Genomic DNA, 144,179 nt, shown 5'->3' on the forward strand with positions numbered 1-144,179 from the left:
GCTTTAACAGCCAGGCCTAGGTTTTGTAGTTAGTGGGAGGGCCGTGTAATGCTTGGAGTAAAGCTTGATACCGGCTCTGAAAGCTTTTTACGATGACATGGAAAGTAGATTCTGTCTTATGAGTGTGTTCTAATAGGACCCATATTACTGCCATGGCAACAGAGACACCAAATATAAAGTCACAAAACAATACGAGGGGAATATAATTGAGATCAGGAGAAAGGAAAAAAAAAAGTTCCCTGGATGAAGTGTATCATCTGAAGTAAAAGACTAGTTTGTGGTCTACAGTGGGAGAGAGTTCTCCCCCAAAGGAGCTTATTATCCACATATAGACACATCACTTTCCTTCTGAATGACATAGAAGATTGGGTAACGCTACAGTAGATCTCCGTCACACACATACACGCACATGAGGACTGGTTTTAAAGCAGACGTACTACATAGAGAGTTTCCGCCGTGTTTGAGCACCCTGCTAATCTAAGATGATAAAGTGTCAGTGGCACATCCCTGGTGTGGGAAACGCGTGCACACAAGTATATGTGTATATTACTGGGTGTGTTTCTACAGCTACATATGCGTGTGTGAGTTTCTTAATCTATTTGAATCTTGCTCTTTTTCCTCACTGTAAATAATTGCTTGCCAGAAGAGGTTGGTTTTGGGGTGTTTTCCTTCTTTCTTTTATGTAGATTTAGTGACAGGGTTTAAACGGACCTCAAACTGCTTCCGTTGGAATGTTGGATTCAGAGTTTTATTGCATCTACGGGAATGGTTTGTTTGGATGAATGACCTTAAATGCAACCTCTGGTGCTAGGGATCAACAGATGCTTTCCCACTGTACCACTGGCCACAGTAGAAAGATATGTTCTTGACCTAGCTATTCAAGTAGGGTGGTTTTAAGTTGATGCAGTTCATTACAGCTCAGGTCAGCGTAACCTCACGACAGAGAAATTCAAGATGCCGAGGCTTTGTTTAAGACTGACTGGGTTACTGTTGCCTGAAAAAAATTCAGTAATTTCAATTTTGTTTTTTTGGTACAAACTCAGACTCACACAGGGTTATGGGAAAGTTTAGATTGCATTTCTTAATCAGAATCACTTTTATTGGCCAGGTATGTGGACACATACAAGGAATATAACCCTGGTTTTTATGTTTCTCTCAATGTACAAACACAGACAAAGCATAAATAAACAGGACATATTCAACAAAATAGACATAAACTACTATGTACAGTTATACAAATATAAAAAAACAAAAAACAAATATGTATAGACAGTAGACAGTAGACAATAGTGCAAAGGATGCTGAAATCAATATTTATGTGCAGGGTTGATATGATAGTACATACAGTGTATACAGTATATATGTATGGAAACAGTCTTCTGTTGATCAGTGGAGGTTAGAGTCATATATTCTTTGTAGCTGGTGGATCATTCAGTCTATGGACAGGGATATTCAACTGATTTACTCATGGCAACATTAGAGATTTGCAGTTTATTAAAAATATGACAACACCTCACCCAGACAATGAGAAATGTCTGAATTTCTCTGTGCATGTAAACAGTCACAGGCTCCTGAACCGAAGTATTTCTGCAGTGGAGCAATCATGCTTCTTGGTATATTAAATCCAAAGGGAGGAATATGATTATTTTTCATTAAATCAAAAGGCTTATCAAAGCAACATGCTATAAACATAGCTTTCACATGTAATCATCTAAAGTGACTGAAATCTGATTTGTGTTTCAAATCTGATATTTCAAGCTGTTATATACAAGATGTTCCACACTGTTATATACAAGTGAGCAGAATTAGTGTGGTGTAGTGGTGCGGTGCTTTTCCTGCCACATCTACATTGGTTATTATAGGAACTATACAGTCAAGTCACAGTTTATGATCAAGCATATCAACCAAGCCTTGCAAAGATATTCCTTCAAATATAACTTGTATTGCATCTGCAACCACATACAAAGGAGGCTCATGTATGGTTTAAAATCACTGGATTTGATATGACTGTTTTCTGTGATAACATGAGGAAACAGTAGAATTGCCTCTGATTATCATGTTACTTTTTGGGCAGCAATGTGGCTAAATGGTCAGCACTGTTGCCTCACAGCAAGAACGTCCTGTGTCCAAACCTCATTGTGCAGTTTGCATGTGTTCTCCAACTTCACATGGATTTCTTCCAGGTGCTGGACCGACAATCTGTTCACGATATTTCCCAGCCTTTAGCCCAGTGCTGGATCCGCTCCATGCCACCTGTGAACCTCAATAGGCGGGTGTAGAAAATGGATGAATAGACAGTTAATTTCACTGCACACCCCTTATGAACAAGCCCCCTTTAGAGAATACAGTTGCATTGAAAATGCATTATTTGCTTTTTTTCTATTCTGAAAACTGCATCCCTTATTGTCTTTGGATGTTTGTGGTCTGTTCAGTTTAGTTGGGCCATCAATCCCCATCAGGAGACTCTCTCCACTTGTTTCATTGGAAATGCTGCATATGTAATGGCCATTATTTGAAGATTAAAGGTTTACATTGGTCTAAGTGGCCAAGATAGAAATAAATGAACTGAAAACACCATTATCTGGAGGAAGAGATTAAAATGCTTATAGCCTGTTAGGCCCAAATAAAGCAGGCAAAAAAGACTTTATGTGACTTTATGTCTTTCTGTATATGCATTTAGTAATGGTGCACATAAACTGATTATTTCTCTGTAATCCCTTCAGGATTATGGTTCTTTTAAGACTTGACTGTTTGTGATTATACCCCACGCAGTCAGCTCTGCCTGGCTCAGCCAAGAACATGTGTTTAAACACTTCATTGAGAGTTTCCATGGTCGCTCTGGCTTCCAAGATGAACTGCGATTCTGGCTTTTTTAATGTCCCCCAATAAAAATTCACAGTAGTCCATTTATCTCAAATGCTGGTGTGTATGTGATCTGTGCGACAGTGCTGTGGTGAAAATATTTTTTTTTCTTCGTCAGACTTTGACACAATACTTTCAGTCCTTCCCAGGTGACCTAGAACTTAGTCAGACTTTTTACTCATGCACCACTAAAGGAAAGACACTGTTTTGTAATGGACACACACACACACACACACACACACACACACACACACACACACACACACACACACACACACACACACACACACACATACACACACCATTCTCTCTCTCTCCATTTTATTTTTTTTCTGTCTTCTTGTGCCCACGTTCCCTGCATCACCATATTCATGTTCATTGATTTGGCAATATTAACAAGACGTCTGTAATAGAAAAATATCAAAGACATCTAATAAAACCAGTCCAGTGATGTAAGTCTGATCAATACTGTCCAGACAGTGGGATCACAGACAACCCTAAAACTAAACAGCCTTAATGGTGTTTTGGGAAAAATAACATCTAAGGGCACTTTGCCTTTGACATATGGGTATTATTCATGGTTATTACACTGTGTCATCAAATCATTTTTTATCTACTGAATAAACTTTTAGACACACAACACACTAGAAAAGAGAGTATGTAGCCTTTTTCTGTTGTGCATCAGTAGATCACAAATGTTTATATGTGCCATATGGATTCTCACTCTTGCAGTTAAAGGTAACAAGAAGTTAGCACTTTGTTATGCAATTAAAGTGACACCAAATATATATTCTTTCTTTTGTCACATCGAGATAAATAATAGGATAAATGAGTATGGCTGTGTAGGGGGGTGAAATAAGGAAAAATCAATAAGACTATTATAATTCAGGGAATGAGTATTATTTAGAGGAAGAAATAAATATAAGTCATCTACCCTCAGGGACCAAAGCCAGATGATATCATTGAGAGCCTGTTGACGTCAAGCATCAGCCTCAGCCATATAAAAGCAGCATAAGTAGCATGAACTGCCAGAGTTCATTTGTATAGTGTATTTCTGTTTACATTATGCAGATAAGGGAGTGAACTTGATGGCATGCAGTTTAGTATTCCTCTTTCCTATAAATCATTACTTTGTTATGCATTTTGCCAGATTATTATTGTTATCATGACACCTGCTGTAGCAAAACCACTCACTGCTGAATACATTTCATCACTGAAATGTAGCCTGTTGGAGCACCGAGATAACCTCGGAATGGAGCCTGGTCAAGCTGACCAAAGCCAAGCTTGTGATGTTTAGTCTCTCAAATAATCCACATTACACAGCCTGCAGCAGAACACACAGCTCATACAATGACAATATGCTTGTTCAATTTCACCGAACATGGAGGGTCATACTGACTCAATTTAACTACAGTGCTACGCTGTGGCCATCTGAGGGGGCAGAAACACAGCAGAGTGGTTATTGGATTGTTTGGTATCGGGTTTCAGAGCGAGATGTGAGTTATAAATTACTGTGTGAAACAGGCCTTGACATTGGTGCCATGATTTTGATTAATACTCTTTTCATATATTACCACTATGTGATTCAACGAAGGCAAGAAAGTGATGTAAAGAAATAGCTTCTGATTTAGAAAAAATTATACAAGGTAGCTGTGCACAGCTGTTGTCCAATCATATGATTTCTATGATGAATGCCATAGGGCAGATGGGACAGAGAGGAAAAATGTGGCTCTATTTCTACTAGGTCATTCAGTCTTCTGTCCTTTCATTCATACACAGTACTATAGAAACCACTGCCTGAATTTACCTCATCTCAATGCTTTGTAGCACTTTATTTTACAGGTCTGTAATTTCCTAGAAAGCATTATGTAATTTGGTACTAATTATGTGTAAAAATGGAGACGGCGTTTAATTGGTACACTTCCAAATAATTCATTCCGGTTAATAGCTAGTGTAGCCTAGAGAGTCTCTTAGTCAGTGCTCAGCAGGTCAGTTGAAGAATAAAGTCCCTGCTAATAAATCAATAATGAATAGGCTTAAATCAAGCAGTTATTCTTCTGGAAATTAACATGTATTCATAACCTCAACACAACTCAACTCTCACTGTATCATAAGTGTCTCTGTTCCCCCTACAATTAGTATCAACTTACATTGTTCTTTTCAGAAAACACATTTAGAAATATAATAATAATCAGAAGATTGGGGCCTGTAAAATAAAGTGTTGCCCACTGCTTTATTAACATGTTTTACACTGATTGGTCCAATGACGGTGCTATAATTATTAGGTAAATACAGTTGTACTTACTGGTGTTGCTACCCACTGTCCCACTAGTTTCATTTTCATAATATCCTTGTTATGTTGTCCATTTTTTCTCTGTAAATCTGTGATACATGACATGTATTAAAAAAAACAATTTGTGTGTTTACTGCCTGTAGTTTAGCAACAAAATGTCAGTTCTCTCCGTAGAAATACACCATACGAATAAGGAGGATCAAAATGTTTTTGTCTGTCAAGCTGCAAGTTTCTGGGCAGAGTATTTGGGGATTTATCTTTGAAATATCATGTCTCTGATCTCTGCATAGTATACTACACCCTCAGATCTTGGCATGGGTTTGTGGTTTTAGCCTCACATTACCACAGTTCACTGTGCTTTTATCTGGAATTAGTAGCTAAGCCTACCTAAGAGGTGCCCACCCGCCTGCTTAAAGCATATCACACTGTACACCTTTGCTCTGTCATCATCCACCTACCCACCAAACCCACAACCATCTCAACACATTCTCAACCACTCACTCAAAAGCTTAAACACACACATGCTCTAAGTGCACAAAATCTGATACACACACACACACTTCACTTGCACACTCACTTCACTCAACAGCTACATTCCAGGTGGGTTACCTAATTTAATTTTCTGCATCTAGTGGTGTGGGTCTCCTTTGTCCTTGACCCTGTTGCTGCTGGTCACCACCCCACTGCCAGGGGGCCCGCCGGCCTGCCTGGCATATTTATAACTGGGCTGGAGAGAGACAACAACACTCAAACCAAGTGTTAAAAAAACACAGACCCCAAATCTGGGCATCCGTCAGTCATCGTTCCATTTTCAATTATTACACTAAATCAACACACACAGGCAAAGATAGCCACTCTATTGACAGGCTAATGGAGGAGGAGTGCTGCAGGTTAAACAATATAAAATGTGGCTCCAACTGAAAAAATGAGTTTTGTGATGTTGTTAGCACATCCAAACACATCAACTCTTTGTGATTTTAGTCACATGAGTCATGTCCTTTCAAGTGTCATTGCATAGAGCCCCCTCATAAACACCAAATGCATTTCTAAAGGTACGATATGTAAAACACAACACACCCAGTGAGTTTTTATTGTTTTTGCACTGCAAACCAGGTCAGTCAAAGTTGTACAGGCGGTTTAGGCGCTCTTGTTGATGTGATCACATTACATCAACACTGTGAAACACCGACATGACTAATCCTCCTACACCCCATCCCAAACTTTTGTATCTGACCATAAGGTTATAGTCATGACAGGTACTGAAGTGCACAGCATTAGCTCACACAGTGTATGCAAAATCCCTGTCATATCTGCTGCCCACACACCAAGCTGGGCCTACTGCACCTGTCAGATAACATCTGTTCATCTGTCCTCTGTCTTTCTGAGCTCTCTCTCTCTCTCTCTCTCTCTCTCTCTCTCTCTCTCTCCCTCTCTTGCTCTCTCTCAGTTTCACTCTTATAAGTATGTCTGGATTTAATTTTCATCTCTAGAACGAAAAAAAAGTCTATAACTTTATCACTGTTTTTTATAGCATCCATACAAAATGCGAACCAGGCTATTAAAATATTTGAGATACACACCCCGTTTGTTTTTCCCTGTACACACACTACTCTACATGAGTAGGGCTTTCAGTAAACTAAATAATGCAGTGTGATGTGATATGATAATTGCTCTGTTTCAACAACCTGCGTGGAGGCTTGCAAGAGCGTCCAGACGTAAAATGCTGATAATTAAATCCCCACAACAGCAGGACAGGACCCAATGAAAACAACAGTTGCTTTACAAGAGTTTTAGCTGAAATTGCTCCCTTAGTCATTTCATGCAGTGTACAGAGCTACATAATTTTTGCTCTAAAAGGCATTTTAGAAATACTTAAAGACTTTTAAGTTTGTAAAGTCCCTGTGGTACCAGAAGGATGTTAAAGCCTTGCCCTTGCCTTTGGTTTCATCAGCCTTACCTTTACCAGTGAAGAAAGAGACTTTCAACACTTCATGAGAAAGGGGCTGCGATACATTTAAATGCCTTAAAATATTAAACTGCTCCATGTGTGCCTGATCTATCTTGCACAAATTCAAATAGGGGCCAGATCAAACACACCCAGCAATTCAGTAATAAACATTGCGTTACATTAGACGCACACACACACACACACACACACACACACACACACACACACACACACAAAGAGATATATATGTGTATATATACACACACCGATCAGCCATAACATTATGACCACTTGGCCACCCTGACTGTTCTGCGGTAGACACAGCCCCATACGCAACACACTGTGACGCACTGTGTGTTCTGAAACTTTTCTATTAGAACCAGAATTAACTTTGACAGCAGTTTAGTTAGTCTGTCAGCTAGTCAGCTAGCCTGTTGGATTGGACCACATGGGCCAGCCTTCATTCCCCATCAGTGAGCCTTGGCTGCCCATGACCCTGTCTCCAGTTCACCGCTTTCTCTTCCTTGGACCACTTTTAATAGGTACTGACCACTGCAGACCAGGAACATCACAGAAGAGCTGCAGTTTTGGTGATGCTCTGACCCAGTCGTCTAGCCATGACAATTTGGCCCTTGTCAAATTCGCTCAAATCCTTATGCTGCCCATTTTTCCAACAAAATGTTCACTTGCTGCCTAATATATCCCACCAACAAATGTGAAACAAGTAATTGATTGAAACAAAATATTTGGCATTTAGGGTTAGGCAAAATGTTAAAATTTCCCAACAAGCCATTGCAGCCCGAAAACTGCCGACTGCCAATGTATTCATGCATGTGTCTGTGCTGCGCCCCAGTAGTTTCAGTTAATTTTCTTTCATTCCACAAATCAATTAATTGACTAATAATTGCAGCTGTAATTTCTGTTTATACTGTATGCCTATGGCTAAAAGCATGGTGACATAGTGAGTGTGACAGCACATCATATTTGAGTGTTGACCTTGTGACCCCTGACATTTAGGATTCACCCTTAGGGGTAATGCAGGAGCTGTTAGCAACCAGATTAAAAAGTCAGGGGTCAACAGAGACTGCAGTCATGTAAGGACCTGACCTCAATGAAGACATTCAGCTGTGAGTGCTTAAAACCTTTAGTAAGGCAGTTTAATATATTTGTCTTTATTATGACTCCAAATATCCAACTGATGTGGTGGCACACCGAGTAATAACAAACTACATGTTTAATATATTCCATGTGAACTAGACTAAGTACCACAGCCTTTCTGATAAAATATCATTAAATAAAAACGAGAGGATAATATTAGAGAATGTACCACCAGAAATCCAAAGTGTGTGTGTGTGTGTGTGTGTGTGTGTGTGTGTGTGTGTGTGTGTGCAAAGGAGAATATGGACATGCTTGTGTGTAGGTGAAAAAGCAGGCGAGAGGACAGCAGGGAGGAATAGAGAGAGGCGGAAGTTAGAGGGGTCATTTGCATGATCTCTGGAAATATTGTCATAGCCTCAGGCTTTTACTAAGAATAGTGAGCTTAGAGAAAACTGAGTTATTTCCCATATTGTGTTCACTCTGCCGGTTCAAGATAAATAATGCACTTCCATGGCGCATTAAAACAATCATAAGGTAGCACTCTCGCAATTAGCTTTGCCTTTTTCCATAATTAATGTTATTCAGTAACACTTCAGAATAATGACATTTAATAAGATCCAGGAAGAACATGATTCCCAATGCATAATTTGGACAGTATTAGCATAGCAGATTCATTTAAAGTTTTATTATAGACCTACATTTAATTCTTTGGGGACTAAATAAAAATCTACTTGTCAGTTTTACAAATGGTGTATGAGATGATTATATAAAAAGTAAAATTTGAATATGAAATATGTACATTGCTGCATTGCAGTTTATCATAAATTATTTGTTGTTCATATGTTAAATATACAGTATGTAGAACAGTTTAACAGGTCTTACCAGTTGCCCATAAATTATTCTGTTTGTAAAGTTCATCCATTCCTTAATTTTAATTACTAATCTTCTCACCTACTACTTATTTAGAGGCACCTTATGTAAGATTTTCACCAGACAACAACCCTGTCCTCAGGTTAGCACATATGGGGAGGGCTATCATGTTAATTCTCTGTAAAAGGAGACTTTTCATCTTATGGTTGCCAGGTCTGAAAAATGTAATTTGTACTAGTTGGGTTGGTTGGATGAATGTGCTGTTTCACACGAATACTACTACATGGCCCTTTTAACCTAATGTCCATATCCATAAATTGCACTCAACACATTAAAAAGTTTGCTACCTTCAGTCTAAAGGTGAAACTAATAAAACATATAATAAATACAATATTAATTAAAGCCAGCAATTAATATATAACCTTCAGGATAAAGAATGGGATGGTGATACAGTGACAGAGTTTGAATTAAATAAATGTTAGAAACCTTGTGCAGTTCAGGATTCATCTATAAAATATTGTAAGGTTTGTGAATGTTTGTGAAGCTGCAGACCAAAAAAACAAAACAAAAAAACTGTCAATTTTTTTGTCTCAATGTCTTGTTACAGACTAAACCATAAAATTTCCTACCTGGTTTAATGAAAAGCTGGAACACTAAATCGAGCTGCCTGCTAATCTAATCTCAGACATGCATTCTCATTTGAAATACAATATGATGCTATCAAGAGCAGGAGTGATAATCCACCTGAAAGACTCATTTACAGAGATGACGGCATCAAAGAAATCGTGAAACGGTGATGTGAAATATTGTCCGAGAAGGAAAGTCTTGAATTTGGAATCAGATTAAAGTTATGGCAAGCCTCATGAATAATGCAGCCAACATTTATTTCCCAGGAAGTCAACTGTAAAACATCGTCTTCTAGCCAAGTCTCTCTGCTCTCAGTGCTCTCTAAATTTCATCCACAACAGTAATGATGGATGGCATTTTAAAGTAAACTAATTAAACCAAAAAAGAAAATGAATTGTGACGATATTTCATCCCATCCACACCATAATGGTGCAAGTGTCAGACTATTTCTTGCCATCAAAAAATTAAAAACATAAATCAAAGGTTATGGAGGCAAAAAAAAAGGTGAAAGTTATTCTTTTAACAAAATGACAAAATCATTAGAATCTAATTTATGACCCCCGGGGCAAAGACTTTTCTATGATCTAGTGTTGGCATGTCAGTGTAATATCCCTGTCATCGCGTTTGCCTCATTCATTCGATGGGCACTGGCAGGAAATACTCTCATTTCAATTGCACACTTACTCTGAGTGGAACGAGCTGCTCAGGAGATGACCAAGGCCCTTTCCCTTCTGGCAAAGCTGGTAAATTGGTGTGCTCAAATTCCACAGCAGTATCCCACAAATATAACTCATCCATTCTGTGAGGGAGGAAGCAGATAGACGTGCAGGATATAATTCTGGCTCCGATATCTGACTCCAGCGTAGCAAAATCGTCAGCAATAATTAAATTCTGCTACTGTAGGAATAAACAAAACTTGACTCAGTTGCAGTCCACACCCTTAAAGTTTATTTAACAGATCAGAGTTAAGTGGTATCAACTTCAGTGGAAAAACAACCCCCTGATCATTATTGAAATATGTGCCATGTGAATTTTATTGCAACCGTTTGACATAAACTGTTTTTTTCTATTTTAACTAGTTTTGTGTATTTGGTTTGTTTCAAAGCAAACAACCCCCTTTTCATGCCCAAGCCAGTGTTCTGTTGGTTTCACGGTGAAACTTTTGGGTTGCATTCATTTTGTCACATCTCCCTGTGAAATTAGCTGTCACTTCAGATGAGGAAATCTTCATTTCTGCATGTGTGAATACTTAATGTAACACATCAGACATGGTGTGAAACACTGTGTGAAAACCTGCTGTTTTCATAGCTCTTCATAGCATCCGACTGCCTACACACAACGCTGAAAACAATCCATCCCATTGTAGTTCACATTTCACAGGGAAATTTTTCCCTTTTGAGTGAAGATTTGGAAACGAGACTACAACATCAGACAAGCTTGACACATAAAATATGCAGACACACAAACGTCAGCCCACGGTGTTAGTCCTCACCTTCCACCACCACCTCTTTCAATCTCATGTCTCATTTCCCCTGAAGTTGATATTTTGTAGTGGCGTCACATCTTCCCATAATCCTCCTCTGGATTGGCTGCAGGCCCTCATCTCTCGGCCCTGAAGGTCAACGTGTGAGAGGCATCAGTAAAAGAAAATGACCCGCGTGAAACACATTGCAGTAACATCCAGCTAGGTTTGAATTTATAGAAGGACAGACGGAGAGAGGAACCTTGGTCGTCTGAGGCTGATAATTGATTAAAAAACTCTCATAGAAAAAAAAAACATTTGCAGAGCATCTCCCTTAAGATCTTTGCAACAAGGATGTTGCTTTCCGGTATTTAGAGCTCAGAGCTCAAGGGTTGAGGCAGTTTAGTGGAAACTACATTCTGCAACTCATTCCTTCATACTGCAACATCAAGATCTGATCTCTGAGTTTCTCTTCCCTCTGAGGTTCTGACTCTGCAAGTACAATGAAAGTAACTAAGACATTTTATTTTCATGGGTAACACAGCTGGGTGGAAAGATACACCGCACTTGCTTTGACAGAGACAAGGTGTCTCACATAAATATCTTTTGTGCTTTTCTGATAAACTGTAAAAGAAATGCGCTGATGGCTTTGTTCACAAATCTCTTTTTTTTCTCTACCCAACATATTCCATTTTATTCTCACTTCTCTCTGTAATTAGTTTTATTCTTCTTTCTGAACTTGTTCAGGAAACATGTCAAAGCTGTCATAAATCATAAATCCTGACCTTGAATTCAATTCCAACTTTCTAACCCATCAACACTGTGACATTCCACAGTGTGACTGAGACTCTAAAATATATTCAGCTTATCAGTTATTTCTGGCACAAGCAGCCACCCCCCAACTCCCTCTCAATAAATATGGGGTTGACTAAGTTGATATGCCTCGGAGGCGTTTTAAATATTCCCCCCAAAAAATATCTATTCATAAAGCGGGGCAACATAATTGGGTGATTTATGACCTTTTCAAACCACTGGAGCGATTAACTGAAGACATCATTCAGAGCTGTCAATCAAACTGATTGTTCACATGGAAACGGAACACCATGCAGCCAGTGAGGCAGCCGGCTCACTTGAGAATGATGCCTTCAAGAGCCTTTCACTAGTGGCCTCTTCAGTTGTTATTGTGTTAAGATAAAACTTTTTTATCAGAAAGCTACACTTGCAGAAAGAGGAATAGAATCAAATGCACAGGTCAATCTGTGCACATTCATGTTGCCACCTCAGAGGTGACATAGTTTCAATTGAACGCCATCGCATCCCAGTGCCCTCCTCTCACTCACTGCTGGTTACAGACATTGACTACGTTCGTAGCTTGATGGTACATCTGGGACACATCTTCACATAAAGCTATCATTACCTCAGATTTAATGATCAGGCCCTGCGAATTGTCTCTATTGGTCTTCATAGACACACACACACACCTGCATCTCTGGAGCCTGGTAATAACACCAGGAAGAACAACTTGACACTGATTTGCTCATCATGTCAAGTTGTGTTGTCATGCGTAAAACGTTCCTTTTTATGATGCTTAAAAAAGTACCAGCTTTGGACACGGATGAGGCTAGAGTCGTTTGCATCCTGGATGAGATTTCATGTCTTTGGCGTCAACACGGTTTATTGCAGCCTACAAAACCACCAAAGACATATGGGCAGAACAACTATCCTCCAAGAATCCAAGCTTTCCTTATTTTATTTATACTATTTATATGTACCTCCCATATAAATAGCAGTGTTACATTCTCTCAAGTCAAATTTGACTGATTTTCATAACATCACTCCAATTGGCTTATCAGGAGGCCTTTTTACCTCCTTTGGTCCTCAGGGCTTGCTTGGCTCTCAGTCTAATTACCAGAGATAATGGAGGGTGAAGCTAAATGGCGCTGATGGGGTCCAGCAGAAGGTTATTAGGTGTCCTCATTAGCGCCCGACTGAAGTGAAAGGAGGTTTAAGGTCTTATTTTGATCCTGATGGATGGTGCTCCTCCTCATCTGTCTTTAGAGGGTGTTGTTTCACAGCATAGACAACTAGGCAGAGGCACGGATAGGCAGATACATAAAGAGGAGAGAGATTGTGTGTGTGTGTGTGTGTGTGTGTGTGTGTGTGTGTGTGTGTGTGTGTGTGTGTGTGTGTGTGTGTGTGTGTGTATGGTGACAGCATCCAATTTGGCACATGATGACACATGATTTTACTTGAGTGAGAGGAGTATGTTCATTTGCTGTGTTAGTAGCAGTAGGAAGGTTGAATGCAGTAAATATTCCTAATGCAGTGACAGATTTGACAGTGTGGCGACAACATGGTCGCTGTACATCTCACTTATACTTCTACCCCTCTGTAACTGGGTCAAATAACAGAAAAAAAGTAGCACAATGATCAAAGCAATGTATTTCCATTTTATTGTATTACTCATAGTTGCTCAGACACGTGTATATACAAATACAGATACTTTTTTGTCCATTTTTTTGTTGTTGTTTATATACTGTAAAAGAGCAGGTTGGAAATATTCCCCACTGATGGCAAAGTGGGAGCGCGGGGTTCAAAGGTGAGGGAAGAAGGACAGCAGGTGGTGTGGTGGAGGTTATACAAGCACGAGAAGAATGGGACAGGACAGGTGCACAAAAATGAACAAGTGGCTCTTCAGCAAGAGCGGGAGCTGACGAAGAGGCTTTGGCCCCGTACGCACAGAACCTGGATTGATGATAGCCTCTACCCCGCTAACAATCCAGTTCAGGATTTGGTGGAGGGGGCGCACTAACCCTTGAACTGTGCCCAGGACCAACCTCTACCGTGGGGACAAGTGAGTCAGGGTTGTTAAAAAGGGAGAGAAAGTGAAGGGCCCCTGTTGTAGTCTCTTCGACGCCAGCAGCCGTTTCGTGTAAAAGCACAATGGCAGAAAGCGTCTTGTACACAGACGGGGCTGCCAGGGCAGAGGCTGAAGGGCTAAGGCATGGGAAACACTCTTCGTTGCCAAAGAGGGTTGCCGCTTCCCATTCACTGCGGCAACAGCAAATGAGACACGCACACACACAAACTCAAAGGTCTCACACATTTTTTCACACTGAAAAACGTCCACACACTGATGTATACACTCCCAAAAACCTCCTCTCGGGAGAGCAGAAAAAGGATGAATAGTCAGAAGAGACAGACTGCAACTACATGGGATGAATTCAGTAGATGGGTACAGAAAGAGTCATTCTTAGAGAAAAAAAAAGTTGCTTTTGAACTACAAAATGACTGGCCCCCCCACTGTAACTTCACAACAATGGTTTGTGTTATGTACATTTGTCATCTGTCACTACACAGCTTAATGACGTCACTCAAATGGGGATGCAAAAAACACACAACATGAAAGTGATCAGAAAAATCTAACACGTCTTAAAGAAAAAGAAAATAAGAGCAAAAGAAAAACTATCTTTTTAAAACTTTTTTTTGTTCTTTTTTTTTTTTTTTTTTTTTTTACATGTCATTAAGTTCATGCGCATGCCACATAATGAAACTGGCAAGATCCTTCCATTAAAAAGCAAACAGTCCACTTATGGCAGATCTTGGAGCTGACCAACATGCTTTCGAACACTGAAGGCAAAAAAGTACAAATAAGCCGTCCATTAAGACCCAAGTGTTTCTTTCCAAGGCAGGATCCTTATGTGAAGAGATGGTGAAGGTTGGTGACTGGTTTGAAACATGTAACAGGTGAGCCACTCATTTGGCTAATGTCCAGCCTTCTGTACACTGATGTACAGCTCCCACAGGTTTCCCCTTCATATTAGCTCAAAGTTTCATTAGGCATTGAGGATCAAAGCACACAATGCATTGTTTGAGGACAGTACACACTCCGCAAAACCCAGAGATAATACCGTATTCATTTTTTAGAAAAGACATAAGAACCAAATTAATACTTTAATATCAAACACTATTTACATCAAGAAGTTTTCCTAATAATAATAGTCATAATCATCATCATCATAACAATAATAATAATTATACAGTTTTAACAATGATGTATCTCATTTTTTTCTTTTGTCCTCCAGAAAGGTACAAAACAGATACTAACCTAACACTACATTGTTTTATGGTCGACTACCTCAGGATACACAGTATCCAGTTTATAAGTTGATCCTCATTTCCCAGGTTAATGTGTGTACAGAATAAACCATGGTAATAATAGCAATAATGACAAATAGTAGTATTGGTAACTATAAGAGAGTACAATTGAAGCTGGTTTCTGATAAAAGTCTAGTGTTAATCTGCTGACAAGCGTCCATTTTGAATCTTATGCGGTGCTCATTCCCTGTGGTGTTCTCCTGAAAATTAGTACCTCATTAAATGGCCTCGTCTCCTTTTACCCCCCATAGCTGAGCTGCTATTCCACTGTAATAGCATTGTTACCATAGAGCAAAAAAAACAAATGGCTAAAGGCAAAGGCAGTCTTTCCGGGGGTAAAAAAAGCAGAAAAAAAGGCAGCCATAAAAATGAAACGGTAATAACAAAATGACACTGAACAGTAAGTTTGTCATTGAATCAGGTAGGGTTTTTTTTCCAGTAGTGTTGTGTGGATTTTAAGGTTGTCTTGTTTTGTTTTGTTTTGTTTTGTTAGGCACTCTAGTCACACTACCTTCCGCTACCTCCCATGTCTTTTCTATCTCTTCGTATGTCTGTCTCTCTCTTTAATTCTCTCCTTCACTCACCAATTCTCTCAAACTGCAAGGTCATTGGTGCTTTAAAACCCCCCATGGTGGAAATCTACACCCCCCTCCCGAGACCCCCCAAGCCTTCCACCATCTATTTTTAATACCAGAAATAACTCCCCTTGCCACAACATGGGGTCCACATGCCTGTCATTTTGAACCTCATTAAAGAGTCACTTAAACCAGTAACACTAGGAGCTGAAGGTGGACATGCAATTGCTCCTGTGCTCTTCCTTTTTCCTGCTCTACTTCTCTCTTTCTATCTGTCTTTCCAAACCAATTGGTGCCCTATTTCTCATACAAAAACCTGACTCTGAAAGGAAGTTGGCTTCAGCAGAGTTAATTTCTCTGTCCATACTTCTTAGAAAGCAAAGAAACAAGTCCCTTCCGTTTGAAAAAAGAGATAATAGCTTTCATTATGCTAACTCGCCATGTGCATCTGTGGGAGCTGAAGGAAACGGAATATCATTATAACACAGTAAATTCATTTGAATGTAAGTGCTAACATAAACCTGGCTAGACTAAATAGAGCTGTGCATTGCCTTGAATTAAACTGATAGTTTCTCTGATCACACAATGTGTTTTCAACTAATTGGAGCTAGGCATCAGTCCTGTAAATGCTGCGCTAACTGCTTCAATAAAACTGAATGTGAAAACCGGCTAACTAATTTTTGATGAGCTGGTCAAAGCTGTGGTTATGTGAAGTGTCTTTTCAAACACTTTCCCATGACCTCTCTCATTTAAGTGGATTTCAGACAATACAAAAATACATAGTTTACAGTGTCTTCAATATTTGACACTAGTGGCAAAGTAAAATAACTTAATGGTTTAGAAAAAAAGTGTCCAATTTAGCTGTGAATCATTTTAAAACAATCAGAATCAGAGAAAAAAAAGCTGTGGATGCAAATGTTTATGGGCGTGTTAATATCGACTAATACTCAAATGGAAGAGAGAGAACAATTGCTGCCCAGCTCAGTAAACATTGCATAAAATAACTGTGACTCTTGCCGTGAAATTGTGTGATCAACTTTCAAAAGATATCGATCCTCGATCTTAATAGCAGTCCACAAAGTGTCTGGAGAGAAAGTTTCAATTTAGCTGTTTTGTGAGATGGAGTGAACCAAAAGCCAAATGGTGTTTTATTGAGCAGGTCGGCGTGCTTTACACAAAGGAGGACAAGAAAAAGTTGCCTCATGGTTCCATGGGTTTTACACCCACTCACTCAAGCTCTAAGTAGCTTATCCACCTAATGCACACACTCTGTATTCGAGAGAAGATTGGACACTATTTTTAAAACCAGGAAAGGCTGGCTAAGGTGCATGCTATGTATGTATTTCTCAGTGCTGTAGTTTCTAGTTTAACCTCTGCTTTAAACCGTCTTCTTTTCCTTCTTTCCATCTTTCAGATTTATACTGCACTTGGCAGTAAAATAGAGGCGCAACAACATGCTTTCCTGTGACCCAGCAGAACTAATCTAAATATTTTCTGAAAGGCTTCTTGAGAGGTCTCGGGACAACTGTTTACTTGTGTATACAGTCCTTTCTAAGTCCTAGAATCTTCACTTTCCTACTGTGTAATGCTGCTACTGTATACAACTAAAACCCTACTGCTATTGACTGTGTAGATTTTTGCGTTTGACTCTCTAAGCATGTGTATGTGCTGTATATGTCTATGTGTGTGTGGGTAAACATCTGTGCTGCAATGACATAAACATGATGTAAAGGGATGTCACAAAAAAGTCACGGGAAAATAAGAATCACTAAGTGTCAAAAAACGGGATTTGGCATCTGAGTTGAAGGTTGAAGAGGGGGAACTATCTCTCCCACTTCCAACATCAACTTTTTTTTACTCACAGACGGAGAAAGACCACTTAAATATATTTCTGAAAAAAATAGAGGGTTCCTGCTCTGATCCCCAATCAAGCAAACACGCTCCACCCAAATCCCGCCCCTTTCCCTGCAGCCTTGGGCAGATTCAGGCCACGCTAGGTGTTAATGCCCTCTGGGACAGAGGGAGGCGCTATAAAGTGAAGAGTGTTGGTAGGCAGACCAGCAACAAAGCCAGGAGTGGACATGTTTTCTGCAGGTGCGGCGCAGCGTTTGTTTCGTCACTTCGGGAAGGCTCAGCCGGTTCGTGGCTGGTATCGTCTGAAGGATGAGAAAAAAGAAACACTGTGAGTTGCTATTTCTGGTACAAACTGCTCTTTTGCAGCAGTGCATCACAGACAGAAGACGACATAGAATTATTGTATTCTATTGTGGTGTACAAATCCATAAGTTGACCCAATGTTGAAACGAATAACAGTCATTATTGGAGACTGAGATGTTTGGGCTCATGTTCATAACAGTGTAAAGTAATAGTGAAGTCTGAGTTGCCATATGAACTTAGGTTGCTATATCATGCTTCGAATGTCATCAGAAACATTTTTTAATTCATCTCCCAGGTGAGCTGCCTCTTGTGTCTGTCTGGCAGTAGCATCAATATCTGTGAGCAGCCATGTGCCCGTTGCACCATGGGAAAGTAGCTGAACCATGCAAAGGACAGATAGATAGAACAGAGGACAGGACAGTTACATAACTTTACACGTGTGTGTGTGTGTGTGTGTGTGTGTGTGTGTGTGTGTGTGTGTGTGTGTGTGTGTGTGTGTGTGGTAGGGGGTGGAGGGACGTGGCGACAATAGATGGCAAATTAATGTTTTAATTTCCCTCCTTTGGAGAGAGTAATAGGGGGATGAAATAAAAGAAGCATGCAAGGTGAGAGGCAGCCATCAAACAGGCAGGCAGGATAATAAGGCGAGCAAATGGGCTGATAGAAAATCCTGCAGGAGGAGAGGCAGGTGGGCATCACAAATGTCTGAGGATCTGGCCTTGTGTATGTTTGTGTGTACCATTGAGATGCCAGTTTATGACTTAGAAAAAACATTTTGGAATGCAATAGGTCTTATTTTCAAATTAATAATATCCATAAAAAATTTTTTTTTTTAATGACTAATGTCCTTTATTTGACAGTTTGTTATTCATTCCCAGTGGGGCGGTTTTTGTGTTGTTTCAGACCTTTGGGTGAGGGATGAGAAATCAGCATGTGGGTGATGTGGAGTGTTACAGTGACTGGGTTAGGCTCATGTATGATGCTGTGCTGCAGAGTGAAACAGCAGCTCAGTGAGGAGGGAAACAGAACATTAAAATGTTCCAAATCTATCTTTGATATGTAAATGTATGTGCATGTGCATACATAACATTCAATTGATTATATTTATTGATTCTGAGGTATTAGGGCAGAGTGATAGTAATTAAAAGTCTTGTAATACATCTAGAGTAATGATATGGAGAACGACATGCAGTGTGATGACGTGTGAATCTGTGAAAAGGTTTGAAAAGTGTAAAACATGCACATCTATGAGTCATCATATATAAACTATATATATATGTATATGTATTATTTTGTTTCATAATTTCAACATACAATATATATATATATATATAATATGCAAGCAACAGTAGCATGACACAACTTTGGTACTCTGGAGAAGAATCAGTGTAAGAGAAGCATCAGGCAAGGGTGTGGAAGGACAGATCAGCTTCCAGACAAACAGCATAAAAGGAAACAGGCACAGAACAAGAGACACATGTACAGATGTATGGAGGTCATACTGAAGACAATCAAAAAAGCAGGAAGCCATACTAACCTCGTGGTTCTAATGTATTGTCTACTTTGTCGTTTACATCAAAAACGCGGTCATGTACGCCTATAGTTTTCACACAGCTGTCTATAACAGAAAATAGGGAGAATGAGAGATCATTAGAGGTTTATGCCAAATAGGTTAGTGACATTTGAAGCCCCCCTCTCGGCCCTGAAATTAAACATCCCAAGCAACAAAGCTCATGGCAACATTCAGATGAGGTATGAAGGGACCTGGATTTCATTTGATGTGATCATCTATCATCCTTTTCATGTTTTTAAAAAAATAACATTTTCTTAGCAAGTAAAGCAGTTTTGTGATAAATGAAAGGGATATGTTGGACAGTGAGCAAAAGGTAATTGGGGGGGAAGTGAGGTAACCAGAGAGGTAGACATAAATTGTTTTGATTTTCAATCCAAAATGTGTACTTCAACAAGCTCTATTACAAAGCTTTGTGTTGCATGCAAACACTTACTTGATGGTCGGACGAAAACTTTGAGCTTCAGGCATGTTTTTCTCCCGTTCTCAGCAATGGTGGAGGCTGAAAACAATGCAGAAGACATGGGTAAGGAGGGTGTTAATGTAATACTACATGCAGAATCACATGTGAACTTATCAATGTTTTTCTTCATATACAGTTCTACATTAATTGATTTTTAATAGTGAATATGTGTTCTTCACCGTAGACACCAGTTAAAACTGAGGTAGTTCATTGAGAAGAAAATGAACTTTCAGATAGTTAATGTTGACTCTTAAGTGGATTTTGTAGGGTTAGTCATGGTTCTTGTGAAATTATAGCTAGAAAGTATTTGCAGATGTGGTAGGGAAATCTCTCTAGGGAAAGTGGAGTGCTTTGCTTACAGTTTAATTGTAGCATTTTAGATTCTACAACTGGCAGCAGCTTAGTGGGGGGATCAAGGAATTTGTGTCATTTTGGCTTTTTCCAAAACACTAAAAATGGAAGATATCATGTTGTGCTAATACTTTATGTGAATACATGTATGTGTTTAACTGTCTTAAAAACCTCAACACTCTCAACAAAGTTCACACACGGAGGATGTATGTGCTGCATGTGCGGATGGTTTGCGGTTGCTGTCAGGAAATGGATGCCTTCCTGTCAAGCCCATGGGGTGTGAATCTCCATGAGAGTTAGCTACCATAGTGGTTGTATCGCATGCCCTAAAAATATCTCATGTGGAGTGTGTGTGCGTGTGTGTGTCTCTGTGTGTCTGTGTGTGTGTGTGTGTGTGTGTGTGTGTGTGTGTGGTTGACCACTAATGGTGTTGTGGTGAGGCACCAGGTGCTGTCTCCTGGATAGGGGTCAAACACATGTCAGTTGGAGCATGGTGGGTGCATACTGCGTGCATCCATCATAGCAGGAAATTGTACAGTAGTTTAAAAATACATGCTGTTGTCTTGTGTCAGGACCCCATAGCAAACATTGCAGGCTTTTCCCACTATTGTGATATAATGCTATATTACTAAGAAGTGGTTTTCATTTATACTATCCCCTGTAGCTCCAGAGAGATATTGTCCACTGAGATGTCTTTCGGGCATCATTTTATGTCTTCTGTGGATCATTCCACAGCTGATGCAATGAAGCCAAGCATTTTCAAAGGCTACCATTTGGGATCTGTCAACTCCTCTCTAGTGAACCTTTACCTAACCCCTCCCTTCCCTTCCCTTCCCTTCCTCCCAGCTGTGTCACCCTCTCTCCTCGTCTGTCAGCGTGGCCATACCCATTCATCAAAGCTCAACTGATTTGCCTTTATAATATTTACTGTACGTATACCAATGAATGTGTGCACATATACACAAGATACAGATTTTCATGTCTGTCTGGAAGTGTTGCTGTATATTGTGTAAAATAACAATTCTCTCATTTCTGCAGAATGTTTTAGATACAAATTGTACACAGCATTGCAATCAACGTGCCAGGATCTATTTTATGTTGAGGCAGTGGAAAAAGCAGTGAGCTGTCTCTGTAGTGTGATATCTGATGTGTTCATTGCTAAAATTATTGACTAATAACTATGGAAGGGGTCAGAGATAGAAATCCATCTCATCCTGTCTTGCATTTCGCATGCACCTGTACTCCTGATTTACCCTGAGATCCAGATGCCAGTATTTTATCAAATGCATACCACACACTCTTTCAATCACTTTTATTTTGCAATGCCTTCTCTACAGCTCATCAAGCTCTCTCTCTCTATGCCTCTCACCTCCTGACCTTGCTGTTACCATTTTAATGTTGTCGCTTCATCAGCTGTTATCTGTTTCTTAGTCATGTGTCAGTGTGCCAGAGAGGTGGCATGAGATCAGATGCCCTTTTTCACAGCTCAGTTCATATTCAGCAGATGCAGAGGGGGAAGCAAGTGGAAGGAAGACAGAGAGAGAGAGAGCCTTATTATTTCAGTGTGGAGGCAGCCGATGACACCCTAATGAACCTTGACCACCGCCGCTCACCCACTCAGTCATATATACACACCAGTACCCACACAATTTATGTCACTCTTCTTATTGCTCCAGTTCTTTTTTCCACTACTTGGTGCTCCCAATTTCAATGTGTGCACATACACGGCCAAGTGTGCGCACACACCGTCTCCAGATGTCTTATCTTCATCATTGTTGTGGGCAGAGCTGAGTCACAGCCATCGACACCAGCCACTTAGCAAAGGCAGCTGATCATGAGAGAAGTATGGCCCTGATGAAAATGGCAAAAGGCATGTGGGAGTCTCTGTCATGATGACAGTTTGTGAAGCTGTTGCGATGTTTATAGATTTGGCCGTAACACGTTATCCACCTCCTACGCAAGGAGAATTATGGACATAAGGTGCAAGAAGTGAACAGATATCACAATTACAGTGATCAAAGTAGTGTTCACCAATTATATATTATATAGTTACAGTGGAAAAAATCTATCATATCTATGCTTTTTATAAATACAGCATATGACAATGACCAGCCACACTTTTACTTTGCTCAACTACTGTGACTACAAAAGCCAACTAAATGAGTTCAACTGAGCTTGGATGTGTCTATTGTGTTGACATGCCGCAGATGACTGAGGTGTGTTGCTGTACATTCTTCACTACAAAGGAAAGATTAAGCGTTGGTTCTACATTCCTTTCTTGGTAGCAGCTCTTCATGCTCTCTGTGTTGATGAGGATCCCTCCACCCGTGGCCCAAACCGCCCACGCCAGCGCCTGTTTATTTTGGATTAACATGCTGCTGAGGGCCAGCTTATTGTTCTTGTAGGCCGTAACATCAACACCTGCTATTATGGTTCCCATCCGGCCCACGGCCTCGACCATCAATCCATCCAGCCTGAGAGGGTGGCTGATTTGAAGGACAGAGGCCCTGAAAAGATGTCCCAGAGAGGGTGTGGTGGGGGGAGGACGGTGGGGGGGGGGCGAGGTCGGGTTACTCCTCCAAGCCTTGTCCCCTGGCTGGTAATGGCTGGTCCCCTCAGTACACTGCATTATGCATCAGCATTAAGGCAAATGGAATGAAGCAGAATCCAATTACGGAAGAACAAACAGGTGGGCTCAGTGCGGCTTAGGCACAGTATTGTTTCAATCACAGCCCAAGCCAAGCTTTATTGCAACTGTAATGTTATCTGGAAAACACATTTCCTTTGCCTTTCAGTGAATGAGTGAACCGCACATTCCAGACATGAGGACATAAAACCATGTGTCTGGAGTGATAGGGAGCTAAAAGCAAAGTTTACACTGACTAAATACAGCAGATAATATCATGGTAGGATATTGATTCCTTATCCATCATTGAGGAGGCGTAATAGCTCAGTGGTATAAGAATAATGCAGGCTGAGTCAATCAAACTGCTATAAGAGGCTTTGTTTATTATTTTTGTTAACATTAAATCAATCAGGTTTTGTCTAGAGTCTTGTCATTGCCAGTGAACTCTTGCCAAGATGTGGACATTTGGCAGTATCAGCACAACCACAAGGCTTAATGCAATATTGCAGATTAGCAAGCAAGATGCCACAAATGGCTTAAAATCATTTATTAAATGAAAGTTTCCGGTTTCCTCTTTTTACAATTTTGTTTAAGATTCTCTTTTTTTGTAGTGGTCCACTACAACATCAGTAAATACTGTAATACATACTGTGACAACAAACTGTTTGTGTAGCTGTATTTGTCATGTTACGTTTGAAAAGCCAAGCATTGCATAGAGTTGTATGCTATCTCGTGAACATGTAACATTAATAGCATCATGTTAGCATGCCTCTAGTCTGCGTCAGGTCTCCAGCTGGCTTTAATAATGGTGCTCTTATCCTTTGATCCCTGCTTATTTGTTAGGATGGGACCGGTCAAACACAATGCCCTGTAATGTTGTGTCCAACACTGAGCATTCCTAGCTAGCTAATTCTGCCAACTCTCTGAAAAAAAGGCCACCGGCATTGTCCTTGATTGGATGTGGCTTGCACTGTACAAACCTGGTCAGAGTTTAGGTCCAGGGGTCCAGCAGTCTGTACATAAACCGGTGTCCAACGGAGAGGACACACATAGACAAAAACACACACAGCATTACTTTCTAGAACCTTTGTGCCATCTTCTACCCACGTCTTCATCTAGCTAATTAGACAGTTTGCAGCCAGAATACATTTCCTCTATTCCGTGTACAGAAATCACTGCTGGGATTCATTAACGTTTGTCCTTCAGTTTCAGGGTGTGGAATTAGTCAAAGGAGGACAATGCTGAACTGAACACATGGAGGAAAACCTTGAATTCAAGACACCAGGGTGAGTTTCAGACAGAGAAGAGAGAGAGAGAGAGAGAGAGAGAGAGAGAGAGAGAGAAACAATATTTATATGACCCCTCCAATAGCTAATATTAACTGCTGCACTGTCCAGAATAATCTTTTTAATGCCTATAATAACACACACATACAATACAAACCTATATCCAATAGGAAGTTGTACATGTGTACAGACGGACTCAAAATTACTAAATGTCCTTCACAAAATGTCCTTCACACATTCAACCAGTTCCAAAGCAGCAGACTTTTCCACTAAGACGTCTTAAAAAGAGGGAAAACTAAACTATCTGTACTGTATGTGTGTTTGTACGCCTGCACAAAATGTGTGTGTATGTAAGAAGATGGAAGAGACTATCCACTGAAGAGGCCCATTAACCAGATGCTACTACAGCGAACACACAATAGGAGGGAATGAGGGAGCTGGGAGGAGCAGTGAAAGAGGACTTGGGTTCAGGCAGTCGAGGGAACATAAACTCCCCTCCCCCCCGGTGATAGTTGGCCTTTTGCTCCTTCCTTGCATCTTTCAACCTCCGCCAAAAGTGAACCGAAGTCATTCCTCATGCCACTTGCGCCAAGGTGACGAGGTCACGAGCGACGAGGAGGAGAGTGCGTGAGAGGAGCAAGGAGTGGGAGAGAGAATTAAGTTGAAAAGTGAATTAATGCCTAATTAAATATGGCACTAGTTTCCTCAACTATCATGCAATGGTGTAGGGATACAATTATATCTCTCCACTGTTATGTCAACGTATAATAAGCATCATAATTTTCTGAAAGATCACATCGTGATTATCTAACAAATTGCTCTGTCTTCTTGAAAATGAAAAGCAAGTGATTGAAAGTCTAAAAACCCCTTGAATTTCATCAACTCATTCATGTCTTCACACTCAAACGACAATAAATGCGGTGATTTATTAATCTAAGGGGGAGTTCAGCGTTTTAAAGCAGCCATCGAATAATAAATCACTGTACATAATAATGTTTCATTACTGCACTTAGTGTATCCCATAGAATCATAATATTATTGTTATGGCCTAAGTATCCACCCACTGGATAAACGAGAAAAACTGTGTTAGGGTGTGTGTGTGTACGTAAATGTATTACAATATAGGAGGAATGAAAAAGTACAAATGAATGAGCAATAACCAATTAAACATAATGACTAATGCACTGGGTTAATAATATATGTGTTAATGGTTTAATGGCCAAGGATGAAATGTCCTTGTCTTTGTGTTAGTGAATCATAATCAGCTCCTGAAGACGGCTTTTAAATGCATGACTCATATTAGGCTGAGAGGAACCTCGTGCCCTCTGAATCACGGCCCTTGCCTTCCCCGCTTTTCCTCCGGTCTCTTGGCTTTTCACAGCCTTTCTGTTTTTTCGGGCAGACAAAGTGATGACTACTTTATTGCCGGTCAAATTCAAATAACTTGATTAGAGACTTTTCTCTCTCGCCTTGCCTTTCTCAGGGCTGTCAACAAGTGTGCCGTGACTTAGCTCATGGTCTATTATTAGCCTAGTCTGGCCAGTGGGCTGGCTTGCTGGTGGCCTGTTTTCAGTTTATTTTTGAAAGGGGACTCTTGAAACTCGTGGCCAAAACCTTTAACAATTCATTCTTATGTTACTGGATCTTCTGAGGAGCCAGTGAGCCCAACTGATTGATTTGTCACTATTTTCATATGTGTCATATATATTCAGATGGGTGACAAATGTTTAGAAATTTCAAAAGAAAGTGTGTTAGTAAGGTGTAATGGCTTCAGTGCACTGTTGCATATATGCTAGAAGTTTTGTGACCGCATTCTACCCAATGATTTTCCCTTATTTAGTGTTTAGAAGAGTGCTGTTGAACATAGCAATCCAAAATCTCTCATAAGTGTTCAACTGGGTTGACATCTTGTGACTGTTTAAGCCATTGCATATGATTCACATCATTTTCATACTCAAACCATTTGGTGCCCTGTATGGAAACAGAGGAATTTGTTATGCTTTATTGAGGGTTTTTCTTTGATTTGCCACCAGTCTGTAGATGTGCAGTAGGCATGTGTCTGTAACATGCAATGTGGAGGGCAAAAACACATGGCTGACTGGTAACTGGGGCAAAGGAGAAACAGGGAAGGTTAGTTATTGTAGGTAGTACTGTCCAAAGAGGGAGATGAGATTAAAAAGGGAGACAAGAAATGATGTAGTAACCAGGGGAGACGGCGGTTGGTGAAATGTCCGTCCATCTATCAAGACTATAATAATGCATTCCAGACATCTCTGTGGCTTTTCTCTATGTCTGCTCATGCATGTGTATGCATATTGTACATGAGTGCATCCATGCGTGTGTGTGTGTGTGTGTGTGAGTGTGCGTGTGCGTGTGCGTAGCTTTCTGTCACATTACTCCATGTTGTCGGATCATTTCTGAGTACTGATGACAGGTTTGATTTTTCATGTGAATGAGTGAAAGGGGCTGAGTTATGATGGTGTCCGTAAGCAGGTGCCCTCCTTGTACCACAAATGGAACTGCACCGGCTCTTTATCATTATTAGCAGACCTCCCATAGCTCTAACAAAATACAGACTGCATACACTGTACCCTGACTCTATTTTATTTGTCCATTAATGCCATTTTCCTGCTGCTGCTCCTGCTGCCTCTACAATATCTACTCCTTTCTCCTCTCAAGAGCAGCTTGAAGAAGCATGGTGCACCACAGGATTTATGATCAATCTGAACACAGTTGTAGTCCATGTCTTGGAGAATCGGTTTGTGTGCATGTTGCAGTCCACTAAAGATGAATAATACCGTGTGAGATCTTTTGAAAAAGCCTTATGAATATCAAAAGGTTTTCTTGCATGCTAGCTTGGTAGTTATGATCCATCTTAGTCTCGTGTTACATTTTGCATATAAGCCTATGGGCATCTGCAGAGTGAATGAAGGCTCACCAAATGTGTTTCATTTTGTAATCAAACATGGGTAGAATCATCGCCCACCCTCTGGATTTTGTTGGCTATTTAGCAAGTGTATATTTGATATCAGCCACATACTCTCTTTCTCTCTCTGTGTTTATGTAATATCCTTCTTTCTTGTAGTGTCAAACCCAGAAATATCTATAAAATAACTCCATCCACAAGTAAGACGCAAAGGTGTTATCGATTGTGCTTTCCGTGACAAGCAGTACCAGTCCACGTAACTGAACAAGTCAGACGGCAAGAAAATGACACATTTTCTGCTGACAATCTGCCACTGCATGATCACACCAAGTGGTTTCCTATTTGCCACACATCTTACACGCCTAAAAACACCATAACTCGGCTCACTCATCTCTTGCAGTGAGCTGCCACTGATATTGGATTTCTGCCCTTTTCAGATTAAAATCACTCAAATACAAGATTGTGGATTGTGTCCATATTAGAAAAACGTGCTTGCATCAGCATTCTGCGAGATGGGTTTCACTTAAACCATGAATGCACTGTGAACTTTGACCCAAGAATTGCTCCAACTGTTCGCTTATCCTTTCTGTCCGTCCGTCTGTCTATCACAGAGGCTGACACTCACTGCTACTATTTTGCTGAATTGCTTACATATGTGGTATCTCCCTCAGTCTGGTAAATTTTACATCTTTAATGCATTTCTCCTTGAATTACTTCGCTCTCTGCCCTCTCTTGTGTTGACCTGTAGAGAAAACGCAGCTGTGTGTTGTCTACCGAAGGATCAGACTCCGGACTGACTCCAGCTTTCATCTTGTTCTCAATTACCTGCCTCAGACTGAGAGTAGAGGCTGACACTAACAAAAATGAAGAATTATGACCTCCATTTGAGTAAATTCCCTCCGTCCTGCTAGCGTTGATTAAGCTGTTTCTGTTGTTGAAGCAGATGACAGCAGAATCCTGTCTCCTCTCTCTAATTTTATCAGAGATGCAACAAATCAACCCTCGACCCGCATCGAACTCATAGGGCGAAAACACCATTAACGGACATTTTCTCGGCAGGAATATGATTTGACAGCTTAATTTTCATCTACAAACAAGAAAGCTAATCAATCACGTCACTGAGAGCAGATTTTTCATCCTACATTCCCTCAGGTCATTTGGCTACAGAAAGTTATTAGAGATGAGGAAATGATTAATATTCTCATACTGTGTTTATGAGAAATGTTTATATATAAGGTCTCTGCCCTTCTGTACGTAGTTAACCATTGGTTACTCTATGAATGCTCGAGTAAAATCAGTTAAATATTGATTATAAATAAATATTCTATCTTCACAGAGTACTTCTGCGGCCGTGCTATAAAACCAAAGTAATAATGCATTCATGAATTCTCCTACATGATATACTGTTATGTCTATGAAGTACATGAGCCCATTCACAGTTAACTATTGCTAACCTCCGCCTCATGGATAGTGACCTCTGCCTCAGGGCACATTAACATTTCTGTTTAGTGCAGGTGTGCAGTATAGCCAGCTTCAGCGGGTAATGATGCATAAGATTTTCTCTGTTAGCTACGCTACACTACGCATTCACACAATGTAAGCAAATGGGCTACAAGGGCAAAGTCTGACCACTGAGTTTGTGCTGAGCTGCAAATGTCATCATATCTTATACAGTAGAAATGTCTTTGCTGTGTTGACGCTATTTGTAGGCATTGTTTGGGGTGTAATTTCTACACTGATACACAAATTCATTTTAAAATTGTACTTACAGACCTCATTTTAATAAAAAATAAGTTAATAAAAATTTTAAACTGTTTGAGATCCATTATTCATTTATATTATTTAATATCCAGAAATTTGGCCTTGGGTACTTAAGACAATTCTGTGCACAGTAGGAGATAAGATGAACATTTAATGATCCCCATGACAGAGGTGAAATCAGGTTGTGCACCAGAGCAGGCCATATAGGACTTTGGGGACATAGTTTTAAACTAAAAGAAGTCTCATTTCTATTAATTCAAAAGTGATATTTTAATTTCTATAAGCCTCACCTCACAAGTTCAAGTCTTAGGTCAAGTGATGATGATTTCAGGTGGAAGACATCATGAACATTATCCTGACTCTCCTGTTTTACTTACAGCCATGTTCACAATCATGTGGTGTATCCATGTAGTGGCAGGACTACATGCAGAAAAAAGCCAACTTTCAAAGTCAAAAATGAACCACAAAATGTTGGAACAACAAACACTTAATAGTGTCCTTAAAATATACAGCCTGAACCAAGAGCTAAGAGTTTAATCAATGTTTACTCACGAATGCACAGCAGTACACACTGATATCTTCTTATTTGACAACAGTCTTTATTCTTATTGGCAACAATAATGAGACTGGATAGCATCACAAGGTAGCTGGCAAACTGTTATCATAATATCTTTTTTCATAGCTCAATAGGCATCCACATCTCAGAAATCAACCTGGGCACATAACATTATGATTATCGTTAAAAAGAGCTAAGCAATGCCTTCACTTCATTAAGCAAGTATAGTGTTATCAGACACTGACATACTGCAGGCGCTATACCATTGAAAATGTTCCAGCAAGAAGAATTTGAGTCCAGTATGGCAGACCAAGAGAAAAAGGCTGCACTAAAGGTAAACACCATCTTTGCTACAGAAATAACATGCATGCAATCCTGTCAGTCGTATTGTTCCTGGACACAGACACTGTTCTCTATCTTGGCTCTGGCTGTATATTGTAAACTCTGACCATGGTTACCCAGTATCTGTAACACTGAGAGAATATTTGTCTGCACACTGGACGTTATCTGACTATTACTCAACTCATCTGAAAACAGTGACAGGCACATTTATCCTAATAATTCTGAAAGATTCATCATCTAGCTCAAGAGCACTTCACTAGGACAAATACTTGTTAAGCCTGTCACAACTCTACTGCTTTAGGGTATCTTCAGATATCATGTTTTATTTATATCTTAGTTTTTATGTATTTTAGCGTGTGCTCATTGGAAGTTGCACCACATAGCTGACAGACCAAACCAATGCCAAATGAGAGTGAATATTGGGATTCAACAGGTAGTGGAAAAACTCAAGTGGGATGGCCATTTTGCTCTATTTCTATTAGATTATGTATGATGTTACAAAATGTTTTGTTGACACTGAATAACCCGATAAATGAATTTTTTTTAACATTTTCGCAATTTAAATGAATATTTGAATGGGTTATTGTGAGACAACAGACTACGGGCAAAACTTGACCAACAGTTGGACCTATTGGTGTTGTTAACCAAATGATGTGTGCATGTAACCATACAGTACACAAGGGAAATAAAACTCAAATTTCAATATGTTGTTGCAATTGGTGCCAAACAGACCTGCTCCTGGTGTACTGTGGCATTTAGTTTTGCTCTTTTAAAAAGATTAGAGATAAAGGATTAGATATAATCAAGTGTGAGACAATTTTTTCTGTCTTAAATCCTGAATATTTTTAATATTAGTATATTAAGCCAAAATGTAATCCCTGAGAAAATTACATTTATTAGGTTATACTCTTTAGAAAAATTCCCTGTTGTGATTTAATTTTGCAGCCTGTTTATGTATTCCTCAATCAGAAAGTTGTATTTATCACTAAATTCTCAAGATTAAAGGAGAATAAAAATGATGTAATCCAATGCAACCTGCTGCTGCTAGCGGGTGAGGAAGACTCCCTCATGGTGGTGGTGGTGGTGATGATGATGATGGTGATGATGATGATGGTAGCGATTGAAACAGATGTTGCAGATGAATTGGCAGGTGTAGTAATGTAACTAACTCTCCACCTCTCTCAATCTTCCTCCTCTAGCCCCACATTCTGTCCACTGGATGAATTCTGTCCAATCCATCAACAACCATCTCCTCTGCTACTTATGGACATTCAGGCCGGACACAATGGCAGTGGGAAATCACATGTCAGATGACTTCATGGTAGATGACTTTAATATCCGCCACAGTAGCCAGAGAGGCTATACGCTAGAATCATTCAATAGCCAATGAAGCCTCGGGCAACTAAACCAATATGGCGTGCTACAGCAGAATGGATGTGTTCCATGGAAGCCCTGTCGGTCGCAGTGTAATTTAATCCAGCCCTTAGGACAAGCATCTCTCAACAGAAATGGAAAAAAAAAAGTTAGAAATGGAGACTTGAGGGAGTAGATGAATTGTATAACCCTTCGCTAACCCCCATCTACGCTCCCAACTTCGGAGAATTCCATTTTTCCCTCGTCTCATTTAGTATGAGTGTCAATGCAAATTGGCTATAAAAGCAAAGGAAAATCTGGTTACTTTTACCAGACAAATGGGCAAACACCTGGTTGTTGAAAGCCCTCTGGAAAGGATTTGTTTTGTGGACAAGCTTGAGAGAAAACACCTATTCACCACGGAAACAACGGCAAACATTAGGAAGGCGCTTTTTTCCCCTTTTTTTTTTTTTAAATCCAGTCTCTAACTCTAATGTGTTACAGAGCAGGGAGAGGAAGTGCAAAACACGTGAAATGAATAACGGACAGAAGTCTTTGCTGGCTGTCAGGTTAACAGCATCATAAAAAGGTGCCAATTTACAAAACAGATCTCAGTGTGTAGAGCTCACCTCAGCTACGCTGCGGACTCTTTAAACGCCGTCTCAGAGAGAATGAGAAAACACAAAGACGCACGGGTTTGACAGTCACCTTGAGCTGCATTAACACCACAGGCCAAATTGTACAGATAAACAGATACAAGTATAGTATTACCAGCAGTATTTAGCGGGAGGGTGTTAACTGTCAAAACGGACACCCCCTCGCTGAGAAGGAATTTATACATGTTTATTAGCCCACAAAGTGCACAAATCTTTCAACTTTTCCTTCAACAGCTGAAGCAATAATGCATTACACTGCATGATATTGCCTTAATGCCACCCATTTGAGAACATAACTGTGCTTCCTTGTAATATCAGCCTATCCCTGTGACAAATGTGTTTGGAGCAAGCGGCGGTGACTGTGCCTATTGACAGTGACTCCTCCGTCTCCCCTGCACGGAATAGTCTGTAGTGGGAGGACAAACGCAACTCAATTCCACTCTATCACCTTGCTTTGATAAAACCTAATTTCCCAGGGGCTTCAACTTCAGATGAACTCAGTTCCTATGCCAAGACGCAGACAACAACTAACGCGAGCTGAATGGGAGCATAACATAATGCAGAGAGGAGGGCACTCCTTTTTGAAGGATACAGTGTTGTGCAGCAGGGGTTGTGAGCTGTAACTTTCAAACTGTCTCAATTTAACTCCCCCTTGAATTCCATTGCCATTTTAGGGAAGAGTTTTCCACGAGTGATGAGAGCAGTGTGAAAAGCTTGGCTGAAAGCAGAGCATGAAAGTGTCTGCTCGGATCACTGTAATGCCACTCTTAAAGCTCTGTGCTGAAGTTATGAAAACATGGGTGAGGGATTGTGTGTGTGTGTGTGTGTGTGTGTGTGTGTGTGTGTGTGTGTGTGTGTGTGTGTGTGTGTGTGTGTGTGTGTGTGTGTGTGTGTGTGTGTGTGTGTGTGTGTGTGTGTGTGTCTCTTGCTCTGCTGTATTAAAAGAAAAACATTAGGTAAGGGAAAGGGCTGTCTGGGTCTGTAATTCATTTCAGGTTAGGTTGTTTGGCATTTTTCTGTGAATGCGTGTGGGATTTTGTGCAGATTTTGGAGGGATATCACACAACATAATAATACTACTAATATTGATATGAAAATAATATTCAAATGAATTAATAATATCATTAATTAGCTGCAATTGTCTCATTGCTATCACTGCAGACTTCGTTATATGTTACTCCTGTTATATTTACAATGATGAGTGTGATGAGTTAAAGAAAAAGCCAAAAGAAACGAGAGGAGAAATATGACGAGGGTCCACTTGTCTCCTTAAAGGGAAGGGTCACTGCAAATCAATACAGCGCTATTCTGTGTGTAACCTCTATCCTATTATGAAACATTTTTGCATCTGAATTGGAGTATAAAACTGATGTGAGTGAGTCATATTCTATTCAATTTCAGGCTGTTGCGTTTGTCTTTGAAACACCAAATGAGGAATTATGCCTAAGAATGGTGCTCCATCCCTCCAGTAGAGAAACTGTTCTGTCTGCTCCTGGTTACCCAACACCTTACTAAAACACTTCATGTTGGGGTTTTTTTTAACTTTACATTTTTCATCCACCTGTATGTATGCTGTGTGCAGAACTGTAAAAACTCACAGATGTAGTAGTATTCTCTGCCTGGTCTGAACTCGAAGCCCAAGGAGAAGGGAGTGAAGAGCTGAAACTTCTCTGAAAACTTGAGTGGCCCGTTCGGGGAGTGCGGCCTGTTGCATTCCCAGCGCTTGAAGCCCTTGGCGGTGTGGTCGCACGTGCTGTAGCCATCGTAGTTAACCATATAGAGGACATAGCGCTCCGTCCGCTCCTCGAGCACCGTGTCTTCATAGTGAGGGCAATAGACATCCAGGTAGTCGTTTATGCACACGTCAATGTGGTAGTCCCCACGATGGAACCTGTTTGCAAAACAGAAAAGAGCAGAGATGGGAAAAGGTTAACTTTTTGATATTTACACAAAGTAAGTATAATTACAGACCACCTGATTTTTAATAATGTACACACACTTCTAAAAACATCCTAAAATCGTAATGCATCTGTGTTGATGCATAAATAGAGCTTCAGTTATTATGCATAAAAGTTTGTTTGAATTCAGCACATATATACGGAGAATGCCGGTTTGATCTCTCTGCACTCTTTCAGTGTTGTGTGGAAATTTACAAGCGCCAGCACTCTCATCTTCTGGCTTCAATAAATTTGGGTGGGTTGGCTTATCTATAAATCTATCATTGCAAAAGATATTTACTCACACATACACACATCTGGATAGCAAACTGAAGTATCCAAGGCTGAGAAATTATGCTTACAAAAAACAATTATAGGTTTCTTAAGAGAGAGAAAAAAAACACACTTTCTTTTACAAACACAACATAAAGACAGATAACCTCAGGCTGAGTGCAAAGTAGAAATAATCATAGATACAGGATGGATCCAGACAGTAAATGTCATGATAGGAAAAATACAGAGCCTGGCTGTCTCTGAGGGCTGTGCGGTGAGGCATCTTTACAACTGCAATGATCTAGAACAGGCCACACAGGGTCAGAGGGCTTCAATACATACAGACAGATTCATCAAAAGGCCATACACTGTCACAAGCTCGCATCTACACACAAACATACACACAATACACAATTTCCTCTTCTGTTGCCCACAAATATGTCTCTCACCTGTGGAATTTTCGCAAAATTAGAGAGCAATTCCTGTGTTGTGAGTTTCTTTCCGGGTCTAGGATGGTATGATCCTAACCTTGGTGTCACAGGGGGAAAACACTGACCACCTGTAAACATGCTGGGGAGGCCCTCAATTTAGCACACACTTGAAGCACTCTGAGTAACTATGAGAACCACAAAATTGCACCAAGTAGACACACACACACACACACACACACACACACACACACACACACACACAGATACCCATACACATACACGTACACAGCTGGTGCCACTGACTCATTTCACCCATAAGCCAGGTGGTGCAAGTTTATAATTGAGACCCAGTCGTTAATGTTGTAAGAGCACAACCTGACAAGAGTTTTGACAAAACTTTTAATTGAAAAGCGCCACCGCTGTCTTTAAGAAGGATTCCTCAAGCCCCAGAATGCACAAGGGGCAGAGCGTATAACAGGCTAAAACTTTTTTATCCTGAGGACTCTGGAGCCTCAGGATTAACATACTGAAGCAGTACAGCCGCAACATGGTGACCTCTTTCTCTCGCCATGCAGTCGTGTCTGTTTGTGCAGTCTGTCATTTTTCCTTGACGGACAGGAGGTTGTGTGGCTCAGGTACTATTTGTTTGATTGACATCCTCCGGGATCTATATTCTTTATATGTTTAGACTCTATAATTTTGTTATCATCCTGGAAGAGGGCTCCCTCCTCCATTGGTTTTTCTTATTTAGTATAGTTTATTTAACCATTAACTATTCTTTGGGAGTTTTTCCTATTTAGAATCGAGGGTCTAATTATAGAGGGCAACCTCTGAGACAAATATGATTCTTAAAAAAGCAAGAGCTGTTTTCTTAAACAATTCTTTCAGTTTGCCTGGAAAAATCATAAATATACCCCCAAAAAATGTTTTATTTTATTGATTTGCACTAAATCACAAACATCTTAGATAGAGATGGAAATACTATGCTGCATAATGGTATAAAATGTCAGTACTTTCTTCTGCCTCTTCCTCATCCTCCTTTTCCCTGCTGCTCTCTTGTTTTCTCTATTGAAAACTACAACTCTGCTCGTTATTTCAACGTCATGTTTTGCGTTTATGGATTTTTCTAAGATCAAATCACCGTATATGCACTGAAAAGGCTTATCCTGCTTGGCTGCGCTTACTTCAATCTGCAGTATGTCTAGACAAGCTACACAGAATTACAATCAAAATGCAAACCAGACCACTTGTTTTTGAAGATCAAATAGCAATTTGAGCAAAATCTGGCTTTGGCGCCTTCACTTGTCACTTAATTTATGTTGGTGTAATCGAATGATTAATGTAACAATCAAGCGACAAATCGAACCGCAGCCATTTCTCATTAATGTGATCATGTGTGTCTGCTGGTTCTCTGCTCTGTGTATTTATTTATGTGCGTGTGTGTGTATGTGAGCATGAGCTAGCATGAAATGTTGCTTTTCTGTGTTTACCCGTGTAGGGTAAATACCAAAGTGAGGGTGTTTACAACCAAGGCATGGAGTAGCTCATCTGTAACATCTCATTTAAAACATGTCTGTGGAGGTCCAGGAAGAGCCATGCATCTCTCTCACTGCTTTAAAATGTCACTGACTTAATGGTCACATCCTCCCATCCGCTTACCCCAGCTTGTGTGTGTGTACTGTATGTGCACTGTGTGTGTGTGTGTGTGTGTGTGTGTGTGTGTGTGTGTGTGTGTGTGTGTGTGTGTGTGTCTGTGTGTGATGTTTCAGCTGCCCTTCTCTCCCTGCCTCAGCAGTCAGAATAGTGGCTCGTGGACCTGACTGCAAATGAAGCAGGGGATATTTGGGTGAGTGAGCACATAAAAAGGGACAGGATAGGCATTTGTAACATGTAACACACACACACACACACACACACACACACACACACACACACACACACACACACACACACACACACACACACATATGCAAGAAACACACACCCATTGCACACCTCCACACATACACACCTACGCACGTACATTAGGTTTGTGTTATCAGTTCAGCGAGCTCCCTGGCACATTGGCAAAGGAACAGCAGTGAAACAGCCAGAAGCTGCTAATGGCACAGAGTGAGAAAGAGAGTGAGGGTGAGAAACAGACAGGGTGGGAGAGAGAAAAGAGAGAAAGGTTCCAAAAGAGGGTGAGGTAATACAAAAAAAAAAGAGAGGCAGCAAGACTGAATATTGCAGATAGTATTGCTAGGCTCCCAGTGAATTCAAGTCTTTGCAGGAGTCATTCAACCATGCATTTATCATTAAAGGAGATTCAACTAAAACTGCATGTGCATGACATGACTGTGTGTGCAGCCAATGCTATAAATGTTTCTCAAAGTCTATTCAGTGCAGGATTATCATCATGATGTCCCTGGAAAACTTATTGTATTTTGTAGAAAGCTGTGTTTATTGTCCTTATAAAACCCCTGTTATCGAGAGACTAATGTGGTAGTTTTAGATGTGGCCCGTGTCTTGTTTATAGCAATGGCAGCTTTAATTGGCTGCTGCTGTTCTATGAACAGCCCCCTATTTTGAGTCGAAAGGGGGGAAACCGCTGCGTTGTTCAGCCTCTGCAAAGGACACACAAGAGGTTGCACCAATGGGACGTAAATCAAGGATGTGGTCTGTTAGAATCCCAAAGAGTGAAATATAGGCAAGAGAGATGGTACAGTAACAGAGGGATCAATAGAAGAGAGTAATTGCAGAGATACTGCAGGAGAAACTAATCCAGCGGGAAAAAAAGAAAATGTAAATTAAAGCTGCATCAAAATTGGCTATTTTGTGTGTGCGTGTGTCAGCGATAGAGTTTCTGGAGTGTGCTACAAGAATAATTAAAATTTTCTCAGCATAAAGGATAAATTGGTGAATTTTAAAATGCATATTATGTTATAATATATTATGTTATAATATAATATAATTAAACTTATATTTGAATAATGCATTAAAATATTATTAAATTGGCCAATTAGAAATGGTATTTCCTTACTCTGTCTGTAAATGTTAAATTAAACTTAGATATAAATAATAAATAAATAAATACCAATAAAATGACTGTTGAGATTCCCCATCTAGCCAATCAGAGGTGTCTTTGCTGCTCTATGGGTTGGACCTTGTATAAATGTTATGTAACATTGTTTACGGCTGTTTCTAAATTTAAGTTTTTACAAAACATGTCAAATCAGAGGGAAAATAATTTAATAATTTAGGAAATGACATACATGCTAATTCAATTGAACAATATGCAATGTATAAATAAATATGCGTTATAATTAAACACCAAAAAGTCCAATCACTTCACTGGTACACTCCAGAATCCTTACTGTGATCTCCTACGTGTTTATTTCTATTAATGTTTCTTTGAGAGCTCAAAGCTGGTACAAATCACAGAAGAAATTGTCCAGATGGAGTTGGCGCCGAGTGGCCCTCACTTGCTCTCCCAGTGCCACACACACGCACACGCAGCACCCAACCACCACAATCACTCCCTATTTTACGACACACTAATGGCAACATCATGAGAGACAATCTTTTCCATTCTTGTGAGAAAAGAGTAGCAGCGGTGGCAGCATAGAGTGGCAGCGGAGGCCTTGTAGCAGTAAAATAGGTAATTAAGGAGCAAAGTTGGATGGTAGGCTAATTGTCAGATGGTGATAATTACATGTCTTTGTTATTCCACAGCTGTCCCAGTGAGCTGTGGGTCACAACACAAAGCCAGGGAAATCAGCTGGACACAGAGCGTGGGTGCATGTGTATGTGTGTATGTTTTAGTGTATTAGTCAGTGAGAGAGCAAGAGATAATCTTTATTACCAACTGATTACATTTTCACACCACCTCCTCAGACCCTCAGGGCTGAAACTGAAGGGCCAAGAATTGTCAGCACAAACACACACACACATACACATAGATACATAGAGACACATGCTCACGCAAACACAGAGTCGCAAACGGAGAGAGTGAGTTTGGGAGAGCTGGAACAGTGAAGTGAATGCAGGGTAAGGTGGCACACCACTGCAGTCGCTGATTGGCTCATTTCCATTTCAATTACACAGCCCAGTGACATTGTGTGCACACACACACTCACTCACAGAGAGACAAACACACACACACACACACACACACACACACACACACACACACACACACACACACACACACACACACACACACACTACTACTCATACAGGCACAGGCCCTGCGCGCTCGCACACACTGTACCCAATGAACTCCCATCAGCCACTTCTCTGAGCTGTGCACTGGTGGCTGCAGACAGAAAGCAAGAAGGACAGGGAGAGATAGCTAACCTGAGTGAAAGAGAAAGACAGAGAAAAGGAGGAGAGCAAGAGCTTGGTGGCAGGTAGAGGCAGAGAGCAATCCAAGTCATCTAACCAGTTGAATAAGTGAGATTCAACAGAAAGAGGAACTTTTCAATGTGCTGGCATAGCAGCGCTTTGCTTTAAATACCACGGCTCAAAGGTGAGACCCAGAAGGAGCGTCAGAGAGTGATTACTAACAGAATACCAGTGGATTAAAAAGATTGAGTATGAAATGTTTTGCTTGTTTAGTAAGGGGAAAAGCTACTCTAGAAAATTCTCACTATTCAATGCTTGTCTTCTGTCTCCTATGTTGTTTTTTCTCCCGGCCTTAAGGGCGGCACAGTATGAACAATACCATGCAAGCCAAGATCTGTGAATAATACAGCACACATTGTGAGAAAGTTTGTCATTGGTTTCACTGCAAAACTGTAGTGACAACATTTTGACGATGAGGATGGACAATTGATGAATGCACAGTGACAAAATGCTGGTGAACGTTTATGTAAAAAAGAGGTACCTGAGACAATCCTGCCTCATGTTCTTCAGCTGCAGAGACTTTTACAAGAACTGTCAAGACTGTAGCGCCTACACCACACTGACAGCTGCATGCATTACAAAGTCAAAGCCCCCCTCTACCTCAGTATAAAAGATCATCTTTGTTTGTCTCTACCTCTTTTACCTTGTGTTCTCTCTGTATTTTCTTCGGTTCTACCCGTTTTTTGTTTTTTTTACGCCTGTCTGAGTTTCTCGCTCGGCCCCGTCCCGCTTGTGACCCCAAAATCGGATCTATTTACATTATTTCACCTCTCCCTGTTGAAATTCATACATCTGATATATTTTCAATTCAATATCCTCAGGCAATGTTCTGTTGCCTGATAAATCAAATCACAGTAACCTAGAAACGAAAAATGCACTGGGACCTTAAAAGGCAAACCCGTGATATCCTGTTGAGTGTGTGTATGCTTTCGCAGATGTCTGTGTGTGTATATGTGTGCGTGTTCCTAAAGTGAAAGATCATTTGTTGATTTTGGTCCAGAGGGAAAACATGTTTAGCCAAGAGGAGATGACCTGTGGCTGAACCCTGACTAGAGTACACATGCAAAGGCCTGTTCAGGACCTTTCAACACATACGCCACAAACGCACATCGCAAACACTTCTCGATATAGTTTGTGCAGTTGTCTAATTACACATGATTGGTTTGGGGTCAGCAGATGAAAGGGAGAGGGGAGCAAGAAAAAAAGAGAAAGAAATGAAAGATAGGGAGAGACAGAGGGAACAAAGACAGAGACTTCTATCCAGAGAGGTCTTTGCGTTGTTATTACTGATGGAAAAGGAATGTAATGGAGAGCGAGGAGAGGGGTGACGGACCGATAACTGCATCCAGTTATTTCCACTCCACAATCATCTTGACTATAAAATTAAATTCTTGACCAGACCACCATTTCAGCAATTCTCTTTTCTTTGGGACCTGGAGATCGAAAACATTTTTCTTTTTTGTCTGAGGGACTGGCAAGAAATGACAATACCACCTTATGGGGTGCTCATATTACAGCTCGTAATACACAACAGACTGTTTCTCTACCAGTGTAACTGGGCTCAAACACTGCTCAAAAAGATTACATACGGTGAACTTATGTTGGGAGTCCAGGCAGGGACGCACTGTGGCAGTCCCAAAGTGATGACTGTGAGTGTGTGTGTAATGTGCTCAGAGCTAACAGTGTGTTGCTGGGCACAGTAAATACTGAATTAGTTACAGAAAAACTCATGATACTGCTGTACATATTGCATTTATTTTTTTTCAGTTGAATCTTATTTAAAGTTCAAGGAAGGCTCAATATTGACCGACATATTGAAGATGAAGGATTTCTTTTCACGTTCTTGCTCTACTTGGCTTTGGTTGTAGCGCCTTCTGAGGTGTTTTAAAAATCAAAGAACATTAAACTCTGAGGAGATGAGAAGCAACCCCCAAAATACAAGTACTGAGGTAGAGAGATGGCTGAGGAGACGGAGACAGCAGTGAAGTCAGAGGAAGAGCATGTTGAGAGTGTTGCCTGTTATATGAGTTGACAGCCACATTCCTTGCTGGCTAACTGGCCGATAGGTTTACAGCTCTGGGAGGGGAGATGGGGAGAAGACGCGGAGACATCAGACCTACAGAGTATCACATATTACTTGTATTACCTCCAGGACATGGTGGGCGGCTGGGCTGTATGTGAATGTAGGCATATTTTAATATACGGGATATGTGCTGTAATGGACTAACACACACACACATATGAGTGCATAGCTGCTGGTCATGGTGCATTTTATTGTGTCCATCTGCTGTAGCTTTATGGAGGGTGTACTGCAGGCTCAGAGCAGGTGGTCAGCCCAGTATAATATACTGACTGTCAGCAGTGAGGGACACAGGGACGTACCCATGCATTCCTTCCATCTCTCTTTCTCACATCTAGTTTCATTCATCCTCCCATCTTGATCCTTTCTCTTACATTTCTCCTATCTGTCTCTGTCCCTCTCCCTCTTCTACATGTCTCCATCTCTCCCCCTCCTCTCCTCTCCCACCACCACCACCAGCGCCACCCTTGACTGTGATCTTATGATATTCATTTCTGCCATTTATGTCCGTCAGTGCTCATTTTGCCCCAGGGAGACAATGAATTAAGAGCAGTGACAGACAAGTTCTTGTTCTGCTCTTGGTGCTGAGTGAAACAGCGAGATGTAGGGCTCCAGTGAGTGTTTGATGTAGTCTGCATTAACATGCTGCAGCTCAAGTCCAAAACAGAAAAGAAGAAAAAAAAAAGACAGATACTTCCTCTGAGCTCATCTACTCACTACTCTGCCAAACAACCATTTTTATGGGTGTATAACACTGATGTGTGTAGGCTATATATGTGAGAGAATGGCTGAGTGTGTGTATGTGGGTCTGTGTATATCTCTCTGTGTGTAAAAGGATTTCTTTATGTCTCTGCTCGTCACCAAGGGAGTCAGGGAAAAATGACACATCCCCCAACATCCTGTCAGACCCTGGGGCCATTCTCCTGAATCATTGCTGCCCCCAAACCCACTTCAATCCCTTTGTAAATACTGTACGCTCTGACATGTTTACCGGGACCAGAGTGGGTGCGTGTGTGCACCCGTAGATGCATGCGAGTTTATGCACGGTCACACATGGGCAGTTAGTGTCAATTAATAGTTATACATCATTGAATGAGAGACGTGTTTTCCATTAATCATAAGTCATTATTTTATAGTGACAAGGTATTTGGCAGCTGAGACAGAACAGGAGCAATGAAACGGCTCTGAGTCGTGTAACATGTCCTCCTAATGTGTGTGAGAGAGAGAAGGACATCCTATACAGATGGGGGCATAGCTGAAACCTTGGTCCGTGGGGTGCTCCATTACCTGCCCTGAGCTCTGAATGGCCAACTAGCAGTGAATGGGTTCCAGGAGATTAGATAAACACAAACACCCCACATGGCTGCTAAAAGTTGCCATATGTGTGGAGCAATTAATGCTTACATAAGTATGAGTGACATAACTAAACAATAACATGCATGTGTAAACACAGATGCAAGCAAACATGTTTGCTTTGTAAACAGTAGGCGACATTGCACAATGTCCCTGGTGCAAATCTAATAAACTAAAAGGGTCTCTTCAAAGCAGATGAGGAAGTCACTGGATTGTGAATGGGAGTTGTTAAACACACACCGTTTTCCATTCGCTCTTGTGCACTTCAGAAGAGCATCGTACTCATAATGCAATGCTTAGTTGCACTAAAAGAGTGACTTCAAAGTGGGTGAAGCTGTGGCTTTTTAAAATGTGCATTATTTTACCATCACTTTCTCTGTCACGTTTGAGAAGATCACTGTACTCAGGAAACAATGCTTAGGTGCAAGAAAACCCAGAAACTGTGGGTTTCAATATGGATAATGATAATAATCTGCACACTTAAATCCAATGCCCAGATGAGAGTCTGGTTGTCTTTAAATTTAGGTGTCTAGGTGTCTTAAAATTTTTAACAACATACCAGTAGCTCAACATAGTAGAACCTGTGTTTACATTCTAAAGACCTCCAATCAAATAAGATGACCTCCTGATGGCTGAACTACTACTGCACACCCACACTAACGCATGCCTTTCAGACTGACACAAAACTATTGATCTAACTGGGTTGACACATCATCTGACCTGGCTTCATAGACTGGACACTATTCTGCTTTTGTGAACAGGCATTTCTATTTCTATCACCATCCTGATTTGTCTAAAAAGGATGAAGCAAGCATTTGTTCAGTAGACCTACATCATATATGAAGGGGCTATTAGACACATTCCTCTTTCCCACCTGTATGAGGCACATTACAGAAGAATGTCAGCCCACTTTTCTTCTGTTGTTTCTATGTAAGCCCCCTCTCGCTCCCTGTCTCACTCTGTCTCTCAGGACAAATGATAAGCAGATGGATGGAGGAGTGAAATGAGTAAGAAAGCTGGCAAAAAAAGGCCAGAGATGGACCAAAAAATAAATAAAAGGAAGCATATACCATGTGGGAGAGGCAGGCAGATCCAGAGTGGGAGGAGGGAAAAAGAAGAAAGGCATGTATGAAGGTTTAAAAGCAGCAAAAGATGGAGGGGAACATAAAGGGAAAGGGTAAGCATGTGGGTAGAAGAAAACATAGAAGCACGGATGAAAAGAGGAAAAAGCAGCGATGAAAAGAGGACAAACAAACACTTAGTACTGATCATTAAGACTTGCATTACAGCTGTTTACACACACATACTGATCCCCATATACTCTGTATCTATACACTAAATGCACACAGGCAAACACACACACACACTGACCTTCAAGGTGGGTTGCCATGGAGCTGTGTCAGGTTGTTATAATGTCACCACTTTCATAAAACCCTCGCCCCTTTCACAGTTCACAAACCACTGACTGTATACACTACTGTACTGTATGTCTTTCTGTGCGTGTGTGTGCAGGCATGCATAGCGTGTGTGTCAGGCTTTGTGTGAGCAGATTTAGGCTGAGTTAGGATACTTAAAGGGGGAGCCATGGGAAGCCAAATGGTAACTGTTTATAAATGTGTTTATCTGCGGGACATAATTGCTTCACTGACAGATTGTAGCTATAGTTGTGTCTGTCTATACATCACTGTTGTCATGTAAAAACCTCGTAGGCTCCCTCCTTTCTTGAGGGATTCCTCTTATCAAGTGAGAAAACTCTACAGCTGATAAAACCCTTTCAAATTCCTTCAGATAATGTCAATCTAATCTAGACAAAAATTTTACCCAGCCTAAGCTAAGACTAAATGTGTGTTTGCGGTCCTTTTGGGAAGCGGTTCATATGAGATGGTCAGAAACAGCTGAATAAAATTGACCATACTGTATTTTTTTCTACCTTTTACATAATGATTTTACTACATTTACTGTGCAAACATTGTAAGTTGATGTGACATTATTACAAAGCTTACAGTCACTTCATTTGGAGTTGTATATATGGACTCATTCTGGCATAGTGCCATTTTATGAAATGTATTGATCTACTGTATATGAAAATGTATAGCTGCTTATAAAGAGGTGAGCAAGTGCAGCTTGAGTCTAACGGATGTAAACAGTCTTGTTAAATGAAAGGTCCTTTCCGCTGGTCAATACTGAGGCTTCCTCCCTCGGCTTAACTCTCACATTTCCAGGGTCATTTCTAGATTTCAGTCTTGATTACTCCTGGATCGTTTCATATTACATGAGCCTGAGCAGACTAGTTTGGCTAAAAACCATGTTTGGAAATGTTTTGTTAGGCATTAAGCACCCCTCCCAGTGAGTTAAAACTATATGACAAAGCTTGTTGGGATTCCTTTCACAAATGTTTTGTTCTGGGTTGATTTTTCTCACGGTTTCCACAATAATCTATATCTTCCCCCCTCTAGTTCTCCCACGCTTGTGCTCCTTGTAAAAGTTTCATTTAATGGATTCGGCTTGTTCACATAATGAGATGATACGTCAACCATTCATTTTTACACTAATTACTGTCTTAAGGCAATACAAGCGGGCTGTGAAGTGAAATGCAGTACAACATTGGCATCTTACATTAGAGGAGGTCAGGCCCATGATCTTAACTCTAGCCAGCTAATTTCAGAATGCTCTAATTGACTCGCTCAATGTAGCTCGACAAAGAGAAGGCTCAAACCCTTCCTTATCTTTTCCCCAGGGACACTTATAACAAATTTACTGAAGGATACTCAACGCAAAACATGTCATCACATAACCTGTTGGCAATACTCGTGCCAACATAAGTGTGATGACATGTTTTGCCACATCATGTCATGTTTTGCCCTCTCTATTACCTGCATCAGTCTAGACAGTGTTCACCCGTCTTAGTCATAACGTTGTCTACACAATACAGCCTTAAGAGACGGTGTTGACACATACATCAGATAACAGAACAACGGCAATATTCCCAGATAGCTATCATCCAGGCAGCGATCCAAATCAAGTTTTAAGTTTAGGGGTCCATAAAGGGCTAATAAGCACTTTCATCTCAACAGTTAAAACCTATCACAGTGATAACAATCAGATTACAGGGGCTGTATGGCCCTGTCTTCTCTACGGTCAACTTTGAAGTTCAATCACAACTTTCAAGAACAATTGGAATGCACCACCGTCCTCAGTGTTATGACTCTGTTATTGAACCGGAGATATGGCAGACAGGAGATGTGGTTGATGTGGCAGCGGAGGGGAAAGAGGTGGTAATTTCCAGAGCATCTGCTGATTGTAAAAGGCAGAGTGTTTTAAGAGCAGATGGTTATGGGGAGATGATGGAAGTCCTTCATAACCAGCTTCGGCACAAGGCAACAGTAGCAATGTTTTCCAACAAGGGGCTGCTGTTTCTACACATGATTTTTTAATAACTTGCTCAGCTGCAAAACAAGCATATATGCATACATGCGCAGGCAGTCATGCATTGTCTTTGTGTATGAAGGCCATTGTATTCTATGGCAATGTCTTTCTATTGCTTTTTAAAAATGAGAAAAGCACTACTACTACTACTACTGTACTTGAGACAATGGGGAATTACTTCTTTTTTTTTTATTCTTGCTTGATAAAAGTAACCAGTTTTAGGTATTTGTTAAACATATATTTCAGTGTCTGTTATTGCACACATGTGCATGTGTGTGTCAGAGGTAGATATATAGAGGCAGAGGGATGTAGCGAGGCGGTCAGAAGGACAGAGCAGGAGCTGTAACTCCAGGGAGATCAACAGTGTTTTTGTCAGTGGGGGGACTGACACATGGGCCTCTCTCATAATTCCTTATGCCTGTTTAAAAGCTATATGGTCCTTTAGCTACACTTCACTATATGTGCATGTGTTTGCATGCATGTGCATTGTGTAAGTCTGTATTAATGCAGCCTGTTTGTGTGTGTGTGTGTGTGTGTGTGTGTGTGTGTGTTTGGTATGAACAAAGCTTTTTCCAGGACCTTCAGGGTCAGCCTCCCATGGAGAACTGTCAAGGTCCCAGGCAGGGGGTTAAGTGGTGTGTCGGGTACTCAGGCTGTGTGTCTTATTGTGGGCAATGCCGGCATTATATAGGGTGGCAAAGGTCACTATATAATATAGACATGAGATTGCACACACTCACACATACACACAAATCTGAATGCACATGACATGCACACATAAATCCCTAAAAGTTGAGGGCCAGTATAGTTCAGGGCCAGTTGGTCTCATTATAAATGGCTTACATTACAGAGGCCTTCATCTGGGTAATTTCTTTTTGTATTTATTGCAGACAGACCTTGTTCATGTTAGACAGCCTGCATATTTGGTGTATCTAGCAGACAACTCTATTCAACGGATAATTATTAAAAAATATTTTTAAGTTGCTGCAATGGTCATACTTTTTTTGCAGTCTCACTGTATTTATGAATTCCTAAGCATGTTACAGAAGCAGATTCATGTCCCATATCTAGAATTTTCTGAAAATCTCACCATGACCTCCAAGTGAAAATGTTATGAATTGAAAAGGTTTGCTTTCCTTGTTGTGTTGTGATGACACCTGCTTATGAATACTTGGCACGAATGGTGGAACTTTCCTTCCCTTTTCTGTTTCCCTCTGAAGAGACTGAGCGCGTTTCTCTTTGCAAAGAGCAGCAAACAGGATCAAACCGTGCAAAGTGGGAGTCAGTCCTGTCCTTGCCTTTGATCCCAACTCAGCCCTGTTTAAAAGGCCCAGTTTGACAGAGCGGGAACTCTGTCAGTTTAACAGAGCTTTGTGTCACGTCAAACAAGCTAAAAGATGCTCAGCGTGCCTTTGTTCTGCTGTCCCGGAGAGTGGGCCGCGGGCGATTAGTGTTACAAACACGCTCTGTGTGTGGGGGGTGACCTTACTGTATGTGCATACAGTATACGTGTCTCCATTTGTGTTGATATCTGTTAATGTCTCACACAATCCGAAACCTCATCTTTCCACCAAATATATGCACACACCCACATACAGACACACACAAATCCCTTCCCAAATCATTCCTCTGCTAATAGAGATTCTGATTGATTCTTGCTGAACCAAAACTAGTTTTGCATTCAAACTAATTGGCCTAGTTGAGATTCCCCTGTGGAGTGAGACAGGAGAAGGTTTTGGCACTGAAACAAGGTCTATAGGTCATGTCTTGGTGGGCACAAGCTACATTCTGTTCACACTTCCAACTGTGAGTTCATGAACTTTTGAACTCGCCTCACAAAACAGGAAATTGAAACAATAAGCTTCTGGAGAGAAAATGAAATTTCAACAGAGCAACATGATTTGTTTTACTAGCAAATGATTTGGCCCCTTTGTGCTGTTTATTTATGCACTCTAGTCGGTTTGGGCAAACAGAGAAATGCTCTCCAATAAACGCACACACAAATGCACACACAGACACACACTCACACACTCACAAAGGGGGTTTTATGGAAGCAAGTGGTGACACGCTGTGGACAGGTTTTGGGAGGTTTACCGACATGTGTGGTCTAAAGTTAGCGCAGTTGGAGAATGCCTTCCATCCTTGCGTCCATCCATCCCTGAACATGCCCTCCTCCCCAGCTGTCTCCTTCATCTCATCCTCTGACCTGAGCTGGCTGTCAGGGCCTCCTGCTTCAACACAGCATACTGCACGTTCACCACATACCACGGCTGCGTAGTGCTAGACCTCATAAAATAAAATGACTATCAGTCAGTATTATAAAAGAGAGTCCAATTATTACTTAACGACTAAAATTAGGACCATATGTCATACTGGCTATGGTACATATGGTGTATCATTACAATCATCTTTGGGCAGAATTGATTTCTTATCACTCCGTCCACTATTATCCCTCCTGCCTGTCCTCCATTTTGTGCCCGTCTCACTCCACCTGCTGCTCTCTCTCCACACTCTGATGCTAGTGTGTCGAAAGCCTAAACCGCCTGGTATTGATGTCCCCATCAGGGCACAGCAGGGGCCCCTTCATCGCGGACACACATACAGACACACAGTTGCTTGGATGAGATGTCCCAGTTGAGGCATTAGTCAAGTTTGTGTGTGTGTGTGTGTGTGTGTGTGTGTGTGTGTGTGTGCGTGTGTGTGTGTGTATGTGCGAGGAGATGGTCCATAACAAGTCAGCAGTGTAGGCTTAGTAGGGTTGGCTGAAGCCTCCCACAGGTGTTAGGGATCAATTCAAACACAAATCATTTCATACGCTAATCCCTACTCACACCCTCACCTGCATGTTTTACAGTTTCTGACATTACACAGCTGTTAACAGATCCATTATCCATATCTCCTCCTTGTTTTTTCCACTGAAAAGTCCACCTTTTTTCAAGCAATGAGATAAAAACATGAATTCCCATAAATACTGCTGACCTTTTGTTTCTGTTACGGAAAAAAAAACATCAGGCAGATATTTGGGGAGTGAGCAAAAAAGATAGATCAAGATAAGGAAAAGAAGAAAAAGATGACATGTTCTAAGACGAGACAAACCTTTTTTTTTTTTTTTCTGGTAGGAAACATTATAATGAGAGAGTGAGAATGGCATATGGTAACAGTCAAAAGAAAAGGGGAAAGAGATTATGAAAGCATTAGAATGAAAATCATATGTTGCTATCTAATTGACCATCTCTGCAGTTCAGCACATCAGCATGTAGTATGAGGCATACACAGGAGTTGGTTTAATATCAGACTGTGGTTTCATGCTGTTTCACTGGAATGGGCTCATGTGAAACACTGACTTATGGAGACAGACACAGAGAGAGTGTGAGGCAGAGAGACAAGGCATCTGTTAAACTACTGAGAGCACTTGCACATCTCATTTAAGCAAATTTGACAGATGACAATGGATCAAAGTAATACCAGAAACAATCAGTGTTTCACAAAATACTACAAAAGTCGAGTCTGCCGTTAAACCCACTGGCTGATGTTACAGATGGTCTTTGAGACACGCACATGCGCACACACACACAACGTTACACTTTCATAATTCATCAGCCCCGACTCAATATATTTCCTGATGAATGGTGAAATATTTGAAGTGGATGCATCATGAATAAACAGCGGAGGGAATGATTGGCTGGAAACGCTTATCTACTTTGAGGATACTGCAAGGGGTAGGGAGGTGGAGGGGACAATAAGGGGAGGGGAAACCTGGGATTTAGCAAGTTGGATTGTGGGTAATTTTTCCACATGCTTTCTGGTCGCAGTTGGTTGCCCTTAAATTAAACCAGCACACAGGAGGGCACGTCGACACAATCAAACATGCATGCACCACAAACACAAAAATAACATGCATCTACTGTACAAACAAGAATTTAAACATGCACAGACAAGCAAGGGACTGTGTGAATCAACAGAAATGGTGTTTATATACCTACATCCAATTGAACTGCTCAGATTTCCATCATCAACATCAACACTGAACAAATACTTACATTAAAAACAAACTGATGGCCAACCACCAAGAAGCACCGTGAGGGAAAACACCCTCAAATGCATACACTTAGGGAATGCTGTAATATAGCAGACGTACACTTCTTGAGGCTGAGCGTGCTCTTGCATAAAACATCAGGCGTTGAGCATTTTAAGTGCTTCTATTGTAATCAGGCCAAAGCCATAACAGCTCCCATGAAGGCCTGGTGAGAGTGGCTGAAGGTCCATTTAGACGTCCAGAACAAAGAGCATCACCTGATCAATAGACAACCTCATTAGGGCAATATGCTGTGGCGGGCACATTCTGAGGCACGGGGGGGGGTGATGGGAGGTGGGTGTGACCGGTAAGGGGGGCTGATGGAATACGGTCTCTGCGGTGTTCGTCCAAGCACTCATTGGTTTGAACAGAAAAGCAACAGTGTACAAAATTAATATAGAGACATGAACCAACATGCATGAAAGACTGTCCAACGATCACTAACCAAGTGCTTTGTGCTTGTGAAAAACTCTAATGAGGCCTGTGTGTGTTTGTGTGTACTCGTGTGTGTATGTGTGTGATCGAAAGCCACTAAAAGCTCTTTAGGGGCACCTTAGGGAGCTATCCTTCATGACTTATCAACTAGGCAGACAGGCAAAAGTGTGCGTACACATACGCACACACTTACATGCACTTATACACACAAAGTGGATCCTTAATGAACCCTTGTCAGTTTGAAGGGAACAAAGGTTAGAGAGGTAAAAGAGAGGGAAGAGGAGCAAAGGAGTGGAGAGTGGAAAAAAGAAGAATAGAGTGGAGGAGAGGGAGTGGGAGAGGGAGGGGGGAGAAGGATCCTCCCTGGGCTGCTGGCCTTGAGATCGATCGCTTATCACTGTCACCTAATCTGTCCATCTCTCCCTCTCTCTCTCTCTTTCTCTGTTTCTTTCTCCCTCCCTCCATCTCGCTCTGGTGCAGAAAGGTGTAGAGAAAATGAAGGGCAGACAGAGATATAGGGAGACAGAATGATGGAGTGTGCGCCTCTCATGAATAGAATTAGAGAGGAGAAAGAGGGAGAGGAAGTCATTGCGGAGATGGAGTAAAAAACAAAGGCAAATAAAGACCAACAGAAAGTGAAGTAGAATGACAGTAAGCACCAAGTGACAGAGAGAGAGAGAGAGAGAGAGAGAGAAAGGGGGGGGGATGCTGTGCAGCCTACTAATAAATGTACTGTAAATTCAGAAGCACAGCAGCCCACTTCAGATATACGAACAAAACAAAAAGACCAAAACAAAAGCACTGAACGCACAGCCAGGTATTTGGTGGGAACTATCGCACAAAGCCATCTGTGTCTGATCATATAAGTAAAAAATGAAAAAAAAAATCATAATAATATACTTTATTGTATTAACCCTCAAGCAAGAAACATTTTAAACTGGAGAAAATCAGGTAAAAAAGCTTTTAAAAACCTTTCTGTAGCTGTTGGTTCGTAATGTACAAGAGCTGATTGGCAATATACCGCAAATTAAACACTGACAAATATAACGCCAACAATAGGAACCAACCAAATCAGATACAATGTGACACACGGCTAGAGGGCATCCTACTAACCGAATAGGCAAAACATTATAAGAGATTCTTTCTGCGTGTCCCCACCTATAAGAATAACAATAACCATGTAAAGTTCCTTCTGCATCGATAGAAATACAGAGGAGTAAATGTGTAAACAGCACAAAAACATCGGTGTGTTTAACTACTCTTAAAAGGAAACAGAAATGACACATACACACAGTATGTACCTGTTACACCCAGACATAGGCGCAGCATAGGTGTTGCACTGTAAAACTATATCAGATTCCACCGTATTCAAAATGTAATAACATCTAAAACTACACCTAAGCTCTCTGAATGGCCACAGAGCAGCAGGAGAAAACCATTGCTCTTTACTTTTCTCAGCTCCCTTCTATTTCACAATTATTACACACTGCTTCCCCCTTTCCTCTCTCTATCTCTCTTTCTATCCTTCCTTCCTTTCTTCCCTGTTATTACCCCTGCTCCTGTTCCCTGCCTCCTGTCTGTCTTTTGGCAGCACAGGATGGATGACAGATGAGAGGGAAGAAACAAGAGACGGAGACATCAAGGAGAGAAAGAATGGACTGTTGTTTGGCATTGCACCTTCCAACATCTTACAGTAAATTATGGAGATTTTTCTCTCGTGCTCACAATCCAAAGTCCTGTAAACAACAGTAATGAAACAGCTCTGTGTGCAATTTTGAATATTTCCCAAATAGTCACCAGCTTTAGATGACTGATAATATCACAGCAAATGTTCCAATTACTTCGTGCAAGACAGGGAGAGACAATGAGACAGAGACAGAGATGTGAAGTGGTCCACTGTATTTCCCAAAGGGTCACTCTAAAACAATAAAGGACAGATGATGGTGTAAGGGGAAAAAATAAGGAACATTAAGGATGGTGTGAAAATTCCCACTCTAGCTGCACTGGAGGCTCCACTTAGGGCTGCAATTAACCTGAACACTTAACCCCCATCAGAGAGAGACAGACAGAGAGATGGAGACAGAAAGAGAGAAAGACAGTCAAAAACTGAAAAAAAGCAACAAAAAAAAGGTCCCAATTGTCTCAGATGGCACAGAATGAAGGGAAACGTTGTACAGACTTACTACACATCATCTCATTAAAGAAAGAAAGAGCAGACATAGGCCGTCAAATGAAAAGAGGACATCTAATGGATTGAATGGCAAAATTACACAAACTGCATCCACAGCGAGCAAGCACTTGTCTTGTCGTCTCTTGAGTGCGTTTCTCAACATGCTGCATTAAAAGCACACGATGCCAAACTGCCAAGCCCACAGCATGTCTCCACTTCAGACACAACTGATTTCTACTCTGTGACTGAATTTGGTATGACTCTGACGTGGTTTATTAGATGTCTTACTTTCACTTTTCCTCTCTCACGGAGAGAGGAATTGTTTTTTTTTTCTTTTTAGTGATATCTTTTTAAATCCTCACATTGATCCGAGGCAAAAATCTGAGAATAAATTCCTCTGGCAGGGTGATAAGCAGCTGAAGTATTGCTTTGACAGCAAGAAAGGAAGCTGAGTTATAGTCTCTTTTTTGTTTTCTTGCACTCCATTCTGTTCCATTGAGTCAAGCCTTAATTATGGCATGGCACAGGGAGTAAAGACGAGTGCAATCTTTGATGTCAGGACATTTGAAAAAGATACAACAAAGACAGACAGTATAATATAGTGTAGTTGTGTTTGTGCACAGCATATGACAAGCATGCATAGATACACCCATGCATACACACTCACACACACAGATTGCAAAAGTGACAGGGCCACTGCTAAGAGCAAAATATTGTGATATACCTGAACAGCTCACTGTCCTTCGGTCTATTTTCCCAACTCTTTGTCACAAACAGACTTTCTTTCTAGCCTTGAAACTCTGCACATTCTGTATCATGAATCACAATTGTACAAATGCACATTTATCCCAGAAGTACCGAGAAGGTTTATTTTAGTCTACTAAAATCTAACGTAACCCAATTTCCCTCCAGGGACCAGTGAAGTACTTCGGATTCAGATTCTGATAGATTCCTGTCCTCCTGTTTAAGTGCCTACTAGACAGTGCTGTGATTGGACTGACGTGCCCATGTCTAACTATCTTCTCATGCTCCTGACTTCGTCTGGGCCATTAACAAACACGCCTGACATTTTCATCTGTGGTCTTATATTTAGAATGAGCTGCATTATCACTCAGCCACCCTCAAGAAGGAAATTATGCTGGGTGAAGTGATGTGAAATATCCTTCAAAGAAACAATTACATGGAACTACATTTTGGCTAACTTGATGTTGGAGCAGGCCATCTGATTGGGGATTACACAGTCCCAATATTGTCAATAGGCTACCTATACTGTAAGGCAGGTGCAGGAAGTGGTACCACCTGTCGTCACCTCCCCCCACCCCTGCAAGTGGATCCATCCATTCATGTAATAAAAAGTGGAGTTTGAAAATACCAATGAAATCCATAAACAACAGAAAAAGCGAATAAGGTCAGAGAGAAAAAGGAAGAAATCTCGAGGCTGATGCTGCAAAATGTTGTAAGTTTATTATGTGTTATTTCTCATTTATTATTAAAAAATAATGTGAGAGATGCCATTGTATGTAAGAAATACCCTGATATTGCTTTATGCAATTGCATATGTAAAAAATGGGGCCAGTCCAGAATAAAGATTTCTAAGAGTCCTAAGCGTAGAGCGTAATTTACATGTGACAGCGTAGAAAAAAACTGATAAGCACATAAAAGTAAACTTACATTTAAAACACTCAATGACGTGATCTAAAAATGGAAGCTACAAACAATCTAACATTAAGCTATAAGATTTAACTATAATGTTGGAGAAACTATACAATCACAATTATATCTGAATAGGAATTCAAGAGTCTGAAAACTAAGTGTAAATTGAAGAGAAATCTGACTGAAAACTGGACCATTTTCTAATCTGCGATGGATACATCATGTAATGACTAAAGAGTAATCTGAGAGAGCTCATCGTCGTGATATATTACCAAATACCATCTGGCAGGGAGGACCACAGTTAAATGTTGACAGTAATGACAATTTAGTTCACCGGCCTTATTAAATAAAGAGCTCATTTGTGCAGACATATGGCCAATCAACTCATTGCCTGGCACTTCATCATCTACATACACACACACGTGCATGTACAGACACACAAAGAAAAAGTTGAAAAAAAAAAAAAAAACTCACGCAAACACATAAACATGGAGACAAGATAACCAAGATATTCTGCCGAAAACCTACTATAACATGTTTCATCTGAAGCCAAATCCCATTTGTTAAACATAATTTCCACTTTGACACCAGAACAGTAGGCACATGAGAAGATTAGTCAAAGACGCAGGTTGGCACATGAAAACATGCAGTTTGTGGGTTCTCATGCTTATTAAAAACTGCTCCATTTCTTCCCTCATCCTACACATAAATTAAGCATTTTCCAATTTTGCTACCAACCTGAAGCTAGGAATAGGATAACTGCCTCATGGGTCTACGGCCCAAGAGAGAAATAAAGAACATTTCATGACGCGCAAACACACACATCACTCATACGAACATTTTACTATGGATTTATAACTCTGTGGAAGCAAAAAAGAAGAGTTGTGTGATTATTGGTGTGGGGACTTTGAGAGGACAGAAAGACAGCTGGGACTATCTTTATTGGATTCCACATAAACACTCCAAGTGTTTGTGAGAGTGGGTGTCTGTCTGTCTGTCTGTCTTCCACATGCCTTGTGTGTGGGGGGTGTGTGGTGTGTGCAGGTGTTGATCTGTGTAAAATGCCCATGACGCAGCTCCTGTTTTCCACACTTGCAACTGGCATTCAGCTCTCAGTGAGCGAACACAAACACACACACACACACACACACACACACACACAGGGATGAGTGGAAGAACATGAGTGACAGAAGCAGGGAGGAGAGCGAGAGGGAGGGAAACAAATATCCTTTGTGTTCTTCCAATACAACCAATTGCATCATCCATCTAATCTTTTGCCTTTTTCTGCCATTCTATCCATCCTCTGCTCCTCTTTTCCTTTTCAGCAGCCTCCAGGAACACAATGTGATAATCTATTAGCTTGTTGTGTCTGTGACAGGAGGGACCAGGTTAGCACGTTGAATGGAGAAACAATACAAGGCCAAACTCCAGTAAAGCCCTACATACTCATTTAGATCAGGCTGAAAACATCAATAATGTTAAAGAATTCCACACTGTACCCTCTGTTCGAGCTAACATGGCTGCTTTAACATTTGACTGAAGCCTTATCACAGCAACTGAGAAAATCCCACATCATAGCATCTCTCAAACAAAAGGAGATGTTGCACTTAACTAGTTCAAGAAATTGGCAAGAAATCTAGCTATGCTTACCCAGACTTCTTTGCTCATCTTGTTCTAAATACTGACTCACATTTTTGTACTCTGTTGATTCACAAGAATAAAACCTGTTCTATCCTGTGTTACCACTCTTACGCTTGACAGCAGTGCTGGCAAACATGGTGGTGCAGTCAATTACATTTGTGTGTGTGGGGCAATAATCAATAAAATAATTTATCTGAATGAAAACCAGTGCAGTTTATCATAGGAATGACTGCTCTAATGAATCTCTTTACCTATTGAATATTGTTATTGAACTATTGTTAATTCACAGCAGAGATTTCTGTATTTGTGTCTGTGGTCTTTGCACTGGTTTCGGAGTGGGTGTGGCGGTTTGGAAAAAGGCAATGTCGCGTACTTCCATGTAACAACTAATGAACATTTAATGACAGATGCTAGGTTGTTTGTTTTCAGTTAGACCGCAAAGTCTATATCTCATGATGTGTAATATCTGGTTGATGACAGTCCTAAAATATCTTAGTTGGTAGATTGTCTTACTCACAAATTCTCATACCTGATAACATACAGTACTATTAAGCTTTCAGTTATTCTCCTTGCACAACGTATTCTTTTATTTCCGTCCCTGTCTCTTTCGCCAACTCTCTTTTTTGTCTTTCTCATCTTCACACCTTATATATATCCTATCATTTCCTATCAGCGTGTCATTCCACTCTTCCTCTCGTCTTTCCTATACAGATTCTCCATCTATCCCATTTTACCTTTCCGCATATCTCTTCTCTGTCTCTCTCTGTTAACACCACTTTCTCCCGTCTCCTCACCTCCCTTTCTTCTCCCCTCTCCTTTGCTCTCAGGTGTAGTTTAGATAAGGCGAGAGGAGGGGATTAGTGAGAGCTCTCTGCCATGTTTGCCTTTGGCACAGAGGACAAAAGGACCAGGACGTTTTCACTGCTCCACCATCTTCATTCACCTGCCTGTGTGTGAAAAACAGCCATGCAAGGACACACACATCAGAACACGCACACACACTCACCTGTGTAATGACTGTGTCACCGTGCCCCAGTTATGAACTGAATCAGCATAATCCCTTCACACTCCATTAATCAAGAAAAGGCAGGGTGTAGTCTCACAAAAATGCACACACACACACACACACACACACACACACACACACACACACACACACACACACACACACACACACACACACACACACACACACACACACACACACACACACACACACACACACACACACACACAGAAATACAGTGCTGACACATATCCTCACCCTGTGTGGTCTGCCAATTTCAGCTGGTCCCATGGGCTGATATTACTGGTCTACTGAACCAAGTCAGACACAATAGCATCCACAATAGCATCCACAATAGCATGCACAGTCTACAGGTGTGTGTATGTAAGCCTATATTATTTTTCAAAAGGAAATCATTCAAGCTACTGAAGACGACATACCGTGCAGGGATATTACAATATGATTGGCCTTGTTTCCACCACAGGGCCTTGTGAAGCTTAGCAGGTGGTTCTCATCATTGTAATATTTGATATCTTTCAGCACTTCTCTGTGATTCTCTTTTCATCTTGTTTCCTGCAGAGCTGATTAGTCAGCTCTCACTTCAGTCTTTAATGAGGAAATTTGACTTTTTGATCGTTTGCTATAAACATCCGATAAACATAAGCACTGGCACTCATGTCTATATGACTGCTGCAGGGAAGACCAGTCATGTTCACAGTGACAGTTCCCTCATAGTACCTGTCATCCATATCACTTCTCACTGTGCCTATTACAGCTCAAACACTGCAATTGTTTAAGCTTGTGCATGTGCCAGCTGCTGTTTAGAGAAAACCATGCATCTCAAAATGTGAACTTTTCACCAACGAAGAAAAGCAATCACTGTTTTAGCTTTGTGATAATGCTTTTTAAATTGTCCAATGGGCTCTGAAAGACTTTAATAAGCCTTAAGTAGGTAGAAAGTCAATGCAAAGACACACATGTGGACACAAACAGATACAGATTCACTCAAGGTGGTAGAAATGAGGTGAAGACTTATAGCAAAGCTTTATGACACCACTTCATGAACATACAGGAAGACAAAAAGAAAGGGATCTGGAGTAATACAACAGGAAGATAGTGTCTGAGCTGTCACACCAACACACCTGTGCATACATTGCTAGTTAACTACAGCGGTCAAAATTTACATGAACAAAGCAACCTATAATGTTACTTTGCATGCAATTTGAACACCACTTTAGAAGTAGGAAGGTTCAAATGTTTATACAATTCTGAAGCCACAACACTGTGGCACTGAAGAGAAAAGCTGCTGGATAATTTGTTATGATCCCTGATTCTTCTTCATCATTTGCAGCACTTTCACGTTCCATTTCTCCTCCCACATGTCTAAAAAAAAACACCAAAACCAGTGCAGCATGATTCTAGGGCAGGCCAATGATGACTAATCTTTTACCAATGATTACTGGGACGACATCTCTATGGGAGGTCAAGTGAACACTGCGGCTAAATATCCCTATCATGGTGCAAATTTATATCGGAGTGTTTTTCAAGCCAATGAGCCGCCTACATTCTTAACTATCTACTACCTGTCCGTCTATCCATCGGTCCCAGCTGGGCACAGCCTCAGGGCTGAATTGGGCGTTGGTCCAGAGCAGACTGTAATCTGGAGCTCCTATCATCAGGGATCCGCTCGTCTGCCTGTGTGATCAGGCAGACAGAGTGCTGAGCATTTGATCAGCCTGATACTGAGCTCAGTGGGCGTTGAGCCACCACGGAGAGACACGACAATCAGAGAAATTTTACACACATACACACACACACAAGCCACAAGAAATCGTATACATGAAAATAGACTGATCCAGTGAGTGGGCAGAAAAAATATTGAGTTAGTGAGAGAAAAACAAAGACAGAAGAAAAAGAAAATAAGCAAGGGAGGAGGACGAATGTGTGTGTCTTGATGTTTTTGTGTGTGTGCGAGAGAGAGAGAGAGAGAGAGAGACCTTGTATTTCTGCTGCTATTGGGCGAGAGTGTGTGTTGTTTTTCTAGCACCCACCTATCAGTCAGGGCCTGCAGGCAGGGAGCAGAGCAGTGTGGGTAGGAGAGGTGTCAGCTAATCTGCTGTGATTGATGTGTGAGTCCAAAACTGATGAAACTTTACTGTACACTGCAAAGGTCTATGTAGCATCACACGGACACACATCCGCACACACACATTTATACAACATGAACAGTGAATGACTGTTCCTGAAGGATGCACAAAATCATGCATACATGATGATCGTATGTGCACCCTGATCTACTACACTGCCAGCTCATCTCTGATTCTCTGTCTGCATCCTCTAAAGCCTGCGATTCCCTGCCATAGCTGAGGTTTCAGCGAGACATGCTCTCCATTTCATCTAATTGGCCGTGAAAAATGAATGACAAACATAAACAGTGACTGTCATTATGTGTGTGTGTGTGTGTGTGTGTGTGTGTGTGTGTGTGTGTGTGTGTGTGTGTCCTGCTTGAGGAGATGAAGAGTTTGTGTGTGTGTGTGTGTGTGTGTGTGTGTGTGTGTGTGTGTGTGCAATGGCATTTATATACGGAGACTGGTGAGCGTAAGCCGAAGGTATTGTATTTGTTTTTAAGCCTAATTGCAGAAATAACAGTGTACTTTCAAACAGCGCCCAGATGTGGTGAGCTGGCTTGACTATCAGAACACCCACACAGAATAGAAAGAGAAGAGTGGAGAGAGAGAGAGAGAGAGAGAGAGAGAGAGAGAGAGAGAGAGAGAGAGAGAGAGAGGGAGAGACAGAGAAATAAACAGGGGAGAAAAGAGTGGATGTTTTTTTTTTCGGTCAGAAGATAATTTTCAGTAAGTAATCACTGAAAATTAATAAAGAAAGATGGAGAAATAAAGCCACATCAACCCCATTTCTTCCCTCTTTCGTCATATGCTCAAAATCTTGTTCTCCATCAAATGACTCATGAGCTAACATCACACAAACCACACACTCTCATACCCTTTGTATACATAAAATAGCCCCCCCTTAAGTAGTGATGTCATCGGTGTGTGACAGAACTTACTTCTTTTTTTACTACTTTTTTTTACAATGATTCATCTGGGTAGCTCAATCAGTGTTTGGGAACACCACTAGCTATGCTTAAGGCTTCTGCTTTGAAGCAAAAAAAACAATTTGAACAAGTGAGCAAATATCTTTAAATGTAACTATTTACATAATGATTAATTCCTTGAGCACGTTTCACTATTGTGGTCTTCTGCAACATTCTGTATTTCTTGTTAATTCCTCTCTTCCCTGGAGGCTTTGATTCATAACCAGACGTGCTTGTGCTGGATTGTAGTCAACCGCTGTACTGCACAGATACAGTGTCCTCTATTCAAAACACACACAGCCACAGTATATATACAGTGGTGTGCAGGGTGGAGGTGTTGCTATCTGAATACAATCTGTCTAGGTCGATCAGAAGGATTCTGTGTTATGTACAGTACAAATTCAGGTGCATACACACTTTGGGTAGCAGATGCAGGGATATGTGAGACAGTACCAGTGGTAGTTTCTTAAGGTATGAAATGAAAAGAATGGCGCCAGTATTTGTGAACCGTATTGTAAAAATTACGAGCACCCCTCTACAGGACGCATAAGCCTTAGAGCACCAAGGCTCAAGTGGTATTTTAATTAGCTCTTTTTGCATATTTTCTTCCATTGTTGACAATAGAACTCATGCCAACATGTCCTCATATGTTACTCAGAAAAGATATGCTTTGTCTTTGTTGGTGCGGTTAAGTTTAGGCAACTAAAACTACTTGGTTAAGGTTAACGATTATGGTCGTGATTAAAAGAAATGTTAACTGTCGGTAGGAGTAAGTGTCAAAGCGTGACACCCAATCCTTAGGTGCCTTAGGAGGTAAAGTCGGTCATCCATTAATCCCAGGGTTGTCGGTTCAAGCCTCAGATCCTTGAGCAAGAAACTGAACCCCAAGTTGCTCCCAATAGGCAGACTAGCACCTCACATTGGTGTATGAGTATGTGTGTGGTTGGGGGAATGGGAAAATTGCAAAGCGCTTTTATCCGGTAAGGTAGGAAAGCATTATATAAGTGCAGTCCATTCACTATTGTCTCTACAACTTTTTGCAGTGCTCTAACGTCACGCCACTTACGTCTTTGCCTTTGGTCATACATCGCACAACCACAAGAGACCACTTGCCAGGAAAACATGAACATGGGTTGTTTCAAGTGTTTGAAACAACCAACCAGTCCTGAGGGTAAGTTGCATGTTGTTTTTCTATCAGAAATAAGCAAACTTATGAGGACAGGCCATGAACAAATGCAAATGGTGTGTGTGTGTGTGTGTGTGTGTGTGTGTGTGTGTGTGAGAGAGAGAGAGAGACAACGAGAGAGAGCGTTGGGTGGTGATGCTCAGAACTGAAGATTATGCAGGAATGTTTTTGACCAAATCCAAATTCCCACCACTACTTACAAACACACGTTTGAACACATGGGAAACACATATAAGCGCACATTGAAACAGCACAGGTCCTCTCTCTATCGTTCCCTGTTGCAATTAGAACTTAGAACACCAAGCAGGCACAAAACAAGGAGCCAAATGCAAAGGTCCTGCAAATTTCAAAAGCCTCCCAAACAAATCTTTAGTAGGCCCCCAGAGCGAAGGGGCCTGGGTTAGGATTAGAATCAGAATCAGTAGTAAGGGACATTGACATTCTACACAAGGTTTGGTGATGGGAAACTTTGGCAGGCTTGTTCGGTCGTGCCGGGCTGGAATTCCTGATGAGCTGATGTTTATCTTATCTGGGAGAGATAGTAATTTCTGAAGTGTTTTACATCAATTCAACTAATTCAAATGGGGTTTGGACAAACAGCAGTGCTGCATCCAATCAGACAGGGAATGCTGTCACACATAACTCCCCCTGAAGCAGCCTCGGAAACGCACTCACACGCATGCAAACATATGTCCTTAATGGCCAAAGTCTAGCAAACCGTGTTCCCGCTCCAAGCAAGATGCAGTGTGAGGGCAGTGGTCCTGCTGCAGGACAGGAATGAGAAGAAAGTGTCCTCCTTGTGAGTCTCTGGAGGGCCAATTAGTCAGAGAAGCCATGGTTAATGTTACACAGCCCTCTTCTCTGCTTTATTTCCTTTGATGGCTCCTTTACCCACTACTAAAACATGTACAACAAAGCAGAGCAAAGTGGGGAGGACAGTCATTCAGAAATGTCAACATTTCATACATTGTGAAACATGCACTAATTTAAAACTTGATCAGGATTTGGATATTGTTTTGTGGTTTTTCTGAATAAAGATTGTACTTACTATAATCTAAGGATACTTATGTCTACCTTTCAAACTGTGCATATTGATACGTCCGAAGAAGCTTTAATCAGAACACCTGATTGGTTCTTGCTGGCTTCCTTCCTGCTCTCTACCGACATTCTTTCCTGGTGCAACAAAAGTAATTACCAGAGACCTCTACCTTGCCCTAGGGACAGAGAGGAGAGCATATGCTATCACACACACACATACACACACACACTCCCACACAGTAATACTGTCCAATACGTGTTCACCATCTCTAGCTCCCCGGCCACTGAATGACAGCCTAGCTAATTAGAATCTGATTTACCCATTTAATGAAAAAAGGAATAATTAGATAGCTAGATAGCAGCCAGGAGACATTTATTCTGTATGCGTTTAGAGTCATGGAGTCACCGCGTGTGTGTGTGTGTGTGTGTGTGTGTGTGTGTGTGTGTGTGTGTGTGTGTGTGTGTGTGAGACCTGGGGGGATAGAGTTTTGAAATGGGATGCCTGATTGCACCGTGCATCTAACTGCTTTCTAAATGAAATTACTGTTCATTAGATACACATATGTAAACGCTCACACTCATAAGCACTACCTCCGTCTCAGATGCACACTCTCACACACACACACACACACACACACACACACACACACACACACACACACACACACACACAGTACATACAGTATACTCACAGATAAAAGTAATGTGCATGTTTTCCATCACAAAGCGGTTACACTCTTGCCTCGGCTGTGTAAAAGTGACAAGATGTCTCCTCCTTCATTGTCCGTTTCTTACTTCCAGATGGCTTTCTCTTCAAATTGGTGTGTATTTCCATATCAGATTGTGATTGGACACAGACTAATTTGATTTAGGCACTGGGAATTCATTTTGTCTTGCCACAACTCCCGTTAGAAGTGTCTGAAGACGCTGTATACCATTTACAGCTTGTTGCTTTATGAATTGAGAGTTCCCTTGCCTCCAAGATACCTACTGTCTCAGGTTTTTGTCATTATAACCAGGGATTGCCTAAATCCAGAGCTAGAATTCAATATCTCTCAAGGGAATGACTTGAGAATCTTTTTGAGGAAAAGAAGATGGGCATTATTGTCTTAAATTCAGTGGGAAATGATGGATGGAATGAAGGTAGTGTGGATAATATAGTACACTTGGCAACTTACGAAACATAACTGTCACATTTGATAGTTAAATTGCTAATCCTGGATTTGAAATTATGTGTGTAGTCTTAAGGGATTATACTAAACTCTATGCCTGTGTTTAAAGCAGTGACAGGGATAGTCAGAACCTTTAGAGAGGAGGATCAAAATTAAAAATCTTTAAGAAGCACAAACTTTGCGTTGAAGCATCCACGTTTGTTTTTTTTTTTTTTTAAATCATGAAATTACAGCTCATAAGAGACATCCAATAAGCACAGCACGTTGGTTATTGGATTAATTTGGTGAGTTCCCTTGCTTGAAGCAAACTTCAACATCCAAGATTCAATAGTCAGCTGCCAAAAAGCATTACATTCACAAGCTAGGCTGTCAGAAAATCAATTCTGGATAAAAAAATAAAATAAAAAATGTGGAAAGGATAATGAGAATTTGGTTGCATAGGAAACATCACCCTTTAGCAATAGACTCTTAAGTCCGTTGGATGTCTGTTTCCATCTGAGCAAATCCATGAGGGAACATTTTCAAAACCCTACTTGCAGCTGTACTATCCAGATATGTAGCCAAGTAAAATCTTGTGATAAAAGGGCAATTTATGACATTTGTGTAGATAAGCAAATGAATGCAAAACATTTAACTACAAAAATCTGCGCCCAGATGGGCCAAGAGGCACCTGCCCCTTGTCCTTGAGCACAACGTTTAGGTAAATACTCATTATGGGCAGCTTCCAGGTGTGAGTATATGTATGTGTCTAATCCTTTCTCCCTTTGCAACCCTTCCCCTGGCCTTTGCTGTACATACTAATGTGAACCAGTGAACCTACTAGCACAAATAAGAGGTAAGATTTAAAATTAAATTTCAATGAGAAGGTCAAAACTATTTGAGATGTAAAATGAGTCAAAACCGTCTTTTACCCTTCTGGCTCCAAACTCTCCATATGGTGTAAACAAACACAAAGAAGGGCATTTGTTAATGAGATGGCATTGTTACAGTCTCTGAAGCTGTGGGCATTAGAGGACTCTCTCTCTCTCTCTCTCTCTCTCTCTCTCTCTCTCTCTCTCTCTCTCTCTCTCTCTCAGGGCCACACACAGCCTAACGCAGGAGGTTATAACTAAAGTGTGAACGCGTGGGGATGAGAAACAAACTGTTGCACAGGCAGTCTCAAGAGGTTAGCTGTGCTGTACACCACAATGTAACTTTGGTTCATGACTGTTGCCAGATTACAATCAATGCAGAAGGTTGTGGCTTCTGTTTAGCTCTGCATTGTGGAGAGACCACTGTACAGAGGCTAAAAAGAGCAAACACAAGTCCACTAGCCTGAAGTGAAATACCAAAAAAGCTTTGTTCCCATCCAAAACCTTCCAAAGGACCACTTTCTATGCTGGAAGTTTGAGTAAGCTGCTCTTGAGGCAGAAATGCCCGCCCATCCTCAGAGAGTTGATGGAGCATTCACCTTATGCCTCATTGAGCTGACTCACTGTAGCATTGCAGAGGATACAGCATATGGGAGGAAATAAATAAACAAATGCCCCAAGTGTCCTCTCTCCATCTTGGCTGTGAGTCGACTCGCAGCCGGGGGCTGTTTCCCCTCCCTTCACTCAGCTGTAGTGAGAGCAGCCCCAAGCGGCTACTGGGCCCTGTGTTGATCCATCATGGTTCATCATCATGCTGGATCAACCACCAACCTAATGCCTGAAGAGCCTCGTGCCTCACAGAGAAATCTGTCACTCTCATCTTTGTACTCCTGTCTAACTCTCCCTGTCTTCTCTCTCTCTCTCTCTCCTCCTGTCTCTCTCCTTCTTTTTCTCCCGCACACATACACCTCTATACACACCTGGTCAAACAATGCACCACTTCTTCGCCATGCCCTCCAGCATGATTGGTCTGCCTGTCAGGATACTGTCTCACACTTCCCAGACAGCACACCAACACCTTGAAAATATCCAAATACACACAATGGAACTGGTAGACCAGCTGGAAGACAGGTTGATACTTTGGTACATGGCAGGACAGGTAGATAGACGGTTATGTCCTCGGGGCCACTGATTAGGTGACTTACTGCTGGCAAGGACTGTGGCATGTATTGGCATCAGATCATGTATCTTCCAATCATAAGTCCTTCCTTGTTCCTATATAGGTTTCAGAAACATCTCAACATGACATGAGTGCAATAAATAAGACATTTGCATGGGAGTAAAAAGAAAATTGTCTATGTGTGTGTATGTGAGTTTACACATTGTTTGTAAAAATGCGAGTCAGACCTGCCTGCGTGCATCGACCAATGTTCCTGCATGTGAGTGCAAGCAAAGTATGAAACTTGCCCAGGGCAACATGCTGGCTTGGAGTCACAGCACTGAGAGGGAACGAGAGATAGTGATTGGCATGAGGGTGTTTACAGTAAACAAGAACAAGGGCTGACTGGCTGGCAATTACACAGGAATGCACCCTGCTCTCATATTCATTCTTTTTTTTGTGTGTGTCATTTGGCTGGCTCTATCCACCGCGGAAACACCAACACAGCAGCACATTGTCACTTTGACATGTGTGTGAATTATCTACTTGGTGCCTACATATGACAAAGATAACCACAACAGTGAGTGTGGCGGCATGTTGAATATACAGTATGTGTTTAATTAGTAGGAGAGGAGAAGAGAGTTAGCCAAGGTTATCTATCTTTGTCTAGCTACAATACATATTATATATTTAACTAGCTTTTTTTGTTTAAGGTCAAATGACTTAGCTCTAAATGAGATTGTGAACAAAAGTCTTGATGAGGTGTCGCAGGCCACCACTGAGAATTTCTCTGCATGTGTGTTTCAGCGTGATATCTGTATTTTCATAAACTATTCCAGGCATACTGTTCATGACTGTTGCTCATAAATCTCCTACTGATACAACAGGTTGTAGCGCTGTCATTTGTAATCAGTATCTCCTCTTCTTTGACAAGACGCTCTCAATCAAACAAATTCACAAACACACTTACGTATAGGTGTATGCCCACAGGCGACCAGTCACCGCCTTTCATTCCGCTTCCTGAATTCCATCTGCCAAGTCACTTTATTTTCTCTCCATCTGTCTGCAGGTAGGGATGTTAATTATCTTAAGTCAAGGGTGGCACCACCAAGTCAATTTTGAGATATGATCTAATCTCTCATTCTTTGATCTTCGTCCCCCTCTTCCTGTCTACGGCAACTGCAACTCACCATCTTCATCAACACATGACATACTGTTTTTAAGCATGGACTTGTGGTGTCATTGATATAAAGTGTTATTTACAGTGAGCTGTATTTGCTATGGAGTTTTTGACTCTGTAATTCTTTCAAACACCGTCTTCTGTGTTTATTAACTGCTGTTTACTGTATATTTCTGATCCTATTATCTATTGTTCTTCCAGGAAACAGTCCTCCACTTATCTACACTATTCCCTCATGCTAGATGAGATGAACACTTAAACACACAAAGCGATTACACATAAGCTTGCTCATATATACAGATGGTTTTTCCTCTGATCTCAGAGTTCATGGTGTCACAGATGAGTTCCCTTGTTCGCAGTTTGTACTTGGAAAAACTGCTATTGTAACAAAAGCCAAAACTTACACGTCTGCATGTATATATTGCATATAGTGCAAATAAAAAAGGCATGCAAATACAACAAAACTGCGGACATATGCACATGCACACAAAGCCATTTATCCTAATTTTCCTTTATGGACACATGGTGGTTTTGTCAACATGGCAAATCAATAGGAAGACAAACAAAACTTTCTTTGGCTGATGGTTGTTTTGGAGTGTTTTGGAGTGTTGCCACGCAGTGCAATGGCGGGTTTTAAAAGTCCCCACCTACATGTGTGTGCAACATGTCCCTGTGTGTGGTACATATCAGAAAAAGCACAGATAGGGGAAGCTGGTGCAAGTTAAAGGGGAACTAAGCGACCAGGGCAGCCTTGCATTGTTCCATCGTTTCTGAATTTATTCCTATTTCTGTTCCTTTCCCTCTTCTTGACCCCTTCGCTCCCTTTCTTAGGCTCCCGCCTTCCTCTCATCCCTCATCCGCTCTCACCTCCACCCTCCCTTCTGCCTTTTTCCCCACTCTACCTCTTGGCAACTCCAGTAAGATCCACCTCTTTTCCCCTTGCTGGTGTTATCTGCTACCAGTGGCCTGACGTCGCCTTGGGAGCTTCAAACTCGATTGGACTTCACAAAGATCATCAGCTGACATTTTTTACTCGCTCTCCTTCCACCACCAACATCACCTCCACCCTTTTCTCATCACCCCTTCGTTCCAAAATGTCTGTTCTGGTTTACTGTCTGGCCTACATTCTTTTGCTCTGCCTCAGCCCTCACATCATCCCAAGACAGGTCCAACTCCTCTCTCATAACAGGGTGTGTCCTCATGTCCTGGTTTCGGGCCAACCCTTTTCATCACTTTTAACCTTTTTTTCCCCCCAATAGTCCTTTTTCTGTATGCTGTTGACTACGAGTTCTCTCTCCCTCTCTTCCCCTCTGTCCAATTTCCCCTATAAGACAACCTTCTAAGAAGTATGCTAAATCCCTGTTGTACCTTTGCTAGTCCATAGAGAATGTAGTCACAGTACTCTTCTCCTAAATCAAAGTGTATTTTCTCCTTTCAGTCATTTAAAGAAAATCAAAGAAAAAGAGAAGAAATGCATAGCTGGTCCTGGTTGCTAGGAGACCCTGTGTCCACGCTTCAAGCAGCTATTCACAAGCTTTTATTTACTACTCTCTCACTCACTCTCTAACTCTCTCCCTCTCCCTGTTTTACTCTAGTTCACTGTACCTGTTTATTGTCCTTTTACTTAATCCCTCACTATCTGGCAACCGGAGGGCCAAAAAGAAGAGGGATGAACTTAGATAGACTGAAAGCCAGTAATGGGGAGAAATGGCTCTAAAAGGGTTTCTCCTGTATGTTGCAGAAAGATGAAGGGGAACTTGAAGAGGAGGAAAAGAAAGTCAGAGTATTGATTTTTCTCTCTTCTCCTCCCATCTTCTGCTTTGTGTCACACAAGGGGGCAGTTGTGACTTCAAAAGGCTCCGAACAATTTCTCTTTTTCTTTCTTATTTTCCGCCCTTACTCCCTTTTCTTTCCCCCTAAAACCCTGGTTCATCCTACATTCTTTTCCTCTTTCTCTCCACTTTCCAATATCAGTATCCCTTTACTCTACCAGATTTCTATCCTCATCCGTCTCCACTCCCTTCCCCTTCAGTCGTCCACAACCCCTCCTCCCTGTATATTTATCTGTCTGACAGCAGCGCCGGGGGCCTGGGGCAGTTGAAGGGAGGTGTGGTAGCCATTAGCCAAGCACCTCTAGACTGCTACAGGGTGAGAGAATGTAGGAGGAAAAGAGGAAGAGGAGGAGGATGTAGTGTGGCTGATCCAAGATGATCTCAGTTGCACATTCCCTTCTCTGTTCTGTTCCGTTTCGTTTTGTCCTTCCCCTGCATGCTCCTAATGGCTTCCTAATGACAGCTTGCAGGCACCACACACCCAGCCATTTATATCCATCTAGACAGAGAGACTGTGTGTGTGTGGAGTGTTTAGAAGACAGGGGGGACATTAAAAAGCAGATGCACCTCTTCTGCAACACACACATGCTGTTAGCCATCAGCCTGTTTAAACAACAGTAGCCCGAGGCGGCTCTACATGAACCTGGAGGTGACATAAAGAGTTTTAGCATCTTACAAAGAGTCGTTCTAACCACATATTGTGTGAAAACCACCATTAGAAAAGGCTAGTTTGTCTAAATACCTGCAGGCTATTTTTCTCGCAATTCACAATCTGTCTCTATGTCGCGATCTTTCTCCACAGACAACTCACACGGAGGTGCAAACAAACCAACAACTTGGCACCAAACTGTAGGATTTTTCACTGCTGGTTGTTAAAGTAAATGTTGACCTGTGTAACTAAGCAAAATGTGTGAACCAGCTCCTAGTTTTGCTCCCTCTGCATTCCAGTTGCCATTCAAATCAACAGTTTCAATAATTTATATTGTTAAATTTCACGATATAGGCTCTTATTTCCAGGGTAGTGACTGCATTAATCCAGCAGCATGCTAAAGATTTAACTCACCACCCAGGGGCAAGAGAAGACAACACACCAAACACTTATTATTGACGTATGAATTACATAACTTCCACAGAAAGGGCCTTGCCACGGCAAGTATAGTGTTTCATTAGGAAATGGAGTAGAGGAAGCTCAAGAAGTGCAGGCAGTATTCAGCATATCAGCAACAACAGCAGTGTATGTCAAGTAAGAACCACAGGGATGAATGAAGAGCTGAGAGATTCAATAGGCTGCCTGATTTAAAGTGCCGAGCACAGTTTTGTTTTCGACAATCAGTTCACGAGTGTGCACAATTTGTGTCTGAATTTAGACAACGTTTCACTGACTTAAGGCAGCCGCGAACTTGCTGTTGAGGTTAATTTCAGGACAAGATGTTTGTGGTAGAAACAAAATACCAGTGGGGCTTTGGACCACCCAATATGCATTGACCCGGGCAAATATGTCTGTGTGAATGTCTGCAATGGGTTGTATGCCTTTGCCTTTACAGCTTTGTTCAGCACTAGAAAAGTGGAACACTTGAATATGTGTTAATTTAGACATAAAAAGTTGGAATGAACAAATATAACACTAACCCAGGAAACAGGCATGCATACAAATACAAACACACATATATGGACTTCTATATCAATATCTTACCTGCATGGTGTATGTGAGACAAGTGAGATCCTATCTGTGTCTGAAAATCATTAGCTACATTCCTCCTGGGCTGAAGGGGAAATCCCCCAGCAGATAAAAAGTGTGTATATCTGTGTATGTACATGTGTGTATTGGGGCTGTGGGTGTGGGATAAATCAACACCTTCTTACCCTCTCTGATGTCTCAGCGTGTGTTGAAAAGGTACACCACCCCAGTCAGACAAACTGTGACCACACACATAACCAGACACACTGGGATAAAGGGAGTTTTTCACCTAAGATAAGTTGAGTGTTTTTTTGTTTAAGTTCTCAAATGTTTTGTTTGTTTATATTCTAATTTCCATAGTCCCAATACAAAAACTATCCTATCCTTCCATATGCCAGCCTATCAGCCTGTCCTTACTTCAAGCAAATTAATCTTTCAGTTTTCTCCCCAGATTACAAAACAGAGTTGCCATTGAAAACGCATCCTCAGCTGTTAGCAGAGCCGGTAGCAGCCATATGATCACAGTGTTGACAGCTCTCCATGACCTCATCCATCTAGGTCAATTTTCGGCTCAGAGGCAAAAAAAATAAAAAGAAGGGAGTGAATGGAGGAATTGAAAAAAAATGAAGAAAAGAGTACGAAGACAAATGGGGAGACAGAGAACAGGTAAGGAGAGTCAGAGATACAAGGAGAGAGAATCAGAAAAAATGCAGAGGGAAAAAAAGGTGGGAGAGACAGGGGGAGAGAGGGGAGAAAAAGAGAGCACCTGGCAGCCAGTCACAATGCAAATACACTTCAAAGTGTTGCTGCAAAAGGTGGGATCAGTTAGTGAATGCTGCAGAGAGATGGGGTTCTAAGAGGTGACTTGGAAACTTAACCTGCATCTTCAAAACACATGCAAATCCACGTGTGCACCTGAACAAGCCACAGGCTCACGGAAAGTAAAAGGAAAGAGAAAAGGAAGTGAATTTAGCGATTCTAGGAGAGCCAGTGCAAGCAGATAAGATAAGCCTTTCTTGAGTGTCCACATGCTGTGTGTGTATGATGAAGTTGTGAGATTTCATGCAAAGTAATCGAATCAGACGCACGTATTAAGAGTGTTATTGTTATTATTCTGTGGACATGTGATAAACACAATCTTAATGCTCTCTTTCAAGTTGTGTCAGTCTCTCACGCTGCCTGTCTAATCACCCTCTTGTCTTTCAGTTCTAATTCACTTAACATGGCCGAGATGAGAAAAAAAAGAGCTGATGGGCGAGATAATGGAGCTGACTCACAGCACGTCTATACACCAGTGTGTACACGAGGCCCACACACACACATATGTATGCACATTCGTTCGAAGATGCACACGCACTCATGCATATACCTGCTTGCGCATGGCCACAAGACGGAGATCAGGATGGAGTGGATAATGAAACTGCTTCGGACCCTGTTCACTTATGATCCTCTGTCCATTACCCAAATGGACACCACTCTCTCATATTGATCACAGCCCCTTCTCTTTCACTTCCATTGCTCTTGTCGTTTTTCATCTCGTTACCTCTCTGCTCATCTGCATCGCTCCGCTGATGGTTTCCGTGGCCGTTGATGGGACAATAAATCAGAGGCCGCACCTAGCGATTATCACCACGGAGACCAACTGAGCACACACTCCTCGACCCTGAAAACCCTGAATGTCCTCATTGGGAATGATACACACCACCTCAGACATGCACAATGGGTATCCAGTGGGCGAGTGTCCTCTAGCTACAGTCTACCTTTTGTGAATAGGTGGTAGACTCTGTGTGTGTGAGTGTGTGTGTGTGTGTGTGTGTGTGTGTGTGTGTGTGTGTGTGTGTGTGTGTGGGAGAGAGTTATGAGTTACGAGAGCAGTAATGGAATCCCTTCCTTGATGTGAGGTGCTCGGCCCATTCAAAGTCCCGTCAACCGTGAAAATGTCAGCCATGATGTAGAGGGGCTGGAGCAGGTTTATGACATCATCAGTGTGCTGCCACCGCAGAGATATGGCACAGAGAGCCCCGACAGTCTGATCTATCCACAAGGTCTCAAGTCGTGCAAACAGTCACAAAATGTTGGAACAGTACTTGTTCCTAAGTGCTTCATTCTTTCCCAAACAGAATGAGACACTTCAGATAGCAAGGCAACATGGAGAGCGGTTTGAACTCAATCAAAAAGGTACACACTGAAAGCCAAACAGGAAAACCTACAAGTGTGTTGTGGGTGAGACAGAGGGTCACTGGATATAGGCATTTTAAGCCTGGTATTTAGTCTGTGGCAGGGGCTTTGCTACTCGTCTGGTGTCTGCCTGTGCCACTTTTGGGTGCCAATCCAAGCAAACGAGCAAGGCTGCAATCAGAACAGGACAATCACAGGGGATTAATACTAGCATACACCCTTCACCACATATGCACATTAAGATACTTAAAAATATGTGCATACACAAGCATGTCCGTATGCACACTTGGGCGTACACACAAAAGGAGCCCACAGATGTACACAGTGGGCACCATAACCTCAAGTCTAGCTGCTGATTTCTAAACATATGGTTGTCTCCATTATGCCTGGGGAAATGTGAGAGGCTGAGCTTGTGGAAATGATGTTTCACTCACTGTCAGGGGACTAATGTAAATAAATGTTCTGACAACAAGACCTCACACCCACAGTGTGTTTGAATTTAACATGTGGAGAAAGCGTCCCTTCTCAGTGCATCTTGGACAGACAAATGATGTTGGTTGCTGTTCAAGGTCTCCTTTCCCCTGATCGTTGTTTACCAAATTCCTTAGTAACACGCTGCCATTAGTTCCAAAGATCACGGTCATACATCTTTTCATCACACAGTAAAATGAACACCAACGCAGGCATACGCTTTGCTTATTTTGTGTAGATGTGTTAGCTTTCACGAAAACAAACATTTTTTTTTTTTATAACACCCGGTATGCAACATAACACTTAAGACCTCAGAAGAACCACAGGTGGAGAAATGGAGAGACGGGAATGAGCAGAAATGAGAAAGAAAGCAGAGAAGAGGGAAAATATGGACAAAAAGGGAAGCACGAATGAGCAGGACAGAGAGGAGGAGTAAAAAGAGCGCTATGCGGATAGTGGTAAATGATAGGGTACAACTAAATGAGGGTATGTAATTTGGGGTGTTTAGTAATTACACTGGTTTGACAGAGCCATGTCAAACCATCCCTTTGTTGATCCCCCACTGCTCGACTGCCTGCTTTTCTGCCAGCATCCTCATGTTTTCCACATTTAGCTCCTCTCACTCTCTCTCTTTCCCACTTCTCCCTCCTACTTGCTCTAGCTTTAAATGCTCCACTCCAGTCAGCAAGCATCAGTCAAAAAGTTTTACCAGCTGTATATTCCGTCTACCCCCCCTTCATATGACAAGCTTGAAATATAGAGGAAAATGTTAATATATGTTTTCTAGTCGCTAGCCAGGTCTATGAAATTCATTTATATTGGGGGATGCTGTGCCAAGGAGTTGACGGCGGGTGCGTGTGATCTTGTGGTGATTTATTTTATCCCAAAAGCATATTATTCTGAAGTGTGAATATGGTGTGTGTGTGTGTGTGTGTGTGTGTGTGTGTGTGTGTGTGTGTGTGTGTGTGTGTGTGTGTGTGTATTTGTCTGAAAGAGCAAGGGAGAGAGAGAGAGAGAACCAGTGTTTATGTGTTTATATTATACAGGACTTCAGTCTATGTGTGTCTAAGAACATGCTCCTAAAGCTTGAGCACCAACTGTGTCATAGAGGGTTTAGTTGGAAAGTTTTAAAAAAGGGGAAACGTTACTTTTCTCTCAAACATCAATATCCACATGCTGAGTTGATAAAATCCACATTAGTGAGGCAGGAAACCGGCAATAAAACCCAGCACAAGGAAACAGTCAGGCTCCTGTGATTTCGTAGTAGTATATGGGCTCTCCAATGAATATAAACTATGATATACCAATGATGAAAGACTAAACAGGGAATAAAGTGGGGTATAAAGAAATAAAGAAGGAGAAATATTGTGGGAATGTGTGTGTGTGTCTGATTATCTTGGATGCAGTAACAGTTGATATCACCAATCACTGGGGTCATGAAAATACAACACTCTGTCTGTCTCTATTTCCAATTCAAAGTTTTCCTTCCTCATGAATGGTAAACACATTTGAGTTAGTCTGGCTGTTTCCATACGCTGAAACCAAAGGACAAATGATAATGAGTCCATGCAGCAATCTGGAACCCAAGTAACTACACGCACACGCACACACACACACACGCACACACACACACACACAAACACACACACAAACACACACACACACACACACACACACACACACACACACACACACACACACACACACACACACACACACACACACACACACACACACACACACACAGGTGTAAAAGGACTGAAAGGGTGTTGAAATGAACATAAAGCCGGCATTAGTTTAACCACTCTAAAACCCTGGGAGAGCCGTTCTTTTCAACCCACCCCCTTATTACATTACATGACCACAGATTTTTAACAACTACACACACAAGCATATAAACACATATCCCCATATCCAGGCACACACACAAGTTCACACACAAACCATACGCTGCTTCCCAGTTCTATTTGACTGCCCTGGGCCCCTGACAGTGTTTGAACCCTGACCTTGTCACATTCGAGTGGGTCCGAGGGGGGAGGGGGGATTCTAGGGGTTTCGATTTTACATGGAGGAGGTCGCAGAGAGCTCGATACTCAGACAAAAGCCCCGGTTGTGACGGGTGTCTGCGGGTCAGGGTGGGTCACGGGTCAGCCCCTCACCCTAACTCTCTTTCTGTATCTTGCCTTCTTCTCTTCCTCTCTTCCATCCATCTCTCTTTTCAATGGAGAGGAAGATCCGAGAGGAACAATGGCCTTCTTCTGCCCCCAATATCATCCCAACAGAGGGGATGCATACTTAACAGGGGCCATGGCGAGCCAAGGGGTTCCTCTCCCTGCTTAGCCTATTTTCTCTTCTTCTCCATGCTTTTACCTCCCCTTGCCCATTAAACTCTCCGCCCTCCATCTCCTCCTCCTTCCCACGATACCCTCATTCTGCCTCTGCTTATTACAATCTGAAACAAACTAACCAATGCTGTTTTTCGTTTTCTGAAAGCATCACCTGCTTTTTGTATGTATTCTGATTAAATAAACATGACATGATCAGATAGTAAATCAATGTTGTAAGCTACCTGCCTCTACACCATTTCCTAAAACCCACTCCAACCCACCACCTCCCCCACCTTTCATTCATTCTCTTGCCCTCTTTTTTTTCCAAGTCTGCCTATCCAGTGGGCCTCACAGGCCTCTCTCCAGCTGGCACTACAAGCTGACCTTTGCCACAACAAAACAGCTAAAACGCTCTTTCTCTCTGCTGCCTACGCGCACGCTAACACACACTCACGCAAACACACAAAGACACGTGGACCTACTACTACAAATGCAGCAGGAATGCCAGCAGGAGCACGAAAGAGGCCATGCTAGAATACAAAATGACAGCCTTGTTCCTCTTTCAGCTGGGGGTTTAACTAAAGAGTTCCCCCTGTTCTTCCCTCAGCCCTCCATTTTGTGCTTGTCTGACCCTTCTAGTCCTTCTAGTTGCACCTTAGCAAGGGGGCTCACACTGAAAAGTCGCAGCCCGTCCGGGTCCAAATGTGATTAATTTGCTGCATTCACCAGGGTTGTTCTCCACACACAATAGAAATGGACTGTCTAGGAGTCCATTAAAAAGCCTCACAAGCCAGAGGGCCCCCATCCCAGGCACTTGGCAACGACCAAGAGGTCACACACTGCAGTCAAGAAGTTTTTAAAAGGTGTGTGTGTGTGTGTGTGTGTGTGGTGTGTGTGTGTGTGGTGTGTGTGTGTTGTGTGGAGAGAGAGAGAGAGAGAGAGAGAGAGAGAGAGAGAGAGAGAGAGAGAGAGAGAGAGATAGATAGAAAGTGTACACGGCAGGGCGAGCATGTGTGTGTACTTTAAAGTTTCTTTAACCAGAGAAATAATATTTTGATAGCCTGGCACGTCACAAGATCTGACAATAATTCAGCATAACTAGAGGTGCTTCTACTGTGTGATGGGAGCCCATTAAAAGGAATTCCTGAGGTAATCAATCATGAAAGGCGATTAATGCGGCAGCCATTGAAATTATCTACCATATTTGGAGAAAAATCATAGAAAGCACTTGTTAAGCTACATTTTAATATATGTGCTGTGCATTTTGCTGACCTGCATGTAATTGGAGCGCCTGCTCAGTTGGAGAAGATCATCTCCATTCTTGAAAACAGTGCATTTAATGCCAATTTCATCCTAACGGAAACTTGCTAGGATGTAAACTCACATTAAAAAAGAAAGTTCTGTTCAAATAACAGTAGAATGATCATAATACAGGAATTCCCCCGAGGCTTCAATAACTACACAGAGAGTAGATATACACAGTTTTTTATCTTGACTCGCATTTGTATTTGTATTAGTGTTCTATTCTGCTTATGAAGCGCCTCTCTGTCTTTGTTTCCCATCTCGCTCTCTCTCTCTCTCACCCACTTGGTCTCATTTGCTGAAACAACGCCGAGTGCTGAAACAATGTCATAATTAGTCCTGATTGATGTAGCATATTAAGCAGCAAACAATTAGCATACAGTATATTGCTACTCTGGCCATCTGAGAATGACTGATGTGGCTGACCCGCATGCACAAGCACAATAACACAGTGTGAGAGAGAGAGACGCACACAAACATACACACACTTGGAGGGAGAGAAAGAGAGTGTTGCCTCAAAAGCAGGGCTACAGATCCAAGCACATTATGTTTTAAACTTTTTTTGTTGTTATTTCTCTCACAAACTAGTCAATTCAGTTTGTGAGATGAAAGGTTGAAAGCCCTAGTGAGTAATTTTAACACTGTATTGAATACTAAATAAGAGTGTGGGCTTCTTGACTCAGAATTCCAGAGATGTAATATTTTTTTTTCCCTCTCTGTTTAGGCTTCAAATGGTGACTGGAAGGAAAAAGCTTTAGATTTCAAGCATAATGTTCACAATTCATTAAGTACATTGTACATACAGAGAGAGGATAAAGACAACACCCAGATTTAAGAGACAAAGATGAGAGATTAGATATATTTCAACTCTAACCAAGCATATTTAATATTTCTTATTGTTCTCTCACAATTAAATGTGGTCTATCATTAAGCACAGAGAATACTCGCACAGAGGAATGGGAAAAGCCTGCCTATTGTAAAGTTGTCCATCAAAGCTGAAAGTTTACACCTAGGCTGTATAACAAAGCAGAAAAGATTACAGGGTGTATATGTTCAGCTACTGAAAGGCACTCAGCAGATCAGTGAAAGCGAACCATGTAGGCAAAGAGGCAGAAATGATACATAGCGTACATTTACTCATGCACTGTTTTAGTTCAATCAAAGTGAAGCAAGCATGGAACAGAGACAGAGACATTTTGTTTGCATTTCTGCCTGTTTGAATGCCTGTGTGTGAGCATAATTATGCTTGTCAGTGCATTCATGTGTACACATATGTGCACACAGGAAGCTGCCTGTGTTCGACAGGCCACATGAGCCGTGCTAGTGCAACTGAAGGGGGTCAATTATCCAGCTTTGTTCTTAGCATGGGACATCATCTTATCCCTACACAAAGCAGAGACCGAGACAGGGCCTCTGAAACCACTGCGACCAATTGTACTCTCTCTGTCAGACAAATGGGAGGCAGGGGTTCATATGCAGGAGGGGTTTAAGGCATACATGCCAAGGGCGTTTATACATTTCCATTCCAGCAGTGTAGATTTCCAACAAAATACAAACATTTATGATCCTGAAAATGCACAAGAAAACCACTTATTCCCTGATTTTCTTTTCTGGCTTAGTTTTTTCCCCTGTCTGTATTGCACTCTATGTCTGCCTGCTCTCCTTCTTCATCTCTCTCTGGTGTAATACAAGACCTTGTGCAGCTACTACAGGGTCTCTAGAGCTCACAAATCCCTGTGAGGGTTCCCACGGCAGCTACAAGCCCAGCCTGGGGCTCCCTACCTGGGGCTCTGTGCTTTGGATGTTTCCTTGGGGACCAGGAGACATGGGGGAGGCAGGCTGGAGGGATAAACACAAATTTAATACTAGTGGGAGGATTTAAGAGGTGAGAGTAAGGGAGAGAGCATGGGAGGTTATGAAAGAAGATGAAGTCAGAATAACTGAGTCAGAAAAGTGAAGAAAGGCAAGGATGAGAAAAGGATAAGTGAAGTAGTTGCTAGCAAAGTAGTCCTCTCTGTGATCAAAACACGTAGCTATTTCCCCAGGGCATGGGCAGGTATGACTGGGCAGGTTTCCCAAATGCAAATGAAACTACAGATGAGAGCAAGTGAATAAGGTGTCTTTCTTTAAAAGAACAATGGTTGGAACACCCAAGAAGTTTGTTACTGCATTTTTTGCCTTTATTTCTCTCACCTTTGAGGTTTATGGAGCTGTCTAGCCTGTTTTTAGTTTCAACTACAGCAGAAGACGTGCAAGACTGACACCTTTGAGTGTTGTCTGTTTTATATATATATATGTGTGTGTGTGTGGGTGGATTACTGTTTCTGATTCTGCCATACATCTGGCATCTGACACTGACTATGCCTACATACTTGAGTATATGCACGCATGCATATGTGTGTGTGTGTGTGTGTGTGTGTGTGTGTGTGTGTGTGTGTGTGTGTGTGTGTGTGTGTGTGTGTGTGTGTGTGTGTGTGTGTGTGTGTGTGTTTGTGTCTGTAAAACGTAGTGGTGTTGAAAGAACACTAGCACAAAGCCACAGGGGATGGAGGGCACTCCTCATCTCCCGCCAACAGAAAAGGTCAAGCTCCTCAATATTAACTCTGGTTCAGGTCACCACGCTGATTACGCTACAATAACCATTTTACACACTTCATCGATGGAGCCCCTCCACCGCCACACATCCCACATACACACACTTTTTACTCTGCCCGTCCTCGCACGTCCATTTGGAATTAAAACCCACCCCGAGAAAAAGCCCTGTCGGCGCCCCAGGCAGACACACATAAACACGTTCTCACACAATCGTCCGCAATCACGATCCTTTATGAGCACAACCCAGAGCCCTTGGAAACCCCTGCTCCCCATGCTCTGCCACACAGTGGAAATATAAGTTGATATGGTAGAAGTGTGAAAATGCACACAAACACACATATGTGTGCGCACACACACAGAGAGACTTCAGGAGGCACGAATGCAATACACCATTAGGGCTCAAAGAATGTTATGGGTTTACATTGGGGACTTGACCTAACCTCCAGCCACGGCCTGCTCTCAGCAATTCTTCACACGACGCAAGATTGGAGGTAGATTAAGCTAAGACCTAAACTCCTTCACCCCCCTCATTCCCCAATTCCCTGAAAACAAAAACGACTTTTCCTTGTGAAAGCAAACAGGGACAAGTGCGGAGTAAGTCACACAGTATGGAGCATGATGAATTATGGCATGCCGTAACATTTCTGGAGATATGATCAAAAAATGTTTTGATTTCATCATTCGGTGTTTGCTGAATTGCTCAGCGCATTTCATAATCTGACTGGTTCTGAAATGTGGTCACTGTTTCACCCCATGTAAACTGTTTGACATGAAGTAAACTGTGTAGGTGATAGTAAATCATGTCATGGTTTCTTGGCAAACCTGTTGACGGAGCAAGCTTCTGCAGGCTTCAAAGAAACTCGTAATGGGCATGTGTGAGTATTTCAAACACACCCCCACCCTCCCCTCATGTCAATAATTACAGAGATGAAATAGACTAATTTTCTTGCAAATTTATGGTATTCTGAATGCTGCCACATTGTAAGAAAAAAGACTGGAATTAAATAAATCCATTAAAACTGTGAGGAATGCAAAAAAAAGTGAGACGGGAACAAATGCAACAAGGATAAATATATAACTAAAATAAAAATGAAAAGAGCAGAAGTCATCATGAGTGAATTAATTGTAGCTCAGCAGTGGAGCTGTATTAAATGACACCTAGTGAAACGTGTGGCTAAAGCTGTCATCTCCGGCGCCTCCTTTCTACTCTGAATCATCCTAATCCTGTCTAATACTGTACTGCTAAATGTCTGTCTTTTCTGCCTACAATGTGTTATATTAGCCTAGTGTTGTGTTAAATTATATTGCTGAGCTTTCCCTCCCATTATGGTAGCAGAGAAAAGGAAAGCAGTCGTGTGGATACAAATAGAACATGATTATATTTAATACTATTATACTATCATGGTCATAATGTGTCCTTGTGAGTAACCGGGGCAAGTTGGTATTTGACTTTTCATCTGTTTTTCTTTCTTTCTTAAATTTTTCTTTAGCCTAGACCAGTAGTTCCAAACCTGGGGTTAGAGACTCCAACTAGGGTGCCGCCAAAGCTTCACGTGGGGTCGTGAGGCCTTCTTGATTTTAAGGGGTGTCAGAAAATTTTGTAATATACACAGTAGGCCTATATCTTAGCATTTCATTCATTTCTGTGTAGAAAACTACGGTAAATGATATTATTTCATTTATTTCAAGTTTAGATTATTATTTAAGATCTAAACTTTGAAGACCTGAACGCAAGCTGCTAAACCACCTCATCCTGCATTAGAAAAGTAAGCAGTTAAAAAAACCAAAGAGCTAATAGAACAATGACAGTGACAGTATAAAAATCACTGGTTTTACACTAACATCCTGCAACTATTTAGGAACTTATTCTGTACTGTTATTGTTATACACTAAATTTAATGAGAAATATCCATAAAATATACCACACATTGGAACCACTGGTCTAGACCACAAAACCTCATTCTGAAAATGCTCTATAAAGTGTTGCAAGTGAGGATTCTTTAGTATTTCACGTGAAATATTTTCAAATAACACATTTGGATCTAACCCTGAACTATCCTTCTTTCTTTTCCACACACACAAATAAGCACAAATGGACTTCTTAATTGACTTTAACACTAAAAACCCACCCGAGTTCGACCAGACATGTCTTTATTATCGTCACTGCTGATTCAGAGTGTAACAGTTGAGCTAGCAGATAAATCAGCGTTAATTGTGAGTCTGGCTGCTCCTGTAGCCACATTGGCCACCAGCAAGCAACAGCTTAGTGGATAAATCACATTTACCACTAAGGGATGCCTCACTCTCGAACTATCCAAGAGCTGAAAAATGAGCTCCAGGTAGAAAGGGGAGTCGTGACGGATCTCCTTCCTGGTCTCATATCTGCTCCTACTGTGATCTGGGCCATCCGTGGGTGAGGAATGAGACTGTGGGAGCACAGGAGAAACACTTTGTCATCTCTGACGATGAGAAGGAGGAACTGTCAGGTATAATCAGCAGGGTGACAGGGGTGAAAGCAAAGAGGGGCACAATTTGACGATGGATGAAAGGAGGCTGGCATCCCTCTTGTTAACACGAATTATTAATCCCGCTCTGTTGGCTGCAAGAGTTTAGAGTAAAACAAGAGGGAAAGCAATAATTTATCTGTCACAATCCCTTTTGGGAAATTTTGAACAAATTGCCCTCTGGGTTCAATCACATTGTCTGTTCTGATACAGTTTCTCCACATTAACTGGGATTGATATTTGTTCCTGTGACTGTGACTGTGACCTCTACATGATTACATTAAGCAAATACATGGCCAGGTCTCATTCACAATCAGTTGCATAAAGAACACATTATACAAAATAGTCTGCACATGAAGAATTGTCTTTGCATGTTTGACTAACCATCTTCTTTCCCTTTCAAATGAATTGCTGTGCAGGCCATCATAAAGTGTAACAGGAAGGGAATAGAGCATCTTGTGCATGGATAAAGAAATTCAAAGTGAATGCCTCTTCAACCCCCTATGCATCTGTGTTGTGTCAAAACTACAGAATCAAACCGGCAGACTTTCTTTACTGATTGTATCATTTTGCCCTATTTGATGGCAAAATAGAGCATATCATATTTCCTAATGTTAATTATGTACACATTTTCCCCATGGGGAATATGGATAAATAATCTCTGCCCATACACAAGCTTTAGCTGTGGTGCACAGACAGCGTAAGCAGGGAACAAAGGCGAAAAGGATCATTTTAAGCAATCAATTACCTTATTTGATTCCCCGGCTGTAAAAGAGACAGTGTGAGCCAGAAGCCCCAGGGCAGACCGCAATATGATTCATAATGGTACAAAAAATGAAAAAAAAATAGACCACATCACCATGACTGAGCCGCTACTGAAGAACACAATAAACGAAAAAGAAAACACAATGAAAGGGACATTAAAGGTATTCCTTCATCTTGGATTCATTACACATAAATTAAACATAAACAATATTCAAATTCATTGAGTGTCACAGGCTTCCATTTCTGTTTTATATACATAATATTCAAATACGTTCTCAATTATACTGCCTGTCCTCTTTAATCCCCAAGTCTCTTGCTCTCTCACTCTCTCAAGTGTGCAACAACAACACACACACACACACACACACACACACACACTACTCACAAAAACAGGAACCTAATGTTCTGACCACAAGGGAAATGCTTTATCACAGTAGATAAGGAGCGAATAAAAAAACCTTTATTAGCTTATAAACAGCTGTAGTGCTATCATTACTCTGTAGGCTACCTATCTACCTGGGGAAAAAAAGACATACACATATAGATAGTCAAGTATATACACTCATGCATGTGCACACACAAACACACGTTCTCATGCATTTTCTCGTCTCTAACCTGCCTTGTGGTGTTAAATAATGTGCGTCCACTTGCAGAACAAGATCTGTTGACCCATTCATTAAAGGAAGAGCTCACGATCAAACTAACTGAATTTGCAAAGCAATTCCAGGCTGGATCTTATTTTGCTGTTGCAAAGCACATTTCTTAATTTCCATTGATTGAGGAAGATTGACGAGAAGAGCAGAACTGCAGAACAAAGTTTTTACCTTCTGTCAGGTTTAAGGCCTTAAAGAGAGTGCAGCATGGTCTCATGAAAGAGAAATCTTTATCTTTTTTGTTCTCCCTCTCTCTGACCTCCAGATGGAATCAGGGAGCCATTGTGAAGCACAGTGCCCAAAGAGGGCAGAGGTACCTGGGCTACCTTTTCACCATGTGGACCCAACGACCAGAGTGCCCTTGCGGGAATGAAAGAGGAGAGACAGATGAAAGCCGCAAAGAGGGGATGACTCCCCTGATCCCCTGCTGTCTTCTCTGTCACCCACCCGGAGGAAAATTTAATAAAGTCCACATACCAAGAGCCACACAAGAGAGAGATGAGAATACATGAAAGGAAAGATGGAGAGATGGAGAGAGGAGGAGATGGAGGGGTGGCAGTGATGACTGACCCCTCTCTCACGGTGTCATCTCTGACCTTCAGAATAGTCAGAGAGCACTGAACCCCAGGAGGAAGGATGAAACACAAAGATGCTACACACATACCTACAAACACACATAGGCAAAACACAAACAATGCTGACACAAAAATAGAGCGAGTGCAGCGACTCACTTACAAAAATACACACACACACACACACACACACACACAGCTGACACAAGTACACTCCCTCACACCAAGTATGCGCACATTTATTTAAGTTCAGCATCAATTCCTGTGAAATTGGTCTGTAGATTATATGCCAATTTCAAATATAGCATTTGAAAAAAATATGCCTGTAATTCAGCAGAGAATGAGCCCTTTTCATAAAGGCACAAGAAAGCAAGAGTCATGGGATCAGCAACAGCCTGAAATCTACAAACACACACACACAGAGTCTGGTCTGAGTGACCTTGAGGGAGGATTTGGTGAGTGTGTAAGGCGGGAGTGCTGAGTGAAACAAAGTGGGCCATGTTGGCATCACGAGCCACTTAAATGCCCCCCCCCCACACACACACACACACACACACACACACACACACACACACACACAGAGCAAACAGTCTTGGCTGTGGTCACATTAATGTGTCTTCTTTCATAGATGATTACTCCCAGCAGGAGAGGGGGCATCTCTTTAATGACAGTCTTTCACACCCAAACACTCCTACCAGACAGGAGGGAGGGGACAACATAGATATTTAGGGAGGAAGGAAAGCAAGAGTTGAGGATAAAGGACACATAGAGAGAGGTAAGGCATGAGGAAGTATGGGGGAAGGATAGAGAGTAGGAAAAAAAAGAGGGAGGGCAAATGAAGGCACAATATTGGAAAACAGAAGAGGGATGGCAGAAATGAACACTGGCAACAGGGAGGAAGAAAAACAAGATTAGGTCAAAGAGTAAGGCAAAACAATGTCAGGAAAGATGAAACAAAAAAAGTGAAAAGGTGAAGGAAGTTTAAATAATGTGGAAAAGTTGCAGAGTGTAACAGATGTGTAAGATGTGTGTAAGGTTGTCTGTGCGTGCACAAGAAGGCTATGCGTTTGTCAAGTGCCAGCCAACAGATGGTGTCTAATCTATGGAGGGCAGCCCCCTCCTTCAGGGCACAGCGGGAGTAAAGGACCCCAAGTGGTGCTCACACAGTCATCAACCACCAGTGGACTTACTCTCTGAAAAGAACAACACACACAAACACACATGTGACCCATGCATTCAAACATGTAAAAACACCAATCCATTTGGTATTTAAACACTCACTCACCAATTGCATAGACACGCCCATTAAAAGGGTCAGTACACCCAAAACACAAACAAATGTTTTCTCATTTACCTGTTGTATGTAACATAGCCTACAGATAGTTTTAGTTTTTTTAATGAGTCCATTTTTTGATGATATCAATGCCTCCTAATAAATACAATGGAAGTGAATTGAATTGCTATGTGATGTTCACAGTATTGAAAGATTACATGTCCTGGTTACTCTGGATAATCCACAGAATACAATGTCATAGTCTTTTCATTGAAACTACTTTTTACCAGAAGAATAGTACCTGTTAAAACTGGGTTTATGGATTTTCCAGAGCAACAGACACATTGCTTTTGGCAAGAGATGTTGCAGTTGAATTTCTTAAAAGGTAATTTTTAAACGCTTTAAGCAACACAAACCCAATTTTGGGGATGAAGGCAGAAATCTCCTAAAAGAATATCGATTATACTATATATGACTAGAAAGTGTGAAAATGTGTCTTTTGTAATTTGGGTGAACTGACCCTTTAAGTTTGAGGTTAATTCACTTTACTTTAGTTCATTCCAGAGGTGATATTTCCTCAGTATCAAATCACTAAAAAACAATTTGTCATCAAATGGCTGTCATATCCAATCTGTCACAAAATTAGGTATTTCAGCTGACACTTTTATCCAGGGTAAATTACAATGAATGAGCAGGTGAGGGTGCAACATGAAGAGCACTCAACGCTAAACACTGCCTGTCAACTCTGCAACTTCTCCTTTATGGCACCATCTCTCTTAACCACATGGCCACCCTGTCTGCCCTTGTAAAATAACATAGAGAATGCAGTTACAGCACACATTTTGGTTGAATACAGCATAAAGTGAATTAACCTAAACCACTGATGCTTGTTCAGACACATATGCACACATCCCCTCTAACACACATAGCATAATGTCTACGTGGCTGTGCATGGTGTCTGTCTGGCGTAGCCCCCAGTGCTGATGCTGCTGTGACAGCTGTCTGAATCAGCAAGATCCAACATTGACTGACTGACCTGTGAAGGTACAGCCAAGCAGGAGCCGAGGGTGAAGGTGCTTGTGTACGCGTGTAAATGTAGGTCTTTGTCTGCATTTGTACATGTACACGACCGCTCGGGTTGTGGGTGTGTGCATGTATAATCTGTGATGTGTGTGCATGAATGTGAAAATGAATGAAAAAGAAAAGGAGAAAATGAGAGAAGGAATAGGGAACCATGTGGGATGAATTAGGCATTTGTGTTTAAAAAATGGAGGTCTTGAAGGCCCGATGAAAACCTTGGCGTGAACAAAGAGGAACTGTTAGTCACACCGGCCCCCCTTGGGCTGCCCCGTCCTGTGACAAGCAGTGAATCAGAGGCCATTTACTCAGTAATACACAGAAATAATAGCGTCTCCAATCAGCAGCTATTCTAATAGGCCTAAATAACTCAGCAATACCACCTTGTCAATTTTGAAGTTATTTTTCCTTGAGCCGAATGTCTAACGAGAACCTATTATAATCTTTGTCATGAATATCCAAAGCACTTTGCAGAAAATGCAATAGTCAAGCCACCAGGAATGTTCCCTAAGCACTGTGCTGTGATGAGCTTCATTGTGTTCAATAGGTGTGTAGATTCAACTGTGTGCACTGTACACAGATATGGGTGTATCTATCGTGTGGTGTTGCTTGATAAATATTTGCTTAACTAAGTGTCTGTTCAACTGACATCGCAGCTGATGTTTTATCATTCATGGTAAAAATACATACATGCATTTTGTAACACAAACTAAAGGTGACTCAATGAACAGAAAGGTGAATGAGGTCCTCGTCGCTTCAAAAGGTCCATTCCTCACAGATATGGGTCATTCCATCCTGTTTTTTTTCTGCCTTCCCCTAGTACCTTTTTTAAATTCAGTCCATATAACCAAGCACTTTACACTATTAAACCCTCCCTCACCCCGCCCCCACAGCAGCTCCCAGTGTCTGATCTAGAGACACAGGTCATTTGTCATCAAAGAGGGGAGCTTGAGGAAACAGCAAGCCCAGCATGGGAGCTCCACACTGGGCCTGACAGCTCTCAATGCTGCTCCACAGAATCGCTGAATATAGTCAAGCAGTCAAGTAGCAGTGAGAGAGGAAGAGAGACAGGGATGGAGAAGTGGTGTCAGTGTGTTTCCAACTGTGTGTCAGTCCTTCTCCCCGACTCCTTCTTCTGTGAAGGGTGTGTGTGTGTTTAGGCCTACATGTGCTCGCCTGTTTCTGTTTTCTCTCAGGACGAAGCTTGACTGGGGACAAAGAGAAGGTTAAAGTGGTGAGGACTGCAGATAGAGTAAGCTCTGCATATATAGTGTAACCTACACACATGCACATACACCCACACAAAATATCCACTTTAAGGTGATGGTTAAAATGCGTGTTCGCTCTCACTGACCCCATAAGGACTGATATGACTCTCGTTACTTAGACACACACACAACACACCCACATACATGCATTCAGACTCTCATTACAAGCCATCCCGAGGAGGAGGAGGAGGCTAAGAGGAGAAGAGGGGCACTGTAAATGCATTCTCAGTCTCTTAACTTTCTCACCTTTCTGCATTACATCTTAGCTTCGATGAGAGAGGAGGTAGCAAGGAAAGAGAGGAGGAGAGTAAAGTGAATAAAGCAATCAGGAAGGGTGGGAGAAGAGAGTGGACAGACTGGAAGAGGAGGTTGAGGAAAGACACAGGGACAGAGTAAATGACACATAGAGAATACAGGTAAAAGGATGACGCCGGCGTAAGAATAGCTGCTTGTATTGTATCCCAGTGTACATGCAGATACTGTATTGATTTGGGCTCCAGGGGGTAGGCGATGGCAGAGGGGTATTAAATAAAAGAAAGGGGGGGAAAGAAAGGATGAGAAAATCAATTCTCTCTGCCTTGGTGGCAGACAGCCCTCTGAAAAAGAGGAGAGAAAAAGAAACAGTGGAGGGGGAGAGAGAGAAGGAGAAGAAATAAAATAGAGGAGTGTTGGTCAGCAAGCCAAGCCGGTTCATTTGAGCCAGGCAGTTTATGGTGTATCTACTTTCTCTGCACCTTTGCCTCAGCCCACACTCCTCGCTCCTTTTGTCGCTGGATGCTCTGGTCAGCACATTCTGCCTCTTTGTCTGCAAAACCTTCACCTTTCCTTCTGTTGTCAATAACTGTATTGCTACCAAGGGTGGGTGGAAAGGCACTGAGCCACACTTGGATGCACACACATACACACACACACAAAGACAAAAAACACACAAATAGACATGGATACAGACAGGTGCACAAAATGCAAAACACAGCTCACACGTGCCCGCCTCAATCAGGTTGGAAGCCAGAAAAATATTGTTTTTCTGAGAGAGTGTGTGTGTGTGTGAGCGTGTGTGTGTGTGTGTGTGTGTGTGTGTGTGAGTGAATGTACAGTAGGAGTCTATCTACAAGCTGTGTGTGTGCCTGTAGAGTTCAAAACATTGCGTGCCAAGAATCACCCAGGGAGATCTCTTTTTTTTTTTTTTTTTTTTTTTTCGCGGGACCACCACGTGACCCAGGCTACATTGACAGCGTAAGCCAGACATCGACCACTTATCTACCGGCCACCACCCTCCCCCGCCTCCTCCTCCTCTCCACGCCCTACTCGCTCCACCCTCCACCCAAACCCCATCAACGACACAGGACCAGGCAAGCGTGAGAGAAGGGCTGGAGATAGACACGAAATGTGGCACGAAATGCAGAAACGGAGCCCCTCAGACACACATAGAGTTGAGCACACAGACGTCTCAGCCTTCCAGCCAAGCCTACAGTGTGGTTAACTTCTGGCATGCCATGCAGGACCAGAGGCAGCTGTTCTGAAGAGAGACGCCATGACTGGATGGAAAAAATCCTCCTTGTGTCAGTGCAAGCTAGAGAACTGTTGCAATTGGGTCTAAAATGTTCAAAATAGCACATGTACCTATTAAACTAAAATACCCTTTGTGCATGATAAAATAATGTGATCTTATTTAATACAAAGGAAATGAGCATATTTGCATCTTTTCTCTTTGGAACTTTTTGAAAGGACAAATATTTTATGGTGTAATTTAAATTATGCTTTCAGCCCAATTTCAAAATTAAATTTTTAAATCAGTTCGACATTCAATATTCTCTATCCAGATGGCTAATATAATAACAGGAAAATTACATCTTTATGTCTGCGGGTGGGTTTGGATAACCTTTAAATCTGCAGTATGCGGGTGATCTCCTGCTACTCTGAAACACGTCCCCCTGACCTTCCAATTAGAGCTCACTACCCAACAGCGGCAACACACTAAATCTTCCCCAGGCTGCAGGTTTGGACACCGGTATAAAACAGCCTGCTATAAAATCATTACTAGGCTGTAAAACACTGGAAAAATTCACAATTAAAAGACCAGCAGAGACACAGAGAAAACAAAGCCAGAAGGAGAGGAATTATTCTGTGTCCAGATATGTGGAAGTAAAACATTTGCACAACAGACACAATAACATACAATTCCATTGGGAGATCAGCATGTACGAAAGTAATGGTTGTCTCTATGGGTTTCAAGGGCAAGAATAGAAGAAAAGAAAGAACAACTAATATTCTAACAATGGAAGTGTTTATACATAAATCCATATGATAAGCCATGGCAAGCAAATAATACTACATCAATCATAAATGAGTTGCCTTTTCCCCAATTCTCAAACATCGCAATATGCCCTGTGAGAAAGTAAACATATGGCTAATCTGAGCCTTGCTGTGACATTTAATTAACTGGCTGTTTACGTAGAAATTGCGCATAAAAAAAACACATGCTCAGTCTAATGTATCAAAAAGACAGTAGCTCATCCCCCATCCGCCATGTGGGTATTTAAAGTAAATGCCATCCGTGGGCATTAACAGTGGCATTTCCTGATGAAACCTTTTCTTGATAATACACTAATTAGGTCTGGAAAATTGTGAGGGGTTCATCACAGTACTGAAAAGGGGGAAATAGATTTCTACTGCAAGGCTGCTGTATGTAAATACAAAAAGCCATGTAGAATAATTGCACAGTTACATGTAAATATGCAAAAGCAAACCATTAGTGAAGCAATTAATGGTCGACTAGGATGATGACACATCTAACTGCTGTACAGTCTAATTAGTGACACCGTAATAAGCCATTATATCATATTAATGACATTACACTAATGGCAATGGGGGGCTGGGAGTGTGTTGAGGAGGTCTTGTTTCAGATGGAGCGTGTAAAAGGTCACAGACAATGATTTATTGGACGCAGTCTCATCAGATTGGAGTCAGAAATCGTCAACTCAAATTAAAAGTGAAACTGTAGTGCTTTGTAAGCTGAGTCTGCATGCAGATCTGAGACAGTCCCAGTCCACTGTGGGAGGAGGATTCCCTCAATTAACTTCACAGTGAGATAGACAGGGGTCTAATCCATACCTGCTAGTGCCAATAGCGTTCCAGCACTGGTGCACTGAGCCAAGCAGTAAATAAATAAGCATATGAGCTCAAGTAGGCATACCGGCCAATTCACATGTCCTACTGCGGGATGACCAAGAATATATTTCACAGGAGGCTGCCACGCACCAGAGAAGCAGCGTTGTTTACTTAATATTGAAGTGTTGATTATTGAAGTTTCCTTTAATTAAAATTATTTTCTCATTTGGGATATCTAAAAATGAGTTATTCGCATATAAAAAGAATAATTGCAATAAAAAGCATTCTGGTCCGTGCACTTTCTCTCTTAATAAGATAAAGGCGAGTCTCTTAAGAATTTAAACACTAAAAAAGATAAAAAAAACATCAATTCCAGAGGACTACTGCAAAAACAGCTCAGTGCAGCCTGTAGGAAGAGAACAATAAAACAAATCAATGGTAAGCTTGTAAATGCTGCAATTTTAGTTTGGAAAGGAGAATCTCGATTGGAAATAACTGGTAAAGTCCAGGATTAACAGGCCCTCTATCACTTATCGATCCACATTTATTACTTTTAAATGTGGGTAATTGGGGGGAGTTTGGTGCAATCTCTGTCTGCATCTTTATAGAAAGGCTCCAGTAGGTGTGTGGGCCTTAAGTGCACTCGTAAATTGTTTTTATGAGTTTCTGAGACATATCGCTGCTAATGTTTCCACTCGACGGCTTTATGGCCACATTGTAGCGACTCTGGTGAAAGATACTTTCTAATATATTGCAAAAGTGATGTTGACAAAAATATATAGCTTGGATGTAGAGCTTTCGTTTAAATGATAACACCGCGTTTGGCACTGCAACTAAAGCGCGTGAGTCCTTGTTCTGGGAAATAAAAAGAGAATCACAGGAAGTGAAGAAGAAATACACCTTTCAGTTTCAGTGAAGATTAACAGGCCCCTATTTATTCATTAATTTGTGACCAGGCATTGTCAGTGTATTTGCATACGTGTAAAAAATAAAAATAAAATAAAAAGTAATCATTTACTTTTTTTTTTTTTTTTAAGACTTACCCCGGGAGTGAGAAACCTTGGTGTGGTCTTAGACTTTGACCTGAACGTCAAAGCTCATTGAAAAAAATCTGCTTTTCATCACCTAAAAAATATTACAAAAGTGCGACCATTTCTATCTCTGAGTAACACAGAGAAACTCATGCATGCTTTTATTTCATGCAGGCTAAATTACTGTAATGCACTCCTTTCTTGTCAACCCAGAAAAGTTATTGAAAGTTATAGTTATGTTACTCTGCAGTTGGACCAGAAAGAGAGACACATTACATCGGTTTTAAAGTCCTTACATTGGTGGCCTGTCAGTTTTCGCATTGATTTCAAAATTATTTGACTTGTTTTTAAAGCACTTCATGGTCCTGCACCGGTATATATGTCACACATGTGCAGCCCCTCAGATCCTCTGGCACAAGCCTGCTTGTAGAAGTGCAGAACAAAAACCTTTGGCGAGGCAGCATTTAGTTATTACACTCCGAGCCGTTGGAACAGCCAGCCGAGGATCTGAGGAGAGCAGCTGAAGTGTTGAAATTTTAAAATGTAAACTCAAAACCTGCCTCAGCCTGGCTTCTAACTAAGAAATAGTTTTAGACATTATTTACCATTTTTTTTACTAATTTATCTTATTGTATTTTCTTTTGTAAATGTAATTTTAAATATCCATCGTATTGTTTTATTTGCTTATTTCTGCCTACTATCTTTATTTATTTTATTTATTTTTTAGTATAACTTTTATTACATACATTCGAGTACAATTGTTATACCTGTATTTTATTGTCATTTTTATCATTGCACACTGTTTTTAAATCTGTCTTATTATCATCTTGTCAATCGTCTGTGAAGCACTTTGAACTGCACTAAACTGTATGAAATGTGGCATACAAATAAAACGTAATTGATCGACTCATTGATTTTGTTGTGATTAGAGGGGAAAATCAGCGTAAACGTGAAATGACCATAAAAAGAACAGCATGTAATACTGCTGTGAAACTATTAGTGTATCTGTGTGAGTGAGCATTGGCGCACACTGTGTACAATTCCCTGTATTATTCTCCAGATGTTTTCTTTCACAGTTCCGTAAAAAGACTACCGGCATTTAGCCGGCTCTCTATTTTCCGTCATCCCCATTCCTCCTCCTCACACCATCCGATCCCTCCATCAAAGCGGGCCACTTTGCCAAACATGATCCCTGCCTGTTGTGTGTTGGTTTGGTTTCGAGAAGCGGATTAAACAGTTCCCACCAACTCTCTGATGTGGACCTTATCTCAGGTTTCTCTTGACACTGGCAGTACTGTGGTGTTATTAGAAGCTAAAGGGCTTTGTTATGGAACACAAAAGGCAGAGCTAGGCAGCAGTTAGTAAGGCTTTGTTAAGGGTCAGAGAGGTGTTAAATAGACTACACCTGGGGCTGTGTTAACACCTTCACCTGAGACATTCAAACTTTCATGGAAGAGTGTTTCATTCATTTGAAGGAGCTCACAAAGACGACCTTATGGGAGGAAAATTTATTCTGTGAGAAATATCAAACCATATAAATATCTAGCTCTGGAAAATAATGTAGAAATAAATTATTTGGGAATTAAGTAAAGATGAAGATATATAATGACAGCTTAATGAAAATAAAATGTGAAACAGACAGCATTTTTCCTATTTCCAAGAGTGGAGTATTGTTATTTTCAAAAGGTCGTCTCACTCAATTTCTCAATACATGGCCTCTCTTTACTATTGGATTAGAGCCAATCACTGCTCTTCTCTGGAGGTTGCTGTTTATTGATCATTGTATCGCATGGTTGTAATGTGATGTCAATGCCTCTCTTACCTGCTTGAGCAAGCAAGTAGTGAAAACCTGCTGGATTATGTCCAAATGAAAACCAAATCAGTACAAATTTACTTTGCAGATAACAGAGCAGTTGTGATTACTCCTCCCCAATAATTAAAAAAACTAAAATAAACTTTTTCACTCCTTAATCAAACTCAATTTGATATATATATATATATATATATATATATATATATATATATATATATCTGCCCACAGAGGAGCCCCAGAGTAATTTTGGGGCAGAAACAGACCACATTCTGGGACAGCTCAGCGTCAGGCCTTGTTACTCTGGATCCCCATCTCCTCTCCCTCCCACCTCCTTTCATCCCCCTCTTATCCCCCTCTTATCCCCCTCTCTTCTCCCCCCTTCAGACTAGTCTGGCTGGCCTACACACGCGATCCTCACGCTAGCTGGGTCTAAGCCCCGTAAAGGCTAACACAAGCTCAGTGTAAAAACTCCTATAGGGGCCCACCTCCATCCCTCTATCCCTCTCACTACCCCACCAATCCCCCTCTTCCCTTCTTGTGCTGCCTGACTACACTTTCGCTTCGCATTACTTCTGCTATTCTAACTTTTCCACTTCTGAGCACTATCAATTATGCACTAGAATAACAGTGGGGCCAGGCTTGGCAGCAGGACATAAAGACCGATTATGAGTGTGAATAATTCAGCCATCTTCGTGCCATGTTCCTCTTACCAGTGATACAGGCAGGATGGCTTTGCAGCTAATGTACGACGGCAGACGCAATCTGACCTGGCCTTAATGTAAGGATAGCTCTCTACATCCCAGAGAAAGGAGAGGATGGAGAGCTGAAGAAGGACATTAAAAGTGTGGCTATGCTGCATTATTAAAGCAGCTGTGAACCTGATGTCGCTCAAAGATTGACAAGTCTGACACTGTCACAGACCTGGCGGCTGACACCTGTCAGTCTGTTAACAAGAAGACTGGGAAACCTGGGCTCATCTTCAAACTAATTCATCAAGATATTTATCTCTATTTAAAGAACCAATGGAAAAAAAGTTACCAAGTTATAAACCTTTTTTTATTTTTTTTTTAAAACTCCTGACGGCAAACAAAGAAAACAAACTGCCATAGAGGAAAGTGGAAAGTCGTATCAGCCATCACAAATGTTTTTGGTTAAGGTCATACGAACCAGACGAGCAGACAACCTTCCATCAACTTTATGTTCACAACATGTCTACCTTGACTTCATTTTTCATGAATTGCGTGCAAAGGTTTGCAAGTGCTACTCTTCTTAGAGATCACAAACAGTAATGAATATTTCATCACTCCACCCAAAGCCAAGCACGCACTCTAATCCAATACAAGAAATATGATGCATCTCTTTTCCCACTGGCTAATAATCCACTTCAACTCTGTGCCTCATAAAAAATAATACCACGGAAATATCTGCAAATTGTCAGGAATTTCCATTAATGGCATAATGAACAGGAGGCAAGTCTGAATTTCCTATAGTTAAGCCAAATTGTAAACCGACGAAATGTTTCAAATCCATTAAATTTGACTTGGAAAAAATAAACATTAATGACTATTTATTTGAAGAAAAAAGAAACCTGAATTTAGAGTAATTATTCAATGTAAAAAGAAATACATGGTGGGAAAAAAAACCTGGTAAAATATAGAAAAGTATAAAACTTATTTAAAGTTTTGTTTAGAATTTTGCATTTTTCCGTAAGATGTTATTTTGTCAACCAATAAATAAGTAAAAGCTAAAAAAAATTGTTTTTAATGGTACAATTTAGGAAAAATAAATTCAACGGAAGATGCTAAATTTCTTCTTGGTTTTTAATTGTTAAAAACATCTAATAATAATTAAATCAAAATAATTTCTTTTAATTGTAAATTGATGTAATAAAGGTTAAATAAGAGTTTTTAATCTTAAATGTGTTCAAAATATATATTTTTTAAATTATTTCTTCAATGGCAAAATGCTAGCAGGAACCACAAATTCTGAGAGTGAATTTTGCACAAAATGTCAAAGATATATTAACCTTAAAGCAGCCAGGCCTAGCACTATGTCTTTTCTGAAAAAAAGACCCTTCATTCCCTCTTATTTGTGCTTCCGTTTGCCATGCACGCTCTAATCCTGGCTGGAATGTCTCCGGTCGTGGAGTCCAGCGGCCCTGAGGAACAGAACAGCAGGTGAAACTGAACTCTCTGAGGACTTCTCCCGCCTCACAGCTACTCCAGTAGTTCTACTGTACAGTTCCCTCTGTTACACAAGAGCCCAAATGTGCGGGGAAACTATTCTTTTATGTTTTCTCTGAAGCAGGAAAGTGTTTTTCATGGGGCAAGAAATAATTTAATAAATTAAGTGAAATACATTAACTTTTCCAGTGTAAACTGGAACACAACCGGTATTCTTTAATGTCTGTCTTTGTTGTTCCTGGCACAACTGATCTTGATTGGTGAATTATGGGCAGATTATAGATTAATTAATTTGCCTCTCTAATTTTACTTGCTGAGTTGCTTTAAACACTGTTGCCTAATAAATGCTATTTTTAAATGTATCAAATTCTGAACATTTCAAATCAAAAATGGATTCAAACATTGATGCCAGCTTTACCTCTTTGTGTCTGGCTGGTTCCACATTTCTCTTGGATTGGCAGCCATGTTTTATCTCTCTCTCACACACACACACACACACACACACACACACACACACACACACACACACACACACACACACACACACACACACACACACACACACACACACACAGAGCTACACAGAGCAGCTCCGTCTCTCTGTGTTAGAGTTAAGAGCAATAGGGACAGGGTTATGGTGATGCGTGTTTTTAAAAAAAGATTAAAAGAAAAACAGAAAAACAGAGGGAAAGAGAAAGAGAGTGTAGGCAACTGTCAGTCAAGTGCTGCAGCCACAACATTGAGCCTAATACTGACAGTGGGCATGCTGGGTCACCTCAGCAGGACCCCTAAAGCCAAGGACAAGGACATACAGTTAAAGATCCCAGAGACAGGAGAGAGGAAGGGAGGGATGAGAAAATAGAAGGAGAGGACAATATGGCACAAAGAGCAAAAGAGCGGGAGGAAACCGACTGGCCTATATTCAGAGGATCCTTTGCGGGATAGGGAACAGAAGGCATGAACTGGGTGGGGGGATTAGGACAAAGGAGGTACTTATAAAGGAAAAGACCTGTTGTGGTCAAATTCACAGATACACTTGCCTCTCAACCCCTTAACAAGCCCAGAATCATGAAACCACCTCATCATCACCTCACCATTCACACAGCGAGATGATGATTGTCTCAAGGTGATGTTTTGGTTTTCAAAGCTCAGCAGTGAGATTAAGGACATTAAAAAACGTTTGTATGCATGCTAGAAAAAAAAACACACACACTACTTAGGATGTAACCATAGGCAGCGCTCATCACCTCTGTTTATCCCGAGGGCTTAGGCCACTTTGGGGACTCCCCTTAAGTCTCACTTATCTCATTAGACCCTTAAAACTGATTAATATGAATGCGAGCAGAGGCCAGCTCAAGGCATTCTTAAGAAAGGAGGGAAGGAGGAAGAGAGAAGAGAAGGATGGGGGGGGGATTTTAGAGGAAGGGGTTTTTTGTGTCTCCGGACAATGAGCTGATGGCTTTTTAAGCCTCTCAGTGGCTCTGGGTTAATACCCAGGGCTGCAGTCATGGGATAGGCCGTGGTTCAAAGGCTGCTGCACTCCAAGACTCGCTGCTTGCTGATTTAGAGGAAGAAAATAAACAAGCAGAATAAATACCAACTCCTGCAACTTGAACCTTACTAAAGAAATAATGAACTGCCTTTCCAGACCAGAGTGGTGTGTGTGTGTGTGTGCGTGTGTGTGTATATATATATATGTGTGTTTGTCGGTCTATGTTCTTTGGGGTGTCATATTTGGTTATGTGGGATAATGTTCGGAGTAAGCCAGACCAGTCAAAGCTGGGCTCAGATGAGAGGAGAGGGTGAAGATGGGATTTATCACACATTCCGGGGATCAATCGTTTTCCCTTCAGGGGGAAAAAAACACACTCAGTACAGATTCACACAGGAATAACAACCACCACACATAAACAAAGACTGACATGCACACGCACACCCACACACAATGCAACTTCACAAAATAGGAAAACTATCAAGCAGCTCTCAGAGGAGCAGGCTCAGAGAATTGGGTCAAGAATAGTGCTGTGCTCTGCTATAGTAAAGGGTGTGTGTTTCTGCTGCTTCATTAAAGCGGGCTTCGATGCAGAGGTCAGCTCAGGATAACCACACACTCACACTTGTGCCTGCGCACAACTACATAACTACGCACATGTGTTTTGCGCACTAGTTGCCGGCAAACACAACGACATGGATACACACACTCGCTCATCTTAACCAAGATTCAACTGACGATGTCAGATTCAGTTCTGGATTATACATTTTTAAACAGGATTTATTATCTGCTTGATTCCAGACTCTTGTTAGAGCTCAGATCAGACAAGCATCTGTTGCCTAATAAAAGGCTTGGAGCCAGGAGAGTGGATCTGAAGAAGAGCCTCCAGTCGTTGATGTTTGGATTTGCCGAGTTTAAATTTTACTATGACTTTTTTAATATACAGTGTGATTGATCTTAAAAATAATTCTAATTTTGCCTTTCATTTTTGGTCAAAATCCCACTTAGCCTTTTTAGACCCCAAACCGTCAAGCTGATGCAGCTAGAGAGACAAGCTGAGTCAAAGACAAATATGAATGGAGATTTGTTACAAAATGAGATATCCACCATTTGAATTACAATCAGGCATAATTATCCACATTATTCATCACAATGAAAGAAACGCATCATTTCATGACCTTCACTTGCAAAGTACATCTACTTCTGAGGACAAAAACAGCTCATTCTTATTGTACCAATTTGTCTCCCCGGCAGATATATAGCATTTTGGAATGAAACCCTCCATTAAGCCGCTACATTACACACACCCTGGCATTCTGACGGTTATACGTGCATTTCAGTGGAAAATGCACTTTCAAGGGCAAAATGTGCAGTGTGTCACAGTAGTTAAGAGCAAGATGCAACTTAGTACCACAGTAACCAACCCCCAAGTAAACATAGCCCTGTGTGTGGGAGTCTTCACTGTCAGAGGAAACAAAGCAGGGGTCTAAACCTGAGGAGGCTTAATCCTGTCTCTGTAGAAAATAGCCCCAGTGTCACTAAACACGGACCGCAAAGGCGACCTCCTCTGGGTGAAGACCCAGAGTCCATCCCCTGGAGAACCACCACCAACCGACCACGGTCACCACCAGGGAGACAGACAGAGAGCCAGCAAGCCACATGCATCTTTAAACCTTGGCAAGGACAGACAAGGAAGGGGAGGGGGCTGATGAGCTGGATGGTGTGTGTGTGTGGGGGGGGGGCAGATGAGAGAGAGGATGGATAAGGCTAGTTGGAAATGAGGGAAACTGCCACCTCTTCTTTTCCACACACTGTGTCACCCCTGGCTGCTACATGCCTCTCCCCTCGTGTCTGGCACTCGCATTATACTCCTCCTCTCTTCTCTTTTTTCTGAGCGAAAGCGTACTACATCTTCAGCTGTGCACTCTCCCTTTCCCCTCGCCATTCACACCATTCTCCCTCACTCCTCTCCTTTGCCCTCCCTTTTTTTCTCCCTCCGTTTAAAGCGCATGCATTACTTTCAGCCCAGGCTATGTGGAGTGGACGGAGAGAGCAGAACAATGGCCGCCTTTCAGTCTCACGACCCAGCACTGGGGGGGCACTGGCTCCTAGTATTTTTCCCTACTGTCAATTCAAACAGGCTAATGCAGCTAGCTTATTATTGGCACGTCTCATTACAACGGTAGACTGAACAAAGTGAAAGCAACATTGTTTGATTGTTTGTTTATATTTATGTCAGTGGAAAATTGTCACAGCAGTGGGAACTTTACAAAAAGGTGCTCATATTAAAAACAAAGCCAGGGAATCAATTAGTCTTTTCACCTGAGATCGCTTCACCTTTTCATGACTGCGCCAACACAAACAGAAACACCAAAGGAAAACACGCGAGGCTGTGTAAGCCATCCGAGGATACTCACCACGTACAGGTGAGGTGATAACACCATCTCTGGCTAAAAGCAGCACTTTATGACGTCTAAAAATTCTATTTGGGGTTATGAAAGTTTGGAAATAAACCAAGTAGTATTCTCAATTCCAAAGGGAAAGCAGACCACACAATTGTACAGCCCCTCTGTGTGTTTTTCAGTCTGTCTGTGAAGACGAATTACCTCATGAGTCATTTACAACTGGCTACAACCCGTCAATTAGGTCTTTATTCACAAGCTGGAGATGTGTTCTCTTCTGGGATCTATTCTCCACACTGCTGCCCAGCTAGAAAAACATCCATTCACTCCCCCGCAGCCCCCCAAGTTAAATAAGGAAAACGGCAGTGTAAGGTCCGAAGCCAGTCTACCATGAAAGGAATTATCTGTGGAAAATGTGTCTGGCAAAAACCGAACAGTCTCAATCGTTCCCGTCACATTTTCCAGTTGAATAGTGACCGGTGACAGAAAGAGAAAAAGAAATTTTGAAATCCATCAGTCGTTTTGGCCTTTACATGCTAGTCTAGTTCCTGTAAATACAATATGAGTTTGACAGTAAATGAATTTAACGAGGTCAAATCAACCAAAGCAGAAAGAGCTGGTTTAAATCAAGCAATTGTATGTAGCTTTCACTCCAACTGTACACTTGAAATGCTTTAGGCTGAGAGCAGAGGCCAGAAGAGGCTATCAGACCTCTCTCAGTAGCGCCCCTTTCTGGTCAGGGGTGATAGATCAACCAAGCGTTACTACAGTAACAGCTGCTTCTAAGCCTCCATCTTACAGAGGAGCTGAAGAAGGATATGGTAGCGCCATTTTCAGTTATGAACGAGGGCTAATACTACACGATAGTGAGATGCCTGGGCTGGTGTTTCGTCCTGTATTGGACCTGCAGCGATCTTGTGTTCCTATTAAACACTCTTTATTGTGGTCTTGCGTTTTTTTCTTTCTCTGTCTACTGTGTTCATATTAACTACAAATCTGCTCAGGTGTTCACAGTAAAAATACAACTTCGGACTGCCAGATCTGTTCCCACAGCTCTTCTTGTGAGGCACAAAGTAACTTAAGGAAAAATAAAGAAACAGTTGAGGGGGGAAAAAATCTCTCCACAACTTTGAAATTTTGAGTGAAACTGAGACAGTGAGAGCAGGGGTAGAAAAAAAAATAGCCCCTGAATAAACAAACACACGCATCTAGTAGAAAGGCAACCAACTTACAAAAAAGGGAAACATTATTTTTATCGTTATCATGGCAGAATATAAGTCTTGCATCAAGCTTTACACATGTGGGTGTTGCATAAGTTGGTTAATACTTTATTGTTTCCAAGTAAAGCTATACGGAGTGTTCCCCTGAAAGCCACGGGTTGAATGTGGGCTAAAAGACAGATCGCTCAGCTGATAGCAGTGTTTCAGCACTCCATCTGACCTTGGAGTGATTACTCTGAAAACAAAAACCTGGACATTAAATTGTGTTTCCAGAGGCAAGGGAAGGAAACATGTGCAACCCAACTGAAGCAGCCACCCAATATTGTCCCTTTATGTCAATATAATAAGAGATCCCATCCACTTTTTGGTGGATAACCGAACATTTAGATTGACGGTGATATTTTCAAGGCTGTCAGTACCAGTTCAACACTGACCTTGGTCAGGCTGAGTAATATTTATCTAATCATGAGCAAACACAGGTTTCCTTATGTTGTGTTCGGGTACATATATCACCAAAATGAAGGTCAAAAGGAAGCACAAGGCATATTTTAAAAACATAAAATGTTTGAATGTATTTATTTACAAAAATAAACTAATGACCTGCTACTTTTGAAAAAACAAAATATATATATTTTTTACAAAAATAATTAAATAATTATAAATATAAATAAATCAATAATAATCCTGTTTAAAACATATACATATATATAAATATATAAAAATAATGTTGGGAATGTCTTTTTTAATCCAGTTGTAGGCTGCCTTTACTTCAGTAAGATTAGCATATCCAAGACTACAGCCTGACCACCAGGCACCCCCGGCGACAGGGCTGCTTCTGTCCGCCACATAGCAAGTCCACAAGGGTCACGGCCAAGAGTCCTCCCCCTCTTCCACCGCGCGCTGAAGAACAGCTGCTCTGCCAAGCACATTGACTAAGCATTGACTACTGCCTGCTGGGCTCATTTTCTAGTTAATAGAAAAAAAATCTAATTTAAATGGAAAGTACATTTACAGGTCTGGTGAGAAAACACAGAGTGCCATTTAAACCTAATAGAAATATTGCGTCGCACAACACCATCATTACCGTTGTGCTGGTTTTCTGTGAGTTCCTGTGTTTATTTGCCTATATCCTCTGCCTCACTCTCTTTGTGTCTCCTACACTCGCTGTCCCTGCAGCTCGGTGGTTCTTGTGCTTGCCAATGCCACGGGCATAAAAGAATGACAGAGCAAGGGGTCATTAACAAGAACTAATCAGCCTTCAGACAGAGAGACGGAGGGAGAGAACGAGAGCCAGAGCAGTTAAGAGAGTAAAACACAGCTCCGAGTGAGTCAGTATTAAAATGATATGGGGGAGAGGGGAGACTAGCGTGGGGTCAAAAACTACCCACTTTAGCAATCACAGGCAATATAAACTTGATTTTAAAAATTACAGGTCTTCCGAATTTGAATTACATAAAAAAAGTTAACAGTGTATATTTTGATTTTCAGATCTGTTAGAGACAGATGGGTGTGCGGACTAACTTTCCACCTACGTGCGTACGTGCCTTTGTTAGTGTACACTCAGCATTTGCACACCCATACACACATACATACAAGCAGATTGACAAGACCTTTATTCATGTCCCACTAGACTGTGAGTCCAGGGGAGAAATATAATTGTTCTGGTATCTTTGAGTCTGAAGGAGAAGAAACAAGCCTTATATGACCCACATTGCATGCGCACGCCACACACACACACACACACACACGCTTAAACACAAAAACATGCACAGACAAAGACGAGCCATGACTACAACAGAAAACAGTTGTCTTTGACTCTGCTACACAACTACTGTACATGGGCCTCTAGTTACAGCACATTGTAAGACTAAAAATGTAAAAACTACAACACAAGGCAGCACGTTAGAAAAACGCTTTCCAGGCTGTTTGTTGAGCTACAAATTATGCAGCAAAATACAAATCACCTTCAGCAATTTGCATGACCACAACCGCATCAAACTGTTTATGTTAATAACACCCTCCACCTCAAGGAGAGTTCTAGTTACTAGTTTGTCATTCACAGGCCAACTTTCTGCTTCGTTATTCCTCGCCGTATGTGTGTGACCTCTCCCTGAGCTCCTCTCAGAGTGTGCCTGACCTCTGCGCGTCTTTCTCCACCATCAACCGTGGAGGGACTCCCGAAATATCTAATTGTATTCATTCATTTTCTGTGCCCGGCAAGGAAAGAGAGAGAGAGAGAGAGAGAGAGAGAGAGAGAGAGAGAGAGAGGGAAAGGGAGGGAGGGAGAGAGAGAGAGAGAGAGAGAGAGAGAGAGAAAGAGACGCGGAGAGTCTGTGAGCCGAGAGGCAACATGGGAGAAAGGCGAGGAGGGACACGGGGAAGAAGAAAGGGCAGAGGGGGTGGAAGGAAGGGCCGGGCCGTCTCCTCGGCGTTACAGCTGAGATGTCATTAGAGCCGCTGTCTGTCCCCTCATTAGAATAAATACTCACAAGCAAAGACAGTCAGTGAGAAAGTAGAGGCTAAAATCTACAGAGAGAAATGTCCCTGTATTTTAAGTTATTTCAAGCTGAAGGAACTCTCTGAGGACAGATAAAACTTCCTACACTCCTCTAAACTGTCCCTCAAAATAACGTTTTGATAGGCAAAATGCTGAATGTGAATTAAGGCACCATGAGAACACCTGAAAGAAAATCTAAACCACGAACCGAAAGCGCGCATGTGTATAAGAGAGAGATATGTAAACAAAATAAAAGATATTCAGATAATCACGAAAGTAAAAGCAGCAAGTTTCTGGCCTCATGCTGGGGTTGTGATACACAATGTGGACTGAAGCCAGGATAACAGCATGGAAATCCCCTTAGCCCCTACCCTAGTCACCAAAAACACAAACACCCAGCAGAAATGACTGTGGCACCGCTAATACAAATTACGATACACTAAACCAATATAAAATTCCACACTAATCTACCAATTGCTTATAATTCCGGCTGCTGGAAAACCAAATAGAAGAAATTCTAACCTGCAAAAACATTTTTGCAGACAAAAGGTTCCATTTCAAGTTTCCAAGTCCTTATCTAAGATTGCCCATCCAATAACACAGGCAGTCTGAGCTAGAAAAATGTCTACACCAGTGTGTTTTGTCTAGCAAGTGACTCAAACAACAGCAGAAGTGACTCCTTGGGTTTCTAGACCTTTTGCTTATTTTTGTCTACATCTAGTTAACACTTTCTCCAATGATTTAGCAAGAAATGTCAAGACAATTTAACATTTGACAATTTAATATTTACTTTCTTTTGGTCACTGTTTGAATACTATTACTACTATTTTTGTTTAAACTTCAAATTAACAGACACAGCCCACAAAAAAGCAAACAGATGTGACAACGCTTTGTAAGTCAAACCTTTTGTAGTTGGTATTTCCATCTTTGGTTTTCATTTCTTTCTGTGAATTTCAGCTGATTAAGTAACCAGAGAATAATATATTGCACACGCCGATCCAACTTGGGCACAATGAATTCAAAGCAAAACAGATTTTGTGACACAACCAAACTCAAACTACAGCTTTAGTGTGATGGATTATCTGGCTGGGGCAAATTTCAACTCTGAAGAAGGTGCAGTTTCATACGGTGCAAAAATGAATGGCGACAAATGGCTTTTTTTCTGGAGGAAGTAAAACGAGCCTTGAACAACTGTGTACAGACAACAAGAAAACAATGTAAAGAGAGAGTTAAACTAGAAGCAGAAACTTTGGAATTGGAATTATGTTGCCTGCTAACATTATTGATGATAAATCACATTATTCGTTTATTTATTGTATATTATTTATAAAGCAACGTAACTTTTGCACAAATGTGGAATGGGGCGTTCACAGTAAATTCTTGGAGCAGCCGTACTTTTTGTGTGACTGTGGAGCCTCAGAACAAAGGCAAACGCAGGCAAGTTACGTTACAGTGCCACACCAGCTTTCTACAGTAATGCATGAAGAAAGGGACTCAATATTTATTAACTGAGTCATCAATAAGACAAGTTTGCTATCTCTCCCTCGCGCCATCTCCTCTCTGCTGTTACGTTACCTTTCTGGCCTTCTGCCTCAGCCCTGCAGGGGCGAGAGTCAAACAAACTCTATTTAGAGTAAGTAGAACGGAGTGACTGGTGTTAGCAGCATTACAGCCTCTGTGAAAACCTGTTTCCTTTCCTCAGGCAGGTCAGAGATTCAGAAATGGATGAGGCTCAGGAAGCTATCTATTTCTCATTTTTTACTTTGGACCCAAAGAGAGCAAAAAGGCACGACATGCATGCAGCCAAGTGAATCACAAAGTTCTTGTTTTCTCCCCGCTCTCTTTCAGCGTTGGTGTGTCGGATCTGAGATAAACAGTAGTTTTACTTAAATTCCCACTTTTCTTTCTAACTACTCTTTTTTTTTTTGCTTTACTGAAACTGAGAAAATGTGTCAGCACATCTGGAAGATATCAAATTAACAGAGCAGCCAGACAAGTCAAAACTTTTTGGGTTGAAAAGGAAATGTACTGTCTAATGAAGGTACGTCTATCAACAGCAGAAATCAAGATTCAACTCGAAATTGTGTTTGCCTCTGTTGAAGAAAGCGGCCCATAAATAAACAGCCGGCCAAAGTCAGAGCAGAGACCTAGACCACAACAGTCATGGTCTACGGTATATCAGGCCGAGAATCTACACACCCCGCTAGACTGGCCCCGACTTCAGGAGAGGGCTTACAGTCAGCCCTCCGTTTGTACTCATGACCACTAATTGCTTCAAGCAATAAATCATGTTTTCCAAAACTTCTAACTGAATATAAATAGTTGTGCAACAAATTCAGCATGTGCTATTAATGGCTTTGTGTGCACTCGGAGGGTAAGCTGAGGATTTTATTCAACAAATACTAAGTGCTGTTGGCAGTTGAGTGAAAGATCTCTGTAAACTCCACCAGCAGTGTTTAGACTTAATAAGCCCGGGACAAGGCTGTACAGTCTAACTCCATAAGGGACTTTTAGTGGGAAACGCTGTCTCGACAAACATGTACACTGAACGCTGAGGTTGACTCAAGGCTCTCCGAGCAGAGAGGGGTTTAACTCAAGGATTGTAGCACTTTGCTGATGTTCTCTGGTGTGGCCCATCGAGTCAACAGCACATAAAATCCTCACTTCACATGAAATCCTTACTTCACTAATAGTCTTAAGTTGAACACACGTTTGTCCTTTTATTAACATAAATTGAAAAACGGAAAGCATGCACTTTTTATTCCTAAAACATTTGGCAATATTTAAATTAACGGTTTAAATATTTTTTATTTTGAGACATTAGGTCATGACATGACTTGTGCCACTAAACTTGTGAATGAGCAAGCATTCACCAATATGCAAATAATAGAAAAGAAAATACGTAAGTTAATAAGTTTAATTTAGGGAAAGTTTTTCCATTTTAGAATGAGGAGGCTGCTTACTGTTAACAAACACTGAAAGTTTTCTAAAGTTTTGATTGGGAAAGTTCATGGTTTTCTCACTACACTAGTTTTATGCATTTACGCTACCATTGGTCTGACGTTACAAAGTTTATTTGCATTCTTTATGGTTAATTTGAGCAAGTAAATCTAGTATTTCATGGGTGTTGTTTTACAACAGTGTGTTTCATTTAAAGAAAAACTTAACCAAAATGAATACAATTTTGCTCAACTTGTCAAGGAAAAGTTTCTTCTCATAGAAATGGATTCAAGAACTATTTTACAGATTAATAACGAAAAGAACAAAAACGAGCACTAAAGAGCTATTAACACTAACAAACTCTAATGTAAAAAAAAAAAAAAAAAAGCCTACTACACAACAGTGTGTCTTTGTTACTCAAAAATGAGTTGGTCATTTTATGTCATCTGTCTGCCATGGTGCCTTTATAATATTCATAAAGCACTCCTTGGTGTACTTTTAGATGTGCTGAGACTGTTGTATGGTGGTGCACTATGAAAAGTGTACTGGATTTCGCGAAGGAGGTGGTTAATATTCACTGAGACATTTTGCTCTCACTGCCTACATTTAGTATCGCTTGATAGTGATAAATCCACACAGTAAATACTCTAAACAAATAAAGTAATTCTCACTGCACAGGCCTGTACGTGTGTCTCCAACTTAAGTTTTCCCGAAACTAGGGAATGAACCTACGCAGTCTGAAGAAAGTAAATTAATGAGGACATTTAATGGATTTTGTGCTTCTTTTTCTTCCTTTTCTTTTTCTTTTTTTTTTTTTCTTGTGTTTAGCCTAGTGGAGACCAGTTCGATACTGGTGTTAATGGGTCCAGTGGGATCGTGCACCCAGCTGGAGTCCGCCGGACAGAGTAACAACACAAGATAATGCTCGAGGTTTTATAGCCATGTCCAACTCGGACCCTGTACCTACAGCTTGAATAATTCACAATGGAAGGTAAATTTCCTTATCCGAAAAATACTGACAGCGGGTGATGCGATGCAACGCCAGGCGGTAAAATGTTTTGTCCGGGCTTTATTACGCACGGTTTTAATCTATAGTTTCCTCGGATGACCCGCTGTCAGTGAGCAGCCACGTATTAGAAATAAGAAACAGTAGCCTTTTTTTACACTCCTGCTCCTATCCTCAGCTATAGCCTGTACCTACAGCCACTGGCATTATGCCCTCACTGCGGAGAATAGACACCGATGTGGTCCAGCGGACCTGCGGACCCCGCGGTCCATGCAGATGCGAGGAGACAGAACATCGCCGACCCTCCGCGGTAAACAGGCCCGGTGTAGAGGAGAGGAGAGGAGGGTGTGGGTGAGGGGGGTCGGGGGGACACTTACTTGGCGTTGGTCCGGTTCCAGAAGACGGCGTAGCGGTCGGCCACCACTTTGGAACTGGGCTCCTGGCTAAATACACACATCAACAGCACCAGGCAGACGAAGAGGACCATTTCCATTTGCAGCATCACTACAGCGAAACTTCGGCACGTATTCCTCTTCAGTGTTGGGTCAGTCGGTCGAGTTGTACGGGGCGCTTCAACCGGGACAGGTGATGAGTCTCATTCACATGTGGCCGTGTGTTTCTGGCGCAAGGTTGTCAATGCTAAACAAACGCGCACAACATAGAAAAAGGGCGAAGGCAATAGCGAGACCATTCAATGGGGTGGGGGGTGGGGGGGGACACTTGAGATGACACTTGTTCAGGTTGAAGGAAATTTAAAGTTACAAAACCAACGCGTCGCAGTGTTTTCTCTCCGGTGCGGGTCGAGGGTCCGGATGAATCATATGCTTTATTTCATGCAGGATGTCAGCTCGGACTAATCCGTCGTGGGCTGGCAAAAAAAAATATTTTCCCCCACTAATGCACAAACAGTGAGATCAACGCACGCACACACACAAATGCGCAGCACAACAGGCAGTGTGATAATGTCCCCCTTATGCGGGGAGCTACTGGATGTAGCCTGTGTCAGGGCAAATGACAACTGCTGAACACTTCTTCTTACTCCAAAACCCAAAGCGCAAGGGGATTAGTCTGTCCAAGAGGTGATGGAGAAAAGAGAGAGAGAGAGAGAGAGAGAGAGAGAGAGAGAGAGAGAGAGAGAGAGAGAGAGAGAGAGAGAGAGAGACTCAATGTGTCCAATGACGCCGTGTGGCGCACGTCAGATGTCCATGTTCTCCAGGCAACTTTTTAAAGCCATACAGTCAGTCAGTCGCTGGCAGATGAACGGTGATGTTAGACTCGGTCTTTCGTCTCCAGCGTAAAAAAAAAAAAAAAAAAAAGACTATTATCCTTTCTCTGCGATTTACCGGAGGTGTCACGGCCGAGGTGGGGAGGAGTCCTTCTCGGTGTAGGAGAGAAGACGGACAGCGTTGTGTTTTCTCATGCGCTTCTCTCCGCGAAGACGCTTGTTTATGTCCGCATCCCAAAGTGTCCTCCTCATATATAAGCCATCGTGCGACGTGCGGGAATGAAAAAAACCTCGCCTTCTCCCATGTGCATGCAGTGTAGTCTTCCTCTCTCTTGTGTTTGGGTTTTAAAACGCCGGGACACGCAGGAAGGTGAGGGCAAAGGCAGGCAGCTCCAGACGCCGACTGAGAGAGTGGGTTTGGTTACGGCGGAGCGGGGGATAGTCCCATTGGTTTGAAATGATTTGAATGGGCGTCACTCGAACAAAGCCAAGCCCCTCCCCCGCCTAAAACCGTGCTAATTCAATTACGGAGAGGTAGAGCTGGAGAAGGGGACGGGGGGAAGAGGTGCACAGGACAGGGACCGCTTTTAGATACTCTGTCAGATCCAACCGATAAGTGCGCACGACGCTATTTAATTACATGCAAGCGGACGCAGCGGAGCAAAGAAGACCATGGACTCCAGTTACGCTCTCAGAGTTCAATTTAACTATTCAAATGTGTATTTTTCTAATAACAGTAAAGGTGTCAGTGTTTATGTATCAACATAGGCTAATGATATTTTTTTCAAATCTAAACATTAGTTCCGAATAGAATGTAGGCTATAATAAAGGAAATTGTTGCAAATTGGCTGTTCCCAATTCAGTGACATTGTCAATTAATTTTTTCCCCAATATTGCTAATTTATAACTAATTTTTGATCATGATTTAATTGTAATTGTGAGGAATTTCAACTCCAGAAAGGTCACATCTATCCCACAGGTTTATGAAGACAGAGAGGCGGAGGGAGGCTGGTGCCTCACAGCTTCTGCTCTGTGCGATGGTGTAATGCTGAAATGCTGAGATGTAATGGCCACGCAGGGCGCCGGGGGTAGATGTGACAGGGCAGCCTGTTGCGGAGAGCAGACTGAAGAGGTTCAAGGCGCCGCTCCAGCGCCCAGACGCCCCGCAGTGGCGAGCTGGCGGGATGGCTGACTCAGCCGGGGACAAATCCAAGTTGGAGTGCGCCAGGGGAACCGCGTCTGTCGTCGCCTTAAATCAGACAAGTGCTCACAAGGAGGATTTATGAAACTTTAGAAAATGAACAGCAGGCCTAAATTCAGGTGGGAAATCCCAAACGAAAATAACTGCACCGTGAATTCATACGGACACAATGTGCAGGACGCCTGGGGTGGATTTGCAGTGACCTATGGTGTGTTTAAAAAATTAGGAATGTTATGTGGAGTGGATGTTTTTTAGGGGGGGTGTGTGTGTGTGTGTGTGTGTGTGTGTGTGTGTGTGTTTGGGGGATTAGATATGACTAATGTGTTTTTTCAAAAGAGATGTGAAATTATTTATAAAGTTCCTTTTCAGCCCGTATGTCATTTAGAGCCACAATACAGTCTAAGTAGAAGGAAAATGTGAAGTCCCAGTAGCAAATTGTAAGAGGATACCAGCACAGAGCAGGGAGTTCAAACATAAAACCTAAGAGCTCATGATTCTAAAGAGGTAAGTGAAGATTTTTTTTTAGTGTGTTCGTGGTTTCTTCTTACTTTGTCTGTAATGTGTGTGTGTGTGTGTGTGTGTGTGTGTGTGTGTGTGTGTAAGCCAATAAGTAATATAAAAACTAGTAAATTTAGAGTTAAGACCTTCAATGTTATATCAGTATTTGTATCCTTGTAAAGTCAAGAAAATCCAATGCAGTTATATCTAAATGCCTACTGTGGGTGCGAGTGTGTGTAACAGGTGCTGCTGTTTGCCTTCAAGGATACAGGAGGAGCGAGGAGAAGGGAGAGGGAAGACAGAAGGAGGGAGGAAGGGGTGAGAGGGCAGCTAATATTTTAAGATAATCCTCTTGACCTCTTCCTATGGACTAATGTAAACTTCACTTACAGCTATCACCACACACACACATACACACACACACACAGAAGGGCACTTGCACGGCAACCACACACGCACACAAGCCCCCAAGACCACCACACAAACTCAGGTTATCACGTACACACACATTTTTTCAAGCATTTTTTGCAACGCACATACACGCACACACACACACACATACACACACACTGAAGACACTATCAACTTCCAGGGGAGGAGGGGTGGGGAGGTCAGCTTGGAGGTCAGTGAACATGGCTGTTTTCACACCCACTTTACAGCCATGACTGCATTCCTCTCCTGCTGCGTCTCGTCTCTCTCCCTCACACATACACACACATATAAAAACTCACTTGATAACAAGCATATATGACTGACTAGCGCACACAGCGTATACCCCCAGCTGCTTTCATTTTCTCTGGCATAGAAACAGAGCTTTCCCTCCCCATCCCCTTCTTAACCCGCTGTCACTATCATAGTGGGCTGTGTTGATTACTTCTCATGCGGGCCTATTTTCTCCCTCACACCCATCCACATGATGGCTTGAACTCTATTTCCAAAAAGCTGGGTTTATTTTTCTATTTGATTGATTAGTGAGGAGGAAAACAACACTGACATGGACTATCAGTGATCATGTGATAGGTGTTTTTTTAGAGAGATGAATATTTGACTGACTCTTACTGTGTGCACGCTCTTATTTCCCCTCTCTTTTTCTCTCTCTTACATATCTTTCAGCTCCCTTTGCTATTCTCCCACATGAAATTGTATACATGCTCATCTTATGTCTTTTAATTTTACCGCACAGCCTTTTTTAACTTTGGGGTTTTATTGTCCAATTCAATTTTGGTCATGATTCTAGTAATGCATTTTTGATACAGGATAACTGGTTTCATCAACAGCTTCAATTTTATATATAAAAGTAATTCTGGCCAAAATGACAAGTGTCTGGCTTTAAGCCCGAGATTTTCCTCTTCTCACACAGTAATCGGTACGCTCTCAGTCAGGGTCACAGCAGGGTGAGATGGGAAGGCTGACTGACTGACTGACTGACTGACTGACTGACTGACTGGGTGGTTCATACCTTTTTTTAATGTTATTGTTCTTTTGGCAACAGCACAATTAGAGACTGCATCATAACAGAGACTCATTAAAAAGATATGAGAATGCAGCTCGGTATGTCTGGTGTCAACATGACAGGTCAGGCATGCCAACAGGCAATTACAGACATGAAAAGTAAAAAGGATCCTTTGAACGATTTCTCTTAAAAATATCTGTCAATTAGAGGCATGTGACAGTGGAAAAAAAAACATGTCATACGGTTTGGCTAAGCATTAATTAAAACTATGTATACGCTCAAATCACCTTTTCTGAATTGATATCTATTGTATCCATTAAACATGAAATTCATGAATCAGTCAATGAGATGCCCTTATATCAAAAGAGAAAACTAAACCACTGTATGGATACAGACAAAGTGGCACCTCACAGGTATAATGGTTTGCTTTTAATACCGTAAACCATAAAAAGGAAACATTAAATCTGCTCTCAAGACACCTTTAAAATCCTCCTCCCTCATCATCAAATTTCTATAAAGTATCCCTACAGTTTTACAGTACATTACTACTGAAAGTATTGCACGGTATAGCATTTCTCTAATGTATGTTTACTGAGATACAGAGCACCATTGGGATACAGCAGATCAAGCAGAGTACTGGAGATCTATGTAATGATCTTTTCAGTCTGTGTAGCACCAAATCTCATTGATATACTGCTCACACATCTATAAATATGATGCTCTCTCACAAGCCCAGGCAATGGGATCGTTGTCAGTTAGAATTACTGGGAGCACTGCGCATGCATTGTGCCCTGTAACCCCATTCACATTATTGTATGCTGCAAACTGCGAGCGCAGATTAGACCACGTTAGATATGAGAAGAAAATAGGATTTCACCTCCTCAGAGCACTGATGTGAAATTTTCTTGGCCATTTCAGAGGATAATAATCATGTTTCTCCGGTATGCAAGAGGAGATGGGCTCCACAAAGAGTTACAAAGTAAGCACTTGGTGCTTGTGTGTATTTATAATTTGATAACTAATAAGACTGTGTGACAAACCATTTAATGTCATATCTTACACCTGAAATCACACACTCATCAGTCAGGATCAAAAAGCAAGTGTAGCATTGAAAACCTCAGTGTCTTAAGCCTGTATATTGATGAACTTCACACAAACCTTTCTCATTACATCTGAGCTCATCGGGAACATTACCTCCCTTCTCTGTCTCGCTCCCTCACTCTCTCTTAATTCTCCACCATCTCCCTCTTTAGGATGCATATTAGATTAAAGATTTTATTGTCACACTCAATGCACTTAGAGCGTTGGCAAACTAAATCACAGGGAGACAGCATGTCATAGAAGAGACACCTTGGGTTGACTAAGTCATGACGAGCCAGCACAAATCGATGAGAGGGACTAATCGGATGTATCTGCTGGGACAGGCCTTGCCCTGAATCCAAATGATGGACACCAGATGGGGACTGATGTTGCCATTAGTACACCATCAGTGCAGTAGACAAAGTGATGTAAGGACAAGGGCTTCCTATTCAATGAAGAATCAGGTTTTCAATAGGGACAGCCAAGGTCCTTCTATTCATAGAGGGAAAGCAGTAACCTACAGTGGTGATAGCTTGCCAGTGTTTGTGCGGGTGCAAGAGGAAAAAGAGAGAGTTTGGTTTGTGTGTGTGCATTTGTTCTTGTGGCTATACTTATGAGGACCACATGTCCTCACAAGGCCAGAAAGATGAGGAAAATGTTGCAAATCCTCAAAGGACTAAGATTGGGACAAGACCTCATATCTGAACAACAAAATAGATCATCCAAACCCGTGTGACTGTTGAGACAATAATTCAAATGAGTGTCTTCCGATCCACCCTCTCTTGGGCTAAGGTTTGCTTGCATATAGGCAATCAAAACTACTTGGATAAAGTTTGGGAAAGACCGTGGTCATGGTTAAAGGAAAGACTCTTTGCAGGAAACAGAGTGCAAACTCCGGTCACTTGTGTCAAAGTTACACACTTTGAACAACAAACGACCAATGCTTTCATTTTTCTGGTGAGGATAATCTTCGCTGGGACACAGTTTAAATTGAACTCTTAAAGTCAGGTATGAATTAGAGTTTAAAGGTTAAAAGACTTATTTGAAATTTTGGAAAATACCTTTATTCACATTCCTGCCAAGAGTTAGAGGAGATCAATCAGTGGCTATGAAGCTATTGCCAGCAGCTGGTTAGCTTAGTGCAAAGACTGGAAAAAGGGGGGAAGACAGCTAGCCTGGCTCTGTCCAAAGGTAACAAAGTACACCTACCAGAACCTCTAAAGCTCACTAACTGACACATTATATCTTGTTTGTTTAATCTGTACAAAAAGTGTAGCTTTTGCGGGGGAGTATGTGCCACACTATTTCTTGACTGGAACCTCTGGGTCAGGTAGGTGGATTTCGTTACCTTGGGACAGAACAAGACTAGCTGTTTCTCCCTATGTGCTAAGCTAAAATAAACAGCTGCTGGCATATTTACAGACATGAGAGTGGTATCGATCTTCTCATTTAACTCTCTGCAAGAAAGTGAATAAGCAAGAGCAAACCAAAATGTTTTAATTTCTGTAATGAATTCCCTCCCTCAGACCCCCAAATTGTACAGAAAATCTTTGCCTCACAGTTACGTAAAGGTCCTCGCAAGTATAGAGAGCAAGAATGCTTAATGGCCTCTATGTACATACGGTATATACCATATATCCTTGTATTTAAGATCAATCATATATGTCTCAGAGGGAATTTTGCTTTTAAAGTGTTGACTCTTATCTTGTATCATAAAGTAAATACTCCAGAAAGCAGTTTTACTTTCTTGGATGAATGAGAATGTCCACACAGGCTTGTTTCTCCAGGGGTTTGGGACATACCATCAGTAGATAAAGAATTAATAAGAACATTATTCATTCTTCAGCTGGACATTATCAGCCGATGCTAGTGTGAAAACAGCTGTTTTATGTCTGACCTACACCCAGTTTTTCAGCAGCCTCACTGCAATGCTGTCTGTTTTTGACCCTCCCATCCTGTCCACAGTTAAATGAACAAAGACTTGCTCACACACACAGACAAAAAACACAAACAGCCCCCTGCCCCAGTAGTATAAATGTTTATTTGGCCTGCAACAAAGTGTTTTTTTATGTCTATGTTTTATGCATTACATTGTGCAATATTTTATCACACTGCGCACTAATGACAACAGCTCCAGCTGTGTGCTGTGTGTGTTCCCAACTTCACTGAGAAATTAAGTATATCATTCTGTGTGTGTGCACATGCGTGCAGCATTATCACATGTATGTGTAGTTTTGTGCACTCCTCTGTGTATGTGTGCGCTTAAAATGTAAGGGTTATATTAGCTACAACGGTATTGAATTACTTTTTCTTGTTGTTTTAAACCAAGCTCTTTCCATTTATTACCCTTAAGTGTATTGCTTCCTGTGGGCAAATACAGGGTTAATGGTAAAGAGTACAGTGCATGGTGGCATTTTATCCTTAGATCTAATTCAGAGAAGTCTAACTTATCCTCATTACAGGACCTGTAGAAGAGCAAATGACAAATCACAGTATGTGATAATAAAGGTGACACTGTGAAAATCCCTTGGCTGGGATCCATCTCATCATTATGAGAGCATTATGAATGGATGTAATAAAAGTGAATTAAGACAGGACACCGCTGATATAGATATTATGAGCACATTGTCCCTTCCCTAATGTGAATGGTGCTTCAGCTGGCTTCTGCAATAAGGGCCCCAATTTGGAGAGGCTATCCTCAACTCAGACTAATACTTACATACAATCATTACCAAAAAGCTGGGAGGAGAGAGGGTGGGCAACTATCGAATCCTCTTTTGTACTCTCTCTGCTCTTTCATTATAGCAATGAATGTAAAAAAAGCCTTTGATATCCCTGGCTACAGTGTGCAACGCAGCAGTCATTCGGCTCTATGGGGCCTCACATCTCTCTTTGAAGTCCCAGGAAGAAATTGATGTTCCACTGTCCCTTTATGACTCTTCTGTCGAAAGGAAATATAGATTCATAGGCCCAGGACAAAGCTAATAGCCAGACTTGTTCAAAGCAAAAGGAGCAGAATAATAGTGCTGTGTGTCAGTGCAAGCCAAAGAACATTAATCTCTTATTAATACCAGTTGATTCTCTTTTCAAACTGCACTTTCTTCTGCTTCTGTCTTTCCTTCTCTCACATTCTCTGAAGGGTGTTGCTCTGTGGAAAAGGCCACCATTGAAGAGCTCAGCTATACATCACTGATGAGGGTACAATAGCATTAGTGTATGCTTAGCCTGCTAATTCTCACCGCCATTATGGAAAGTTTTCTAATCGGGCCATTTGTAATTCCGCACATAAAAGGATAAGCTGAGATCCAAGCTTGCAAGAGGGCTTATGACGCTGATCAAATTAAGATCATTTTCTCCCAACAGGAATACCTGATAATGAGAAATACAATTGCCATGGAGAGTATCACTGACAGGCTATTGACAATGAGATTTGCCCTGCGGTATTTATGAGTAGGTATTTGTTATGCACATTGCATATGCCGGAATGTTTCCAGCTATGGGCCATCCATTTTCATATACAGTGCATTTTCGTTCCAGGGGTGTTATTACAAACATCAAACAACAAAATAATGTCTTTTTATGTATATTTATTTGTGAATCTTGGCCCCATTGTGTCAGTCATACATTCCTGTCTGTCTGTATGAATGTGAGAATGTTTCATATCCCCCTGACGCCACAGTAATCCTCCCTCTCCAGATATCACTCAGTCACTGAGATAGACCATTTCCTTCTCATGTTCTTAATTTGTCTTTTTTTTATGGAAGGAATGAAGGACATATGAGTGCTCAGGGTAAACTTGCATCTTATTTCCTGGCAGTTGTGTGTGCATTGCACACAACTGGCAGGAAACACATACACACATAGTTATTACGATGACATGCAGCACAGATTCGTGTTTGAATGCTTGGGCACACCTATACACATGTGGAAGTAGACAGGCTCATATTCTCATAGTTTTAATCATAGACACAGAGACATAAAAATGCAACCAAAATTATGGGGTGGAAACCTACGGGATGTGCTTCTTCTCTGAGAAAATGTTTAGTGTAATCACATCTGATAGGAAAGTGAGAAACCACATTAATTGGTGTTGGCACACTGTTTGGAATAATGAAGATACAGCGTCATGAGCAAATATGACTCATATACTTTATACCATACACAAACACATACACAGTTCTGCCTCTTGCTGTGACTTACTACTTTCTGTTTTGGGAGCGATGCCCATCACACCTGTGTTGTGATGTCATCAATCGTCTCCTCTGTTCTTTATGAAATATGATGTCATCATTCAGCGCCCTGTCCAATGATACGATCCAGGGAAATGTGAGGTCACTCCAGTTTCCCCAACTGTAACATTAATCACAGAAAACCAAAGTTCAGTCCAAGGCAGGGCTGTGTTCAGAGTGGATCAGCACCTCCTAAACACATGGATCAGGAAAATAATGTCTCTGCCATTTTGATTTAATCATAGAGTAGGCCATATATTACTGCAGTGTGACACTTTAATTACAGTGATTAGTACCCGTGGAACGTATGTACAGTATTTGTTGTTCTCAAGCTTTTCATGGCAGCAAAATTGAGTGAGCATTTCACATATTCACTAAAAACATCTGTTCAAAATGTGAGGCATTTAAGGGTCAGTGTAACCAAATTACAAAAAACACTTGCTTAGCTCCCCTGGTTTTGAGTTGAATCTCACACAAATACAATGGAGGTAAATGGACTTGTATATAGGTGTTTATGGTGTCAGAAAATGTTTATTCATTGAAAATACTTTTTGCTGAAGAAATAGTGCTTATGAAAAGTGTCAGTGAGGTCTGTCCATTAGTATCAAGGACATTATCTTTGCAAAGACACATTGCTGTAATTTTTCAATGTGGTGATCACCACAAATACATTTGTTTTCACCTCCACAATGTTGGGGTGGCAGCAGAAATCTCAGTGGCATATACATATCCTAACGGTCCAGTGTGTATGATTTAGGGGGATCTGTGGACTATAATATTCCTAAGTATGTTTTCATTAATGTATTATCACCTGAAAAAATTGTGTTTACAGTTAAAGTTAAAGTTAAAGTTTTTGTTAACTTACAATAAGTTTATTGACAGAGGGGGTGGGTCCTCTTTCACAGAACCTGTTGAGCTGCCATGTTTCTACAGTTGCCCACACACAAAACAATGGCTCTGGCCCTTTAAAACATAGGTAAATAAAACCCAAAATATCTGCATGATAAGATGATATGTTTCTGGGTAATTTGTGTAAACCAAGCCTTTAAGGTGTACTTTTGAGTTGCACAAGATTCACTTCCAAATGGTGAGTAAGACATAAAATAACATTTATATTACAACACCCAACCATCCCTGTGTGATAAGTATCAGTATTACACGTCCACCCACCAGACCCTCACACCTGCTGGCCAGCAGGCTAGTAGAACACAGAGCTGGCCTCTGAACCGACATGTTTGACTAATACCAACTTGTCAGCACTATGTATCCCTGCAGCTGAGGATATTGGAGCAATTACCTTCATACAGCACCCCCTAGGAGCACAGGGGTCGTTGGAGCCCAATTCATCTGCAGGACCCAGTCAAACAGACCTAACAGCGCCAACGCTGACTTGTTAGGGAACAAGGAGCCTGTCATAATTAGCAGTGACATTTGCTGACAGAGAGGCCAAGCGGGCCTGGCCTCCACTGAGATGTTTTAGCATAGAGAAAGAGGGAGAGAGATCTATCAGATAGAGAGAGGTCTTTCACCCGCCTCTCGAATGGATTCTGTTGCCTAAGGGGCCATTGTGCCAATCAGCAACTTTCCAACCAAATCATTTGCATCATAAACAGTCTCTCACGATGCGCTTTGAATTAATTTGTTGTTAAGTTAAACACTGGAATGAAAAACAAAATCCATTTTAACAAAATGTATTCAAAATTAAACATTCATGTCATAACTACATGGTTTTAGACATTTTTGCAAATGCCCACTGAGAAGTTCCCAAACATGTAGTTCCCTTCTTATGTTTAAGTTTAAAAATAACTGTTGATTGTCTTTTTCATTTAAATCCTACACCACCAAAAACAAAAAGAGTATACTTCCTTTTTGCCCTTCTGACTCCTTCAGTTAAAAGTGATGATTCATGTGTTGCTGCAGTTGGCAACTCCTGCGATGTTATCAACAGCGGTGCCTGCTAATTATCAACCCCCAGGGGAACAGGGATGATAATGCCCCTCTCTGTTTTGAATCTTTACCTTTCTCCCCTGCCTCATCAAACAGCACCATCTCCATGGGTGGACCAGTATGAGAGCAGTGTGTAAGAGGAAGCTCAGTGGTGTGACTGATAATGCACTGATGAGCGTGTTGTTATTGTTAGCCTTGTGTTTCTCTGCATGGGACCTATACACACCACCAGAAACAGTAGGGAGAGAGGGATGAGAGCGGAAGGAAAGCACAGATACTTGCTAAAGGAAACAGGAGAAAGAGGAATAAGTTAGACTTCTTTATGTATCACAGTTTGCAGAATACTGTGTGCATATGAAGGCGAACATGCTTCCATAAAAAACATCTGGTGTCCATCAGGAACTTTTTCTTAGGTCAGGGGCCACAGGATATTTAACATTTCCATCAAAGAATCCAGATGACAAGGTAATGTCTTGGACAGGGACATTGGCTCATTAAATTACTTGTATTACCCTTGTCTCTTGTGATCCAGAAGAAAAATGACAGTAATCAATTTTAAGACCATGAAACATAACATTGTCACAGTCCAGATGATACATTTCCTCACACAGCTTTTTCATGTAGTTTACAAGTTCATGCAGGCCCAAATAGTGAACATTTTTCTATCCCATGGTGTTTGCCTCAAGGTAGAAATGTAACATGCATTATACTAAATATATGTTGAGCCTCACATCACCCATTTCTCTGGCATGTGTCATGTATGAGCAACAGTAAAACAAAGCAGGTCTCCCTTCATGTCAATCACTCTCACATTCTAAGGAAAAGCGGCGTTGAAAGGAGGAAGATGAATCATTTTCAAAGATAAATGAGCACAAGCATGTCTTGATTTGCTCACTGTCTGCCACCCATGAGGTATGTTAAATTTCTCACCTATAGCAATATTTCATTGGCCTCTCTCTCCCCCTCTTTCTCTGTCTTTCTGCCTCTCTCTCACTTCCTTGCCCCAGGCGGGACATGGGACCACCTGCCACTAGTGAGGCAGGAACACAGGTAGCAATGACAGCTCTCCAATGGATTTGCACGATACTGCAGGCCTGGAGGCCCTGTGGTGAAGGGGAGAGTGAGAGAGAGAGAGTGGGAGAGGAAAGGAGGTTTATAGAAAGAGAGAGAGAGAGAGGGAGGGAGGGAGACTGTTCCTGCGTACCCCAGGAAACAAGCCAATTAATTATGCAAATCACACAAGGACTTTTTAACATTTGTGGCAGAGGTACATGCTGCGAAGTAATTGGTAATTTACAGCAACATATATTATACAGTAATGGGGTCACTATTCACTTCAGTTCCGTCACACACCCATGTACATCCATTGCTGCTTTTAAAAAACAAATCTTTTATTTACAGACTTGCTGCCATAACATTTTAGTATTAGAGAGACTGTTTAGTCAATCTCAATCTAAAATAACTTCTGTTAACATTTTCCTAATAAGTAACATCTTGTAGCTGTGCAGGTGATGACTGTAGTCTCTGAGAAGCAAGGTGAAGGGAATAGGTCACCTGAGATTGTTTGAATTTTATGCTTCCTATCTTCAGTCAGCATTGTTTTCTTTTATCCACCACAATATTTCCCTCAATTAAACTAAGCAGTTTTATGCTGTTTTCCCTTGAGTATAGTACATGTGTTTCCACTACAGCTTCACAGCAACCAACCTTACACAGTCTCTTTCCTCAGAAAAAAGCTGAGAGCAATTTGATTGGCTCTCTTTAGTTTACTTACTTTGCTTTACAGCATTATTAGAGCTGTGTTGAGTTACTGCTAACATCTTCTGCTGCTGCTTCACATTAAAAGGTTTCAACTTCGAGACTTTAATTGCCAAGCAGATTTAGAAATGTAATGTGTTTGTTACGCTGTTAGCGGAACTTAAGATATGGACATGTTTGTAGCTATTTGATCAACAGGTTAAAACATTTTTTTACCTTGCTGTGCTGCCTTGTTGAAAACCAATTACAGCATGCCAGCATGACTTGAATGGAGTACTCAGGGCTTAGTATCCGCATTACAATCTAAAAACAGCATTTGTTTCCTATCCTAAGCCAAACATTAATCATAGAGATCAGAAAACACTCCTATGAATCATTTTCGTAACATAAGCATTTTGTAAGGCATTAACAAACACATCCAGAAGATAGTGGTACCAAATCAGAAAACACTTGCATGGATCATTTGGTAAGGCAAAGAAAAACAACCGGTTTTATCATTTAATTTGAAGGACTGGTTTTATATATAAATAACTTACAGTGTTACAGTGTTGCTGCCATGACACGTTTTATTAAAACACATACATTTTCATTATTGCTTAGCACTAACCCCCTGCTCTAATATTACCACTATCTATTACAATCGGCTATTGGCTGTTTTACTCATTGTCAGCTCTTCTCTTGCTATTCCCTGGTCCATGTACACCGATTGCAGACTCACAAATCTGAGAGAGATTTATCGCTTGTTACATTACAGACTTGACACAGGGTATATGTCAGATAGGCTCTCTGTGCCTGTGAAACAATGGCACATCAGACACGTCACATTTAATGTTGTTTTTTTTGGCATTAACTGGAATCAGCTTGGGATTTTCCTCCTGGTGCTCTTAGGATCTCACAATCCTTGTGCGACCATTCAGTTCACAAGTGCTTGCAATACAGGAATGTGTGTGAGTTGTGCGCATGTGTGTTTGTTAACATTCACATGGGTATACTCTCTTCAAGGGCCTGCCATGTAGGCATAGAGCAAGATAAAGGGGATACGAAAAGGGTGAGAGACAGAGAATGAGGCAATATATATGGAAGATATGGACAAAGCTTGATTCTGAGACAACACATCCCCTTTGAAAGTCTCCGATCATAAATTAAACATATGCATCTTAATAACACTGCATGGGAAAAAGAACACCACCCTGAATGGGATCTCCTGTGCTTTCTGCAGTCATGGTGAATCAGATGCCTGCCTGCCTCCTACAAGGGCAGAATGCATGAATACCCCAACAAGGGCTGCATTCGCATCGCAGGGCTGGATGAATAGGAGAGGACAGATTGAGGAGAGTTTGACTGTGATGGGGGGAGTGGAGGGGTAGAGAGGTCATTGTTTTGGCAGGTCAACAAATAATGGCAAAAGGTTGGACAATTAAAGGGAAAAACAGTAAGTCATGGGGAAGGATGTGAACTAAGTCCTTAAAAATGTCATTAAATTCAGATGTTTTTACAAACTTTTTCACAACGCTACCAAGTTGTTCCTTGAGTTACTGAGGTTTATTGAGGTTTCTGCAACCACAGGATACAGACAAACAAACAATTTGGTTCACATAAACTGCTAAACCTCCTTCCTTCTAAGAAATACATCAAGTGTCCTTCCTTATTTTTAATGATTTTCTTCCATTGTGAGCATGCAGTCCCATGTGAGAGATGCAATGCTGTTGTTGTTCGTTCTCTTCTTGTCTTCGTACACAGGCATCTGTGCACCTGTTGGGGTATGTGTGCATGTCAGAGGAATATAGTGTTTGTGTGTACACGGTGCAGCTAGTGCAAAAGCTGCAGGAGCAGACAGATCGGAGCTCTCTGCACAGTGGTGCCAGAGGCAAACCATTAATTAAGCAAAGAGATAGAAATTGACCCAGCTGGTGGTACAACCTATACACAAGAAATATTCACCGCGCACACCCACATATAATCTGCACATACATACACACGGGTGTGTATGTGCATGTGTATTTTCACATGCCCCCCCCCATACTCACAATAAAATGCACAAATGTAGACATGAGCAAACAACAAATGCATGCACATACACACTTCTGCATGTACACAGACAAAATCTACACTGATGCCAGTCTGTCTGCAGGCGAGAAAACAATTAGTCAGTAAGCGAAAAAATACTTTCACTTGATGATTTTCCATTCATTGTCTAACTGTGTCTGTTTTCTTGCGTGTGAATAGTTTAGCCACATGTAGCCGACTTTATAACAGCCCTCCATTCTACAATCAAACCGTCTGTTACAGTAAAATACTGTATATGTGCGTGGTTGTGTTACATAGACAGGCCTGCATGTATGGAGCTAACGATTGGTTGTGAAAAGAGAGGAGACATTTATGGCTTGGCTGTGAGGATCCCACGGAGCCACTGGGGCTTTGGTTTATCTCTGACTTTACATCTTTGTCCCATTCATCATGTCAAAGACTGATAGTGAATAGCTTTACTCACGTACACATTGGCTGCTCTGCCACATTTTCTACATCTACCTACCTACACCTACCTCTCTCTGTCTCGCTCTCTCTCATGCACACACACACACACACACACACACACACACACACACACACACACAGTCATACTGAGGAAAAGAAGTTAAATCAGGTTGTTTAGATTGGCTGTCTCAGAGTAAATCCTCAGTGCTGGACCCTATGGAGTGAGGTCATGGAAGAGCAGTCAATATGGATTAAGGCAAATTGCTGGGTTGTCTATGAGAGGAGAGGAGAGGAGAGGAGAGGAGAAGAGAGATGGGGGAGTCAACAGGAGAGTCCATCAGCATAAAAACTATTTTCAGAGCAACAGATATATGCAGCATTTAGACCTTTGATTTTGAATGTGTTACTTTAAAGTGGACCTGGACCCAAACACATACCCATACTAATACAATAAATAACACCAGCAGAGGAGTAAACACACACACAAACTTAGACTTAGTCACACTTAACCCTTTCCCCTAACACCTGCGCACCCTCATGCACAGTGCACACACCTGCACCCACACAGACACTACAAACAAGCCTACACCCATGCACAATTAAAATAGTATGTGCACTATAAACAAGTTGCCACACAGTCACTAGCTCTCTCTCTCTCTCTCTCTCTCTCACACACACACACACACACACACACACACACACACACACACACACACACACACACACACACACACACACACACACACACACACACACACACACACACACACACAAAGACACACACATACATTCTCTCTGTTTCTTATTATCTGGGCATCATGAGATATTTTGCGGGTGACATTTCCAAAGATCTGTCACTCTTAACTCTTTCAACTGCCCCTCTGGAATGTGGAGCGTTACAAAAAGCTGCCCCTGCTGTCTTTCCTTCACACATTCACAAAGCTCCATAATGGTAATTACTCTTCACATCATGATTAGAACATATGCAGCCAGTGAATGGCCAACAGATGTGGCCTGATAATCCTGTGATTTGGGGATATAATTCAAACCTAGCCTTGAATACACAATCACCCTCCTTTTGTGAATTTTGCAGCTCTGTTTTCACTGTCCCGTTGTGGCATTTGCAGAAATGATTTATGGGTTTAGTTACCTTTTTTACTGAGAAAAGATGCACCCAAGAGTTTATTTGCACTTTCGATTAACTAATTCAGGCGGACTGATGTCACTTATACTTTTAAAATAAGATACAGATACAATTTCCTCACACAAACATCATTGCAGTTTCAAGAGAGAGTGAAAATGAAATCTGCCTGACCTTATCTTCTCCACATCTGTCTGCTCATTTTGCCCATTTATTCAAGTATCTTGGAGTGCTGATCTAGCTTGTTTGTCTTGGCCAGTGTACCATGTACAGTTATTTCCTTATGTTTCCTGTTATTGTTGCAGTTTTCCCATCCGTCTTACCCAGATTTAACCCGCAGAACATTCAAAATGCATTTACACAGGGCTGGAAAATCAGAAGTTTACCGGGTCCGACCCACATGTTTTCCACATTATGTCAATGACAAGAAATAAATTACACATTGCCAGACATAAAGGCAGAGATAGATAAGTAGACAAATAAATACAGAGATCACAATCATTAACGATTAGAAAGATGAACATGAAAATATTTTTTTCTATACAAGAGTCAGTCACAGGTTGTCTGGTGCAGTTGAGCCGGTTGCCCCCCTCAGACACAGAAGAAGGATCAAATTACTCTCACTAAATCCTAACCTGGACAATTAGAGGATCACATGCTAAACTGGTCCTCTATCAGCATGTGACTGACATCATGCCACAATCCTCAGGAAGGGCCTTGGGCTCCATGGAGTAATATCCATTACCCATCAAGCACCATGGCAGCCCTGGGCTGCCCATCACAAATGAAACCATCTGCCTCTTCCATCTGTACTCATTTTGTTCATTATTCTTTGGCCAAAAACAATCCTTCCCTCCATCTTCTCCCTCATGCTCTACAACTCTTTACACACACACCTTTTGCAGTAACTCGTAGTGTTTATTTAAAGACATGTTTACATATTTATACACAATAATTTTGTCCTTGTGTCTTATTATGTTGTCACAGCCCTTAAACCTGTCCTCATTTTGGTATTTGTGTGTGGTCATTCATAAAGCAAATTCCCTGTCAGGCCCTACTGTTTGTGTGACTGAGAGTGTGTGTGGCTTAACGTCTTGTGTCTTTCAACATCTTAATAAAGATGGAGATTGCATCGCATCCCAACTTATTAATCAGCCTTCCCCGCTGCATCACTCAGCACGTCTGCATGTGAACGTGTGTGTCTCCATATATTAAACTTCATAAAGCACAGTCTCTTATCTGATTAAGTGATTAACATCTGTTTAAGCACTAAGTAGCCTTAGGTGGTTCACATTCATTAATACGGGCATGCTGAGAATTCTACACTTTGTTTGCCTTGCCTCCAATCATATGTTAATTATTTATTTTTGTATTATTTAATCAAAATTCCACAATTACAAATTTCATAAAGACAAAATATGAATCAGACCCTACTTCAAACATCAGCCATAACGCCTGACCAGTGTTTTGGTTTTATATCTCAGTAACTTATCACTAGCGCAGTCCTGAGTAACCACCAATGTCCTCATCCTTGATTAGCTGGATGTTTCAGATGTCTGCACCAGTAGTGTTTGTGGTGGCAGCATGATTTAGATCTACTAACACAGCTCCCTCCTGACACACTCAAGATTAATCTCGTAAATCTCATTAGATTAACTTGGAAGAAAATATATATTTTTCAGTTTCATTTAAGCTGAATTGGAGGTGAAGGCGCATGGACATGATGATATAGTTATACTATATGCTATACCTGGGCGATGGGTGGAGCTGTCATATATTGTAATTAATAGGTTGGCATGTAAGAGGAGAAGATATTGGCTCGTATGACCTTAATGCTCAAAATGAATATTTAAGTAATTTTAGGCTTAAGGGTGGATCATTTGGGGGAGCAGACCGCCTCCTTCTCTACACAATCCTCTCCTTCTGTAGGTCTTCTTTCCTTCCCTAACTCATCATATCCTTCTCTACTTCCTCCTTTCCTTCCTTTCTTTCTCATTTGCACTCTACCCCCTTAATCCATTCTTCACCTCCTCATCTCACTGTCCACTTCCTCCTTTCTTATGTCTTTCCTTCCCTCCCTCCTCAGCCTACCACAGTAACACCCCATCACATCTGTGTTTATCAAAAGCCTTATTTATTTTTCCACATAAACATACATCATTCCAAGTGAAAGTTGCCATCATGATACAACATGTACAATAAAACTGTATTTTAAATTTCCTGCACCTGCAAATGCATCATGCTTGGATCAAATTTTGGAAATCACTGTATGAAGTGGGGAAAAACAGGAGAAGGAGTATAAATTATCAGGGTGTGTGTCTTTTGTGAATGTGTGTTTAGACGGAGAAGTTTGGAGATATATCGTTGGAGTGGAGCTGGAGAGTGTTGGATGCAGGAGTTTTACAACCTGGGGCATTGACTGGGGGAGTGTTTTATTAAAGTTAACGAGAGAAGGCCGCACCCCTTCCACTGCCCATGCCCAAGCTTAAGTGCTTGTTACCCCGTTACTCTGTGGATGTGTAAATCTCCCTCCCTCTCTTTCTCACCCTCCGTCTCTCTTTCTTCTCTCCCTCAGACACACTCAGATGAGAAAGTGCAAACGGGACAAAAGGAGTGTCCAATAAAATGTCTGTGCTGGTGTGTTCTGGGATCCACAGGGCATTTGTGTCTTCTGTTATGTTTATGACAGCAGCATGTCCAGCTTTAAACACCTCAGACTTCACATTCACACAAACACACACATGCCAAATTGCTGTGATTGACTCCTGTGACCTTTTTCTGTCAAACTCAACATGTAAAAGTTGCTATCCAATTTGCGAGCCTGTGAGGAGATGAAATAAAAGAAAAGGAGTAAAAGGGCAAAGATTGTATAAGCTGGTTGTAAAAATGACCCTATATATGTCAAAGTGAGATGTGCTTTCAGCCTCCTTATCTAGGTTTACAAGTTGTCTAAGTTGTCTGTGCCTCTGTGTGGTATTAGGAGAAGGAAGACAGTGTGGGAGACTGTAAGAGAGGGAGTGAGATGAGAAATCAATAAGGCAGAAAATGAGACCATAAAAAATGATAAGGGACAAAGAGTAATGTGTCTCTTGCCATTGATGCATATTGCTCTTTCACACTAATACTGGCATATTAACTTGTTGATGAATAATGACAGTCAGCAATGGGACTTGAGGAGATTTTTGATGTAAGACAATTGAGGCTATTCAACTGCCAGTTTATCCAAATTTTAGACTGAAGAAACTGTGCCAGTAGAAGTATCATAGCTGAAGCCACAAAAGCACAGCTATACTGTACCACAAGGTAGTCCTGAGATATTTGGCTGTGGTGACTAAGCCAGCATAGGTTTAATATTGTGTTAATATTCTCAGAGCTGTAACAAAAGCACTGCTACTGCAACGCTTTGGTGTTTTCAGGTGATTTTATAGCCACTTTAAAAGCCAGTAATTAAGCACATAAAAGAAGGAATTAGTTAAACTAGTTTAAAAAAAAGTTTTTATGAACAAGTGGTGCAGGTTATAAAAACAAAATGTGTTGCATTCATTACAATAATGAAAGAACCTTAGCCAGCCTATTATGGATTCCAGTAGGTTTTTACTCATGTGGAGTGTAAAGAACAGCTAAAACTCTGGAGGTTTAGACCTCTGTCCAGTTTTATGAAAAATAAATATTTATATATATTTATTATAATAATAATAATAAAAAACTGTTGTCTAGGAGAAACACAATGCGACTGACGAACAAAACTGCAAGAAGAAAAAGGAGGAAAGTAACAATGTGTGCGTGTGTGTGTCTATGTGTGTGTGTGTGTGATTCTTTTCAGCTGTAATTGACAGCAGCTTTTAAGAAAAACTGTCATTTTCTGTGGTAAAAGCTCCACAGAAAGGCCTACACAGCCTGACAAGACTTCAGAGAATATAAATTCCTATGGGCAATAGCATTACTGAAAAGAAACAAGGTTTCAAGGTCAATGACCCTGAACAGAAAAAGGAATTTAGAAAATGAATCCCTTTTAATTATTGCTTTTTGGGTGTTTTTATTAGATACCTGGGTAATACTGACGGTACTACATTGCAGTTGATGGCGGTAGCCTTCACCCCAAAAACTGATTATTCTTACATAGAGAATTGACAATATGTCTTCCAGTTCAACCATTTTTGAATTTGGCAGGCTCAAGGTTTCAAGCAAATATTGTAAGGTTTTTTTTAAATCTGCGTTACTGTTAATCATTCCAAGGGCACTGATGAATGCCATAATACTATATGTCATGTAACAAAATGAATACATCAGGACACTGTATATACTTGTTATTAGCCTCTAAAAAAATGAATGTATTGTTCACTATGTTTCTTTGTCATTGATTTTAAGGTACACCTGAGCTAAGTCTGGGGAACACTGCTGCGCCTCAGCACGTCAGTCCAGAAGCATTGATTTACACTCTCTGTTTGTCTGCTGGGATTGGTCCAGAGTGGAGCAACATCAGCATGGTGTGAACTACCGTGACATGTTGATGGTGATGTCTGAAACTTTAGTTTTTAAAGGACTCTTTAAAGGAACCAGAGTCCTTTCCAAAATTGGAGATCCTCTGCAGTCGAGGAATTGGCCCAAACTAGACTGAGAAGATACTGTCTTTTCACCTTTTCAGTCGGCAGCCATACACTCCTGCTGGGAGTGCTTCCATGCTCAATACGAGTTTTTCTTTCACACACTTTTTCCCTCGCCATCTTTCGCTTTTGGTTTGTGTGTGTGTGTGTGGGGGGGGAGAGAGAGAGAGAGAGAGAGAGAGAGAGAGCGAGAGAGTGTTTGTGTGTTAATCACCACTTCTACAAGTTGCATGCATGCATACATATGTATGTGTATGGATGTCTTATTCGGTATTGGTAAACAGCCACATACGAGAGGTATGAGGGGAATAAAATTGAACATAGAAAAATAAATGAAAGAAAACTAAACAAAAAACACAACAAGAGACAGTGGGAGGCAGAACGGGGTCAGATGGAAAAGAAGTCTTGTGTTTAGTGAGAAATCTACCAGACAGAGAAAAGGAAAGAGGTCAGGCATTTTAGCTCTCTGCACTTTGTTTCCCCTATAACTTTGAAAAAGGGAAAGGGCAAAAAAGAGGAACAAGGAGGAGATGGAATGAAAAACAAGAATGAGAGCCCCTGGAAGAACGTGATGGAAAAAGAGGAGATAATGAAAGTCGAAAGGACCTTGATGGAATAATAAAAAAAACAGATTGTGAAATACAATATAAGAGAGAGGGTTAGGTTTTTTGAAGCCAGATAAGATCAGATATGTGTATATAGGGGATGGGTGAAAAGAAATGATGAAGAAATGGAAAGAAAAAAAGGGAAGAAGAAGGGTGGGAAGTGCAGAAGTCAGTAGGGTGGAGTATAAATACAGCCAGGATTATAAAGTCACCCTGTTCTGCTCTCTGCTCCCCATCTCTTGTGACAGAACACAGAAAGAGGCTTACTACTGAGTTATGCATTGCAAACAGGGTGTGTGTGTGTGTGTGTGTGTGTGTGTGTGTGTGTGTGTGTGTGTGTGTGTGTGTGTGTGTGTGTGTGTGTGTGTGTGTGTGTGTGTGTGCGCCCATGGCCATTAATAACATCTTTAAGAGATCTAGTCAGGCCTTGGCTTGTCCTCTGTGCCCTGTTCCAGGCTACATACCACTGATCTTATAGGTTCCCAGTCAGTTTATCCACCCATTCAGAAACATAATAGATTTACATTAATGCCATCTTTTCTCTCTCTGTTTCACACTCAGACCCACACAAACCTGAGAGTGCACATACACTCACATCAGCTTACTCCACTATAGCTCAGTGGGTGATAGCAGCATGGCCGGCGTCCAAAATTTGATTTCACTTATCAAAATAAATGATAAAACACCATAACAGTCGATAACAAGCTATTGAGATGCTATTTCATATCAGCAAGTTGGTGGCTGTCTAAAATGTCTGGATGAATGACTCTCCATCAGACCTTTTAAACACTCACAGGCCCTACTGAACGACGTCGTAACAAATAGCCGCCTGAGCTGAGACGCCACTCAGGTTTATTTAGAAGATATCGATTTTACGCCACCCCAGAAGAAATATCACCGCCTTACAGTAAATATCATAAGCATGTATTCTGATGTGAACTAAACAACAATAAATATTTTTAAAATTCAACTAAGCTGATGTAGCAATCTGGCTGCTGAGTGCTATGAGCCGAGCCAAGCTGTATTCAGATATTCTATTGGTTTAAAAGCATGTTGTTACATCGCAGTGAAACAGAGCAGCCACAAGCTTACGTCAGTCATAATGAACGTTGTTTATATCTGTAAGATTAACAAAGAGGAAGAAAGAAAGAAATTAATTTGTAATGGGAGTGTTGATCATTAAATTCAACAGCTGCCTGTTATCGAATCCAAATTTCCACCATCAGTCCAATGGGCGCTTCCTTGTGAACTGAGAGGTACAATATGGCAAGAAGAGAGGCGCCAGTTAAATTAGAAGCCTTTGGTAAGGAATTATTTCAGCCATAATTGATTAGATGCAGGTTTAAGTTAAAGCTCAACTTCACTTCCTCATTTCTTTCAGCATTAAAGCATCCATTAAAGCAAACTCAATGGCACTTTGATGATTGTAAACCCAACTTCCACCCTGATGAAGCTGGAAGTAGACTGCCAGGCTTCTTCCTGACTTTTTATATGAACATTCTTATTTTCTCTTTGGTCATTAAATGCTCACCATCCTCATAAAACTGCATTATCAGCTATTGTTTCTTAACTGTGAAGACCGAAGCTTGTGCTTCTGGAGGGTTTTCTGCCACTGATGGTTTTAAGTTGCATTTGTCCTGCTTGTAAATCAGTGTCAGCTGACTGCTCAGACCAGAGAACTCACAAGTTACTTTAGTGAAACAGATCTAATCCGGAATACAGAGGTATACTTAATGAAGACTTGTATTGATAAGTCTTGCATTTTCTTATCCTCCTTCATGAAATATTTTTGAATAATGTCAGTGTAGAGATAAGCTCGTTGCACATAAAGAAATGGTTTGATACCTTACATTTGGATGTTTTTCTCAGGTTTTTAGAGATGTAAAAAATTGTCTACTACTTTTGTATTCTGAAGTCAGATACATACAGACTTTTGCTTTTTATGGCAATTGAGAAAAACTAGACTGGAGAGCTATTGCACAAAATTATATGTTGTCTTTTGTACAAAACCTTGTAGGATACATAAATGACAGAGGAGTACTTCAGTCAAGTAACAAAAACAAGTTTGTGCTCTCTGCTTTGAGGTCGAGCACAGGGTAAAACTGTTGGACACAGTTTGTTCATTAAGAGAAAAGATTAACAGCTTTAAATGCTTTAAGTAGTGAGCTTGTACACATTCTTATATTCTGGTAGGGTGAATAGTGGTAGAATGACATTAATGCACAAAACCAAAAAGAATCCAGCCAATGTAATAATAAGACACATCTCTGTGATTATTATACAGGATAAAAAAAGTAATTACATAAGAGAATGGATTAGGCCACAAGCTTTTTTTTCTTATGATATTAAGATTTTAAAGCTAACTATCCCTGCCTTAGGTCCAGTAGTATTTGTGAAGGATTTTATCCTCCTATTGTTAACAGCACCCCAGTGCCTGAGAAACAGGGATCAATGTCCCAGAGACACCTCTCCTCATTTATGGCCCTTATGACGAGCACTCTGATGCTCTCAGTCAATAGCCCATACTATCAATAATGAGGCTAGCTAATCAGAGAGAGTGCATTGACAAGGCTATTTTCTCTGGTCAATAAAAATATCATTGATTGGCATAAGTAGCATTACTTCCTGTCCTGCCCTGTCAGTCGTGGAGACATGCTTGTGTCAAAGAGAATTTGATCTATACCACAGTACTTTTTAGACCTACAAATCTGACACACACACATCTATGCTTGAACTCAGGGTTGTCTGGTTGTGCTTATTACCACCACAGCTGCTTTCATGCTGATTTGTATTAAAATCTGAACGAACCCCCCCTCGCTTGAGCACAATACAATGAACGGATGCATGTCTGTGAGCTGAAGCAAAAAAATAACGATTGTAACCTACTGACCTCTTAAAATTAACCTCAGTCGTGACCTCCGATCCTGACTCAACATCAAACAGATAGTGTATTTACTTATTAGCATTCATGACACTGACATAGCCTATCTGCCATAACCTTTTAGTTACTGACCTCTGCGGGCCTCAGGGGTCCACAAAGTGTGGCTAGGAGACCAGAAGAGGTTTAAAGAAACAGTTCACCCCAAGATTAAAATTCTGTCATTGTAGTGATTGAGCCATGTGTGATTGGTGTATACTTCCATTATCTAAACCTAACATCCACATGGTAAGTATTTTATTCATTTAAGTGTTCACAGTCAACAAATGTGGACTATTTTGACTATGTGAACTGAGGAAGAAAAATGTCTTGTGCATCACTCATGAATTGGAGATTTGTCCACTATCTGAGTCAAAACACAACTGAGATTCATCCAAAAGTTACATCTTTGCCCCAATAGTTTCATCTTACTGTACTCAACTTTTGAAGTTAAGAAAGCTGTATCTTTTAACATAAAATAAATAAATTTGCCACAACAGCATGCGGCACGTTGTTTTACAATACAGAAACCCTGCAGTTAATGTCTTGACAGTGTACAGTATTTTGGGGTATGCACTTACCATTGTAGGAAGGAGTAATCAACAATTTAGTTTTAATTTTATTGAAGTAGTAGGAGACAAAAATCAATAGGATTTGTGTGTGGAATGGGGCTTTCCACATACACATCCCAGAAAAGAGGTAGCCAACCATTTGGGACGTAAATTCATCTCTGTCACTGCCACCCTCTCACGGACTCAGACAGGTTAAAAAAAGTATGACACGTCAGTAATAGAACTGTCTCAGAATCAACTGTTGGAAACCCTCTTAGGTACCCTGGCGGTTGTTCCACCCACACATCCCAAACTAATCCTGAGGGATAACACTTGCCAATCAGAAACACTAGATTGGTCACAGTCCTTCAAAAATGTTTCTTTACCTCTTTCTCTCCTCTTCCTCTCCTCCCTGTGGGTGGACGACAGTACATTATAAGTGTAAGATTTTACTTTACAAGAGTCTTTTCAAGTGATAGCTGTTAGCTTTCTTCTTCAATGATGGTCTCCTTTAGAAGAGAGTGTCACATTGAAATATTATCATTTTGACGCCCTGGAATGAACTGTTTCATCTCCTTGTCAATCACAACTATTGTCTATTCCCAATACACAGTCTTTTATTTAGTATGATGTATATCCTAAAGTAGTCTTTCCTTCAAAAGAAAATAATGTATAAATAGATTCCTCCTCATTTTCTCTTGGTAATTTTCATTCACAGCATTTTATTCATCACTCTTTCTCTTCAGCTTTTTGTTTTTGTTTGTTTTGTGAGCACTGAAGCCATGATGTTTTTCCATCATGCGCACAGAATCATCACAGGACATGTATTAAATATGTCAATCAGATCATGACTCAGACAGTAAAAAAACACATGTGCAAATACGTACATACACACAGAGCCTACACACACATCACAGCGTCTACTCACAGTGCCCATCTTCGGGGATTGTTGTACACACTAGGCATTATGTGCATATCCAATATTCCTGCCTTGACACTGATGTTTGTTTCTTTTTTTTTTTTTTTTTTTTTGGTTGCCTCAGTGAAGAAAGACAACGTGCGTGACAGGAATTTGACAGTGATTGTGTATCGAGGTGGGGGCAGGACAACACTCACCTCCAGTCACCCCATATGCACTGTGTATTCTGGTCAGGACTTAACGCTGATGGAAAGTTGAAGTCAACTTTACATTTCAAGGTTTAAGGAAAGATTCTGCCTTCTGAGATGCAAAAATACCATCGCTCCTTCCAATACTTCCTATGTCTGACTGTCTGTGTGAGTCCCATGTGTGCACACTGAACTATTCATGTGTTTTGTGTACAGAATATATGCATGCGTGTGAAATCATTTGTTTGTATTTTGTAGTGCTTGCTTGCAGGATTGTAAGTAGAGGCCCGTTGTCTGTGTGTGTATCCATGTGTGTTCAGGTGTCCAGCATCCCGGGCCTGCCTCCATAGGGAAATCTCCTCTACTCCTCACTGTCTGCTTGGACACGGTGTATCTGTGTTCGGACTGTCGCTCCCGGTCGGGGCTCTGTGCCCCGATGTACTCGTCATGCAGCTTTAGTTTACCTCTCCTCTCCTACTGCTGTCTCTTTCTTTCTTTCTCTTTTTCCTCTCCCTCTCTCTTTCTCTGCCTGCTCCTCTCTGAGTCCCACAGCAGCCAGACACACAAACACTCACAGCACACAGAGGTATACAAGCACCAGAGCATTCATGCGCATATTCACATTCAAGTACACGCACATGCATTACTCATTCAGTTGCACTCAGGGATATATGACTGACAATATCGCAGACAACTAGTATCTGCCAGAGGTTTGGTAAAGTCAGTCTCAAGTCTCAAGTCAAGCTCATTGTAATAAAGTTTGGGTTTCAAGTACTTAAAGAGTCATAATGCATTCTTCACCATACCTTTGAAAACATGACATGTTGTAAATGGCATCTGTGCCACACTACATTTAACTCGAGGACAGTTAATGAAGAGGATAATTGAAATTTTGACAGTTATTGCCTTTCTTTCTGACACTCGACATGTGTAAATGCCTGTCTTCAGAGATGCTGTTACCTCAGGCTCAGTAACAAAGCTGTCAAATATACTCAAGAATGGATCACCAGTTCCTGCAAATGTATAGATCTGTTTTAAATACCACAGGGATCAAACCAAACCAAACAAAAAATGCACTGCTGTAGGTAATATTGTGATCAAATTAAGACATCGGGATCTTCCCTTTGGATCTTGGCAAGCTTGGCGAACCATACTCAAGTGCATTTGACAATTGTGTTATTTAGCCTGGGACTTGGGTGTTTTTCCAGGCAGATGTTTCTAGGAGATACCTATCAACGTGGTAATATCCTCTGAGGCATGAATGCATGAACAGATGTCTAGTATAGTGCAGACACTCCAAGTAGGCATACTTTGCTCTAGCATAATGTTGGAAAAGTCAGCTGGGAAGTGTATGTATGCTCCTGTTCCACAGCACAATATCCTTTTTATATGACACATTTTTCAAAGGGTTTTATGCTCTCATCAATGATTTTTCCCAGGTCAAATGTTCATTGCTTTGTTTCCCTGGTTCAATATGTTGAGGTCACCCACCTACAGCTTAAACCCTACATATGTTATACTCCTTAAAACCTACTCCCTCAAATTTGCGGGCAAGGTTTTCTTCGCTTTAGACAATGGTATCTCCACAGTTGCTAAACTGATTTTTTTCCCATCCAAAATGCACATGTTTTTTGCAATTGGAACTGCGAAGTTAGCCGTCTCACAATGTTGAGAATGTCTCACACTTATATCAAGAGACACACATGCTTAAAACTCAATCCAAGGCTAGACTGACTAAAAACAGCAGAAGAGCAACAGAACAACTTTGAGAGGATATAGCTCTGTAGTGGTTCAGCGTAATTTCAGCCACCAGACTCCTAAAAAAAAAACAGTAATTTTACCACACAGTTTGTTTGTGTTATTGTGTGACATCGGTATTTCAGTACCCTGTAGGACTATGCTGCATGTACACCATTCTTTATACATGTACTATATCACTTGCTTAACAGCATGATAATATTAAAGCAAATAAAACTAGTAATACACAGAATATTCAGTTGTATCAAATTTAAATGATCATGGTCAGTCATTGTTCATAATCGTATCTGGTCACAATGCAGGCAACAGAGAGACAGGGAGAGGGAAAGGCATGTTGAAAGGTGGTCAGGCGGGGACATGCTCCGGAGATACAGATGATCAGGTGACAAATTGGAATGTGAGACTAAACAACTTGATGACATTAGTTTTAACCTAGACCTACGTGTGAGCAATGAATATAACTACAAGTAATAAAAGCAGAATATTCAAATTAAATCGTATCATAATTATCGTAAAATAATTAAATCTGATCACAATGCAATTGTCTGATTGGGAGGTGTATTTTAAAGTCACTAAACAGTAAGCAACTGACCAAAACAAAATGAAGTGGAGGGGTAGCCACTATCTCAGAGAAAACAGAATGTTCATTTAAATGCTTTAAACATTCATTGCATCACTGTTATTCTGTGTGCCTGTGTAAGTTTGTATGTTTTTGTTTATTACTATTATTAATTGTGTTTTTGTCTGTGTAACGGACATATTTTCTAACATTTTCATTTCATTTTTGCTCAGTGTTGATTCTGACATCTGTGGTTGTAATACTTCCAAATGTTTTGTTTATTGTGAAAACAATAAACTATTAATCATAAAAAATACTGGGGAGGGCAATCAACAGCAGGTCAAGCTACTTTTGTTATGTACAGCCAGCTCCTTCTAAAGCATCTTAGCACTCTAACAGTTATTTTTCAACATACCTTTGTACTTCATTAATAATACCACATCTTTGTGCCTCTTGCCACTGCATGATGTCTGAAAACATGTCCATAATCAGTTTTTAGCTGAAAGTGGTGCAAATGGAAAATGGAGGGAATGTTTCAAAAACAGAAGGTTTTATAAAAGTCCAGCTTGTGAAAGGATAGGGGAGGATAGTGTTCTGCTAAAAGGCTCTTACAGAACATCAGGCTTTCTTGTGTTACATTTTATCTATTTGAGCTTTATTGGAAAATAAGGTATTGTTGCTGCACTGTGATGTGACCAAAAAAGGTAAAGTAGTGAGAGTAGTGACTATAACTCATTATACAAAAGTACTTCAATTTAAGGTCATGTTTCAGGTACCATACAAAGGGAATTGATTAATGCTACATATTCGCTGTCCATATAATCACCATTGAGATTTATTTTGACATCAAGCTGACTTTCAAAATGCTGTGGGGGTTTTTTATATCTGGAAATGACATTTGGATGGGATCTCTTCCATATCAGTATCAGATTTGCAAGCAACTTTTGGGAATTTAAACCTATGCAGACTTCAGAAACTAGCTTATCATGAGATCTTTCTAGACGTTAGACACCAGGTGTGTCCTCATGATCCGTGTCCTAAATCCATCCTGCCACAACTTTGCTCCCCGACAAACAGTCATAAATACGGGCGGGACAGATTGAGAAGTTGCACTTCAGCTCTCTCTCTTTCCTCATTTGCAGCCTTGAAAAACAGCGGTTAACACGGAAATGGAACCAAAGTAGCGTTTCATTCCGCCCGTTCCTTTCCTTTAGGCAGTGATTGAATTTTCCCGTTGCCTGCACAAAGCCAGTCCCCACAGGAGCATTGGTATAAATGCTGTTGGAAGCCTGCCTGTTAATCCGCTAAGGAGAAGCATGTGATGAGATGTATCATGTTCGTCATGCCCGTCGCATCAGAAACACACAGACACTCACACATCTGTCCGTTCAGCGGTGGAGGGCCGGGTATGGAGAATGCCCATGATAGCGGAGAGAAAGCATCAGCTGACCTGTGGGAAATAAAGAGCACTCTCAGGTTAGTTGGCCCTGCGTCACCAACACCAATCTGTCTCTGTTTCTGTGTAGTTTGAATGGCTTCTTTCTCAGCATGTTTACTATCCGCTGTATGCGGGAAAGCATGTGAGATGAAAGATGGAAGATACCCAAGATAGAGAAGGGCAGACGAGGGCACTGCAGGGAGAAAGACTTTGACCCCAGATAAAGACAGATGGTTAAATACTTTAAAGTCATACTCCTGCCTCCTTTCTCAGTGAATTCACTGTCCGAATTTAGTGTAGTCGTAGAGAATGCTAGTAGAGCCTAGAGATACTGCTGACAAGCACACTGTCTCCGTTAGATATTTCACATTCCTCTGAAAAGGGGTAGATAAGTTTCTCTCAAGATCAGGACGCTGATCAAACTAAACTACCAGACTGTGCGCCAGTGCTCCTATGTGTGTATGTATGTGTGCATCATGTGTGCCATTCTTCACGTTACACAGCAGGTCTTTGATGTGATTGATGTGATTGGACTTGATACACTCTTTCATCAACATCAAATAAATAGGCAAATAATAAATCCAGCACTCTCTGAGCAATGGCACAAAGGTACTTAGTGTGAGTTTACTGAGTGTGTTTCTGTGTGCTCATAGTTGGCATTTATCACTTTATCACTACACTGTATAATCCCATAGCCCAGTGTTCGGTTGTGCTAATGTTGCTTGAAAGGAAAACGCAGCATTATGCAAACCTTTTCCTTAAAAAACACTCTCACATTCATCTGCACAACAGTTTTGTTTTTGTCAACATGTTGAGAAAACGTTTTATTGAACAGATCAGTAAACTGCTGCCGAATCAAAATGTTCACACTGCATTTATCTGCACAATGTTCACTGTGGATGTGTCCCATTTGATTTCCCCGCAATCTCTTTTTGACAAATAAAGCAAATGAAATGTTCAAAGAACTTAGTTAAGGAAATCAATGCTGACTTCAAGCCCAAGACAGGACATGTTGACATTTGTTATTTAGCCAAAACTCACAATCTAAGAGCGCCTACACCTATAACAAAGCCCTCTGCTTTGTACGCTTAAACCTCGACCTCCTCCCAATTAACACTGTGACGATGTCACACGCTTGGACTGCAAAACATGTTGCCAAATGTGATCGAAGCAGCAATTACATTTGGCAAATTGAATTAGTAGCACATATTTTCTCACAGATGCACATTAGGAGACTCTTAAAGACAACATAGCAGCTCAAATTTTCACTTGATCCCAGGATCATCAAGTATGTCTCAGCTCCTGGCAATCCTGTTGTAGTGACTGTGTCATTGTTCTGCACAAATAAGTCTTTTAAAAATGCTGACCGCTGACCCCTGAGAGGATTAACATAGCTACATTGCATGACACAGTCACACCCCACTGTTTACCAAATGTCTTGAGTCTGACATGGTTTCTCATTCTAGCAGGTTAACAGTATCATCTGAAGGGGAGATACATGCATGTGAACTGTTTTCATTCCATTTGAATCATTATTTCCATACATGGTCTCATATCTCCTGCAATGCAAGATGCACTCACCTCTGTGTGAACATAAGCCTGTTCACATAAATTTCACTGAGGGCCATACAGTAGCTTTCAGGTCCTCTTGTATATGTGTTGGAGGAAATATCCTCTGCCAGTGTTATTAGGCAGCCTGTGTGTTTGCTCCTAGTAGAATAAACACTATAGCTGCTTTGATAAACCATGAAGCCTTCATTTCACTTTGTATATCTGGGCTCCAGCCGAAACTCATCCGCAAGAAATTTGCTGTGCCGTTCTCAGGGAGATTGGTTTGGCTGTGCTGCTTTTTGAAAGGACTGGGGCTAAACACTGGATCTGCATGTTAAATGCCAGCGCTCTTTCCTCCAGGGAGGTCTCCTAGCACTTGATCGGCATTTTGTTTCGAATTTCAATTTACTGGAAAAAAGCTTTATTCTTCTGAATAATGTTAACAGAGACAGAGTGAGGTCCCTCCTGGCCTCAGCCTCTCTCACAGTGCACCGCTGGCCCAGGGGTCAAAACACGTGCCGTGTTTGCGATACACGTGGCTGTATGTGTGTGTTTGTGAGCTCTCTGCAGGTTTTAGTATATGTTCCTTTCCAGCATTAAAACAAAAACGAGAAGCACTTAACTTGGACCTCTGTTTAGCTGAAACATCCTCCTTGGCGACTGACAGTGAGTGTTGTACTTAGAACCATTCAATGTTTCTGTTCATGTATTTTAATGAAAAAGGGAAATAATGAGGTATGAAAGCATATGTCTGGTGCCTAGTGAGTGTTTTAACATTTCTGTATATGTATGAATGCATGAGTGTGTGCATGTGTGTGTTTATTAACCTTTTGCCCCTGTCTCTGCCTTATGTCTCTCCGGTCCCAGGAGCCTGACACTGAGCCACTACACACATGCACACACTGACATCACAGGACATGACACCTTAACACACATAAAAACAAGCAAAAGCATTACAAAACTGAAAGAAAGTGACAGAATAAATGAGTAAATTTAAAATGTTAAAATCTTGCTTGAAGATTAAACAACAGTTAAGGTATAATAAACAAAAAATAATAAATAAGACGTATTGTAATTATGGAGGAACATCTTCCATCATCCACAAAGTATGAACGGTTTGGACACACAAAAACTCTTTTGAACAATAACAATCACCGGACATTCATAAGTTTTTTATTTTTGCTCCTGAAATACACATCTGTGCACATACTGTACTCACTAGGATATGTCACTCGGTTTTCATTGTGTATCAGTTTGTGTGTGTGTGTGTGTGTGTGTGTGGTTCCTCACAGGTATGTGTGCGTGGGTGTGTGTTCCAAAATAAAACAGTCACAGAATACAAGTTTGCTGGAAGCGGAGCAATCAAGGAGGGAAACAATACAAACAGATGGAGCCATCTCTCCAAACAGCACACACACACACACACACACACACACACACACACACACACACACACACACACACACACACACACACACACACAGATGTCCATAGTTTCAAAGGTTGCTATCAAAGCATCTACTGGCACCACGCTCCCCCATTAACAAGGCAGATGGTCTTAAACGGTTTTGTTTGTTAGACTGACAAACACCCACAGACAAACTGTAACACATCTGAACACCCACAGACATTTGCACCAGGTACTGTAGCTTAGTATCCATATGCCATACTTCCTCTCCAGTGAAACAGAGCAATGTCACCTCTCTGGAAGAGACTGTTTTTCTAATTAAAGGGAGAGCTGTTTCCAGCTAACTGACAACAACAAAAAACCTGATGAAAACTATCTGCTACATCCAGCCAACTTCTAGGAACAACTAAAGACCATGTTTGGGATGTATGCCTGCAACATTATATCTTTTCTGTGATGTACACATCTACATATTTTTCCCCTAATGGTCATAAATTAACCTTGATGCTTATTGTGACCTATAGTATTGAGGACTTATTTACAAGGGTAAGAAAAACACTGTCTAAGATAGTCATCGCAGGATGGAAATGCTGAAAGGACGAGTACCAAAGACACTGAGCAAGTAACAAAAAGACATATTTCAATAGATTTTTACAGTCATGAGAGGGATTGATCTAATATTTCTACCAGTCTCTTAGTTCTATCAATCTCAAGAGTTCTGCTACTCTACCAATCTGTCAAGTTTCAGATCTGGTTCAGGATGTTTTGAGAGCTACCAGGTTATCAAAGTGCATTTTTTTAAAGATGAAATTGGTCTCTGTGTCTCTAGGACTGTGCACCTCAGAACAAAGTGTCTTCCTGTGCAAGTCAGAGAGGTGGACATGTCGGCATTTACAAAAGTCCATTTTGACTACAAAATATAATGTCAGGTTTAGTTGTACACTTGGACTCTGTTAGAAATAGAGATTTCAATCTCAAGAGATCTCATCTCAGTTAAGATGTGAAGGTCAGAAGGGTGAATAATCTAGCATCTGATTTTATGCCAGAGACCAAAGTTTGTGTTTTTTTTATTTTGCTTTACCACACTAAAGCTGCCATGCTTGGATATAGTAGAAATAGACCATTTTAAAAAGTTGGCTGAATTTTCAAAAATGTTATCTTTAAATACAGTCTAGGGTTTTGCAGAATCGTTCTATATCAAAGGTCTGCCTGGTGATTCATTAATTTGAATAATGAATTTGAAAAACTGGAATGTTGTGGATTACATCTGAGTGTTCTCAGAGACCAAAATTCTGAAAACAAAAACAGAGAATCAGTAGCAGGTAATATACAGTATCTATTAGACCAGTCACAAAGCTGGAGTCAATGGGACCAAGGTCCTTTTCCTCTTGTGAATAAATATGCTGCACTGATATATTCGAGATAAAAAGGGTGTGAGTCCAGTGTGTGTTATGAAATGGCCTTCAAGAGGATTTCAATGACAATATCACTATTACAGAGGTGACAACAGCATACTGACATTATGAAGTGTATGCATAATTTTTTTCCATTATGACCCTTCTGTCGTTATAGGTCTTAATAGAAAAACTCTCAGTGGGATTCTGATGGCACGCCACTCTTGATGCTTATTGATATTCTGTGCCATGCACTTAAGAGGTGAAGAGAAACTTTGGAGCTGCAGTTTGTCAAAGAGCACATGAACCCTGGACCATAAGGTCAGGTCAATGTGTGCCAAACTCTCCAGCAGACAGGTTTGTTTGTGTGCTTGGGAGAGTCAAGCACCGCTCGCATTCTGATCGAGAGCTCGCCTACTCTATTTCTCTCTCACGCTCAGTGGCTCTCTATGCCTCTCTATGTGTCCCTGTAGCAGTCAGGTGGAGTGGAGTAAGGGGGAAGGGTATGGATGAAAAAGTGGGGTAGGAGGGGTAGAAGGAGGGGGGGCTGGCTGAAGGGAGGTTTCAATCAGTGAGCTTGGCAGTTGCTCCTCAGCAGTGGAATGCCAGGTCACTGCTCCATTCTTTGTTCTGGGAAGTTTCTCTCCTAGCTGCAGCTCTGCCGAACTCACTGGACTACTATCAGATGGCAGACTCGACCCTGGTGGTATTGTAGAGGAGCATAAATGGAGAGAGACAGAGAAGTGAGGGAGACAGGCAACTATTCAACAGAAGGGCCAGAGCAGGTCGTGCCAGGCCCAGGGCTCAGTTCAGACATTTATAACAAGCGATTGAAAACACCACTGATTTACTGGAATCCCCTTCCCAGTCTGACAAGTCAATTCTGTTGGAAACATGGTGTAAACAAACAGAAGCCGCGTGTTGTGTTGTTCCGGCTGAAAGTCATGTATTTCATTCGCTCTCTTGTCACATATCCACTTCTGGAACAGCAGACCTGAAGTGTTATAAGTATTTAAGCACTAGGTAAAATAATAAAAAATGTACTGTTGTATGTACTTGACTGATGCACTGACTTTTTTAATATTTTAACATGATACCAAAAACTATAAAATTGTATGAAAGATGAAACCAAACAAAAAGTGGGATACAGGAAACAAACCCCAGTCTCTAATGTCATGTTGTGCTTCACTTTGTATGCCCAACCATTCACCCTGACCACCTTCCTGTGACCTCTGTGTTAAGAATGTCACACATCCTGGAACAGAAAAGAAAAACACGGTCAGTGAAAGTAATCCAGGCATAAATTACATTTCCTCCAAAACATATCTGACAGAGCATATCAGCAGATTATAAATGTATTTTGTAAGAGACAAGAACTCCCTAGATATGGTCTATCTTCATCCGTGTTGTAACCATTTTGGTTGAGGTAATGTTTATCTTGAAGATGACAGCTTGAAGATCACAGCCATGAACAAAACAGAGGCCACACGTAATGCCAACGTTACACTTGAATTAGGAAAAATAGGAGCCCGGAAACAGACATCCATTCACAGCAGGTCTAGGAAACACAGTATCTCAAAGGTACGTTTCACAATTTTGGCTGTTACACTGTCCACAAAGAAGGTATAGCTGGGTCTCATTGGGGGATCTAAAGGTTCACAAACACAGCAGGTACCCAGGTTAGTGAATGGCACAGCAGCATATAGCTCAGTTTCAAGATGGCATAATTCAAAAGCTTTACCTGATATTTGAGAATTACTTTTTGGATAGGAACCTTGCAAAGTGACGAACGTATGCGCAGAAGAGAAGAAGTCAGTAAAGACAGACACCTAACTATTAGTTAACTTTTGCAAGCCTGCTGACCACCAACTAAAACTGTGTGTGTTAAAAAAGACATGACTTCCTGCAGGATAAGCTATATATTTTTCACTTTAGTGATGGATTCACAGTCTGGGTTTTCAGTTTTTAATGAGTCAGTTATGTCATTGTCGAGCTAAATAGCTTCATCTTGTGAGAGAGAGAGAGAGGTGTGTGTGTGTGTGTGTGTGTGTGTGTGTGTGTGTGTGTGTGTGTGTCTCTGTGTGTGTCTGTGTGAGTGTGAAGGCCACCACTGGCTGTGTGGCAAGTAATGAGCATGTCCTGAGCTAACTGCTCTCAGCCTGGTGGTGGAAACCAGACGAGACAGCGTCTACAGCAAGGACCTGAGCTGTCTCTGTTGAAGCACAGTGAACTCCATAACCTCTCAAACTAGACAGACTAACGGCCAGCTAAGATTGTCAAGTAAAACCATGAGTCAAGAAACAGAAGAGGGAAATGACATGAGAGACAAAGAGAGAGAGAGATGGAGAGTGATGAAGAAGCAAGAAGAGGTGGAGAGTTTCAGAAGACAAAAGAAAGACCAGAGGTGGAAGAATAACCGAAAAAAAGATGGCAGAACACACGAATGGCAGAAGAAAAGCAGAGGAAATAGGCAGAGTTAGACAGAAAAGGAGTGAATAAGAGAGCGATAAGGGAGACAGAAGAGACTAGACACACAATGCCACACACAATGCCACACACAACAGCCGGGGTGCCAAACCATCTAAATTGAGTGCAAATAAAGAACTG

General features: G+C 41.2%; 1 protein-coding gene across 2 annotated transcripts; it reads right to left on the reverse strand.

Moving 5' to 3' along the window:
* Nucleotides 1-13,590: 13,590 nt before the first annotated feature.
* efna5b (ephrin-A5b) lies at nt 13,591-108,322 on the reverse strand. Of its 2 annotated transcripts, XM_051422570.1 has the most exons (5): nt 107,051-108,322; nt 33,539-33,831; nt 20,057-20,122; nt 19,588-19,668; nt 13,591-18,049 (listed from the first exon to the last, which is right to left on the reverse strand). In XM_051422570.1, exons 1-5 carry the CDS (start codon nt 107,173-107,175, stop codon nt 17,922-17,924), a joined length of 693 nt encoding a protein of 230 aa, XP_051278530.1. In that variant the 5' UTR covers nt 107,176-108,322; the 3' UTR covers nt 13,591-17,921. The 2 variants fall into 2 exon arrangements, with proteins under 2 accessions (XP_051278530.1, XP_051278531.1); XM_051422571.1 differs by lacking the exon at nt 19,588-19,668.
* Nucleotides 108,323-144,179: the final 35,857 nt, after the last annotated feature.

Source organism: Dicentrarchus labrax, unplaced genomic scaffold (genome assembly GCF_905237075.1).
Source record: "Dicentrarchus labrax unplaced genomic scaffold, dlabrax2021, whole genome shotgun sequence".
Taxonomy (NCBI): Eukaryota; Metazoa; Chordata; class Actinopteri; family Moronidae; genus Dicentrarchus; species Dicentrarchus labrax.

Bases quoted from the DNA above. Each gene is read 5' to 3' on its own strand.
- efna5b (XM_051422570.1), bottom strand. From the start codon at position 107,175: ATGCTGCAAATGGAAATGGTCCTCTTCGTCTGCCTGGTGCTGTTGATG. The intron at 20,123-33,538 runs GTGAGTTTTTAC...CATTGTTTTCAG, and splicing joins CAGAGAATACTACTACATCT to CCTCCACCATTGCTGAGAAC. The intron at 19,669-20,056 runs GTAAGTGTTTGC...TTTCTGTTATAG, and splicing joins AGTTTTCGTCCGACCATCAA to ACAGCTGTGTGAAAACTATA.